Source organism: Phacochoerus africanus, chromosome X (assembly GCF_016906955.1).
Source record: "Phacochoerus africanus isolate WHEZ1 chromosome X, ROS_Pafr_v1, whole genome shotgun sequence".
In the NCBI taxonomy this organism is placed as follows: domain Eukaryota; kingdom Metazoa; phylum Chordata; class Mammalia; order Artiodactyla; family Suidae; genus Phacochoerus; species Phacochoerus africanus.
The window spans coordinates 110,731,633-110,855,415 of record NC_062560.1 but is presented as its reverse complement, the minus strand read 5'-3'; the positions used below and the strand labels follow the sequence as shown (position 1 = coordinate 110,855,415).

General features: G+C 50.0%; 4 protein-coding genes across 11 annotated transcripts; 2 read left to right on the top strand and 2 right to left on the bottom strand.

The window, feature by feature from the left end:
• Positions 1–11,694: 11,694 nt before the first annotated feature.
• RAB33A (RAB33A, member RAS oncogene family) lies at positions 11,695–22,740 on the bottom strand. The gene is made up of 2 exons (XM_047764997.1): positions 21,704–22,740; positions 11,695–12,288 (listed from the first exon to the last, which is right to left on the bottom strand). The coding sequence occupies exons 1-2, from the start codon at positions 21,959–21,961 to the stop codon at positions 11,833–11,835; spliced, it is 714 nt and encodes a 237-aa protein (XP_047620953.1). The 5' UTR covers positions 21,962–22,740; the 3' UTR covers positions 11,695–11,832.
• A 3,811-nt stretch (positions 22,741–26,551) lies between these two features.
• Positions 26,552–58,823, top strand: AIFM1 (apoptosis inducing factor mitochondria associated 1). 2 transcript variants are annotated; one of them, XM_047764472.1, is made up of 16 exons: positions 26,552–26,849; positions 35,043–35,185; positions 39,657–39,756; positions 40,961–41,085; positions 41,218–41,348; positions 43,264–43,354; positions 48,060–48,144; positions 48,803–48,879; positions 49,993–50,101; positions 50,849–50,956; positions 51,288–51,376; positions 52,325–52,465; positions 54,175–54,317; positions 56,168–56,292; positions 58,068–58,264; positions 58,564–58,823. In XM_047764472.1, exons 1-16 carry the CDS (start codon positions 26,744–26,746, stop codon positions 58,633–58,635), a joined length of 1,842 nt encoding a protein of 613 aa, XP_047620428.1. In that variant the 5' UTR covers positions 26,552–26,743; the 3' UTR covers positions 58,636–58,823. The 2 variants fall into 2 exon arrangements, with proteins under 2 accessions (XP_047620428.1, XP_047620429.1); XM_047764473.1 differs by lacking the exons at positions 26,552–26,849; positions 35,043–35,185 and adding exons at positions 38,046–38,173; positions 39,371–39,474.
• A 5,156-nt stretch (positions 58,824–63,979) lies between these two features.
• On the bottom strand, positions 63,980–74,910 carry LOC125117898 (collagen alpha-1(I) chain-like). The gene is made up of 2 exons (XM_047764014.1): positions 74,381–74,910; positions 63,980–66,967 (listed from the first exon to the last, which is right to left on the bottom strand). The coding sequence occupies exons 1-2, from the start codon at positions 74,391–74,393 to the stop codon at positions 66,255–66,257; spliced, it is 726 nt and encodes a 241-aa protein (XP_047619970.1). The 5' UTR covers positions 74,394–74,910; the 3' UTR covers positions 63,980–66,254.
• ELF4 (E74 like ETS transcription factor 4) lies at positions 74,214–115,763 on the top strand. 7 transcript variants are annotated; one of them, XM_047764012.1, is made up of 10 exons: positions 74,216–74,479; positions 101,360–101,639; positions 106,111–106,282; positions 106,698–106,790; positions 109,192–109,383; positions 110,158–110,241; positions 110,317–110,509; positions 111,485–111,865; positions 113,145–113,700; positions 115,013–115,763. In XM_047764012.1, exons 2-10 carry the CDS (start codon positions 101,568–101,570, stop codon positions 115,031–115,033), a joined length of 1,764 nt encoding a protein of 587 aa, XP_047619968.1. In that variant the 5' UTR covers positions 74,216–74,479; positions 101,360–101,567; the 3' UTR covers positions 115,034–115,763. The 7 variants fall into 7 exon arrangements, with proteins under 7 accessions (XP_047619969.1, XP_047619968.1, XP_047619965.1 ...); XM_047764009.1 differs by adding an exon at positions 87,764–87,919 and having other exon boundaries at positions 113,145–115,763; XM_047764010.1 differs by lacking the exon at positions 74,216–74,479 and adding exons at positions 74,632–74,755; positions 87,764–87,919 and having other exon boundaries at positions 113,145–115,763.
• Positions 115,764–123,783: the final 8,020 nt, after the last annotated feature.

The window sequence follows — 123,783 nt, the reverse complement described above, 5'->3', positions numbered from 1 at the left end:
ACTAGGAGCATTGCTTTGCTTCTTACGTAGAAGCCTGATTACTTGGCCTATAGACTGAGAGCTCTATCTATTGAATCCGTCTTGCAGTTTTCCCTTCAGCACAGTTGAAAGCTCATTATTTATATTTTACTAATTTTTAAAACTTTAAAGGCTCCCTTTGTAATCTTAATAACCATGAAGGTGGGTAGGCTCAGAAGTTGTTTGACTCAACCATGAGTACTTTTTTTTTCCCTCTTAACATTAGAACTTCTTGAATTGTACTTTGAAACTTAGTCCTATTTGGGCTGAGTGGCTTATAAACTCATCCACAGACTGAGTGGCTTATAGACAATAGAAATTGATTTCTTATTGTTCTGGAGGTGGGAAGTCCATGATCAAGGTACTGGCAGATTTGGTATTTATTGAAGACCTGCTTCCTGGCTCATAGACAGTCATCTTCTTGTGTGTCCTCACATGGTGAAAAGGGCAAGAGAGTTATCTGGGATCTGCTTTACAATGGCATTAATCTCATTCATGAGGACTCCACCCTCCTGACCTAATCACCAATAAGGCCCCACCCCATCACATTGGGGATTGGGTTTCGGAAGTATGAATTTAGGTGGGGGGAGGGAGACACAAACATTCAGCCTATACCAGAAACATTGAAAGCCAGTTTCAATGACCACTTGTTATGTAGTCTACTCCTTGTAACTCAATAGTCAAAAGAGTTGAGTTTATTAGTTTTAATTTTCCAGACTGATTTCTGCTGTAAGTGATTTTCCAAAATTTCCAAAAGTTGCTCGTTTCTTGCTAGTGGACTTCTGCGATATTCTAATCTTTATTAACATTATCTGTCTCTAAGATGTTTTTCATTCACCATCTTTCTACCCATTTGTTTTACTTTTCAAAATTGTAGTAAAAAATATAACATAGGAGTTCCCGTCGTGGCGCAGTGGTTAGCGAATCCGACTAGGAACCATGAGGTTGCGGGTTCGGTCCCTGCCCTTGCTCAGTGGGTTAACAATCCGGCGTTGCCGTGAGCTGGGGTGTAGGTCCCAGACGCGGCTCGGATCCCGCATTGCTGTGGCTCTGGTGTAGGCCGGTGGCTACAGCTCCAATTAGACCCCTAGCCTGGGAACCTCCATATGCCGTGGGAGCGGCCCAAAGAGATAGCAAAAAAAAAAAAAAAAAAAAAAAAAAAGACAAAAAAATATATATATAACATAAAATTTATCATTTGCAACCATTCTCAAGTAAACGATTCATCAGCATTGATTACCAAGTTTTAAACTTTTGCCCAGAATAACTTCTTTGTGGTTTCAACATGGGTTCTTTTTTTATATACAGATATTTTCTCTGCCTCTGTCATAGTTCACAAATATGATAGACCACATGCTTACTAAATCAGTATTTTTGACAGAGGTGCACATTTTTGTTTTTCCATAGGGTTCTATTTCTTACAGTTATATTAGGTTCATTTTCTTAAAGTATGATGCTCTTAAAGTTCTATGTCCTATAGCATCATTTTTTACTTGATTTAAATAAAAACATCTTAGTACTAAGTTTGCTTATTGTAGGCAGTTAGTTGAGTTTTTATTGGTGCTAGTGAGTTTTAGCCTGACAGTCTGACCCCTTTACTTTCAGGCTGTTATAAATAATTTTTTCACCTGATTCAGAAATAGCCATCTCACTCATGACTGCTTTTTGGTTACAGCTGAATAAAATGTGTGATTGGCTCAGTTTCAATCTATCACCATTGTTAGAAAAATAACCTCTGAACCACAAAGACTTAGTTTCTTGCTCTATTTTGCCAAGCTTTGTCAAAACACCTCTTTGGGCCTCACTTACTTGTTTAGCAAATATTTATTGAGCACTTAACTATGTGCTGGACACTATTTGAGGTGCTGGTGAAACAGACTGAAATGTCTGCCCTTGTAGAGTTTACTTTTCAGTGGTGGAAGACAGTCAATAGAAACTAAGAAAGTTACATAGTAACATAGGTGATGATCAATACTTTGGAGAAGAATTAAGTAGGAAAGGAGGATAGTGAGTATAGTTTGGTGGTTGGGAGGTTGCAATTTTAAATTTGCTGATCTGAATAAGCCTCCATGAGAGGATGACAGTTGAGCAAAATATCTGGAGGTGAGGAAGTGAGCCATTCGGGCATCTATCAGAAGAGCATTTCAGAGAGACAACAGCAAAGGCAAAAGCCCTAAAAGAGAAATTGGAATCCTCATACGTCGCTGATGGTAATGCAAAATGGTTCAACCACTGTGGAAAACAGTTTGGCAGTTCCTCAAAAAATCAGGATGCAGGTTTGATCCCTGGCCTCACTCAGTGGGTTAAGGATCCGGCATTGCCATGAGCTGTGGTATAAGTCACAGATGTGGCTCGGATCCTGCATTGCTATGGCTCTGGTGTATGTAGGCTGGCAGCAACAGCTGTGATTCAAGCCCTAGCCTGGGAACCTCCATATGCCACTGGTGCAGCCCTAAAAGGACAAAAGACAAGTAAATTGCTTGGGAGTTCCATTTTTGGCTCAGCAGGTTAAGGACCTGACGTTGTCTCTGTGAGGATATAGGTCCCATCCCTGGCCTCGCTCAATGAGTTAAGAATCTGGAGTTGCCACAAGCCACGGCTACTGTTGATCCAATTCAACTCCAGGCCCGGGAACTTCCATATGCTGCAGATGAGGTCCAAAAAGAACAGAAAAGGGAAAAAGATGCTGCTTACCCTAGTGCCACTCATGTTAGTGCCTTCCTGCTGCTGCTCCTGCTGCAAATGCTCTCATTGCTATTTATACTATTCCTACTGCTGGAAGGAGACCCTGGGAACTACACATCACTGCAATCTTCTCATTGACAGCTTTAGAGGCAGTCCATCAGCACTGGGGTCATCCGTAACTTTGCCTTAGAGTTCCCAGGTCTTGCAGTACCTTCCTTCAAACTTCGAGGCAGATGACATCTTATCACCATACTTCAATTACATGGGGCATAATTCTCCAATGTGGGAAATGAGGGTAGTTCTCACTTTTCCTGTCAAGACGATGAAAAGACCGTGCCTTATTAAAAATGAGTGCAGAATCCAATCTGCTTTGGAGGAAAACATTCCTTCTGTGCTGAAAGAATTCCATCTTTACAGGAAATGTTTTAATGATGATTACCCGGAATTCATTTCCGGAAATCTCAGCTAGTTATCTAATACTAGTAACTTTATGAAAAAGTGTAATCATAAATTCCAGTAGTAAAGTAGCCTTTCCTTTAGTAGGACTTTGAAAGATTAAAAGTACCTGCTTTTCTCAGAAGTTAGGGATATTTTCATTCAATCTGTTTGCCCCTTATCTCCTTCTTCCCTTCCTCCATTTTCTCCAGTATATCTACCGGAATAGATTAATTATAACATAGAAGGAATGTTTGAAGTTGTACAAGTTTCTTTTTCCTGCTAAATATTGAGAATAGCATGGGGTGTTTTCTATCTAGGAAATCTCCAGAGCCTCGGAGCATAAGAATCCGTGGATAAACCAGTCAATATCTCAAGCCTAGAAAACTAGGCTATTTAACCAGTTGTCTATCCATTGACTCAAATGTCCTACAGTCCACAGATTGAAGTGATTTTTTTAAGGTTGATTTAGGTTTTTTTCTTTTTGTTTGTTTTTTTGTTTTGTTTTGGTTTTTTGTTTGTTTTGTTTTTTGCTTTTTAGGGCTGCATCCAAGACATACGGAGTTTCCCAGGCCAGGGGTCCAATCGGAGCTACAGCTGCCGGCCTACACCACAGCCACAGCACCACCAGATCTGAGCCATGTCTGCGACCTACACCACAGCTTATGTCAACACCAGATCCTTAACCCACTGAGCAAGGCCAGGGATCGAACCCTCAACCTCATGGTTCCTAGTCGGATTCGTTTCCATTGCACCATGACGGGAACTCCTGATTTAGTTTTCTTAGTGACTTTCAAGTGGCTTTGTGGTCAGATGACCTCAGTACTAAATAATTAAAAAGAAGAATATATTCAATGTTGCTTTAATTTTAAAACTGAATGATCTGAAGAGTCTTCCATTCTTGTTCCTTCCTAATGCCCCTTATATTAGGAGAACTGAATAAAGTATAATATACAAACGTTTATCCATAAACAGTATTTCACATATGTGACCTTATTTAAATCTTCAAAAAAAATCCTGTAAAGATGGTTTTCAACCCCATTTTTACAAAGGGAAAAACTGAGGTCACTTGTCATTCTGAAGATAAAGTGGTATCAGGAAGTACTGACTCGTTTATATCATGGAAGCACCATCTTCCCTTTGGACAAATCTGAACATTTTCTTATGGAAGATCTGCACAATTTCAAAACTGATTTCCGATCTGCAGACAAGGCAGCAACCCTTATCCAAAGCCTAAAATGTTGTTATCTTCATAGCTGGCTTATGTCAGGGAGTTCCCATTGTGGCGCAGCAGAAACGAATCCGACTAGGAACCATGAGGTTGCGGGTTCCATCCCTGGCCTTGCTCAGTGGGTTAAGGATCTGGTGTTGCCATGAGCTGTGGTGTAGGTCGCAGACGCGGCTCGGATCTAGCATTGCTGTGGCTCAGGCATGGACCTGTGGCTATAGCTCTGATTGGACCCCTGGCCTGGGAACTTCCATATGCCGCCGGTGCAGCCCTAAAGGACAAAAGCAAAAAAAAAAAAAAAAAAAATGCATACGGTCACCAAAAAAAGCTAGTGCACAATCACACTATTCTTGTTGCTGTTCATAAGAATGGAGACCAGGAAAGGTTATTAAAGGTCATTTCTTCCCATCTCTCAAATGGTGCAAGAAGTTCTTCTAAAGCATCTCTTTTTTTAAGTTCCAACTGTTAGAGCCAGCCCGTTCCTAGACTTTCTATCCCCCTGCCCTGCCCTCTCCTCCTAGGAGGACAGTTTGATCCCCAGGTACCTACTCAGTCCCTACCCCCAGGTTCTGGGCCTACCCCTGAGCTAAGAGTGATTTCACAGATCAAGCCCTGGCATCTAGGATCAACTTCCAACTAATCTACTGTTTAGTCCCTAATGCAGCAGGAGCGGAGCCCTTGGTCTCAGACCCAGGAGCCCATCTTCCTTTCAGGCTTGAAAGACATAGAGCTACAAGAGAAGTGAGCATTGTGATGCTGGCTCTGTGGTTAGACAGCCCTGGGTTAACCCCTGCTCTGACCCTGGGCATCAATGTGACTCTGGGCAAGCTGCTTTGATCATTCTGCGCCTCAGAGGTCACTGTGAAGATAAGCATAATAGTCCCTGTTAAGCGCATAACTGAGCACTTAGCAGAGTAAGGAATAAAGGTTAGCTGCCATTAATAATTGTCACTATTTAAGTTGGAGGTAAAGAGGCTGAGAATTAGGCTAGATCTGATATCATCCTTCCCATCTAAGGATCTCCCTGGGAGGATAGGCAGGACCACAATACCTGGGTGCTTCCCCTTTATCTGAAGCATCAGGGTTTCCACCTGGGATTGCTGGGTAAGGGGTGAAATAAGCCAGGCTTCTTTTTTTTCTTTCCTTCTTTCTTTCCTTCTTTCTTTCTTTTTTTTTTTTTTTTTTTTGGTTGTCTTTTTAGGGCCACACCTGTAGCATATGGAGGTTGCCAGGCTAGGGGTCCAATCGGAGCTGTACCTGCCGGCCACAGCCACAGCCACAGCAACACCAGATCTGAGCCGCATCTGACCTACACCACAGCTCACAGCAATGCTGGATCCTTAACCCACTGAGCGAGGCCAGGGATCGAACCCACATCCTTATAGAGACAACATCTGGTCCTTAACTGGCTGAGCCACAACAGGCATTCCATGCCAGGTTTCTTATCTGTGTTTTTACCTGACGCTTCCTCCAGTACTTTAAACGCAACCAATCATAATAGTTGCTTTATTGCTGGAGAAGAGATTAAATACCAACTACAGAGTCTGCTCAGGTCATGAAGTCCATTTCTGTCTTATTTCAACAGTATCATGGCTTAGGAGACTCTCCCTGTGCCCCCCAGGAGCCTCTCATAAGGTTCCCAGGGTTACTTATCTACCCAGCTTCAAAATCTGTCTCCCTGGACAGGTGAGGTGGGTCTCAGTATCTCCTCCCACACTCCCTGCTGCCAGGCTCGTCGTTCTCACCAGGGGTCACAGGTTTCCTTTAGGAAAGTTATGCCCCAGTGATTTAGTGAAAGTAGCTTACTTATAAGAGTAACCCTTAATATGAGATCTACCCTCTTAACAAATTTTAAGAGTTCTTGCCACAAAAAGGGGGCACAAAGAAACGTGGAGGTACTGGATATGCTTTTTACCTTGATTATGATGATGGTTTCACGGGGTGTGTGCATAGGTCCAAATTCATCAAATTGTATAAAGTAAATATGTTGTTTTTTATATATCAAGTATACCTCAATAAAGGCTTTTTTAATTAGTAGTCTTTCTAATTCCAAGTGTCTAAGTGCCCAGAATGAGACCAGGTTTAGCTCCTTCTGTATGGACTTCCATCCCAGGATATAGTCAGTATTCATCAGAAAAATTACTGGTAAACACTTTCCAGCCTTCACTAATTTTACCAGCAGAGGGCGCACAGCAGATATACAATCTCCATTGACTTCTCAGTGTCGGGGTCCAGAGTGCTTCTCAACCATTAGAGCTGTTTATGCTCCAAGTTAGTTCTTCACCTGACTCTTGCCTGCTAGTCTCAGACAAACAGCTCAAGGACATTTGGTATGACTGGTATGGTATCATTTATCCCAGGAAAAGATCTGCCTCATCCGACTGGATTCCATGGTTACCTAGGTCACTAATTTTAAAGGCCTGGCTCAGGAAAGGTAGTCACAAATTTTAGAGTTTATCAGGGAAGCCTATGGGAAGGAGAGAAAAGAAGAAGAAGAGCGAAAGAGAGACCTGGAGGCACATCAGAATCAAGTATGGGAGTTCCCGTTGTGGCTCAGTGGTTAACGAACCTGACTAGTATCCATGAGGACAAGGGTTCGATCCCTGGCCTCACTCAGTGGGTTAAGGATCCGGCATTGCTGTGGCTATGGTGTAGGCCGGCAGCTACATCTCTGATTTGACCCCTAGGCTAGGAACTTCCATTTGCCACGGTGTGGCCCTAAAAAGACAAAAAAAAAAGAAGAAGAACCAACTATGGATATTTAAAAAAAAAAATTCCTGGGCTGTGCCCCTAGATCTAATAAACCAGAGTGTCCAGGCAGATGCCCCAGGAATCTACATTTTAACAGGTCACAAACTGATTTCCTACAGTTGGCTGTGAGCTAGCATTTGGGAACTGCTAATCTAGGGCAACCTCTGGGACCCCATTTCAAGTCCTGCTACTGCAGCAGCGCCAACCCTTAGGGACATGTTCAGTCAAAGGGACTTGGAGTCAGAGCTAGGTGTGACACCAGTGAGGCCTAGACCAGTCCTTCCAGAGGGAGCAAGGCCCCTGCCAGTGAGGGGATGAGGGACAGTGGACGGAGGGAGGGCTCTGTAAGTTAGGGCAGCAATTCTGTCCCCTCAGATGCCATAAGAGAATAATCACTGCCCTCTTTCTGCATCCGCCGCTCAAAGTTGCAGAAGCTGAGCCTTGCATTCCAGGGAGCTCTCAGCGCCTCTCCAAGCCCTCCTTCCCACCCGCCACACATGCAGGGTGGGTTGCTGTCAGCTTCACCGTGGGGGGTGGGCTTCTCCAGCCACTTTGGGCTGTGCACCCATCCCCAGCACCGTTCTAGGTGGTTCTCAGAGTGGCATCTGGTCTTGGTCTCTCTGACCGAAGGATCCCGCTGAGATAGTTCTCACCACACTGTGCTCAGCCAGAGCAAGGCCTCAGGCTGAATTGGGGTCCTGAGCAAATGCTCTGATATTGGGGGAGGGGTAGTTCCGGGGGTCCCAGTGACCAGATCCTACAGCCCCAAAGGCTGAGCTGCAGAATCTAGGCACTTGCATGGTTCTCAGCTATTGTCCAGGGCAGGGACACGTTAGGGACTCCGTTGGCCTGAAGCTGACACTTCTGTCAGCCACTTGGGTTTCCTGAAGGATCTTGTCAGGGGCGTCCCATCCAGAGAGGAATGTCCGCATCTGGCCTCTTGGATATTTTTCTTCTTTCTAGGGCCACACCCACGGCATAGGGAAGTTCCCAAGCTAGGGGTCGAACTGGAGCTCAGCTGAGGCCTACACTACAGGCACAGCAACACCAGACTCGAGCTGCATCTGCACCCTACACCACGACTTGCAGCAACACCAGATCCTTAACCCACTGAGTGAGGCCAAGGATCGAACCCACATTCTCATGGATACTAGTTGGGTTCTTAACCTGCTAAGCCACAAAGGGAACTCCCCTCCTGGATACTGAATGGCCTCCTGGTCAAGTCTCCATGGGTCAGGGCGACTGGCTGGAGCACATCTGCAATCCCCATAAGGGGAGCAATCCCAGAGCTTAGAACTAGCTGGAAAGACAGTATAATATCTTAGCAGGAGCCTAGACTTAAAGTAATGTCTTGACAAATTTCATGTCACCATGGACAGGTCATCCTCTCGGTGCACCCATATTATTTCTGTAAAATGGGTGATACTTTCCCTACCTCATAGGGTTGAAGGAACAGTAAATGAGCTAGTGAAGGAACACAAAGTCTTTTAGCACAGGGCCCGGCATCTAATAGGCATTGAAATGTTGGTAGTTATTTTTCTGGCTCCTGTCTCTGCAGCACAGGTGAAGACTCAAGGGAACAGGTCTGGAATATGAAGAGGAGCTAGAGAGGGGAGATGCTGGCCATCATGGATCGTTCCAGAGCCTTACTGAGGCTGAATAAGGACCCCACTTCCCTCAAAGCCTCTTGCTCCTCATGAGCCTCGCAGCAACAAGAATGTCACTGTTTTCTGGCCTCCTGAGTCCCCTTCCCCTGAATGCACACTGGGAACACTCCCAAGTCGTCTTTCTCAGTCTGAGGAGGGCTGGGGGGCCACCGTGCCACCCGGCTGTTGCCAACATGAAGTTCTGGGGCTTAAAGAGGGCGTGGAGCCTGGAGGTTTTCGGGATGCCTGGGGCCACAGTGGAGAGCTCCTGGACTTCTCTAGAGCCATGCCATCCTTCAGGAAGGGACAGCATCAGGCAGGTGAGCCGAAGAGGACACAGGTAGGTAGGGTTGGTGAGTCCTTGCTATTGGCAGCAAGACTACTGGAGCCTTGGAATTCCTGTTGTGATGCAGTGGAAACGAATCCGACTGGGAACCATGAGGTTGTGGGTTCGATCCCTGGCCTCGCTCAGTGGTTTAAGGATCTGGTGTTGACATAAGCTGTGGTGTAGGTTGCAGACACAGATTGGATCCTGAGTTGCTATGGCTGTGACCTAGGCCGACAGAGGCAGCTCCGATTCAACCCCCTAGCCAGGAAACTTCCATATTCCGCACCTGCGCCCTTAAAAAGAAAGAAGGGGGGGGGGAAGAGAGCCTTAACTGAGGGTCCTAGGAAGATTCCAAAAACCAGGATCCAGACAGACACCAAGTGATGAGAACCAGACTGGGGATTGGGCTGAGCCTGAGGCCAGGTGGGAGCAGGATTAGGGCGGGAAGCAGCCAGTGAGGGAGGCAGGACCAGATAGGCTGTTGGGGTGGGAAGCACATCTGATGTCTGTTACCCTTTACTGCCGAGGCAGGGGGCACACTGCATCTCCCTACCAGAGGCAAGTGCTCAGGGGCTGTCCATCTGGGACCCCTTCCCCTCTTCTTGGGCTTCCAACCAGAGAGATGCCTTAGGAGATCCCATCATGGTTCAGTGGTTAACGAATCCGACTAGCATCCTTGAGGATGCTGGTTTGATCCCTGGCCTTGCTCAGTGGGTTAAGGATCCGGTGTTGCCATGAGCTGTGGTATAGGTTGCAGTCACGGCTCAGATCTGATGCTGTGGCTGCAGCGTAGGCTGGCAGCTACAGCTCTGATTGGACCCCTAGCCTGGGAACCTCCATATACCGCAGGAGCAGCCCTAAAAAGACAAAAAGACAGGCTTTCCCATCGTGGTGCAGCAGAAATGAATCCGACTAGGATCCATGAGGTTGCAGGTTCGATCCCTGGCCTCACTTAGTGGGTTAAGGATCTGGCGTTGCTGTGAGCTGTGGTGTAGGCCGGCAGCTGTAAATCTGATTGGACCCCTAGCCTGGGAATCTCCATGTGCCACCAGTTTGGCTGTAAAAAGCTAAATAAATAAATAAATTTTTTAAAAAGACCAAAAAAAAAAAGAGAGAGAGAGAGAGAGAGAAAATGAGAGATGATTTAAGGAGCATTCCTCAAGCAAAGACATCACCTGGGGCTATCGTAAGTATGCTTTTATAGTCATCGGCCAAAGAGCTTTCACATCCATAGAACCAGATATATAAGATATACCTTCAAGACTTCTGCTGGAGAGCCACCCAAAGTTCCCATTGGCTCAAAAAGGAGTAAGCTGTCCAGCCTGAGGCGTGGGCTTCTCCAGCCTTGGCTCCTGACCAGGGCTACTCAGCTGCCAGAGGGCCAGACTCCTGGCTGTCCTCCCGTTCCAGCCCCAGGCTCGTTCCTGCCTCCCTCCTTTTGCCCACTCCCCTGCTCTGTACCAATCCAAACAGTGCACTTTATTCAACATGCAAAATAAGCCCAACCATTTTTTGGTGACCCCTCCTTGATAATGAGTACATAATGTTCTCCATTCCCACAGCACAGTCTCACACTTGGTAATATCATTGTCTATTTTTTTTCCCAAGTTGTTGCAGTGTATACCTTGTTTCCACAACTAGATCAAAGGGTCTTTGAACATAGAGGACGAATCTTCCTGTTCTGTTTCTTCCAGAGCACCCAGCAAAAATGTGGGGGCATCATAGCTATTTGTTAACCTGCTATTTGTTAGCTTGACCGCTACCCTCTCTCAGAAAGGACAGAAGGAAAGAAATACTTCGGGTGTCAGAAGCTGCTTGGCGAAAAATGTAGAAACAAGGTCTAACTACATTGGAAGGAACTGGGCCTGTTGGGAAACTTACACTTTTTATTTTTAAATTTTGGGAAATAAGAAGAGAGCAGCCTCCTCTTGACATCCAGGGAACTTAAGAAATAATGATGAGTCAATGTCTCCTTTCAAAACTTCTCGGCGTTCCCATTATGACTCAGCAGGTTAAGAACCGGACTAGTATCCATGAGGATGTAGTTTGATCCCTGGCCTCGCTAAGGGATCTGGGTTAAGGATCCGGCATTGCCGTGAGCTGCAGTGTAGGTCACAGATGAGGCTCGGATCTGGCGTTGCTGTGCCTGTGGTGCAGGCCAGCAGCGGCAGCTCCAGTTCCATCCCTAGCCTGGGTGGGATATCCACAGATATAGCCATAAAAAGACAAAAATAATAAAATAAAATCTTTGAAAAAAAAAAAAGAACTTTATCCTTCCGCCTGCATCAGCTCTCTAGCACAATGTATCTATCTGGCCTGTAGTCCCCATCCTCCAGGTGATTCTGCCCACTGGTGACACCATGTGAGAGAATGAATTAATCCTGAAGAAGTGATACAAACAAGGAGCATTTCAAGTGGCATAGAAGGCTGCTAGGAAGTGTGCCTTGGCACCAGTATATCTTTCGAGTAGGGTGAGCTGCCTCTTCTATGCATTACAATTAAAAGTGTTTTCATGCCACAGGAGTGGCCCTAGAAAAGGCAAAAAGACAAAAAAAGAAAAAACAATGTTTTCTTGGGAGAAAGCAAAACGTGAAGGCATGTGATAATCTATACAAATTTTATTTTAATATCGCTTTGTACAGAAACGAGCAGGTGTCAGTGTTATGCAGGCATGGAAAAAAAGGAAAAGGGGGAAAAAAAACCTCCAGTGATAATTGACCTTGTATTTACACCATTTGGTTTCAACAGGGACAGGAAGTTTTACTGTTGGCTTCCTGTGGGAACTCCAGTTTCTGCACCTTCCCCTGCTGCCTCTCAGCATCACGATAGAGCAGGGATTTCTGAGCCTTCAATCGGCAAGCCAGGCACATGAAAATTGACTCCACGTTCTGGCTCTCCTTGGGGTCCTTGGCCGATGTCTCAAACAAGAGCATGTTGTGGGCATCGGCAAATTTCAGGGCTAAGTTGGAGGGCACCTGGATCTGTTCCCTCAAGTCACACTTGTTGCCCACAAGCACTTTCGGGACGAGTGGGGGCACAGCATGCCCATTGCATTCCTGGATCCACATTTTGAGGTTGGTGAAAGAGGTCATCTTGGTGACGTCATAGACGAAGACCACGGCGTGCACGTTGCGGTAGTAATGCTCCACCATGCTTTTGCGGAAGCGCTCCTGGCCCGCGGTGTCCCACACTTGAACCTGGAAGATATACAGACCCGAATCTGGAGTTAGAAAAGGAAACAAGAACGGGTAGGAGAAAACATGCTTGTGTGGCATTATAAAAATCAGGTCGGAGTTCCCGTCGTGGTTCAGTGGTTAATGAATCCAACTAGGAACATGAGGTTGCGGGTTCGGTCCCTGCCCTTGCTCAGTGGGTTAAGGATCCAGCGTGGCCGTGAGCTGTGGTGTAGGTTGCAGACGCGGCTCGGATCCCGTGTTGCTGTGGCTCTGGCGTAGGCCGGTGGCTGCAGCTCTGATTCGACCCCTAGCCTGGGAACCTACATATGCCGCGGGAGCGGCCCAAGAAATGGCAAAAAGACAAAAAATAAAAATTAAAATTAAAAAAAAAATAAAAACCAGGTGACAAGCCCTGACACAGGAAGTGGTTCTTTGACAAATTGGCAGAAGGGACTTATCAAAGCATAGAGAGAAGTTTCTTTCAGGGCTTATTAAGCCTTTCTTAGGATTTTTAGTTGAAAATCTTCTTACTTTAATTTTTAAAAATGGCATTCCCATTGTGGCTGAGTGGTTAACAAACCCGACTAGTATCCACGAGGACGCAGGTTCAATCCCTGGCCTTGCTCAGTAGGCTAAGGATCCAGGGTTGCCGTGAGCAGTGGTGTAGGTCGCAGATGTGGCTCAGTTCTCGAGCTGCTGTGGCTGTGGTGTAGGCCGGTGGCTACAGCTCCGACTGGACCCCTAGCCTCGGACCCTCCATATGCTGTGAGTGTGGCCCTAAAAAGACCAAAAAAAAATTTGCATTGGGGTATAGTTGTATTACAACTTCCAATGTTGTATTAATGTCTGCTCTACAGCAAAGTGATTCACTCATGCATATAAGTTATACTTTCTCATATTCTTTTCCATTACAGTTTATCCCAGGACCGCCCTGTGCTGTACAGTAGAACCTTGTTGCTTATCCATCCTATATATAGTAATTTGATTCTGCTCATTCCAAACTCCCAATCCTTCCCTCCCCTTCCCTCTCTCTCCCTGGGCAACCCCAAGTCTTAGTTGAAAACCCTAAGTTGAAAATCTTAAGGTGTTCAGTTGAAAAACTCGAATGTAAATAGGTCGACCTTCCTGGACAGCAAATTGGCAATATTATCAAAAACCTGAAAAATGTACCAAACTCCTAAAGCCTATAATCCCACTTCCAGAAAGCTATACAAAAGAAATAGCAGATAAGATAAATCAGCACTCTGGATGTTATATGCAGCACGATGGCCCCAGTTACCACTGCTATATGTTATATATGAACGTTGTTAAGAGAATAAATGCTAAGAATTCTCATTAGAAGGAAAAAAAATTTGTTTGCTTTTTCTTTTTATTGTATCTGTATAAGATGATGGATGTTCACTAAACTTACTGTGGCCATCATTTCATGGTGTATGTAACTCAAACCATTATGCTGTACCCCTTAACCTTACACGGTGCTTTATGTCCATTACATCTCAAAACTGAGGGGGAAAGCAAAAAAAAAAAAAAAAAAGAGGAAGAAAGAGATATGTGCTCCAAATTCTCTACAAAGATCTTGATCACTTTTGAAAAAACAGGAAACAACCTAAAAGTTCAGTAGGAGAGGAACAGCTAAAACATTTGTATATATTTATACAATGGGCTATTATGCAGCCATTAAAAATCACCGTTTCAAAGAACAAATGATGGAGGATATGCTCACAAAATGTAACTAAGTGAAAAAAGCAGGATAGAAAATTTTTCATATGCTATGGTCCCAATTAAAAAATAAACATAGGAATTCCTGTTGTGGTGCAGCAGAAATGAATCCAACTAGGAACCAGGAGGTTGTAGGTTCGATCTCTGGCCTCGCTCAGTGGGCTAAGGATCCAGCGTTTGCGGTGATCTGCGGTGTAGGTCAAAGATGCGACTTGGATCCTGCGTTGCTGTGGCTGTGGTGTAGGTCTGATTCAACCCCTAGCCTGGGAATCTCCATATGCCACAGGTGTGGCTCTAAAAAGCAGAAAAATAAATAAATAAATAAATAAATAAATAAATAAATAAACAAACAAACAAACAAACATAGATACATGAATAGGAAAGACTGAAAGTGTATACACCAGAACACTAATGGTTATTTATGAACTGTGGGACTTTAAGTGATATTTATTTTCTTCTTTTTTTTTTTTGGTATTTTCCAAATTTTCTACTGCAAGCATACATCATTTCCTTTGGGTTTTTTGCATGACTTTTTAAAGAAAACAAAATTAGTGTTAAAAATCTCACCTTGCTGCTCAACTTATTTTAAGTTCACTTCTTTGTTACGTAAAAGGTAATTTAGCTCACTGGATTATGCTTCTGCATCTCAGCTTTGGGGATAAAGGCCCATCAGTTACACAGGCAAAGATACAACTCCCAGGGGCTATTCTAATCTACACACATTCAGCCCCATCTATTTCCCTTTACGCATCCAAAGTCTTGGACAAGAGAAACGCTCAAAGCAATGGTCCCAAGGCCCTGCACAATTCTCAGTTATGAAAGGGAATGTGATTATGGTCACTAATTGACTACTGCGGTTCTTAAAACGAAGGATAGCCTTTATTTGAAGTTAGCGGTCAGTACGTATAATCTAGTAAACATAATTAAATCTCTTTGCTGAGTGAAGATTTTCCAGGGCCCCAGAGTCATCGCTCTGAACAGCAACTTTCATTATCCAGGCTTCCCTCCAGCTCCTCTATGGAGATGGCCGCCCTGTTCCTTTGGCGCATCCTTGGCACTCATCCCCTTCCCCTTCCTCTATTTAGATTTGCATGTCTCTTGGTCAGGCTCCCCTCTCCTCCCTCCTGGACTACAGCAAAGTCTTTTGGATTCTCCATGTCTCCGACTCAGTGCCCCATGCATTTCTGCCTTCAAGCTAGCCTCCCTAAGTCCTGAGCATCTTCCTCCGCTTCAGCCAGTGCGCCTAGCCCTGTACTGAATGTGGCATCAAAATAGAAACATCTGTCTGCCATAATTGGACCCCACCCGCAACCCGGTTTCCACCAGCTCCACCGGGTTCATTCCCTCCTCTGGACCTGTGGTCCTGCGAGTCCACCTTCCCCTACAGAATTCGTTGCCCCCCTCCCCCACCCCGGTTGCTCTCTCCAAACCTCACCCACTCTTCAAGGCTCAGCTCAGACTCCGTCTTCCTGACACCTTCCCCACCTTGGCTTCAGTTCTCCTTCCTCGGGAGTTTCCATCACACTTGGAGTCTGTACCACACCACTAAGAATATCTTTCTTTGCTCTCTGGTCGTTTCACCAGGGTTCTCGGCATCCCTCCAGCTAGACTGCAAGCAGTCTTTTGCTGCAGCAGATCACTCCTCATCGTCATTATCAAAAAGCAGCATTGGCCTGTGCCACCAAAACTACAATCAGTCTGGCACCCTAGGTATCTGCCAAGGCGATCGCAGAGACAACGTTTGACTTGGGTGACCCAGAAAAGCCTAAGCCCTCAAAGGCCGACTTGCTCCAGCAAGCAGAGACAGAAGAGATTTTCCTTTCTTCCACCGCTCCGGTGTTGCGAGCAGGAAGAAAGAAGAGAGTAGGCCGGGAGAGGAATGGAGGTCAGTGGGAAGAGGGCAGGTATCCCAGGAGAATACCATTACCACCTGGTTTCTGGTTTCCCCACCCCCATCTTCCGCCCGTCGTCGTAAGGCTCGCCTCTGAGTAAGGCTGAATCCCCAGCAGCCCTCAGGCATGTGGCAGATGCTTTAACACCATGAGCTCAGGACTCTAAAAATACCTGCCACTAGCAGGAACACGGGTGGGAGTGTGTGAGGTGTTTGGGGCTGAGTAGGTTGGCTGTTTGGCTTCTCTTTGGCTTCAGAATTGTGTGCTGCCACCCAGGCTGCCAGTGCTGCAGGGACGGCCCTCTCTGCTGGAAACCTCCTTTGCCTTTCCAGCACCTCCCCTCGAGGCTTTTATTTAGAGGCTCAGAATTTGAACGAAACTGTAGGCACTGCTCCCATTCCAGCTCTTTATAAAGCCCACCCCAAATCCTTAGCACGCCTGTCTGTGGTGAGAGGGGAGCCAGGAAGCCGGCTGCCAACAGCAGAAAATCGGAAGAACCGAGCAATCACCGAACAAGGGAGAGCACAGCAGTCAGGGTCGCTCACTTTGTTTGGTGTCCCTGTCCTCAGCATCCTCACAAACCCCAGGCCATCAGACCAGGAAAGCATCCCCGTTTGGCAGCTGGTCCTCCCTTCCTGCGGGCACTGCATCCACACGGTGGCCAGGGGTGGCCTGCCCCTTAGCCACACATACCCCCCACCCCAGGAACCTCTTTTCCCTCTGAGCGCCAGTGAGGTAGAGTGGAGTCAAACCAACTAGGGTGCAAATCTCAGCCCAGTCATGTCCTACTAGTTAGGTGGCCTCAGGCGAGTTACTTCATCTTCAGTGTTCTCCTCTGGAAAGCAAGGATAAACCCAGCAATCCTGTAGAGATGCTGTGACCATAAGCATTCCTTGTAAGTACACGACACAGTGCCCAATACTCTCCCTTCCTCTCCGGGCCGGGACCTTCACCCTCAAGTCTGATCAGACAGCTAATTGAGCGGGCACCGCTGGAACTGCAGAAGCAGGTTTGGAACTGGGAGACCCGGGAACCAGCCCCTCTGCTTCCTAGCTGCGTCAATGACTAGGCAAATGAAATAGTACCCAAGAAAGAGCTTTTGCAGAATATAAAGTGCTCTGCAAATACTAGTCGTTGCCATTGTCTCTGAGGGCAATGGGGGCCCAGGAGTCCGGTCCCGGTAGCGCCACTGCTTGGACCCGCTGGTTCTCCTCCTGGAAAACACAGAGAACTTGGCTTCTTGATGTTGAGACAGAGCCAAGGCAAAGGCAGTCAGTGGGGAGGGGGAAGAGAGAGGAATGCCAGCAGCATGCCATGCGTGGCTGGGGACAGGCCCAAAGTGACGGGGATGCTGGAGGAGAGTTGAGGGGCACTGGGTGGGGAGCTGCCAAAGATAAACCTAGCCTGGTAAACCATTTTCCTGGGGCAACCACCGCCTGAGCAAGCTGAGGCAAGACCCTCAGCCCCTGCACGTGCTCTTAACTGACGCGGGTATTTCTTGTCCCTAGGGAACATAACATATCTGGCATCTTTCTGCAGATGAGGCATGAATGTCCTTTTGTTGGAGGTCGGTGGGGGAGGGCAGAAGTGGAAAAAGGGAGAAAATACATCTGTAACATTTGAAGGATGCCCGAGTGGGTGATGGGAAAAGTTTAAGACAATCTTTCTCCAGCTAGCCGGACTGTCCCATTTGCGTCCAAGATACACCCACGTTCGCACACCAGGCTGACACAGAGAATGGCAAAGGAGGACGGAGACAAAGACAAACACACACAGCAAGAGAGGCAGCAAGGGAGACAGAGAAACACCACTGATGGATAATTAACCATTAAGCTAACTGGCAGAAGATGGAAGCTCAGAAGCCCTAAGGAAGACATGATGTCATTCTGACTGCGGGCAGCTTCCCAGCGAACACTTAGCCTCCAGCCACTCAGTAATGTAACACACGAAGCTGTTTTTCCAAGTGATCAGCAGAGGAAACGGAATCCACAGTCCTGAGCGGCACCTGCCCACAGTACACCTGGTCCGGAGCTCGGGGGCCGGGGGCTGCCCAGCCAGTGAGAGGAAGCCAATCAGACAGAAGGGGGTGCTTCCATGAAAATTTACAAAAACTGGTTCAAAAATTAGAACCGAGCCCCCCACCACTACCTTCCCACCCCCAAACACACTCCTATTCGGCATTTTCCAATGCTTTTAGACCAAGACAGGAGCAACGTGATTTAGCTAAACCTAAACATGATTTAGCTAAACCTAAGGATGACAGATGACAGACACTTAAAGGTCATTAAGAGAAGCCCCACCCTTCCTTAATGGGGGAGGTGCCTCCATCCTTCCCAGAGTGATGTCAGGAAGGACTGCCAGCTTTCCCATAGGATGTCTCACCACATCCCTGTCACAGGTAACTTTGTGGGTTAGATGGACCATGGCGCTGGCCCAGAGTGGGAATTTACATACTCTTCTAAGCCAGGCAGCATGGTGCGTGGAAAGAGCACCAAAAAGGGAATTAGGAGACCTGAGTTGTAGGCTGTGCCCTGTGTGATCTTAGGCTAGTCACTTTCCCTCTCTGAGCCTGTTTCCTCTCTGTAAACCCAGGAAGTCTGATTAGAGATTCTCCAAGGTCGCTTCCATCTCTGAACATACTCTGATTCTCACACCCAAGGTGAGACAGTCAAGGTGCAAAAAGTAAAACCCGGTACTCAGCTCAATGTCCGGGGTGCCGCTGAGGGTGACATCTTGAGGGCTCTTGAGTCCTGGGGCTGTAACCCTGGGCCTTTGGCCGACAAGAGACCCTAAGGCTGGCTGCCCGGCATTCCACCTCCCCCTGTGCTCTTGCGCGCGCGCGTGCGGGCACACACACACACACACACACACACACACACACGAACACCCTCCCCCAGGCCAGATACTGCTCTGCTAGAGGAGAGTGCAGTGAGAAAGAGCATGGGCTCCAGATCTAGACCGAAATCCTGGCCCTGTCACAGGAAACGCAGGACAGCGAGATGGCCAAGTGCCTGGACTCAAGGATCGAAGACTGAAGCTCAGATCCATGTGCTTTGGGGCAAGTTACTTAATCCAACTTGGTCTCTTTATCTATAAAACAGGGATGATAAGAACAGTCCTAATTTCCTAGGGCTGCTGAGAAGATCAAATAAGATAGTGTGTGGAAAAGGGACCCTTTGTTTATTCAATAAATAGAAGTTATTTTATTATTGTCGCTACTTACTCATTGGAGGTTTTTCTTGCTGTTCATGTTAACCAGGAAATAGTGGATTATAAATGTCCATGAGGGGGCCGGCGACACATCAATTGGAGACACCAAATGGGGCTTCAGAGCCCTAGGGATGGCCCTGGTAATTAAGAAAGTAGCCCCAAATATATTAATTCAGTCATTCCCCTGCAGGTGTTGACAGTGTGTGCGACAGTATGGGACACAGTAGAGGCCACACCCTGCTCTTGGACTGACGGAAGAGCTGGCATTTTCCAGCCTGCTGGCCTTCTATTGCTGCCTGTGGTCTCTGGCCACCTCAGCCTGCCACGTGGCAGTCACCTCCTAGCGTGGCTTTGGTACTTGTTCCTTGAGAAACTTCAGGCCCTCCCAAGTGTGGGGCCAGATCTCCTCCTGTGTAGATCACGTGCCAGCTGCCGTGCTCTGCCATCTTCCCAAGGACGTGCTGGTCTGGCCTGCCGCCTTGGGCCCTGAGCTTGCAGCAGCTTAACCAGAAGCAGGGCCCCATCCCACGGCTCCCACACCCCACCCTGAGCTCCCTCAGAATCTGCACCCAGAGGGCTCCTCCGTGAGCAGTTTCACCAGGTTTTGCCCTCTTGGAAATATCATCTTCCACCAAAAAGCCTGTATTAAGCACTTATCTGCATGTGGTGCTGCGCTGAGCTGTTTCTAGTGAGTCACACTGTCAGAGGCTCTGCCCTCTGGGAGAAAGTCCGTGATCTTTGGCAGAGACTGTAAAATCCAGTTTGGCTAAGTACTGGCTGTTTGCAGGGAAGGAATCTTTGCAAAATTTCCCCAAGGCCATTGGGCACGGACCCTCTTCCACTCATTTCCACTTCCCGCTTCCCGGCTTCCTCCTCTCCTCTCCCCCTGCTCTCCTTCTCTAGACTCCCAAACACTTCCTTTCTCCTCCATCTAAATTTCAAGTGGACTTAGTGCCCCTCTCTTAAATCCAGGGGTCTCTGTGCTTTAACGTGACACTTGCTTTTAAACAAGGATAGCATTTAATTTGAAGGGTTTGTGGGTTTTTTTTTTTTTTGAGGGTTTAAGAGTATATTTCTGCTTTAGATTTTAAAAGGCATGTTTCAGGAATTTCAGAGTCTTACGACCTTACATTAAAGAAGGCTTAGCCTAGCAGACATAGACATAAGAGCCCCAGGAAAGGACAGAAACAGATTCCTGCTCTGACGTTAAAACAAGAAGTGTAGCAATTCCCCCTTCCCCAAAAAAGCGAGGGGCGAAAAAGATCACGATTTCAAAGTTGTGCCCTATCTTGCAGACCCTGAGGCTCGGTGGTTTTCCGGAGCGCTCCCTTACCTGTACTGAGCTGCCCATCTTCCTGACACCTGGTTGCCTTGGCCTGGTCTCTGAAGCCATTTTCAAACACGTTCATTTCAATTAGGAAGGAGTCAGGAATCTTGTAGGGTTTAGTGCATTTCATTATTCTCCCCAGTTACTCAGCCCTTCTCTCCACAACACTCAGAAGAGGGACCCTGCAGTCAGGTGGGCTGTTTGCCCAGCGGGAGGGAGGGTTACCTTCACCCGACAGCATCCGACTCTAGGCTCAAGAACAGGCCAGGTGTGGGTCTAGAGGAGTTGGTCTTTAGTGCCCAGTGCCTTCTGAGGTGACTTTCCTGCCCTTAACCCTGCCCCTTTCTGCTTCCCTGACACATGAAGCTGCCCTTGCCATGTCCTCCCTCCTTCCACCCTCTGCACACCAAAATATTCCTGTCCTGTGGAGTTTCTACCCTTTCTGCACCGAAAGTGAGCACAAATGGTCAGACAAGAATATCTGCACTTGGCCCACTTGACAGACTAATGAGAGAAGGGGATCAGACACTCAGAGAAGTTGCTCTGCATTTTTACAAAGGCCTGCTGAAGACAATACCAACAAAATAAGTAATGAGCATGAAGTATCCCAGACAAATAAAGAAGATATCATTTGAGGGGTCCTATTGCAAAGGAACAAGTTTTGTCTATTATGAAGGGCTGACAGGTGACCCTGTCTCAATTTCTTTAAAATGGCTCATGGCTTTGGGCCAGAACCACCCCCGCTCCACTCCTATTCCAAATCAGCCCTAATCTTAACCATAAATTGTAATTTAAAATAAAGCAGCTTTCATTCTCTATGGATTTCCATTTTTCCTCCTCTCTAAGGCCTCGGGGCTCAGCCAAAGTGACTTTTCGCAACCTTTTGGCACCCACGAGGTAGGTACAAGAGACCTCAAGATGTGTAAAGTGCTCTGGGATCCATCCCACAGACCAGGACAGAGATCCCTCATACCACCCTCTGCCCACAGGTGCCGCTGCTCGGGCTCAGGGTCAAGGGTGGGATCAAACAGGCTTTTCCTAACGGGAGCTGTCAGGCAGGGGCAAAGGGCAAGCCTGCAACCACTCCCGCCTGCCCTCAAAAAAAAAAAAAAAAAAAAAACTGGTAAGGTGGTAACTGGGCCACCAAGAGAGGTAAGGGGATGCCTCTCTTGGGCTCAGCAAGTGGCGACACCGCCACACGCTGGACATTTACAACCACTAGAGCAGATGCCTCTGGCGAGGCCCCCTCCCAGATCCCTCCCTTCCCGGACCTGACCGTCTGGATCACCTTGATCTTCTCGCCCTCGATTTCCACCGTCTTCTCCCTGAAGTCCACGCCAATGGTGGCCTCAGTCTTGTCCGGGAAGGTCCCCCCACAGAAGCGGAAGGTCAGACAGGTCTTGCCCACGTTGGAGTCTCCAATCACGATGATTTTGAAGATGCGAATCTGCACGTACTGGTCCAGCGATGAGTCCAGCTCCAGGGACGCCAGGCCAGCGGCTGAGGCGGGCTGTAGGTTCCCATGGCCCAGGATGGGCTGCGCCATCTCCCCTGGACCGGACCGGGGCCCCAACCCCCCTTGAGGGCTCCACACAAAGAAAACGGCCACGTTAGTGCGCTCGAGGCGAGCGAGCTTTGTGCGTGTGTGTGTGTGTGTGTGTGCGTGCGTGTCTGTGAGTGTGTGTCCGCGCGTGTGCGTGCGCCGGCAACGTGTGTGTGTGCGCGCGCGCGTGAAGGGGGTGCCTCTCACCCAACCCCCCCCCCCTTCTCCAGCGCACCCTCCTAGCAGCTCTGAGGCATCGACACAAAAGCCAGGGATGGGAGGAGAGATGGAGGAGAGTGGGCAAGCCTTCTTCTTGCGCCTGTGCCCTCGGACGGGACGCTAGGGCGTGCGATCCTACCGCGCTCCCCAAGCCGCCGCCGCCGCCGCCGCCGCCGCCGCCGCCGCACCTTTGCCTAGACACTCCCCTGCCTGGACCCCAGGGACACACCGGAGGGAGGAAGCCTGAGGAGGAAAGGCTGGGTGGAGAAAGCCGCACACACCACCCCGGGACGGACCTCCTTTCTCCTTGTCCCCATTTATTTTATAGGTTTTGGGCTCCCCGCCCCCACCTTCTCGGAGCGCACGAGGTTGGCTGGCAGAGAGCACAGCTGGGGAGGACAAAGAGAGCTGCACCCTCAGGCATCTCTGGAGCACTTGGGCCTCGGAGCGACACTACTCGGCGGGGGTGGGGTGCCGGGAGGAGACACCTCTTTCACCTCGAAAGCCGTGGGCAGCTGCGCCGCGCCTCGGCGGCCCCCTCCCAAGCCTTGGGATAAAGGGATGCTCTGTCTTATTGAGAAAGCAGGTGCGCTCGCGCGCCCCAAGGAGCTGGGGAGGGAGCTGCCAAGACACGCCGTGGGTTGTGGGGGCCCCGCGCAGCTGAGAGGAGGAAGGCAGGGGCACGGGTGTGCGTGCGTAGGGGGAGTTACGGCTTCTGTCACAGACTTGCCAGATGTAGGGGGGCGCGTGCCAGGCGCCAACCTCCCCTCATCACACCACGAGCACCCATCCTCTGAATGTTCAGGAGAGTGGCTCCCATTGGCTGCCTCAGTCGGTTGTGTCTGGCTGGCCAATGGGGAAGGCCCGCCTCGGGAGAGGGCCATACAGAGGGTAGAAGAAGGGGGGAAGCTAGTGGTGGCAGCTTCGGCAAAAGGGAATTTGTTTCCGGGGGCTAAATGTTACAGGCCCAGGTGGAGGGATCTTGGGACACGGCATAAACCTCACAGTGTCTTGCATTCCCCAGCCCTCCATATAGTCATAAATCCTTCTAGAATGGTGGAGTTTCAAAAGGAATTGGAAACCTCTAGGAGCGTTCACCCCTCTGCACCTGAATGTAGAACAAAGTGGTTGGGTCTAATTTGCCAGAAGCCTAGATTATGCTTGGAAGACGATAAATGAACAGAACTTTCTTACGGCATTAGGGAGCAGCTCCCCAAGGCTTAATGAGCACCACACATCTTGGTCAAGACCAGTATTCCCTCCCCCCAAAGTGACTGCAGGTTCAAAATTTGTTTCTTTGAAATCAACTTTGCCGAGGTACCACTTACATACACAGAATGTGCCCATTTGTGTTTGCTTTTAACAAACATAAACACATATTTCATAGGCTAAGGTAATATTGACACATGCTAACAGCACCAGACATATGAGTTATTTGCTAGTGCCTTCAGGGTCAGGGATTCCGGAAGCACACGTGACTTACCATCTTATTTGTGTGGGGCTGAACTGCAGAAGAGACAAACATGACTAAATCCATTCCCGCTATGAGGAAAACAATCCAGTGCATCAGTGATAGGTCTGTAAGCGACCTGGAATGTGATTGCTCAGCCAAGTTCAAGCTACTGAAAATGGCTGGGCAAAGGAGGGTCTTGTAGTTAATAAGGTTTTCAGTTGAGTTTGCAGATATATTTATAGCTAACTCTTTTAGCATACATGTGGGCCATCTATTTCTAAAGCCCTAGATTATACTATTCAGTACTCAAACCATCTTGAGAAGGATTTAGTCTTAGTTGGCTAACCCATGGTCATGATTATGAATACCAGTTATCACTGTACAGTGTGAATAGCAATCCAAATTGTACAGTATTTTGTTTGGGTTTTTTTTTTTTTTTTGGTTGGTTGATGTCTAGATAGTAGTTTGCTGAATCACTCTCCTCTGTATTTGAAGCTAGTGCTCCCGGTGACCATTATCTACAGAAGAATAGATGTTTTTAAAAAGGTAACTATTAATTAGGCGTATGCACTAGGTAAGAATGGAAAAAGGCTTTGCTAATTCATAGCCATAACTAAAACTAACTTTCGGAGAGATATAAAAAATATTACATCCATGTAAGATGCATTTAGATATATGCTTCAGAAAAAAACTTGCCCCTGAGTCTGAGAGTTCACATCATAGTTGTAAGGTAGAAACACTGATTTCTGAAAATGTGGTATATTTCCACATGCCCTGATAAAAGCTCTGTAGAATGAGATTTGGGAGAACTTTTGCTTATATTTTTAGAGTTAATCAATATGTGTAAATTGCTTTTGCTCCCCCCCAAAATGATATAATTTTTAATTGAGGACAAGAAAATACCTCATTGCATCTATTGCAAAAATGAATGTGCTGTACAATGACTTTTCCTTGTGTTAACTGTTCATCATTAAATGACTTTCTTTCAAATACACCTAGTTGTTTTCATAGGTACTTGAGTGTCATGATTTTGACAGTGTTTTTGAAAGCCTCTTTCATCAACAGATATGATTAATTTTGTATTTAATCAACCCATGTTGATTATCGGCTTTTAGAAAGAGAAATAAATATCAATGTCCATAAAGCCTTTATAATCTGAATTAGAAAGAACTTTTTACCTTACTGTGGAACTGATATTTTCAATATTTATCCCTCCCAAACAGCCGTCAGTTAAAAGTCACGCATTGCCAGAGTTCCCCTGTGGCACCAGTGGGTTAAGGATCCAGCATTGTTACTGCGGTGGCTCAGGTTTGATCCTTGACCCTGAAACTTCCCCATGTCATGGGTGTGGCCAAAAAAAAAAAAAAAAAGTCATGGTATTGTCTGCACTTCTGAACATTGGTCTATTCTTAATGAGTAGGGAATACTGTGTCATTTTTACCCAATAAATACTGTTTCCTGAATTAAACTTCCTCAAACAACACCTTTGTAATTTCATTTTCTATCCTTAATCCACTAAAAATAATAACTTCATCACCTACAAGATTAGGGCTAAATTCTTTTACCAGTTCAAATCTGGCCCTACCATATTCACTTGTCCTTATTTACTTCTTAGTATGTACTCTGTGTCATTGTCCCCTATAAATGTGCTGGGGTTTGTTTGTTTTATACCTCCAAGCTATTTAAACAACATGATGCATCCTGTAAAATACAAATATTAGGTCATGTAATCTTCATAACAACCCTATGAGATTGATAGATGAGGAAACTGAAGCACAAGTGACTTTTCCAAGTGGCAGAGCCAGGATTCAACCTGGGGCAGAAGGGATCCAAAGTCAATGGTGCTTGACCACTGAAAATATTACTTTGGGTCCCAATGAATTCACCATCTGAAATATCATCCCTTCTCCATTGTCTATTTGAATTTTACTACTCATCCTTCAAGATGTAGCTTAAGTAACATTTCTTGTATGAAGTCATTCCTTAGCTTTTCCATCCCATACTTTTCTCTTGTTCTGGCACTACATCAGATATTTAAATGACCAGTGTATGTCATCTTCCCAACCAGACAGTGACCACTTCCTATACTATTCACATCCCCCAGAGCTCCTTTCATAGCACAGTCCAAGTGGCAAGTGCTCAATACTTGTTAACCAAACATGTAACTCAAAACTTTGAAAAAGACATATTTTGCGTACAGTCCAAAGTTTATTTCCAATTTAGCTTACATGTGGTAGGGTCAAAACACCTATCTGCACTCAGCCTCTCACCCTACTCCTCCAACTCTTAAAATCTGCTCAGGATTTCTCTCATATAAAGTCGGTGAAGCACAAACTCTTTTTGCCGGCATCCTGCTCTCAAGCACCGAAGCCGTAACAGCCGACTGCCGCAGCACCCGGTACAGCATCTAGGACACAGAACCGCACAGTATAAAAGTGGTATGGGAAAGAGTGAGCGGAATGTCTACTGGTCCAGGAAACAGGCGCTGGGTAGGAAAGCGCCAGCAATTTGTAAAAGACGGAAGTCCGCTCCGAATCTGGGAAGCCAGGTTCCCCCGCTGGCCCTGTGGAAAGACTGGAAGTGGACTTCAGCAAGAGAATCCGGAAGGTTTATTACCTAGTAATTAGGAACCTAAAACAGAAGACTAAACCGCGGCGCTGAGGCCACGCTTTGTGAGGTACTGTTACCGCAGCAGTACTGGCCACAACCAGGCAAAGCGGCCCCATCAGCCGCTCCTCGGGCAGCTTTCCAAAAGCGCTTAACCACACGTGCTGCCACCAACCTGCGGAAGATAGCTAGCAACTCCGGCTGGGGTCTTTACAAGTGTGAGGGCAGCTAGGCACATGCGCACAGCTTCTCGCCGTGCGGGCCAATCGCAATGCGGCGCTGAGCATCGCGCCTGCGCAGTAGGCCTCCAGGCGCTCTTCCCCTTCCCCTGCCGGAGCTGGCCGGCTTAACTGTCCAATGCCCACCCGGAGCTGGGAGGAGGAGCCTGCGTAGAGTGCGTGTGAAGGGAGCAAGGGGAACGGCCCGGGGCCCTTGGTGTTTGACCCGTCGGTCGGTGCGTAAGAAGAAAGGAAAGGAGGCGGAGGTCCAGAGTAGCGGTTGCCGAAATGTTCCGGTGTGGAGGCTTGGCGGCGGGTGCTTTGAAGCAGAAGCTGGCGCCCTTGGTGCGGACGGTGTGTGTCCGAGGCCCGAGGCAGAGGAACCGGCTCCCAGGTGATTGACCCATCCCGGTAACCCCCACCTCGAAGTCCAAAGGCCTGGGCTCCACAGGCTCTCTTTGCCTCTCAGTCCTAAGCCCACCCCACCCCCACCCCCACCCCAGGGGAAAAACACACTCACAGTCGCTAAATTCCGAGGTGGGGAGATCTAAACTGTGAGTTTCGCAAATCGTGCTGACCTGACCTTCAGGGGATTTGAGCCCATTAGTCGGCTTGAGGCCTTTTCCTGGGAGGCTTTGCTGTTCGGGGATAACAGACCAGCTGGCTGTCTCCTATTGTCCGATGCCACCTCGCAGCCACCCCCAGTTGGCCTTTTTAGAGCCGTGAGGTCAAGTCGACTTTGTCGTTTGTCGGATGTGAGGCCCTAAGCAGGACGTTTAAGCTCGACACCTCAGGTCCTTTTGTAAATGAGTATATTGCCTGCCTACCTTCCAAACCCCACCTGTGATTCATAGATTTGAGCGCCCTGAGAAGCAGAAACGGTGCAATGAAAGTAAAGAGTCAGTCGGCTATGCGCCAGACACCAGGAAGAGTTGGCCCAGGATTCATTTGACATGTCTGGTCAGTGGAATTCTTGCTGGTCTCTAATGCTTCTAAGAAACAGTTTGCAGAACGCATTGCATTTATCCTCCATGAAGTTGTTTCATCAAATGTTAGAGCTGGAAGGGGTTTCGTGGTAAAGTTCAACCCATTCATTTTATAGATAATAAACCGAGGCAAAGACAGGTGAAATTACATGCCCAAGGTCACAAACCTAATTAATAGGCAGAGCAAAGTATAGTTTTCCAGTCTCTATTTCCCTAATCCCCTCGCCCTAACTCCACATTGCTTTCTAAAGTTTGACCTCAGAAGGTTAAGAATGAATGCGGTTCCCCTTCAGCCGGTTGTGCATCAGATACCCTTGAATGTATCCAAGCTTATCTCGAGCCTGCTAATCTTCAGCCTGCACAACTTCAGAGGGGTAAAGAATCATCTACCTGTAGGAGGTGCTGTTTTGTGGGTTTTTTAGTCAATAATCTTTGAATGGCCACCTGAAGATATTCATATTTGCAATGTGAGAAATGATCCTTGAGGCCTTTTCTTTCTTTTTTCTCTTTTACTTTTTTTTTTTTTAAGGGCTGCACCCAAGGCATATGGAAGTTCCCAGGCTAGGGGTCGAAAGTTGCCCAGAAATTTACACAGAAACTTAAGTAAGCTGAAGATTTTCATCTACACTGGCCTTTCAAACTTTATGTACTTATTTTGCCTAAATTGTTTTGTGGGAAAACTAAGAATTATTGGCAATAGAGATCCTGAGGAGGAGTTCCTGCAGTGGTGCAGTGAGTTCGGAATCCAACTGCAGTGGCTCAGGTCCCTGCAGAAGCTCAGGTTTGACCCCCGCCCCCCGCCCACTGAGTGGGTTAAAAGATTCCCCGTTGCCCTGCAGGCGTAGCTCGAAGCTAAGGCTTGGACTCAATCCCTGGCCTGGGAACTTCCTTAGGCCACCGATGCTGCCAATAAAAAAAAAAAAGGAGTGAGAAAAAGAATGTATATATTTATGTATGACTGGGTCACCTTGCTGTACAGTAGAAAAGTGACAGAACATTGTAAACCAGCTATGATGGAAAAAATAAAAATCATTAAAAAACAAAAGGAAAAGAAACAACTCACAATTTTTGCCAGCACTATGAAATCTGACCAAAAACGTTCTCATCAACTAAGTATGGATTTACAAAGGTAAATTGGTTTATTAGACATTTGAAGGTGGTTAGTAGTATTAGAACTGAAGAATACAGAAAATGTTCTTTTCCATTGCATGACTTTGTTTGAAAGCAGTCTGCTGTAGAGTATATTCCGACTTCTTGACATATCCATCCATCTCCTTGTATATACTTATTCTTTGTCTTTTGGCCAAGCACCGGAGTGTAACATTCCCTTTAGCAATGGGAGGAGATGAGGTCACAATTTCAAAAAGAAATGATTGTTATTTTAGGGATTAACCTTGTCTTGTGGCTCGATTTACTAATTGCTTTTAATCTGATTTCTTTTGCACACAGTAGCATTTACCATGTTTTTGCATAGATCAAGAAGAAGCATTTTTTATTGATATGCCATTTCCTCCTCCTTTTCCCCCCTTCCTCCCCCACTAGTTCTTCACCAGGATTATAGCAAACTTTAAACCTACCTTGAAATGATCTCATCCATATCTGTCACCATTGTCAGGTTCGTTTCCATTGTATGTTGCCTTTTGTCTTAAAACCATAATTGCTACTATTTATTTATTTGCTTAATTTAGATGCTCTGCCTCTTTCCAGTAATGATAGAAGGGAATTAATAGTCACCACTTTATGACTGCATTCAGCAGTGAGGAGCAGACTGGCTAAGTAATAGAATAATAGATTTTCTATTCTGTAGTATTTTATTTGGTTGCCAGACATTGTGCTGCCCATGTGATCAAACTGATCACTGACCCCTGACCTGAGGGTCGAATGTTTGAACATGTTTCTCTGTTCAGAATCCCTCTCACCTCACTAAAAATGAAACTGGACTCCTTGTGGGCAAGGATCCAGACATCTGGACACCACCCAATGACACCTTTTTTTTTTAAGCCCAGAAGGTGAGCCTTTACCCACTCTTTCTGCTGAGGCAAAGCTTTACAGAAGAAAATTTTAGCAAGTCTAACTTTTCTGCCAACCAATTAATATGTTGTATTTTCTAGATATTTTCTAATATTTTAAGGGAGTTGCTGTGCACTGTAACTCTCATGTTTCCAAAAGTTGCCTCACTGTATAAGTTAAATGGAGGGCCAAGCCCAGCTGTACTGACTGAGAATCTCCGGGAGAGAAACTTGGGAATTTATATTTAACAGGCCCTTTGATGTCATTCATATGATCAGGCAAGTTTGGGAACTATGTTCTGAATGAATAATGACTCTTTCCCTTCTGTTCCACTGGCTGAAGGATTAAAAAAACCAAACTGAACAACCTTGAGTCTCTTGTGATTTGTTTCAAGCTCATTTACTAATATTCAGAATAGTAGCAGCTATTCTTGCCTCCTAAACTGTACACTGCCTGAGGACAGCAGTTATGTCATATTTATTTTTGAGTCCTCAGCATTTTGGGCAGTCTCTAGTACATGGGAAATTGTCAGTGACTGAACCTTACTACTCTGAAGGACTTAACTTTGCAGAATACAGGGTTTTTTTTTTCTGTCATCTAAATCATTTTTTTTCTGGTTCCTTTCTACAGAGTGGTTCACACCAGGGGCACCTAGCTACAAAGGACAGATCACCTAGGCTTTTCCTCTCCTGTGTTTTATCCCTGTCAGAAAAATAAGTTTGACATTCAGAAAATAAGATTCAACAGCATATAGACCTCTTAACAATTTGAGATTCCTAGGTGCCTCAGTTCTGTAGATATATTTCTGGAAAAGGCCTTCTGGGAATATGGGAAAACAGGAGATTATGAAATCTACAGAAATGAATTTGCTGATTTAGGTACTGTTCTAGTGCTAGTCTGTGGTATTTGAGGTTACTAATTTATTATTAAGTAACCTGTAGTAAATGGGATCTGGCTAAAACTTCTTTGTGAAGAATTTTTCAAAATGTTTAGTCCTTATCAATAGAAGATTTCTGTTTCCTTATTTTATTCATTAATTCAAGAAACATCTATTGAACAAACACCTACAAGAATTGAATCCTTAGAGTTCCCGTTGTGGCTCAGTGGTTAACAAATCCGACTAGGAACCATGAGGTTGCGGGTTCGATCCCTGGCCTTGCTCAGTGGGTTAAGGATCTGGTGTTGCCATGAGCTGTGGTGTAGGTTGCAGACACGGCTCAGATCCCACGTTGCTGTGGCTCTGGCATAGGCCAGTGGCTACAGCTCCGATTTGACCCCTAGCCTGGGAACCTCCATATGCTGCCGGAGCTGCCCAAGAAGTTACAAAAAGACAAAAAAAAAAAAAGAATCCTTGCACGATATAATGAATGTAGACAATAATGTTGTATTATAATATCAGACTTGCTAAGAGACTAGATCTCGATTATTCCAACCACTGAAAAGAAGTGATAATTATATGACATGATAGAGGTTCTACTTACCACTAAGATGGCAATCGTATTATTATATATAAATGGATCAATTTTTTTTAAAAAAAGAGTTGAATCCTAAGTGTGAGGAAGAAAGTGCTGCCTCTGTATGTCTGGTTTGACTGCAGAAAATCTAAAACAAGTAGCCTGGGCTTGGTTTAGCGAGAAGTCTTAACATTAGTAAGACAAGTGAAAAGACATGTTTCAGTCATAATGTAAAACTTCCTAAAACTTTGAGTCTATGGGGGAAGGTGTGGGAATAATGTTATAGATAACAGAAAAAAAGAAATTAGGGGGTTTATGTCGTGGTGCAGCAGAAACAAATCTGACTAGTATCCATGAGGCCACAGGTTTGATCCCTGGCCTTGCTCAGTTGGTTAAGGATCCGGCGTTGCCATGAGCTGTGGTGTAGGTTGCAGATGCGGCTCAGATCTGGCCTGGCTGTGGCTGTGGTGTAGGCCAGAAGCTACAGCTCCGATTAGACCCCTAGCCTGGGAACTTCCATATGCCACAGGTGCAGCCCTAAAAAGACCAAAAAAAAAAAAAAGATAATAGGAGGGAAAATATAAACATCCATACAACATTATCACCTTTACAAAGTTCAAGTCACTGCGTAGGGTATGTAAAAAGTTAGCTTGTGGAAGTTCCTGTTGTGGCTTCGTGGTAAGGCCCCTGACTAGTATCCATAAGGATTCAGGTTCAGTCCCTGGCCTTACTCAGTGGATTAAGGATCCGGTGTTGCCGTGAGCTGTGGTTGTAGGTTGCAGATGCAGCTTGGATCCTGTGTTGCTGTGGCTGTGGCATAGGCTGGCAGCTATAGCTCTGACTCGACCCCTAGCCTGGAAACTTCCATATGCCTAACAAACTAACTTTTTTGGCTTTTTAGGGCTATACCCTAAAAAGCTAAAAATAAGTTTGTTAGTGATAATATTGTATTATATTTCAAGCAATAGTTTAAATGTTAATCCACTTTTTAAAAAGTCAATTTGCTTTTTAAATGTTTTTTTTTTTTTTTGCAAAACTGAGGCAAAAACTGCTGAACTTACCCAAATCTACACTCTTAGTTTTATTTTTGTGAAAAGCAAGCAAAATCAGAATATTTATTGAATTATTATAGTTAAACAAAGTTGCTATGATTTCTAGATTTAGGATCTTCTAGAGGGATAAATGGAATTTTAAAAGATTTATTTCCATTAAAGAAACTAGGGGTGGAGGTAAGGGACAAAACCAATTTTGTCGTACTAAACTCAACCACGTGGAAGTTTTTCTGCTCAGTTTCATTTTCTAAGCTCTTGAGAGTTGTCAGTTTCTATTTCTGAAGCTTCAGTATTTTTATGGACTTCTGAAAATCAAAAGCTTGCTCAGATTGAGATAAGCTTCTCTACCCTTGCACATGTTATTTGATGTTATTTCCAAATATTAGCCATTTTATTTCATGTTGTGATGAAGGATTATAAAACAGGTAAGAAATAAAAACAGAAAAATACATTTCTAGTTTTAAGAGTATAGGCCCATAGTGTCTTATCTATAATTTTAAAATGGGACTAAAAATCAAGTTTTTATAACTCATTTGCCAGTTAAACCAGACCTGAACTGGAGAGAAGCTACCAAGAATCTTTTCTTTATTCCACTCATTGTGATTGGTCATAGAAACATTAATGTGTATGACTGGGTTGCTGCCCCTTACTGTGCAGGATGTCGCTTGCTAAATGGTGTATGCACCAAATACTTAAAACCTAACAATTCTAAGTTCTGGAATGCACACATTCCCAAAGATTTCAGGTAAGAGACCGCAGCCCTGTACTGGACCTGTTTTTACCCACCTCTGAGCCCTGTGATTGTGAAAGCAAGGGAGGAAGTTCCCCATTTCTAACCTTTGCAAGTACATACAGAACAGTTACCAGCACCATTCTGTTTGTCTTTAAAAGCTTGATCAGACCAGGAACACATCTACTTGCCTCTAGACCAGTGATTCTCAAGGTGCAGACTGGCAGCATCGGCATCACCTGGGAACCTGTTAGAAGTGCAAATTCTTGAGCCCTACCCCAGATTCTCTGACTCAGAAACTCAGGGGTAGGTCTGGCCGCCCATGTTTTAACAAACTCTCCAGGGGATTCTGATGCACGGTCAAGTTTTAGAAACACTGTTTTGGATCAGGATTGGCGAACTTTTTAAAATAGACCTTTTTTTTTAAAGACTAAATAAATACATAAATAAATAAATAAAAGGAGTTCCCGTCGTGGTACAGTGGTTAACGAATCCGACTAGGAACCATGAGGTTGCGGGTTCGGTCCCTGCCCTTGCTCAGTGGGTTAACGATCCGGCGTTGCCGTGAGCTGTGGTGTAGGTCGCAGACGCGGCTCGGATCCCGCGTTGCTGTGGCTCTGGCGTAGGCCGGCGGCTACAGCTCCGATTGGACCCCTAGCCTGGGAACCTCCATATGCCGAGGGAGCGGCCCAAGAAATGGCAAAAAGACAAAATAAGTAAATAAATAAATAAAAAATAAAATAAAACAGACCTTTTTTTTGACACATGAAAATTATTCAAAATCCACATTTCAGTGTCCACTAATAAAGTTTTATTGGGACACAGTCACGCTCGTTCATTTAAGTGTTGTAGCTGCTTTTGCACAACATCAGCAGAATTGAGTACTTGCAGCAGAGACCTTGTGGCCCGCAAAGCTGAAAATATTTTCTATCTGGTTCTTTACAGAAAGTTTGCAAAACCCTGTTCTAGGTCAGTAGTCAACACGAGGAGCATCACAGGCAGAAAAGGTGCTGAGACCTTCCTTCTTCATTTGAAAGTACCAGCATCCTCCAGGAGAAGGAAGTCTATGAAACTTACATTTCCTGTGTGAGCGTTGTTACCATCGTGATTGTTACATAGTCCTACAGAGTTTTTACATCAACATAATTTTGTTTTGAGGGACTAAGAGCTAAGTAGGTGGTGGATTTTTTTTTTTTTTTTTGTCTTTTGTCTCTTTAGGGCCACACCCACAGCATACGAAGGTTCCCAGGCTAGGGGTCTTAATTGGAGCTGTAGCTGCTGGCCTGCGCCAGAGCCACAGCGATCTGGGATCCGAGCCGCGTCTGCAACCTACACCACAGCTCACAGCAATGCACGATCCTTAACCCACTGAGCAAGGCCAGGCATCGAACCCGCAACCTCATAGTTCCTAGTCGGCTGCGCTTCCAATGCGCCATGACGGGAACGCCAGTTGGTGGATATTTGAAATTTATCATTCTAAAAATATATAGTTTAAAATTCTTCAGTTCTTTGGGAGAGATAAAATCGCCTAATTTTTTTTTTCTGTTTCTCTTTGAGCTTTACCATTCCTGTCTTCCAGGATACATTACCTTTTCACACAAGACTGAACTGTATCCTGGCTAGATGGTGTTGCAGAAGTTTATTTTGTGCAAGGTTGGAGCCCACCAATTAGATTACTCTTTAAGTGGTTGTTAGAGTGTCCCAGGTAGCCTGTAGTTAACTTGTTATGCCTGTCTATTCAGTCATCTCTGTGTTGATTTCATGTACAGTGAAGCTATGAAGAGAAGCATTTGATGAACTGCCCGTGTGTTTTTCATTACTTTTTCTAGAAGCTATAAATCCCTCCCTGACAGCATTAAATTGAACTCTTAAAAAAACTACAAAAAGTTGGAGTTCCCGTTGTGGCTCAGCAGGTTAAGAACCCGACTAGTATCCATGAGGATGCGGGTTTGATCCCTGGCCTCACTCAGTGGGTTAGGGATCTGGCGTTGCCATGAGCTGCGGCATAGGTCATAGATGGCGGCTCAGATCTTGTGTTGCTGTGGCTGTGGTGTAGGCTGGCAGCTACAGCTCCGATTCAGTTCCTAGCCTGGGAACTTTCATATGCCATGGGTGCGGCCCTAAAAAGGCCAGAAAACATCCAACAACTTAAGAGTGTGCATTCTGATATCTGTTGTATTTGTGTGTACGCTTTTGATGATTTTCTTTCTCGATCATTTAGCAGTGACTATCACACAGCCCAAGAGGCAGTTAGTTAAGTCTTTACTTGTACAATGCATTGACGTTCAGTTATAAACATGTATTAACTATTTTATTTTTGTATGTGTGTGTGTCTTAATAAATTGTGTTCCTTAGGCAACTTGTTCCAGCGATGGCATGTTCCTCTAGAACTCCAGATGACAAGACAAATGGCTAGCTCTGGTGCATCAGGGGGCAAAATCGATAATACTGTGTTAGTCCTTTTTGTGGGCTTATCAACAATAGGAGCTGGTGCATATGTAAGTAGAAAAGCAGCTCGTGTGAAGAAGCTGCCAAACAGCTCCCATTAATAGACTCAGTACTACTCTGCTTTAAGACTTTTACAACTAATTCCCCTTTCTCCTTTTGGAAGAGTTTCTAAAAAGCCTTCTTTAAAGTGCCTACTGTCTAATATCCTATGAGAGCCAATTTGGGAATGACTGAAATTTAATCTCACATTGATTATCTTTGCTCTTTTTACTTGTCTTTTTACTCTACTTGAAAGCCTCTGCATTTTCGTAGATTTGACTAATCCACACAATTGTATCTTTTCTCTTGGATGTGACACACTAACCTGTGAATAAGGTCAAAATACATTGCAGCTCCTTAGCACAATATTTGATTTTGACCCATTTGTCAAATATTTTTCCTTAGCTTGGGATAATAAACATCTTAAAACAACCACCTTCAATCCAAAATATTAAGCATTCCTGAAAAGAAAACTATCCCTGACTCTCACCCAAAGACTAAATTATAGAAGTAGGCCTAGTATCTCCAGTTTTAGGATGGAGCTTGTATGAGGTGAGAAATATGGTTTTAACTGCTGTATAGTATAACACAATAATATCTCCTGAAATGAACTGTGATGAGCTTAGCTGGTCACAGAGGAATTATTCTGTGGGCATTTTTTTTTAACTTGGCAGGGTTTACTCTAAGCAGATCAGTCTAAAGTTAGATCATATAAGGCTGAATGAACCAATTTAGATAACACCTAGTAAGACTTGATTGGAAGAAGCTGTTTGTTTTACTTATTGAGAGCAAATGGTTGCATGGCATTATAATTTTAGTTCTCTCTGCATTGGTAAGCCAGTGAACCTATCTTGATCACTAGGTTGAAAAAAAAAAGGGACTTGAAAAATTTTGGAAGTTACCTAGATCATGGTTCCCTGACGAAACTCCCAAAAGCACAAGAAAAGTAGACAGCTCTTGCCAGTTGTGAGTTAAATCAGAGTAAGAAACAGGAGAGCTCTGTCTAATCAGAGACTGATGAAATATACATTCTCCTCCTATCCTGGAGCAGCATTTTTTTTTTCTTTTTTAGCACAGGGTAACCAAAAATGCTTCCCTGCTTTTGTGTTGAATGTTTCTTCATTAATACTTAGTGCTTTTTCTATTTCCTTTTGTTTCTTTCTTGGCCTTATCTTTGCCTACAGTTGTGCAGTGTCATCACCTAGGATCCCCTTCTAGATCACTAGCGTCTACAGGTGCTTCTGGGAAAGATGGCAGCAGCCTAGTATACTTCTTAATTGTAGGAGCAACAGTCACTGGGGCAGGAGTTTATTATGTAAGATACTTAACACTAAAATGTATTTTGGGGTAGGGTGGGTGAGACCATGGTACTAATGAAAACCTGATCCATTAGTATACAATGAAATATTCACAGCATGTGCTTTCTAGGTATTTATTAAAGGGACATTGTCAGTCACTAGGGAGTCCTCAAATCTCATTAATCAAACTTCTGAGTCTTACCCAACGTATCTAAAGCCATATATTTAATGATTATTATAAATCCTCATCTTCAACCCTTTCTTTGAAACTTTTGCCAATTTCATAATTCTTTTTTATTGTGCTAAATTATATTGTGCTTTAGTGCTGCATACCTAACAAGAGAGTCTCAAAGAGTAAACATTGAATAAGCAAGTAAAGGTAACTTGAACACCATCCATTTTGAATCATTTTAGGTAAAATGTAATTTTTGTGTTTTGTGGGAAACAATAAATTAACCCTACTTTTATCATGAAAAGGCATTTTATTGAATGCTTTGGAGGAGGCCCAAAAAGCCATGGCAATTACAGTGTTCTCCCCACCCACTCACCCCCAGCCTCTCTTTCAAGTAAATTCCCTTGGCAGTGTCCCTTTTGTAATCTGTAAACTAGTGGCTGAAGTGGTATAAGCTAATGCATTCGTGAAGGTCGCTTTTGCCTCTCATTCCTAACTCAGATACTACCCTCTAAACCTTAACTTTTCCATTTCATAGCTCTCAACTTTTCCCATCAATTCCACCCCATTCATTCCAATATAGAATTTAAAGTGTTTGCATCTGATATGTTGGTGACAGTTGAAACTTATTAAACCTCTGGTTTATGTTGCTGTACCAGAGTTGGATGGCCTCCACAGAGCTGGCCAGGCAAATCTCTTGATGCCAGGCCACAAGACAGGGCTGCTTCCTGTTGCTTTGAAATGTCTGTGAAGCACAAGTTCCTCTCAAGCCATTCAGTTAAATGCCTCATTGCCCTCTGTGTTTATCCAACACTGGTAATAATAAAGCTGCTATATTATAGTGGTTTCAGGTTAAATGATAAGCTTTTGTCTACCTACAACTGTTATCAGACTATTTTGTATAGTTTTTTTTACTAGCTTTTAAATTATTTAAAACATGAGCTGAGGTGGCTTAAATTTGTCAGTGAACACAGCCAAAGTGGCCTTGAGAATATTTAATGAGGTTTAGTATTTGGGCCCTTTGCCATTGTTCAACTGATAGGACCACATTGCCTCACTTAGAAAATGAACTGTTTGCTTTCATAGTCCTTTAAGTTGAATAAATGGCGCTATATTCATCTGTTTAGAAAAGTTGTCTGCTAATATACTTCATAAATTTGTTTTTCTTAACCTGACATGTATTCATGTCACTAACTGGAAATCTGTGCACGCTGGGGAGACAGAGACACTTGGGGGAAAGGTGAATTTTTATTTAGTATGTCTGTAAACTCATTTTTATATCAGAACATTTACTTAAAGCTAAAAATATAAATAGATCATATATGTATATAAATATATGACAAGCTTCTTTCTTGTCCTTTCCCCACAAAACCTCAAGATACTTCTTGGTCTGCTCTTCCCCTCTTGTGTGAAGCCACTAGGAGGTGTGAGAGGGCTTAGGCTATTTCTGGATATCCCTCTCAATGTGAACGTGACCCCAGTGTATTTCTCTGTTCACTCACACTGACCAGCGTAAGCCATCTTTTTAGGTAAAAGTTCCTTTCTTAAAATAAATATTTTAAAGGAATGAGCAAATGCAAGACTTGTGTATAATATCTGATGTCAAGATTAAAAAAAACTTTCTTGAAATTAATGTCTGTTTACAAATTCGATGAATTTAGTGGTAAATTCAAGGAATAACCATTGTCTTTTAACATAGAATACTTAATTTTCTAGTCCATTCATGTCATATGTCAGATGTTTCTAGGCTGATAGACATCAAGTCCAGGTTCCTTATTGCAGCACATTGCCTAGTGGGCTGCTTTGTAAGGGGTTCGTAGATGTATTCTTAAAACATACTTTGTGAATACTGCCTCTCATTGTCCTTATTTTCTCTTGCAACTAAGTAATAATCTGAGATTTCAGCTGATATATGGTCACTTAAATTCCTGTCTTGTTGACCCTTTGGGGTAAAGTGCTGTAATAAATCATTCTTGCCTACTGCTTAAAAAAAAAGTCTTCAGGAGTTCCCGTCGTGGCGCAGTGGTTAACGAATCCGACTAGGAACCATGAGGTTGCGGGTTCGGTCCCTGCCCTTGCTCAGTGGGTTAACGATCCGGCGTTGCCCTGAGCTGTGGTGTAGGTTGCAGACGTGGCTCGGATCCCACGTTGCTGTGGCTCTGGCGTAGGCCGGTGGCTACAGCTCCGATTCGACCCCTAGCCTGGGAACCTCCATATGCCGTGGGAGCGGCCCAAGAAATAGCTAAAAAGACAAAAAAAAAAAAGTCTTCAGTAGGTTCCATCCCAGGCCTACACATGCTGCAGGCATGGCCAAAAAGAAAAAAATCTTCAATAAATTCTGTTATATGTTAAGAGAGAAACATAGTCAATGCTAAGGAACTCTTTTCAATTTGAAAGACTAAAGAAGAGAGTGCATTTGAAATAAGATAGGTATTTAAGGGAAGCATTTGACCCTTAAGTATCTGAATGTCATAAAAGGATAGGTCCTTGAGGAAAAGGATGAGTTACTCTCTGAGACTAGGGTACTGGCAGTCAGGCTTCAGGGCGTTATCTGAGGCCCCAGCGAAACTTGACACAAGGAATTCTTAGGTCCCAGCTTCCTACCCAGGGCCACATGGATTGGTTTCACAGCTAGTATCCAGCATAGTCCAAAACCCCTTTTATAAACCTTAGCTCTTCCTGGCGCTTGATTCTTCTAGTATAAAATGTTTTTCTTTTTCCTTTAGCTGTATCTTCAGAATTAAATATGAGGACAATTCTTCAAATAGAGCCTAAGGAAATCTGAAACTGGAACATTATCATCTGCTTACCTGTATTCTTTCCACACCAAGTGTGTACACAACTCAATGTTTTTATTTCTTAAGAAAATAATTTTGCTTTGTGAGTCTAAGATAGAACTTACCTCATGTAGACAAAAGCTTCTCATTTAATTGAAAGTTAATGAATGTTGTTTATGGTATGCACTAGCTAGCTGTATGATGAAATACATTTTCTCCATGTTTGGATCTGCAGGCCTACAGGACAATAAAAGATAACAAAAAAAGATATAATGAAAGAATTGCAGGATTAGGGCTGACACCAGAAGAGAAGCAGAAAAGGGCCACATCATCTGGTGAGTATGATTTGCGACTCTCTCTCTCTGTAAAGGGAACGTTATAAACAGTTTGGGTGCTGTGCTCTGTGGGTATCTTGTAGACATGATCCTGTGAGACTGTTAAGCTTCCGGAAACTCTGGGGTTACTCCAGACCTTGGTGCAGTTTATTATAGTGTTTGGCTGGAATTTGCATTCGAGAATAAAGTTAATGATGGTCAAGGCAAGCTTTAAGTAAAAAATGCCAGCTTGGTGAGGAGAAGAGATGAAGGCCTTTTTTTTTTTTTTGTCCCAATGAGGACATTCTTTTGGTCTATTTTGTTCCCCTTTTGAGTCTTTGGAGTTTTGAGTTGTTAAAGATATATTTATGTTCCTAGGGCACGTAGTGCTAGCCATCACTTCCATCCCACACGTCTGGCTTGATTTTTCAGGGAGGAATGTTTTAATCCTTTAATAAGCCTCACAACTCTGGGTAGGCGATTTCCGTTGCTTATCTCCCTAAAACCTCCTTGCTCTTGAACATTGCTTAATAATCCCCAGTTGTTCTGCTGGGTTGCCCCCCTTTATGGCTAACAAAAGGTGAAATTGAACTTGATATTTTCCTGTTGTTCATTAAGAAATCAATGGGAAGGGCAGAGCTTTCTAATATATTTTAGAAATAGCGGAACATGTAAGGTAGGTTCTAGTTCTGAGAGACTTAATGAATGAATGACACTGGCCAAATCAGTCACCTCTTTGGAGGGGTATTGTTCACTTATGAAATAAAGAAGATGCTTCCTTTTCCCATCCTATGAGAATGCCATGGGAGTTCCCATTGTGGCTCAGTGGGTTAAGAACCCAACTAGTATCCATGAGGGTGTGGGTTTGAGCCCTGACTTTGCTCAGTGGGTTAAAGATCCAGTGTTGCCGCAAGCTGCAGCATAGGTCACAGATGGCGGCTCAGAACTGGTGTTGCTATGGCTGTGGCGTAGGCCTTAGCTACAGCTCCGATTTGACCCCTAGCCTGGGAACTTCCATATGCCACAGGTTTGGCACTAAAAAAGGAGAGAGAGAGAAAAAAAAGAGAGTGCTGTGAAAGTTGATAAGATTAATATAGCTGCATTGTTTTGCTAGCTTTTTTATGTAAATGATTGAGTCAAGTGCAAAATGATATTTTTTTTAATGGTGGCAAGGAGTCATCTGAGACTTTTAAAAAATTCACCCTGTCTGGTCTTTTGCTTACAGCTCCAGAAGGAGAGCCGGTTCCTCAGGTCAGGGTACCAAGTCATGTTCCATTCTTGCTCATTGGTGGAGGCACTGCTGCTTTTGCTGCAGCCAGATCCATCCGGGCTCGGGATCCTGGGGCCAGGGTAAGCTACACACTGTATTGCTTAGTTAGCCTAGAGAGCACAGTCTACAAGCACTTAGCCAGTGTGAACACTTTGACATTTACCTCTTAAATGACTCGGCTCTGATTGGTATCATCATTTTTGTGTCGAAAGGTGCTGATTGTATCTGAAGATCCTGAGCTGCCATACATGCGACCTCCTCTTTCAAAAGAACTGTGGTTTTCAGATGATCCAAATGTCACAAAGACACTGCGATTCAGACAATGGAATGGAAAAGAGAGGAGGTCTGTGCACTTATGTAAAATGGGCCCAACTAGCAGCTTCAACTATGCACAGGGAGGGGGTCAGGATTTTGCACAAACCACGTGCAGTGCATAGGACACCTGGCTACACACCAGAGTCCACTGTGGTACATACGTGATGCAGCTTAGAGGCAATAACAGGCTACAGCAGCAAGAGTCCTGGATTCTGTTAAACAGGTCTACAACAGCTGAAGATGTAATTTTGGCCTCTGAAGTACTAATGCTCCTGTGTCCAGGACCTTTATGGTAGACTTCTCTGGTGAAGAGCAGCTCTGTCTGTGTTGTCACTTCTTTACACTTGCCCAGGCATGTTCCATAAGAGCAAAAAAAAAAAAAAAAAAAAAGACCCTGTTCCGCAGCACTTTGGTTGACACCCTAGTGAGTATTCATAATGGCAGGGCATAGAGTGGGAACCCTGTAAGAAAGAACCTCTTTATTAAAATGTTTACATGAGAGACTTGGAAAAACAGGTCCAAAAGCCCTTTCTTTTTAAAAGACTCCTTGGGGAATTCCTGTTGTGGCTCAGCAGAGTAAGAACCTGACTAGTATCCGTGAGGATGCAGGTTCGATCCCTGGCCTCGGTCAGTAGGTTAAAGGATCTGGCGTTGCCGTGTAGATTGCAGTCTACATCAGCCGGTATAGACTGCAGACGCGGCTTAGATCTGGTGTTGCTATGGCTTTGGTGTAAGCTGGTAGCTGCAGCTCCGATTCGACTCCTAGCCTGGGAACTTCCATATGCTGCAGGTGTGGCCCTAAAAAGACCAAAGAAAAAAGACTCCTTGGATCTCCTGAATCCAGTACCATGTTCTTTGGGTATCATTTTTTTTTTTCTCATTAGTGGATCCCTTTGACACTGCATGAAATTTTCCTAATCTACCTGCTTCCCTCACTTATATTATCATGTTCTATTCTCAAGCAAGATGCATACTTCCAATTATGTTACCCATCATTTAATTACTATCTCATAGTCAATATCTGTTAATTGAGGCAAAATCATCTCAAGAGCTAGACCTAGTTGTCCATTGACCAGTTCCATTCTGGACAGTTCGTTTAGGTGGATACGTGAATACCAGCTCCTTGGACACTCCTCTTGTTCTAATTTTGAAATGAACCTAAATCCAGAGCAGAGTTCCTCAGCCTCAGCCCTATTGACATTTAGGGTTGGATGATCCTTGTTTGGGGGGGGGGGCGCTGGTCTGTGCATTGTGGAGTGTTTAACATCATCCTTGGCCTCTACCCACCTGATACCAGAAATATCCCCCCCAAAGCTGTTATAGCCAAAAGTATCTCCAGGCGTTGTCAAATGTCCCCAGGAGACAAAATAGTCCCCAGTTGAGACCCACTGGTGTAACATACCTCTGTTTAAGTCATGACCAAGATTTAGTGGCCTTGGAAACTTACTTTAGAAAATGTTCCTAGAGTTCCCATTGTGGCGCAGCAGAAGTGAATCCAACTAGTAACCGTGAGGTTGCAGGTTTGATCCCTGGCCTCGCTCAGTGGGTTAGGGATCCAGCATTGCCATGAGCTGTGGTGTAGGTCACAGATGTGGCTCAGATCTGCGTTGCTGTGGCTGTGGTGTAGGCTGGCAGCTGCAGCTCCAATTCGACCCCTAGCCTGGGAACCTCCATATGCCACAAGTGTGGCCCTAAAAAGCAAAAAGAAAGAAAAGAAGAAAAAATTCCTGGGGGTGGGAGGATGTGCTTGGGCTGTGGGATGGAAATCCTGTGAAATCAGATTGTTATGATCATTGTACAACTACAGATGTGATAAATTCATTTGAGTAATAAAAAAAAAGTTCCTAAATTTTTCTATGGTTGAAACAATTTTACTAAAGGTCTGGGGGAAATTGAGAGCAGTTCCAGGTACTTATAACATTTTCTTCCTTTTCTCTGTATAGCATTTATTTCCAGCCACCTTCTTTCTATGTCTCTGCCCAGGACCTGCCTCACATTGAGAATGGGGGAGTGGCTGTCCTCACTGGGAAGAAGGTAAGCTGGTAGGCTGCTTCCGTTGTCAGGCTCCCTACATGACCATGTGGGCACTGAGCATGGTGACTTGTATTCCCACTACCACTTAACGTCTGTCCTGCCACTGTAGTTCATCAAAGAAATATCACGTCATTTTAGATTTCATATTGCCAGGCTACACTAATGAGCATGTCTTCCTGGGGAAAGCACTAGTCTCAAGCCTAGGGTAACATGCCAGCTCAACTTTCCCAGGGAAACCAAATCATTGGGGACTGTGACTCTGAAGCTACTCCTTCTCCTGATTTGCTCCTCTGCCCTTCCTTCTTACTGTCTTTCCACACTCACATTTCTTTGGGATTATGGATGACAAGAGATTGACAAGTGTCTCTTATTCAGAACCATAAAATAGTTCAGGCATGACATCAGCATGGAAAATATTATTAGACTTTACAAAGGTCAGTGCCTAAATACTGCGGGCAATTAATGGAAGGCATTTAGGGTCCAGGGAGGGTTTTGTTTTGTTGTATTATGTTTTGTTGTTCTTAACAGGAGGTCTAGGGTGTGTTTGCAAACTGATGGCACTGTTCCAGTAGAGAGGGAAGGGTTATCCGAAGGAGCGTAGCCCAGACTAGATGGGATCCAGAGTACAAGTGGAGGCATTGACCTTTGAGAGGGACAGGCCCACTTCTCCTATAAGGGGGTGTTAGGCAGAGAAGACAGATAATATGTTTGTGAATAAGCTGGTGAGACAACATTATGTATTAGATATCCCCTACATGCCCTCTGGGGGCTAACTGTATTAGGCAGCAACATGAGCAGAGCACATAGATTTGCAGTAAGCAAGAAATTCAGTATATTGTGAGAATTACTAGGAAGTGTTCCCAGTATGAAGATGGTTTCAGGGAAGGCTTCCTGAAGAAGGCACTCTTAGAGGATGGGAAACCTTGCAGACTGAAGTGGCAGTCACCGGATTAGAGAAGAGTGAAGAGCATTCAAGTAAAAAAGAATAGCATACACAAAGGCCCAAGGATATGAAAAAGCATGTTTGGTCCTGGGAAACACGAAGCTATAATAGCGCAGAAACCTGCAAGTTAAGGAGTGGCAGGAGATGAAACCAAGAACTTTTGCAGGGGCCCGATGTCGAGTGAAAGAGCTGGAGTTTTATCCCACTGGCACCGAGGAGCTGTTGAGTTTTAAACAAGGACGTAAAACAGTTGGATTGAATTGGAAGTAATCACTCTGTTAGCTGTGAGAATGATAGATTTCAAGGGGACAAGACTAAACCATTTTGGAGACTTTTATAATAATCCAGGAGAGAGATGATGGGAACCCAAATCAGGGCAGTCGTGGTAGTGATGATGATGAAGAAGAAGTAAGCACAGTTTTAAAATGCTTGACATGTATTGTGTCATTTTATCCTCGCAATAATCTTAATGAGGTAGATACTACTATTATTACTTCCATTTTATAGGGAAAGAAATTAAGATCAAAAAGAGGTTAAGTAGGAGTTTCCATCGTGGCGCAGTGGTTAACGAATCTGACTAGGAACCATGAGGTTGCGGGTTCCATCCCTGGCCTTGCTCAGTGGGTTAAGGATCTGGCGTTGCTGTGGCTGTGGTGTAGGCTGGCAGCTGTAGCTCCGATTCAACCCCTAGCCTGGGAACCTCCATATGCCGTGGGAGCAGGCCTAGAAAAGGCAAAAAAAAAAAAAAAAAGAGGTTAAGTAACTTGCTCAAGATCACATAGCTAATAAGTGGTGGAGACAGAATTGGAGCCCAGGTCTCTCTGACTTCTGATGCCAGAGCCCAAGCTCTTAATAACATCATCGTATAGCTTCCTAACAGAAAGGTAGTGGAGAGTGGAGAGCAGACTGAGGCCTGCTTAGGAGGCAGACTTGGCAGGGCATGATGACTGATTTGCAGGCAGAACAGGAGGGACGGGGGAGGCAAAGATGACTTTCTGATTTCCAGCTTGTGCGGTAAATGGTGGTACACCCCCAGCTGAGTGAGACATTGCAAGAGGAAGACCTAGTTTAAGGGGGGGATACAATTTAGTTTGAGACGGTTAAGTATGACGTGGAGTATCTGTGTGGAGATGTCCTGAGGGCAGTTGGATACATGACTAATGTTCAGAGGAGGGATCTGGGCTCAGATAGAGTTTTGGGAATTATCCGCATACATGTAGGAGTTGAAAGCACAAGAGTAGGTGAGGCCTCCCGCCGAGAACTGAGAGTGAGCAGTTTGAGAGTTGAGTAGAGGGGTTAGATTGAAGAGCGAGCTTACCAAGGACAAATCAAAGGCAGCTACAGAAGCTAATCATCCATCCAATCTCAGCTTACGTCGTTGCCCCCAAGCCAGAAAGCTTGATTGCGTGCACCGGCCATACATTTCTAGCACTACCTGTACTGTCATTTTCAGAGCTTTTTTTTTTTTTTTTTCTTTTTAGGGCTGCACCTGTGGCACATGGAAGTTCCAGGCTAGGGGTTGAATCGGAGCTGCAGCTGCCAGCCTATACCACAGCCACAGCAATGCCAGATCCAAGCCACATCTGTGACCTACACCACAGCTCACCTACTTAACCCACTGAGCAAGGCCAGGGATCGAACGCTCATCCTCATGGATACTAGTCAGGTTCTTAACCCACTGAGCCACGACGGGAACTCCTCAGAGCATTTCTTACTCTTGACTTGTCACTCTTGATTATAGTGCTTGCTAAATTGTCTTGGCTACTACACTCCGAAGACAGGAAGGTATCTGTTCTTTCAACATCATGTCCTCAGCACTTAGCACAGTCCCTGATACATACTAGGTGCTTACTAAATATGTTTGAATGAATGGTCTCACCGCTGGTAAGGAGTGGAGCAGAGACAAGAACTCCAGTCTGTCTGACTCCAAAGCTCAAACTTCACCATAAAGAGTAGGGTGCAAGAGGGCGGGTGCTGTGGTTCCCTCCCATTGCCAATCCATAGTTTGGATATTCTGCCGTCGCCTCAGATTAGTTGGAATGGAACAGCCCAGTGGGTAAATGGAGAAAATCAAAGGCAAGGATAGGTGACAGTAGGACTGAGAGAAAGCCAAAAAGGGAAAATGGTGACCAAAGAGTGGGATGTTTGAAGTAGAAGTTTAAGGAGTTCCCGTCATGGCTCAGTGGTTAACAAATCCGAGTAGGAACCATGAGGTTGTGGGTTCGATCCCTGGCCCCGCTCAGTGGGTTAAGGATCCAGCGTTGCCATGAGCTGTGGTGTAGGCCAGCAGCTACAGCTCCAATTGGACTCCTAACCTGGGAACCTCCATGTGCTGGGGGTGCAGCCCTAGAAAAAACAAAAAGGCCACAAAAATAAAAAAAATCTTTAAAAATGAAGTAGAAGTTTAAGAGATAGGATTCTGGAGGTGGCCCGGAGCGAAAATATGAGCCGGATGCCGAGGACTTCAGTAACTGTGGAGGAGTGACCAGGAGCAGGTTGGTTAACACCAATTTGGGGCGACAGAGGTCAGCGTCCCTCAGAGGGGATGAGGGCACAGGAGTAACCTGAATCAGCAGCAGCCAGCACCCTCTCTTGGCCTTGTGCTGGGGAGGAGTGTGGCAAATGAGCATTTCTATGTATCAGCTGTCGCGGGGGCCGGGGAGGTGCTTCGTTTTAGTGAAAGCCAGAAGTTAGAAGAGAAAGCATCCTTCGGAATCGGTGAGGATGTAGGAGAGTTGTTAAAGAAACAAGGGTTCCAGGGAGTTCCCGTCGTGGCGCAGTGGTTAACGAATCCGACTAGGAACCATGAGGTTGCAGGTTCGATCCCTGCCCTTGCTCAGTGGGTTAACGATCCGGCGTTGCCGTGAGCTGTGGTGTAGGTTGCAGACGCGGCTCGGATCCCGCGTTGCTGGTGGCTACAGCTCCGATTCAACCCCTAGTCTGGGAACCTCCATATGCCATGGGAGCGGCCCAAGAAATAGCAACAACAACAACAACAAAAAAGACAAAAAAAAAAAGAAACAAGGGTTCCAGAGAGCCAGGCAGAAAAGTATCCCCGTTCTCCATTTCCACAAATTGGGTGGGAACTTGGGGACAAAAGTGACTTACTCTATTGTTGGTTGCTTAGGAAGTTAGTACCACTTGAAGAAACAATACCAGAAACTATAGTGCCAGCAATTACTTAGAAGTGGTTTCTAAGGATCAACTAAGGTCAAGAACTAACTCATTTCATTGGGCTGATAGGTACAGGGTTCTTTTGGGAGGTGATGGAAATGTTCCAGAATTATGTAGTGGTGATAGTTGCATGACCTTGTGAATATATTAAAAACCACTGAATAAGGGAGTCCCCCTGTGGCTCAGTAGATTAAGGATCTGGTATTGTCACTGCTGCAGCTCAAGTCACTGCTGTAGCATAGTTTCAGTCCTTGGCCCAGGAACTTCTGTATGCTGTGGGTGCAGCCAAAAAAAAAATTAAATTAAAAAAATAAGAACCACTGAATTGTACACTTTAAAATGATGAGTTTTGGGAGTTCCCTGGTAGCCCAGCAGTTAAGAACTCAGCACCATCATTACTGTGGCTTGGGTCACTGCTCTGGCATGAGTTCAGTCCCTTGCCTGGGAACTTCTGCATGCCATGGACATAGCCAAAATGAATAAATAAAATGGTGAATTTTAGGTTGTTTGAATTGTATTTCAATAAAAAGTTTTGAAGCTAAGTTACCTCTGTGTCTTTCTACATGTGTTTGCATTTGACTGTACCAGGTAGTACAGCTGGATGTGAGAGGCAACATGGCGAAACTTAATGATGGCTCTCAAATAACCTATGAAAAGTGCTTGATTGCAACAGGTGAGTATTTCTGGAGATGGCTTTCTTCCCTGAAATGGCCCATTCAAGATTTGGTATAAAGGCATTACTTAATCTTAAAAAAACTGAAACCCAGGCTCTCTGAAGTGGATATTTTCTCTTGGCGAAAGCTTGGCTAACTACAGGCATCTGATCAGCAGCCCCTCTGGGTTGTCCTTACTGCTCTTTCTGGTAAAGGCATGGATGAGGATTGAAGAGGACTGCCTTTTTTTCTCTCCTTGCTCTGCCTCTGCCCTCTACCCTCTGCCCTGTGTCCTAAAAGTGATAAAAACTGTACTAGTTTCATTGCCAGTTCCAATCAGAAGTCAAGAGAGGGGACTGAAGCAGTTGCTTAAACAAATGTGGCCATGCTTCCTGGTGAATCCTCATGAGAAAGTAGAAGAGAACAGGAAGCAAAACACGAGGCCTTCTGGCCATCTACGGGGAGGGTGGGCCCTTTGAAGACAGACTCTCCAATCTGCTTGCAAGTTGATCAAAGCCCACTGTTGGGCGAGTGGGAGGAAAACACCGCTTTGTGTCCTGTTGATGCTGCTGTGGCACCCGCAGGAGTGTGTAGAGCTCAGTGCCACTGTTGTGCGGGGGATGGCTTGAGCAGGCCCTTGCTCGTTGCACTAAAGGGTTTTTCTCCTCTTATTTCCAGGAGGCACTCCAAGAAGTCTCTCTGCCATCGACAGGGCTGGAGCAGAGGTGAAGAGTAGAACAACACTTTTCAGAAAGGTGATTGCTTTAGTGCTTTCATTGTGTCGATTTTGAAGAGGTAGCATAATCCTGTGGTCCCCAAGTACCCACCCAGAATGGGAGATCCAGGTTCTATCTTCGGCTCTTCTGCAGACTAGTTATCTGCCCTTGAGCAAGTCACTTCCTCTCTCTGCACCTCACATAGCTCACTCAAGGGTTTTAAGTTCCTAGGAGAAAAATACATTAGTGTTTTTTATTGCTTGCTATGGTTCCCTCCAATTGCCCATCCACAGTTGTGTTTTCCTGATGCATTTGAGTCATCGGAACTCCTTATAGCCCCTTAGCATTTTTCATTGCAAGTGCTTTTGTGGAGACTTTGGGGAGAAAAGTTAAGAGTATTTAAGTGGGGGAGTTCCCATTGTGGCTCAGTGGGTTAAGGATATGGTGTTGCTGTGAGCTGTGGTATATAGGTTGCAGACTCAGCTCAGGTCCTCCACGTCACCATGGCTGTGGCTGTGGCCGGTAGCTGCAGCTCCAATTCGACCCCTAGCCTGGGAACCTCCATATGCTGCAGGTGTGGCCCTAAAAAGCAAAAAAAAAAAAAAAAAAAGAGTATTTAAGTGAAAAAGGAGGGGGGTTGCTTCTTAACACCATGCTTTACTTACTTTTCAGCCTTTCCTATAGGTATTTGAAAAGATTTGTATTAAGATTTGTATCAAGATTTTAAGTTCTTGATACAGGACTTGTTAGCTTTGCGCTATTGGCATTTGGACCAGATAAGGTTTGTTGTGAGGGGCTGTCTTGTGCATTGTAGGGTGTTCAGCAATGTCCCTGCAGTCTACCCACTGGCTGCAGGTAGCACTTCCCACCCCAGCTGTGACAGCCAAAAATGTCTCCAGGCATCGCCAGATGTCCCCCGGGGGGAGAGGGGGCATAACTGCCCCCAGTTGAGAACCACTGTTACTGGAAGGAGTGTTACGTTGGAGAAAGAAATTTACATCAATAAAATAGAGGCTATGATTGAGCCACTGTATGCAAAGAGAAGATGTTGTGTACAAATTACTGTTCCCAGAGCTTCAGCAGACAATATTTCCTGGTATTATCCTATGCCCCTTTGGGAAATCAATGGACTAAACTGGTGTGATCCTGCAGATTGGAGACTTTAGAACCTTAGAGAAGATTTCCCGGGAAGTCAAGTCGATTACGATTATCGGTGGGGGCTTCCTTGGTAGCGAACTGGCCTGTGCTCTTGGCAGAAAAGGTGAGTATTGGGGAGTGACCTTGATTTTCTTTCTCTGGTCTTACATCACATGCTTTTCAGAGATGCATTTGCCAGGATCAGTACAAAGAGTTTAATTAAGGTTTACATGGTTTAAAAAAAAAAAATGTCGCGCTTAGCTCCGATGAGGGATTCCTTAGTGATTGAAAAGCTGTCATCCGAGTAGCTGAACAGCGCCGCTTTCTTTCCTTTCCTCTCTCCTCTAGTCCAGGAGTCCTTAGAAATAAAATATTAAGGAAAATGAGTTATTAAGATGGTAAGGGCAATGTAGACAACAGAACTATATGTACCTTTGAACTGCTATTCCCTATAAAAGTCAAAGACTTGCTTCGGACACATGATGGTTCCCAGCTTGGCTGATCCGTGAGTTCCAATTCGAATGTGCCGTGGCAACCATTTTCTTAATGTTATTTTTCAGCTGTGTGAAATCAGAGTATCTTCTCAGGAGGGTGCTTTCTATTCGAGTTTGCCGGGCACTTGTATCAGCCTGGGTGGCGGTGCACTCAGTTCCTAGTGTGTAGTGGAATCCAGGGCCAACTTCTGGCACCTGTCGTATTTGCTTTGTGGATGCCCTCGTGCCCTAGTGCCCCACAAATGGGCACTCTGGCCTGGGTCGTAGCAGTGCCCTGTGTGCAGTGAATGGCTGTCTTTGGATCTTTTACTCCTCTTCCCGTCTTCCTAGGATTGGCATTTGCCTCCTGCTATACCTCCTCTGTTTCTTTTTCCCAGCTCGAGCCTTGGGCACAGAGGTGATTCAGCTCTTCCCCGAGAAAGGAAACATGGGAAAGATCCTCCCTGAATACCTCAGCAACTGGACCATGGAAAAAGTCAGACGAGGTAGAGACACTCCTTCCATCTGCTCCCGCTCTTGCCTTGAGTCACTACCAAAGCAAAGTTGGCTTCTTTGGGAGCGCCTGACATAAGCCCTATCAGCTGGCAGATGAAACGTTTCCCCCTTTCTCCGGTCAGCCAGCTTCATGCGGGTGTTCCGAATCTGAGGCCCCAGATTCCTGGAAGTGCTGGAAATGAAGTGCGGGTGTGGGTGCTCGTGGCTCTCCAGGGCTGCCTGCGCACTGTTGCTGGCTTTCTGATGAGGCATCCCTCTCGTCAGCTCCTCTGGTTGTCATGAGGTGCTAGGCTCAGCCTCAGGTCTCATTTGCCTTTACAGAAGGGGTTAAGGTGCTGCCCAATGCTATTGTGCAATCAGTTGGAGTCAGCGGTGGCAAGTTACTCATCAAGCTGAAAGATGGCCGGAAGGTAAGGAGGGGAGACAGACTGCCAGAAGCTCTTGCAACCCTGCCCTCCCCTTTCCTCACTCTCACTCCACTTGATACCAGTAGATTAGTGTTCTTGGCAGTCGACATTAACCTGCCATAATTTTCTGAATGAACTGTCCTCCACTAAAATAAGAAGGATGATGGTGTTCCCTCTTGTGGCTCAGCAGATTAAGGACCCCACACTGTCTCTGTGAGGATGCAGGTTCGATCCCTGGCCCCACTCATTGGGTTAAGGATCCAGCGTTGCCACAAGCTGTAGCATGGGTCGAAGATGTGGCTTGGATCTGGTGTTGCCGTGGCTAATGTGTACCTAGGCCCCATTTGCAGCTCCACTTCAACCATTAGCCCAGGAACTTCCATATGCCATAGGTGCAGGCTGTAAAAAGAAAAAAGAATGGAATGATGAGAGCCAGAATAAACACCTGGAAACCATTTCCCATAGCCCCTTCCTGTCTATAGCACAGATTTTGAGAGCTTACTAGGGTGGCAGATTTCTGTTTAGATATTAGGGGTATGTGTGTAGATAGGGTAGCACTTTATGAAATGGAACTTAAAATCTGTTAACCAATGACTTTCTTTGTAAAGCCCCGATTCTTTTTTGTTGTTGTTGCTTTTTAGGGCAGTACCCACGGCATATGGAGATTCCCAAGCTAGGGGTCTAATCGGAGCTGCAGCTGCCGGCCTACACCACAGCCACAGCAATGCCAGATCTGTGGCACACCACAGCTCATGGCAACGCCGGATCCTGAACCCCCTGAGTGAGGCCAGGGATCAGACCTGTGTTCTCATGGATACTAGTCAGATTCGTTAACTGCTGAGCCACGATGGGAACTCCAAGCCCCAATTCTTAATGCCATGATGTACAGTTACTCTGTCCATAGGCATACATGGAAACTGTGATAGTTGACTGAATTCTTTTTGTCCTCAGGTAGAAACTGACCATATAGTGGCAGCTGTGGGCCTGGAGCCCAACGTCGAGTTGGCTAAGACTGGTGGACTAGAAATAGACTCTGATTTCGGTGGCTTCCGGGTCAATGCAGAACTCCAGGCCCGCTCTAACATCTGGGTGGTAAGTATGCGACAGTGGCCTGACTGGGCTCGGTGCCTGGGTTCTTGGTATGTGAAGGCTCAACAGAAACCACCCAAATGGGCTCAGCATGTGTGGAGGCCAAGGGTGGAGAGCAGAAACTTATCAACTGCTGGGTTTAGGAGATCAAGTCTGGTCTCGTGCCTCGGGCTCCTGGAAAAGGAAATGAAGCCACAAATGTGGACAGGGGTAGGGCTCTCCTGGTTCCACTGTTGGCAGCAGCCATCAGCATCATCCTGGCAGGCACGCGCACAGCATTCAGACTGATCTGCTGTTCCTTTTGCCTGAACACAAGTCCAGGGAATGGAGAATGAGGCAATTTTATAACATTCTCTGGAAAGGAAAATTACTCCATTTTCACTTTCTTTGAGTACTATTTTTAGCTGTTTTTAAAAATCTGTTATGACACAAACAAGACTCTAGTATGTAGGAACTGTGAGGTAATTTCCCTATTGTTAGAGTATTACGAGTGTATTGTTTGTGGACTCTGCAACTGAGGCCATAGGAACTTTGAAGGGTGTTTTTCCCTTAAAGCTTTTTTTTTTTTAAAGGCAAAGTGTACTGGATTTTTTTAACTTGTCATAAAAGCAATACATGCTCAGTATGGAAAACACAGGCAAAAAGGAAAAAGGGCCAGTCACCTGCAGCACCCACTGATATTTGGGTGTGTTTCCTTCCCTTCATTTTTTCATGCATAGTTTTTTCCCTCTGTTGTAGTCAGTCATGGCAAGCATAGGATGTATAAATATTTGTTTTCTTTTCTTTCTCACTTAGCATTTGAATGTAAGTTATCTCTATGCTGCTTCAGATTCTGTAAATAGTGTAATGACTGTATAATAGTCCATTAGGTGGATATCAGAGTTTATCTCACTGTTACTCACATGCTGGATTTTTAGGTTGCTTTGGTGGTGTCTGAATAGCTGCAAAGATGAATGAAGGGTGAGCGAGCTCACACCCTTTGTGAATCCGGCCTCGTTCAGCTCCAGCTGGCGCCTCTCTCTCTGCTTGAAACACTGAGCTCACTCACTCCATACCTGTCACATGGCAGGCACACTGTAGGAACAGTAACGTCCCTTCCTCAGCTAGTTTATACAGTCCTCATGGGCAAAGTCTGTGTCAGGTGTGTCTCCGCAGCCCAGACAGCATAATGCTTTACTCTAAGTATCTGCAGTAAGTACTCAGTACATACTTGTTGACTGAAGGCATGAATGAATGATGCCGAATGACCAAAAACATCTTATCTTGGAAAAGATTTCTAGGTAAGAAGCAGTCACATCTAAAAACTGGTTTCTACACAGGAAAGAATATTCTGCAAATCATGGTTATAAAATATCCTGATTCTGCTAAGAGCAGAATAAGAAGAAATAGGTGTAAGCTAGAGCATGGAAGATTTAGGTTCACTTTGTGGAGGCGCAGGGTGTTTTTTTAAAAGGGGAACCTCAGGAATTCCTGCTGTGGCTCAGTGGGTTAAGGATCTGATTCCTGGCCTGGAAACTCATATATGCTGCCGGTGCCACCAAAAAAGAAAAAAAAAATGGAACCTCAGCTGTTTTGCATAGTATAGGTATGATTCTGGCCTGTGGACAGAAAACATTAGTTAACATCACAAGCATTTTTTGAGCCCCAGAAGTTTATGTGCTGTCTTTAACTTGCTTTTATCATGTGCTCATGTAATGTATTTGTCTCCAAAGGCAGGAGATGCCGCATGTTTCTACGATATAAAGTTGGGTAGGAGGCGAGTAGAACACCATGATCACGCTGTTGTGAGTGGAAGATTGGCTGGAGAAAATATGACTGGAGCTGCTAAGCCATACTGGCATCAGTCAATGTTCTGGTAATAGTTTTGTGCCTTGAAGACTCAATTGGTTAGAACACCAAGTTGGATCCAGAGTTACATGGCTTGGTTTCCTTGTGGGCCAGTTAGCTTCATATAAAGGGTGAAAAACTTCCATCTCGTGTCTATGCATTCTACCCCCGAGCCACCTACTGGTAAAAGGGTTCCATTTGACATGTTAGACGAGGCGAATGAATGGAGGTGGCATTAGCACTTCTGCTAAAAGAGCTCAGAGTTCAAGCTACAGTAAGTAGGTAGGGCAAAAGTGTGCTCTTAGATACAGGTGGCAGGATATTTTATTTGCTCTTTGCTGCTAACTCTAATGAGCCCAACCTAATGACAAAAAAGGCAGCCCAAAACTGTAACCCTTAAGATCAGCAATTTAAAGTCAGACATGTATAGGCAGATCTTTGGATAGCACAAAGCTAGCGAGGGACATTCCTGAATACCAGAGCTGACCCTGTTTGGCTCATCTCTTTGATTTGAAAGACAAGGTACAGAGTTCCTTGGTGGCCTAGTGGTCAAGGATTCAACCTTGTCATTGCTAGGACATGGGTTCAGTCCCTGGCCCCAAGGACTTTTGCATGCTGTGGCTGCAGCCAAAAAAAAAAGTTTGAAGTTCCCTTGTAATGCAGCAGGTTAAGGACCTTGCATTGTCACTGCAGCAGCTTGGTCGCTGCTATGGCATAAGTTCGTTCCCTGGCCTAGGAACTTCTGCATGCCACAGGTATGGCCTAAACAAACAAACAAACAAAAACTTCAAGGTTTCAGAAGGCTCAAAGAGGTTTCTGTTGGGGAAATTCTCAACTGATGGGAATACACTTTAGGACAATCACACACAGTTTCATGAGTGGGCATCAAAAAGCAAAACAGATGGGTTTCATAGTAAACACGTGTAGGCTAATGCAGTTAGGGGAAAAAATAGTTTATAGCTATACAGTTATCAGTTACGTCCCAGGAACAGTAGCCAAGAAGTCATTGTAGACTGTTCCTTGAAGACATCAGTCCAATGAGCCTCTGGGGCCAAGAAGATAAAATGTAGAGCACCAGAAACAAAACGGCTCAAGCAACTTAGACGATTACCAAGCCCTGGTGTGTCTGGGCCACAAACATTCTGTGAAGTTCTTAGCATGTTAAGTAACAGTATGATGATGATAGGAAAAGTTTCCAAGAAGAACACCAAACATAAAATGTCCAAGTGGGTAAAGGTACCTCTTTATAGAAGGAATTTCAGCCTTGAAAAATGAAGGCTAAGAGGAAATATTGTCAGTTAATAAAACTGCAAAATATCTCAGATTCTAAACTCCATAAATATGAAACATTCTTGAAAGTTTCAGAAAGGCAGTTCTGGAGTTCCCAACAAGCTGGTGCACTGGGTTGAGGATCCAGCGTTGTCTCTGCGGTCCCTGGCCTGGCACAGGGGATTAAGGATCCAGCATTGCTGCAGCTGCGGTATAGGTCACCTCCACGTTGGGTGAGGCCAAAAAAGAAGAAAGGCAGTTTAACAAAGAGGTGAAGGAAGGTAGCGAATAGTAACTGTGGAGCACCCATCTTTTCCCAAATACGATGTAGGATAGATGCATGGTTAAATCTGAGGAAGTGTAGATCATGGATACGTATGGGTGTGCGATACGCAGACTGGCTTATTAAGGAAAATTAAAGCTATTCGAGATAACCATGCTTTCTCGCACTTGTCCCCGGATACCCTAGCAGGCAACAGATCAGTTTGGCGTTTCTCTTGCTGTCACACATACCAGGTTCTTTGGTGAGAAAGTGCAGCATCTTAGAGAAAACGTTCTGCCGCGTCATTCCTTGCAGTCCTTTGACAGACCACCTCTCTCCTTCCTTAGGAGTGATTTGGGCCCTGATGTTGGCTATGAAGCTATCGGTCTTGTGGACAGTAGTTTGCCTACAGTTGGTGTTTTTGCAAAAGCAACTGCACAAGACAACCCCAAATCTGCCACAGAGCAGTCAGGTAAGGAGGCCCAACCACATCTCCTGGGAGAGCGTTCAGAAGCTGTGGTCCAAATCCTCCTGAACAAGGGGTTTCTGTATTGGCCGGAGGGAACCGTCAGTGAAAGGCTCTCTTCATGGTGCGCTTTAAAATAAACCAAAGCCAGAGTTCTCAGTCTTTAGTGGTCCAAGAGCTGGCGAAATCAGATATCCTGGTCAAAGCGTAGGCTGAGATACTGTGGGTGTTGTCCTAGACTCTGGGCAGTGGCTAACTCAACAACTCTGTAGTCTGCTTTGTCTCAAGGGACTGAGAAGACCTGTGTGATGAGGAAAACTGAACTTTTTCAGTGGCTTTCTTCTTCCCTCCCTGCCTCTTTCTCTCGTTCTCTCTCTCTCTCTCTCTTTTTTTTTTTTTTTTGTCTTTTTAGGGCCACACCCGCAGCATATGGAAGTTCCCAGGCTAGAGGTTGAATCAGAGCTGTAGCCGCCGGCCTACACCACAGCCACAGCAACGTCAGATCCCAGCCTCATCTGTGACCCATACCACAGCTCATGGCAATGCTAGATCCTTAACCCACTGAGTGAGGCCAGGGATCAAACCTGCATCCTCGTGGAGACTGTGTCAGGTTCTTAACCCACTGAGCCACAAGGGGAACTCCCTCCCTCCCTCCCTCCCTTCCTTCCCCAGTAACTAGGCCTGAGAACCTTACTTCGGGACCTGCTACCCTCCTCAGGTCCTAGGTCATGAAGAACTGGGCGGAGTGGTTCTTGAGCTGCCTCCAGTTGCATTTGTCACTTCTGAGCTGCCTCTCATTCCAGGCTTTCTCTAGACGGGAGACACCTCTCTCAGAATGAACTTCTCCCACACACATTTCTTTCATTAACTCCTAGGCCTCTTCTCTCTCCCTCCGTGACCTTGGCTGAAGTTATTTCACCTCTGTGTGCTCTTGTTAGAGGCGTTTCAAGGACAAGTTGTTCTTTAACAAGGAGACAGTGAGGTATCATGTGAATATATGGATACGAGGTCCTTTTCCTGGGTCAGCTAAGTGGATGACAGATACCCATTTCTTAATTCTGACCTCTCCTGAGAAGCGGAGCCAGGAGAGGGGCCCAGGGACCTGTAAACTCCAGATCACTACTCTGTCCACTGAGCAGTATTACTTGAAGCCTGGTGGTTCTCCAGGAGAGAAAGAGCCCTCTTCTGGTGCTTTGGCCAGAGTGTCTCTTTAGCAGTGCCGTCCAAGAGAACTTTCTCCTGGGATGGCAGTGTTCCGTCTCTGCTCTGTCCAGTAAAGTAGCTACTGGCCACATTGGCTCTCTGGCCCTTGAAATGTGGCTAGGACAAATGAGGCACTGAATTCTATATTTTAATGTCAAATAAAATAAATGGAACTTCAATTTTGAGTTAATTTTAATTAGAATAGCTATATGTGGCCAGTGGCTATTGTACTGACTATGTAGCTCTAGAATGTTTCTCAGAGGCCAAGAGCAAGTCTCCTGTGGCTTGAAAAAAGATACCAGGAACTATCCATAGGGAAAATTGAGACTGAGATAGGAAGTTTGGGCTCAGACTGACCCAGTGCCCAGGAACTGGCGAGGAAGAGCTTTTGTTGGCTTTGTGGATGGAGAGGGGCTGAAGAAGGCCAGTGTTTCCTGAGGCAGCATAGACAACCGAATCATCTAGAACAGCTTGGAGCAGGTGTTGAAAGATACTTGCCTTCTAGAATTTCGAAGCTCATAATAACTGACTTTGTTTTGCTTTGCCTTTGCTCCTTTGTTTTGGGGGGTTGGCCACAGGAACTGGTATCCGATCAGAGAGTGAGACGGAGTCCGAGGCCCCAGAAATCACTCTGCCCGTCGGCAGCCCTGCGGTCCCCCAGGCCCCCACCCAAGGGGAGGACTACGGCAAAGGCGTCATCTTCTACCTCCGGGACAAAGTGGTGGTAGGGATCGTGCTGTGGAACGTCTTCAACCGAATGCCCATCGCGAGGAAGGTAGGTGCCCGTCCGAGCTCTGAGAGGAAGAAGGGGCGTGCGGGCAGAAACCGCTCCAGTGACTTCACGGGGAGCCCCGCTGCACGCTGCCTGCCCCGGTCACACTGCGCCTGAGCAGAACAGGGGTGTAGCCTTGGCCCAGCCATGCTTCTGCTTCACTCGGGCCTTGGCCGGGGGGTCCAGGGCCGTGGCACTCGGGCTGCATAGGGAGCCGTTCCCGCAATCCCGTCCAGAGTGACGTGGGGACCGGCCCGCACGCACATGGACTGAGTTAGACTCCTTGCTCCTCCCTCCCTCAGATCATTAAGGACGGCGAGCAGCACGAAGATCTCAATGAAGTAGCCAAGCTCTTCAACATTCATGAGGACTGAAGGCCCTTGTGCAATAGGCAGGCGCTTCGCCGTCCCTGACAGCAGTCGGATGGGTAAAGGAGCATTTTTTATTGCGCAGCCTTCCTCTGTATGTATGAGTATGAATGATCAGGTCCTTTTTGAATGTCTCAACCATGTAGGCAAATTCTTAATGTTCACGTCACCGAATAAAACTTGATTCTTCTAAATTAAATTCTCTTCTCCATGACAGGGAGCAAGGGGGTGAAGGGAGGGAGGCTGTGCATGTCAGAGAGCTACACTCCCAAAGCTCAGGGGCCTCCTCAGCCGCCCGCTCCCTCCTGCACTCCCAGCTTCTGCCAGTTCCCCAAACTTGTCCCTCGCCCCGCCAGACCTCTGTTTGGATGTGCTGTGGCCTCTGTCCGCAGCATTTGACCCCCGTCCTCCCTTCCAGGCAAGGTCCTGGTCTCAGTGAAGACGTGCCTGATCCTTCTGAGCCTGGTCCTTATTTACATGTCTCCTTGCTGCTCTGCAGCTTCTCGGCAGCCAGAACCATGCCTGTGGTTAGTTCTCCAGAGCTTAGCACAGGCTCTGGCTCATAGCAGGTGCTCAGTAAATCGTTGAATGAATGCACACATAGGCACACGGACTAGACTCGGCTGTTCCTGGGACAACTCCCGTGGATAACCCCCAGCCCAGACCTGGGTTGGTTGTGGGAGGGGAGGACAGAAACGACATTTACTGAAAGCAGAAACAAAGGTTCAAAGACCTGATGCTTCATGGGTAAGCCTGGAGTCTGTTTGAGGGATCATGGTCTCTCGACTCCTCTGCCCACAGTCCCCCAAACTAGAAATCTGCCCCTTTCATCTCCAATAGGCTTATAGGCATGCCTCAGTTTACAGCTGATTTCCTGGGAACAGAAGTCAGAGTTGCATAAATCAACTCATTTTTTGCATTTCAAATTACTTAACTTTTAAAAATCAAGTCTTACTTTTTAATTTTTTTAATTATAGTTAATTTACAGTGTTGTGCCATTTCCTGCTGTATAGCAAAGTGACTCAGTCATACGTATATACACATTGTTTTTCTCATACTGTCTTCCATCATGGTCTATCCCAAGAGGTTGAATATAGTTCCCTGTGCTGCACAGTAGGACCTCATTGCTTATTGATTCTAAATGTAATACTTTGTATCTACTAACCCCAAACTCCCAGTCCATCCCACGCCCTCCCCCTTGTCAACTAAAAGTCTGTTCTCCATGTCTGTGAGTCTGTTTTTGTTCTATAGGTAGGTTCATTTGTGCCGTATTTTAGATTCTGCATATAAGTGAGATCATATGGCATTTGTCTTTCTCTTTCTGATTTCACTTAGTATGAGAATCTCTATTTGCGTCCATGTTGCTGCAAATGGCATTCTCTCATTCTTTTTTATAGCTGAGTAGTATTCCACTGTGTATATGTACCACATCGTCTTAATCCATTCATCTACCAAAGAACATTTAGATTGTTTCCATGTCTTAGCTATTGCGAATAGTGCTGCTATGACCATAGGGTACATGTATCTTTTTGAATTACAGTTTTGTCTGCATATATGCCCAGGAGTGGGATTACTGGATCATATTTTTAGTTTTCTGAGGCACCTCCAGGCTGCTTTCCATAGTGGCTGTACCAATTTACATTCCCAGCAACAGTATAGGAGGGTTCCCGTTTCTCCACACCCTCTCTAGCATTTGTTATTTGTAGACTATTAATGTAAAAATCAAATCTTAGTTCAATTAAGAGGAAATTTTTACTACTTTCAAGAGCCCTATTATGAATATTTTTATTAAAACATTATTATAAGGCTGGATTTTGTTCCAGTATTTGGTTTGTTTAAAGGGAGTTGCAGCTACAGTGAAATCCCTTCTGAACACTGGAACAGGACAAATGTTCACTTTAAGAATTAGCTGCAAGGGTTCCCTTGTGGCACAGTGGGTTAAGGACCTGGCATTGCCACTGCAGCTGCTAGGCCACTGCTGTGGTATGGGTTTGGTTCCTGGCCCGGAACTTCCACATGCTGCAGGTATGGCCAAAAAAAAAAAAGGAAGAAAGAAAGAAGAAGAATTAGCTACACTAGATCATGTTCTTACTATATGTATACAGGTTTAGTGAAATATGATCTGATACATAACATAATCTAAATCCGTAGGTAGAAAACTCATCTAGTGTCTTGTGAAACAGGACTTTTACGGTAATTACTACTTACAAAGATGGTGGGTGGTAAGACACTGTAAGATCCTGAAGCATTTCACAGACCATATTTTTTAAAAAATCAAATTGTGATTCACCTTGTTTTATGTGCAGTGTAGTCGAATTCTTTAACAGTTGTCATCCTTGTATGGAATGTCACAATAATTCATTCATGAAAATGAAACGATCTGTTCAGTGTTCATTGAGTGCCTACTATGAGCCAGGTAGATGGCACAATAATAAGATGGAGAAAACATGGCCTCTTCTCTTAAGGAGCACCTGGTGTCAGTGAGGAAAGCAGACGTGTGAACACAGACGTATAATACAGTCAGGTGTGGCCCTAGGAAGACACACAAAGCACTGTGGACACACCAAGAGTGGAGATCAATCAGAGCATCCATCCACAGTCAGCCACTGCTGCTAGATCACTTCCTAAAGCATCACTTGGTCCCTGTCCCCTCTCCTCACCCATGTTAACGAATGTACACTGCCTGCCTGTCACCAACCACATCAAGTGCAAAGCCTTCCGAAGCACTCCTGACCTCAGCCCACTCTGCGCTGTGGGTCTCCTCTCCCATGACCTCACGTGCATGTCCACATCTGGATCATTGCCACCTTTAAATTTTTGTTCGTGCTTTTCACATCTGGAACACTGTCCCTGTTACCTCGTACATTTCCAAATCCTGCTCATCTTTCAAGGCCCAAATGAAATCTCTCCATGGTGACGTGGTACCAGTTGGACTAGTGCCCACGCATGATTTCATCTCTGAATTCCAATTGCACTTTCTGCCTTTGAACTTGATTGTTCTTTAGACCATTCTCTGCACTATTAGTGTTTGCTCCCTAAATTGATCACAAGATATCCCAGAGCAGAGACCTTTTTCTCAGGATGGGGATGACGAGCTCTACCCCCTAAAACCCTGCAAAGTGCTGACAAGAGCTAGGTCACTTGGTTGAATGATGCTGGATAACAGGGTTTACTATAAAAGTGAGCCTCTGTCTTGTAGCCTCTGTTCTCTGTAATCCGGGTTATCAGACCCTCATCACTTCACCCATTGCCACGACTCGCCACTCAATCACGGATGCATTTAAGCTGTCTAGGCCCCGAAGAATCACAAGGACCAGTTTCTTTCTTTCTTTTTTTTTTTTTTTTTTTGTCTTTCTTTTAGGGCTGCACCTGTGGCATATGGAGGTTCCCAGGCTAGGGGTCTAACTGGAGCTGGAGCTGCCGGCCTACGCCACAGCCACGGCAACGCCAGATGTGAGCTGTGTCTGTGACCTACACCACAGCTCACGGCAATGCCGGATCCTTAACCCACTGAGCGAGGCCAGGGATGGAACCTAAATCCTCATGGTTCCTAGTTGGGTTTGTTTCCGCTGCACCACAATGGGAACTCCACAAGATCAATTTCTGACTGAACAGACGAGTGGTGCCAGCTGAGGTTTGGCCCTTGGTAGCTGGCCTGTGATTAGCTGGGCCACAGCACAGTGCAGTACAGGGCTAGTCACGCCCTGCACAGTTGGGGCTGTGCCAACATATCAAGCTTTCGCAGCTCACCCGCTTGACTTCAACTTCGCTTTTCTTTGCCATCTTACAGCTCATGTCTGATGGTACCACGGCACCACTTGATGTTGGTACTAGTGTTTGCCTGGCCACCCGTAAAGCACGACGCAAGATGTCCTCATACTTTAGCTGGTGAGACGGACCTGAGGGAAGGAAGCGTGTTTGACTGGAAAAGAATCAGAGCAAGCCTCTTAGTGGAGGATGAGGTCAACATGTGTGACTTTTTTGTTGTTGTGCTAATCAACAGGGCCTGTTTTGGAGACAAGAGGCTTAAAGCAGAAAGGGATGGGGGTGGGGAACCCACGGCGACCTACTGCAGGCTGCTTCCTTGAAGGAAAATCAGCAGCTCCTCTAGAGACTCATTTATACAAAGGAACTCTCCCCCCTCTTCCCCCACTACCCCTTCCCTTTCCCGCTCCTCTCAGGTCTGGCTGCTGCAATATCCCCTCCGTCCTTCCCTGACTCCACCTAAAGCTGGGCACACTCGCAGCCCTAGAGATTGTCAAGATGCAATCCCAGTGCCTTGCTCTCTGGGCAGAAAGGTGCCGGGCCCTGAGGTGAAGCAAGACTGCCCCTGGCCTCTTTCCCATCTTATCAGGGAATTTCTGGCGGGCACAGCCACATGTACACAAAACCACACACAGAGACACACAGCCCCGGCCAGTGATGACATTCCCTGGCCTGGCTGGTTCTGCAGATTGGGTGTGACTGGGTCAGAGTACAGGGAGGGCCTGAATATTTAAATACCGGGCTGCCAAGCCTTGGTGGGAAAACAGTGATCATTTCTAGATGATGAAAGAGAAAGAGAAACGCAGCCCCTGATAGCTGGAAGCTGGCCTGGGACTCTCCTAAGGCCTTGATGTTGCTAAAAACTGGTGTTCTGTGGAACATAAACAGGTTCATAGGACATTAGCATCACAGAGGTCACCCTGACCGTGGGGGATGGAGACAAAAACAAGACTACTCCAGAATTACGTGTGAACATGGGCGAAACCACGAACATTGCCCAAACCACAGAAATGACCAAACACCACCCTCCAGCCTGGCCGATCTAAGTGACTGCTGCTTCCTTACCAATTACTGATTGAGCCTCACTCTCGTCTGCCCTCCTATTGGATATAATTTGTTTAACAAGACACCTCCTGACAGCATCCAACCAGAGCAAAGCCTAGCTTCCTTAAACCCTCCCCAAATCCTTCCAGGCACGCTCTTCCTGAGACGGCCCGGGTTCTCCACGGTGCACTTTCTCACGGCAGCAAGCAGCAAACCCAGTTTATTCAACCACGAGAATGTCCTAGTGGTCTTTGGCTGGTGGGCATTGACAATCTGGAGACGAAGAACCAAAATGCCTTCCAGAGGCCCACCCGTGAGCTTCGCCTGATCTTTCGCCTTCCCGATGGCCTTACCTAGTTCCAGTGGTGCCTCTAAGGCCTGTGTCCCCGTTGGAGAAGCCCGGGAGTCACATCCAGTGTCTGGGCAGAGGTGCCTGGCTTCCCAGGCCTCTTTCCACCTGTGCTGTCTTTGCATTTGCAGCACAACACAGAGATGCTTCTGGAGGAGCACCCATCATGGGAGTTGATTTCGTGAACACATACAGACACTCATAAATGGATTTATTGGTCAGCTAGCAAACATACTGTGCAACTACCATGTGCCATGTGCCACGGCCCCGAGATAAGATGAGTAATATCCAGTCCCTGCCCTCAGTGGCTTTATAATCTAGCGGCGGACACAGATAGCTGGACAGGAAGGATCGGTGCACCAGGAGTGCAAGGAGTAGGATGTGAGTTTGCACTGGAACTTTGTCACTCCTCCGATGGCTATTGTTCTGCTTCCACCTAGTCCAGGTTCTTCTTGCTCTGTCCAAATCTTGGTTCTCTCTGCAGTCTTGGTTCTCTTCACTCACCTCTAGGAACAGAACATGCAAATGTCTACTGAAATGAGTATGTAGAATATACCCATACAGAGGATGGAGCTGGCAGTCTCCTTGCCCAAAGAGATCCCCCTCCTCCTCTTCACTTTTCCCCAGCCCCTTCATTTCCCCTCCTTTCCTCCTTGTTTTCCTTCTCCCCATGTTTCTTCTTCAGGTCCCAGTAAGCCCTCCCTGCCGCCCTCCCCAAAGCTGTGGTGCGCAGCAGAAAGCACTTTTCAGGATGTGAGTGTCAGCTCTGCCAGTCACCCAGAGCAGCTGTCTTCCTAGGTCTTGGCAGCCTCATCTGTAAAATGAGGGGAACAGACTAGATCACCCCTCCACCCTCAGCTCTAATCTCCTGTGTATGGAAAAGTCTCTCGGGTGCTTGCCCAGGACTTTCTTCATCTCGCTGTGGACTCAGTTGCCTTTCATCTCGAAGGTCAGGAGCAGATGCTAATGGGACTCCAAGCCCTTGGCAAACATCCTCCACTTTGCCTCTGCAGTTCCTTTGGCCCAACTTGATTTACAGGTTCTTTTTGTTTGTTTGTTTGTTTTAGTTTGAGTGTTACGATTTTTCTTTGACCTAACAAGTTACATCTAGACCTAGGCCCCTAGACATTGCTCCTTGCCTGATTTGCTCTCCATGGGGAGTTTGACAGCCTTAACATGCAAGGTGACATCCTTTAGCCCCTAAAAAAGACTGGCTTCAAGCCCAGAATTTCCCCAGGAAGGCTCTGTGGTGAAACTATTCTCAGCCATGATCCTAGCACATATATTCCTACCCAACCATTCTGTGGCTCCCAAGCTCCAACAAACACACTCTGCAGAGCTGGCTGGTAAACAGCCACCATAACCCAGGCAGCTTTCAACTTGATGCTGAGATAATTAGTTCTCAGCATCAAGTAACCCCCCTCATTCCACATAAAGCCCCAAAGCCCAAGACTACCCTGTACACCCCCTTTGCTCTCAGTCCATGGCCATTTCCACATTGGCCATGGCCTTGGCAAAGCTGTGCCCCAAAGTGCAGAGACAAGTGAGCCAGGAAGTGTGCAAGTTTCACCACCCAGCTCTTACAGCAGAGACAAAAGGAAACTGCATACAGGGAGAGAAAACCCAGCCCCCTGATTTGCTGGGTGGAAAAGGATGTTTAAGGAACTCTGTCCCTCAAGAAGGAAAGGAGAGTATTAGGTGTTTCAGAGCAGACCTGCAGAACCCCTCCAGCTTGAAGCCTTCTCTCGTCCGGGCCTGAGGCTCCCCTTTATTGAGACAAATATCCCAAGCAACCCTGCGTGGGAGTCTTCAAACTAGAAGCACAGTTCGGGGGTGGGGCAGAGACTGGTGGTTTAAACAGGGACTCGGTGGCCTCAAAGTCACCCCCACCTCACCCTGGCCTGGGCCAGTACCAAGTTCTAGGGAACTTGGAGGAAGGCTATAGCAGCCTCTCAAGCGATGGATCCGCTTGACTTAATGCAGGGGTCGAGGGCGGCCCAAGGCTCAGAGCACTCCACATTTGTCCCCTTGGTGGCGCCAGCCCATATGCTGGCCTGTTCATTGGCACAAGAGGTTCCAAAGAGACCTCAGCTTCCAAGTGAACTCCCCAGCCAGTCCTGAAGCCCCGAGGTGGATAACTGCAAAAAGGATACTTTGATGGGAGTTCTGCTCAAAGTTGCAAACGTGCGCTTCCCTCCGGGGCATCCCCTGTGCGCCCCAGAACGGCGCGGCGTGGCGAGGCGGGCCGAGCGCGGAGGTCTCCGCGGGGACTCCCGTCCGCCACTCGCCTCCCAGCTGTCCCACCGGGTCCTACCCCAGGAGTCCGGAGCAGCCCCAGCTCGCCCGACGGGGTTCGAGGAACGGGGGGGGAGGGGCAGGAAAGAAGGGATTGAGGGGAAGTTTCAAGGGGTGTTGCCGGAGAGGAGGGAGGATTCTCATGAGTCAGCGGGTCGGGCTCCGTGTGACTTCACTGCTTCCCGAGAAGAGGCGCCCGGGGGAGGAGGCCGCTCCGATGCAGCGGCAGGAGTGGAAGGTCGGAGCGCCAGGCGGGGCATGGGACGGGGCTCGGACTGACCAGGCTCTCGGGGCCGGCACGGAGCGAGGAAGCCGCTGGCGAACGGGGACCGCTCGGGCCAGGAGAACGGACCTCTCGCGGTCTCCTCCTCCGCCCGCTCGGCCGCCAGTTCCCGCCTCGGCCAGAGACGCGGCGCGGCGCGCGTTCCGCCTGCAGGTGGCGCTGTAGAGGCGCCCTGGGCGCGCTGCTGGGGTTCGGGGTGGGGAGCTCGGTCCCCGCGGGAATCCCGGGGGTGCAGAGCCGGAGGGTCGAGCAAGGGGGTGGGGAGGGGCCGCCACAACCCCCACTGCTCCTCGGGCCCGGCACTCCCACCCGAGTGGCGGCAGAGTCTGGAGAGCCGACCTGTTGCGATAGCGTCCCGGCGTGAGGCCGTCTGGTGCGTGCTTCAGGGTCCCTCCGGCCGCCTCCCGGGCCCCCGGAGCTCGGGGAGGCTCGCCTCCAGCTCAGGGATCGCGGTTTAGGGGCAGCGTTTCCTCTCTGGGGATGGCCCTCTTGACCCGCAGGCAGCGGAATGGAAACTCTGAGTCGCGTCTCGGGTGCTAGGGGTGGGTTTCGCTGAAAAGCCACTCTCCAGCCTGGCTCCTTTGAGACCAAGAATGCGTCTCCTGCAAAGGGACAGACTGTGGCTGGGGTGGGGGCGCAGTCTGGGACCAGGGTTCTGGCTGGATAGGGGTAGGGGCTCAGCCTTGGGCTGGATGTAGGGCGATGGTGAGGGATTCTTCTGTGCTCGTCAATCCGGTCTTCAGCAGCTATGTAAGAAAAAAAGCAAAGAGGCCCATCTGGGGCTCAAACTTGCAGCCTTGGCCTTGGTTGATAGAGCTTTGGGCCTTACCTCCGTGCAGGCCCCGAGCTCTAGAAGTCATGATGCAGCTGACCTTCCCGTGTTGGTTCATGGTTATGTGGTGGCTGGTTAGTTAACATATTGAGAGTATCAGGGCACAAAAATAACCTGTGGCCAGGCACCTTTAAGCTGCAAAAAAAAAAAAAAAAAAAGGTGCTGGGGGCTCCAGCCTCACCCTTTCCAGAGGTTCTGGTAGCTGGCTCTTCCCATGATACAACTTTACATATAAATATATGGGTAGAGTGTGTCTCCTCTGTGCCAAGATGTGAAAGCTGTGCCCTGTACTGGTGCCTCTTCTCCTCTGTCAATCAGTCCAGCCCCGCTGCTCTCAGGATGTCCAAAGCCATCTGAGAAAGTTATCTAAGGATTTTTCCATAAAGAAGAGGAAAGGGGGAAAAAAAAACCCCAAAGGATCCTAAACGTTCCCAGGTTTCACTGTGTGCCAGGAGAAATACCGACTGTCTCCCGCCCAGACCTCAGAGCCCGGGCCTCCTTCCTACAGGGCGGTGCCCAGCTATTCCTGGAAACCCCCTCCTTTCTACCAACCCCCTCCCCAAGGTGTCTCCTCCCAGAGCACGACCTAGGAAAAGGATTGTATTGTCCAAGCTTGATGTCCCCTGTCTCCTCTTTCTGTCCCCAGCCTGACCTGCCACAGTCCTGGGCCCGCCCCCTCCCTTGATGCCCACATGCTGGCTTCTCCTCCCAGAGCGGGGCCTGCACTGCAGCCTTTCACTCCAGCCTGGCCCTGGGCCCCACTAGGTGACTGGGAGAGGATCTGATAGACTAATTTGTGTTAATGTGATAATGGGCGCTAATGGGGTCACGTGCTAACCACGGGCCAATTTCTAGCCCGGGCCTCGCCGTCTCAACCCCAAGTCGAGGCTGCAGGGATGGGAATTTCAGGCTGACTAATTTCCACAGCCGGCTGGAGGAGGCGGGGGAGTGGGAGGAACCGAAGCCCCTGGACGATCCCAGGGTGCTGGTGCCTTCGAGCTGCTGCCTCGGTTTCAGTTTCATCCTTGGCTGACACTTTCCTCCGACAGTGGAATTGCTTTGGTTTCCCTCCAGCCCCTCTCCCCTCCCCAGCTGCCCCCCCTTTAGACTTCCCTCAGCCAGACCTTCACTTTGTGAGGGGAGAGATGGGAAGATAATTTGGCAGCGACGAGGAAAAAATGTACACGTAGACAACCTCAGACGCACAGGCTCACAAACCACACTGCCTTGCAGACACACACATGCACATGCCCTGCACAAACACACACGCATGCACGAGGGGACTTGCCCCTCACATCCAGGAGTCGAGCCCGTGTGTGTCCGGGTACACACACCCGCACACACACACACTCCGGGCACAGTTATACTCTCACTCACATCTGAAGGGACACACATGGACTCACACATATGCAGGCAAGGCCCTCCAGAGACCCATCCCACACACAGACCCACACACACACTCTCACGCCCTCACACACAAACCAGCAGCAGCAGCCCAGTTGGATGGCTTCCTCAAAAGAGGGCTGGAAAGTTTGTTTGCTGCCAGTGAAAGGGCCTAGACATTCCGTGAAATGACTCATACTGCACCTTTATAGACATTAAATGTTGTATTTTTCTGGATTCAACAACAACCACCACGACAGCCACCCTAGACCCCCGTCCCGGGGGGCAGGATGGGGGATCTGAGGGCATGCCTGCTGGGCTTGTCTCGTGCACGGCTCGGGCAAGCCTGCAAGAGCAGAGTCCTCTACCTCCCCCTACAGTACAGACCTCAGCCCAGAACCGCCCCTTGGCAGGATGTGACGTGGGTGAAGTTGGGGCCTAAGTCCCCCTCACAGCCTCTCCCCATTACCCCACCACATCCCCAATGCCGAGGACCCAGCTCTCCTGGGTCTGTCCTTATTGCCCCCTCCCGGCACAACTCCAGGGGGCGCCATAACATGCATAATACGTAGCACCTCGTGCGATGTGACCAGAGCCCCCTCCGCTGGCCGGAGCCTCCTCTCCATCTGAGGAGGGAGCGCCCAGCACCCTGTCTTGCGTCCCTGTCCCCCAGCACACTCAAGGGCCACAGAAACCGCTTGGTGCTCTCCTCCAGCAAGACCTCTAGGTGTTGGCCTCCCTCCGCGCCTCCACGCCAATCCCTGCCCCCTAGCAGCAGCTCCTTGGCCAAGGCTTCCTTGGGCCCCCTAGTGCTTCCTGCAGCCTTGAGGAGAGGCACCTCTGGAGTGTCATTTGGAATCCAGGGGGCTGTGGGGGCACAATGAGGCTGCCGGCCACACAAGATGGGTATTGGGCCAGCGGATGTCAGGGGTTGAGGGCTTAACTCTGGTTCCACTGGACAGTGGCTGGCCCGAAAATTCTGGATGTTGTGCTGCCTCTCATAGGTGCCCCAGAGCAGCCGCCTGCCCTTGGCCCTTGTCCAAGGGACTTTTCCTGGCTGAGCCTAGGCCCCAAGAGAGGGGCCCGGGACCAGCGGGATTAGAGACTCCAGAGGGCTTGTCCTCATTTACTGAACTCCGCCTGAAGCCAGTTCTTCCTTATTTTTGGCAAATGAACCACAAGATTGGGTCCCTCCCCCCAGCCCACCCCTCAAATCTCCAGCCAACCTCGAGGGCTGACCTGAAGGGCACTGAATCTGTTTCCCAAATCTTTGACTGGCTCGCAAGTGGGGACAGCGCCTCCCAGCAGCACAGGGTGGACACGCAGAGCACTCACTCAGGGCCCCAGCACTTCCTCCGTGGGGCTGGCATTTCCCTCCAGGCAGGCCCCGAGCTCCCTGCCTCCAGCCCCTCCAAGAAGTGAAACCCAAAGCTCCTCTGAAGTTTTGTAGGGGCTCTCAGGATGCCAGGGCCTGTCCTAGGAAAAACCTGGAGGGGAAATGTAAAGCCCTCCATTTTTCATTTTTCTGCCTTTTTCTTTTCTTTCTTTCTTTTTTTTTTTTTTTTTGTCTTTTCAGGGCCATACTCGCCTCACGGCATATGGAAGTTCCCAGGCTAGGAGTGGAATCAGATTTGCAGCTGCCGGCCTATGCCACAGCTACAACCACACCAGATCCGAGGTGCATCTGCAACCTACACCACAGCTCATGGCAGTGCCAGATCCTTAACCCACTGGGCATGGCCAGGGATCAAACCCACAATCTCATGGTGACTAATCGGATTCATTTCCACTGCGCCACAACAGGAACTCCCAGATGAAAGTCTTGATCTGGGAAGTTGCTCCCAACTACACCCTCCCACTGGCATGCCTGTGCTCTGGCCTGGGCACCACCCACACCTTTACCCCCCAATATGGGCCAGGCAACAGATCATCTCCCAGGAAGGAGCACTTTGGTATAACCTATCCCAAGGAACTCTTCTATTTTACAGCTACTCAACAATGTTTTTAGAGCAAAAACTCCTTCTGATGCCCAGCTGCAACCTTGATCCATCATCTGGATCTATCTAGGGCCTTGTTATGTCAACCCAATAGAGACAAATCTGGAGAAGGCATTACAGGGGTTTCTCAGCTTCAGAGTTAGGAGGATTCCTTTAAACCGTAACTTCTCTCCAAGCCTTTTTTTTTTTTTTCCTGTCTTTTTAGGGCTGCACCCATGGCATATGGAAGTCCCCAAGCTAGGGGTTGAATCAGAGCTTCAGCCACCGGTCTACGCCTCAGCCACCGGCCTACGCCACAGCCACACCAATGCCAGGTCCGAGCTGCATCTGCTACCTATGCTGCAACTTGTGGCAAAGCCAGATCCTTAATCCACTGAGCCAGGCCAGGGATCGACCCCACATCCTCATGGATACTAGTAAGGTTCTGAACCTGCTGAGCCACAACGGGACCTCCTCTCTTGGCTTTTGAATATGCTCCTCATTCTGAAAGTCTGATTGATAGGAGACTTCTCTAGCATGTGTCTGTGGTGGAAAGTAAGGGCCATGGCCACAGAGGCTGTGGCACTGTGGTATTTGCTCTGGCCACAGGTTTGAATAGAATTTGTCGAGGCTAAGGGGTTAAGGGAGGGGGGAAGCGACCAGCCACCTTGTCTCCAGAGAACCTGAGGTGATTTGCAGAACATAGGGTATGAGGCACTGCTTAAAAGAGGGGGCAGAGGGGCTGAGGAAGCAGCCAAGGCGGAAAGGCAAGTTGAGTGCAGAAGCGGGGAGGTGGTCCTATGCAGGCTGTACACGCTCAGGAGGCCCCTCTGCTCCCAGAAGGACCCCACATCTGAGGCCAGAGAGGACCGAGTTGGGCTTGGAGAGGTGGGGAGAACAGGGCTGGAAGGAGAGAAGCTGACCACGCACGCTGCATGGCACAGCCGGGGCATCCACAGGCAACTCGAGAAGGGGAATTCCTGCCAAGTCAGGGAGCCATTGGCAGAGACACCGTGGCTGTCGTCAGGAGTGGTGATCTCAGCCGGCAGCCCCACCTGGCTGGGGCTCACCCAGCGGGTAAGAGCAAGAACGGGGATCCAGGTAGGGGAGGGCTGGGGAGCAGCAAGGGCAGCAGGAAGGGCAGCCCAGCTGACCTGGCGCCATAGAGGCAGGAAGGTCATTCAGGTGGCCTATGGCTCCCTAGGGCGAAGTCGGCACCAGATTTTCATCAAGGGGGTGGGGTTTGCTTTGGCTGCAACTCCCAGATCCTGGGGCTGTGGTTAGTTCTGAGCAGCTGCAGCAGGTGGGAACTTATGGGATTCCCACAAGCCTTGGGCTCCAGGTCACTAGCAGGTATTAAGGCCTGCCACCGTGCATTGGTCGCCACTGTGCTGTCCTCTTTCCCTGCCCTTCCCAAGAGGAAGGCCTCTCAGAGCTCTGGCACTTCCATGCCTTGAGGCTTCAACCTTGGTTTAAACCACAAACACTCATAGGAGGCACCACCATTAGTCCTCAGAAGCTTCCAGCCCTGCCAGACTTTCTCCCGAGAGCTGGGTTGAGAAAAGATGAGGTGAGAAGAGATGATGCTGAAAGCAGCTAACATTTATTGAGGGCTTACTAAGTACCAGGCTCTGCCATAGACACAGGCTATCTCATTTAAGCCTCACCACAGCCTTGGGAAATAGATTCATATTATCCTCGAATTAAAAGTAAGGAAAATGAGGAGTTGCCATTGTGGCGCAGTGGAAACGAATCCGACTAGTATCCAGGAGGATGCAGGATCAATCCGTGGCCTCGCTCAGAGGGTCGGGAATCCGGCGTTGCCATGAGCTGTGGCGTAGGCCGGCAGCCATAGCTCCAGTTCGACCCCTAGCCTGGGAACCTCCATGCGCCTGAGGTGCAGCCCTAAAAAGCAATAAATAAATAAATAGTGAGGAAAATAAGGCTCTGGAGAGTTTAAGGAACATGCCCAAAGACATACAGCCGGTAAATGGTGCTGCTGGAATAGGAACCCTGGAATGTTAGAGACCACGGAACCCTCATCAAAATGGGAGTGGTGTGTGTGTGGGTGTGTGTGTGTGCGCGTGCGTGTGTGTGTGTGTGTGTGTGTGTGTGTGTGTGTGTGTGTGTATCAAAGTAAAGGGGGCTTAAGGATGGCTGGAACCTACCACAATTTGAGAAGGGGGCTTCACTGGCAAGAGGACAACAGAAAATTGTTTGTCTCCAGAACCTGGAATTCCCTGGGGAAAGTGTGCCTGCTTACAAGTGAAATATTGCTCTTGGCTCTTTATTCAGGGACTTAGGTTTAGGTAGACAAGAGGTCTCAAGGTGCCCCGGTGCCCCAGTCCAGCCCCTGGGTCTTTCCCTGGAAACTCTGCAGCTGTCTTCCCCACCATCATCCACCAGCAGCCCTGTTCCCCTGTGCTGTGCCAGGGACTATCCTTTCCTGCGGCTGGGGAAGCAGACAGATGCTGGTGGCTGAGCAGATCCCTGAACCTCAGGCCCTTGGACCACCCCCACCTCTCACAGGGCCTCCTCCCCTGGGGCCCTTTCCGCTTTGCTGCTTTCTGCCAAGGAGATGCCGGCCTGAGGCCTGGCTGGGCCCCTCCCCCAGACTATGTAGAGCCATAAGAAGTGACAATTCCCAGCCAACTCCCCCCCCCCCCCCCCCCCCCCCCCCCCCGCTTAGAACCTCCTGGCTGTGGGATCAGGTTGGGGTAGCTGGTAGGGCTGCTGGGGTAGGTCAGAGGAGAGGGTAAGGGGGAGGTAGAATGGGAGACTGGGGTTCAAGTGGGTGCCTTAAGCAGAGCAGCCTGGCTTTGGACAGAAGAGGGACACGATCTTTTTTCCCAGCACCCCAACTCTGGCCACCTTTGCACCTGCTGCACCGGCCCCTCTCCCCCCAACCCTCCCCCCATTCATATCCTCCTGGCCTCGCCCACTGGGAGCCCTAGGCTCCACTTCCCTAAGAAATCCCCCAAACTCTCTAGTCACGCCCAGTGCACGATGCATTGGCCTGGGATCCCGCGGTGTCTGGCGTACCGTCCCGAATTGTATCCTCTGGGCATCTCCCGGTCTCACCCACCCGCTTGGCCCGCCCTCACGCCAGGTCCGCCACACAGCAGGCGCTCAATAATAATCTGGAGCGCAGGGCCAAAGGCGTCAAGCGAGTGGAGCGCACAGGCCGAGGGGGCCGGACACAGCCATCCGGAGCCCCCCCCCCCCCGGCCCCCGGCCCCCCACCCCGGGAATGGAGTGGCTTTCTCCGCGAGGCATTGTGTGGGGGCTCCCCGCCGGGAGCTGCGGGGGTCCCCGGGAAGCGCCGCGTGAGGGACGCTGGGCGCGCGCCGTGGGGCTCTGCGGGAGCCGGGTTCTCGTGGTCCCCCGGGGGCGAGCGAGCCGGGAGGGGAAGGAGAGGCCGCGCGGGCCCCTGGCACGGCTCCCCCTGCCGTGCTGGCGACCGCGGCGGGCCGGGGGTGGAGGGGCGCTGTTTCCACCAAGACGCCTCGTCCCTCCCTCGCGCCCTCCCCCACCCCGCCCGCCCGCGGTCCCTCCCGTCGGTCCCTCCCTCAGGCTCTTCCCTCCCTCCCGCCCTGCCTCCTTCGCGCCCGCCCCAGCCGCCGCCTGCGGGGACGTGTGTGTCTCTAGTGCAATTTCCCCTTTCGCTCGGTTGTCTGAGTGCAGGTCTCCGCTGGCTCGCGCCCCCTCCCCGGGCGCCCCCGCCGCCCCCTCCCCCGGCCTGGCCCTCCCCGGCGTCCACCCGGCTCCCCTCGCACTCCACCCCGCCCCCCGGAGTCGTTTTATCAGGGGCGCCGCCGTCTCACCTGGTATTTGCATCTCGCCCTCCAACTTGCCATTGGCGGCGCGACGTGTGGGAGAGCCCTGCGCCTCGCCCGCCCGGACCAGCCTGCCCCGGCGCCGAGGTGAGTCACGGGCGCGGGGCCGCGGGGGCAGGCGGGCAGGGAGGAGAGGAGGGAGGGAAGAAGGGAGGGGGACGGTGGCCCCGGCGGCCGCGGGGACCGACCGGGCGCCGCGCTCAACTTCCACTTCTCCTTTCGCCGGCGCCGAGGTCCCGGCTCCACTCGCCGGGCCCGGCTTCTGAGGGGAGAAGGCGGGCTGGCGGGGCTGAGGATCGGCGTCCTGGCCCTTGGAGCGGGGAGCTAGACCCCGGCCTGAAGACCGAGCCCCCTCGGCCTCAGGTACGTCGATGGCGCCGGTTCTCCGAGCCTTCGGGGACCTCGGAAAGTTTGCCTGAGGGCGGGATCGGGGACGCCGGGGCCCCGGGGCGTAGGGGTTGGGGGCCCAGGAAAGGGTGGGAGAGCGGCGGCGTGTCGCGTCCCGCCCTTGCCTCGCCCCACCGCGTGTTCAGTGGGGAACCCGGACTCCTGATCCCGGGTTTGAAGCGGAATCGATTTCCCGTGTCAGGGTGGGGGCCGGTCTGCGCGCTCCCGGGGCAGCCCGGGGTCCGTGACCGGGCAGATCGTGACAGCCGGCCCCCAAAGCTCGGGGCCCGAGGGCGGGAGGTCGGGCCTCACTGCGGCGGGGCTGCTAGATTGATCTGGCGGCCTCTAGGGCTTCTGGGACCAGGCGCCTTAGGGTAACACACACACACACTCTCTCTCTTTCTCTCTCTCTCTTTCCCTTTCCCTCTCTGCCTCTATACACACACACACACACACACACACACACACACACCTATGACTTGGATAATTGGATTGCCAAAATAGAGACCTCTTGGCAGCGGCCAGAGTTTCCGTGTGAGCCGGCCGCCAGCCTTCCCGCTCCCGCGTTCCCGCTCTCCCGGCTTCTCCCGCCTCTCTGTTCCCTCCTCTGCCGCCGGCTCGGGGACTCAGCAGCCGCGCAGCGCCGGTCCCCGACCGTCAGCGCCTTGCCTTTGGAGACCGCTGAGGCGGCGGCTTTCTGAATTTCTGGTCCCTCCATCGCACCCTCACTCTGCCGCCCTTCCCTCGGGATGCAGCCTTCCTGACCAGAGTCGCCTCCTGACCCCTTGGCTCCGCGCCTTGGCCAGGTTGTCCCTGGCTACCCCCCGCCACCACCCCCACCACACCCCAGCCGTGGGATTTGATGGCCGTTTGATTCCTGCCCCTCATCCCTCTGCCCGAGATAGAAGCCTGTCTGGTCCTGCAGCTTCTTCTGGTTAATGTTTGACAGTTCGTTGTGGCTAATCATTTTAATTAGCTCTTAAAGTGGGGAGGAACAGTTAACCTTGGACTTCTCGATTTTGGCCTGGTGGGGCCTCATATGGGAGGAGTGCTGGGGAGGTGGGGAGGTAGCAGCGGAAGTGAGATCACCACCCCAGGGCCTGAGCCACCACTGCTTGGCCCCAACAGCTGGTGGGCACGCCCATCAGGGACTCACCCCCTGCGAGCTAACCCCTGGCCTGAGTGTCAGCCTTGTGTGTGTGGGGGGGGGGGTGGCGAAGGGATCAGATCTAGCTCTTCCCTGTGGGGAGACAGGGCACTTTGGCACTGAAAATGCCCAGGATCACCTTTGCAGGGCAAGAATGCAAATTCCTCCTGGCAGATTGTTACGTAGGGTTTTACCAGTTATAAGGGGCTTTCTCGACCATTAATTCAGTGGACCCACAGCAGGAACAGTTTAGGACTTAACTATCCTGGCCAATGTGGGGAAGAGACTGCCTCGCAAGTGGTTGTCTCTGGGAGTGGGTTCAAAGCCTGGGATGTGTGTGGGGTGGGGTAAGGGGGCGTTGAGCAGGCTCCACGTTGCCACCCTCACCCAGCCTCTAGCTGTGAGCCGAAGGAGTGGCTTGTTTGCAACTATGTCTGGCATTCCTCCCACTGCTGCACTGTTTGCTCGGTGGTTGCTCAGGAACTGGCGCCCACCCCTGGACAAGCTGGAGGCCTGAAAGCCGCCCTCCCCCTGCCTTGTGCTAAGTGGTGGGACAGCAGCTTCTGTCTCCTCTGTCCTATACTGGGATCTAAAAGTGAGGGTGCTGTGGTCTGTCATTGATGGGCCTGACTGATAGGATGTCCAAAATGTTCCCAGCCTGCAAAATTCAGGGCCCCCCTGAGAGGCCCAGCCAGACGCAGGCTGAGGGGATTGCTTTCCCAGGGTAATCCCTGCGCCAGAGCCTGGCCTTGGTCCCTGCCAACCCCACCCCTTACCCCTCAACTTCTTCATTTTCCCTCCAATCCCTAGAGCCAGACTGTCTGGGTCTAAATCCCAGCTCTGTTATTTACTGTGTGATCCCAGTCAATTGTATGCCTCAGTTTCTTCATCTGTCAAATGAGACCCACCTCAGAAGGTTTTGCTAAGGAACAAATAAATACATCAATACACATAAGTTGCTCATTAGAACAGTGCATGGCACACAATGAGCACAAGCTGGCTTTGTGATGCTGTCTCATGCAGGACCTGAAACTCAGATTCAGCTCAGCAAACAGTTGCTGAAAACCAGTCCCAGTGCCAGGCATCAGCCAAGGGGCAGTGAGGAAAATCCAGAGGGGAAGAAGCTACTGCCTTGTCTTCCAGGACTGTGCAGCTTCTCGGGTGGAGGATGTGGGAGGGACCAGAGAGGGTGGCTGGGTCACCTATATCTATAAACACAGTTCAGAACCAGGCTCGAATCTATAATTCACACCAGTGCAGGGAGCCAGGTACCCCAGACTGGTAGCCTTCTCCTTGTCTGGGGACCCTAGCTGGGCTCTGCTCAGGATGCCGCCCCTGTACAGGGGCCTGCCCTGGAATTTGGGTGAATAAGAGGCACAGGGCGATCTGGTTCCTGTGTGGGTTGCAGGTGGCAAGCATTTGGTGGTGTGATTTGTTGGGTTCCAGAACAGGATGGCGTTACTTAAGGCCACCCCCAGAGGCCCCTCCGCCCCTGCCCCTGCCTGCCATGGCCCCAGTGCCTCCTAGAGGTTCCCTGCCTGTCGGCAGGGCCCTGCGCAGCCTTCTCCCCTCAGGCTTGGGCCTGACCCCAACCCAGGCTTGGTTCTCTCTCCAGGATTTCTAAGCTGCAAAGAGGTTTCTGGCTTCACTGCCAATTGATTCCCTTTGTGGTTCTCAGACTGAAAACTAGTTCCGCGGGGGAGAAAGGAAACTCATCCGAGGTACCCAGAATCCCATGGGCGCTCTCCTAGGGGTCAGGGGCTTTTCTCATCAACACCAACCTGCCTGCAAATCTCTGGCCGCTGAGTCTTGCGTGGCCTGTAATAGCGGCCACGCCGCTAATGCCCTATAGGTCGGACCCCAGCGCCGGTTGCCAAGGAACTGCTGGTTGGGGTGCTTATGAGGGTTCTGACCTCATAGGGGCCGCCGAGTTTCCATTCAACAGACATTTATTAACACCTACTGTGTGCCCAACCTGTGCTAGGCGCTGCGGGGAAGACGACAAGAGCAGGGGGTGATGGGGGAGAGATGACTAAGACACTGAAACAATCAGAGCCGGGGACAAGCAGCCGGGCCAGAGGCTGGTCAGGTGCTAATTGTGCTCCTTGGAGCAGGGGCCAGAGGCGCCGGGGCTCTGAGGTCAGCCGCAGCTGGAGGAGGGAGGGCTTTGTGAGGGCCTGGGCTCTGAGCTAGACCTTGAAGCGGGCGGGGGAGATGGGGCTCGGCAGAAAAGGGAGAAAAGACGCCTTTCTCTCTCTTCCCCGGCCACAGACTGACCTTCGAAGCCTCGATAATTGTTTGGCAAAGGCACGTCACATAAAAGAGCAGGTCAGCCAGTGTGGGTGGCTCGGTACAAACCCCGATCTCCACTCCGGGAGATACAAAGTGGATGGCCCAGACGGGGCGCCCCGGGAGCCCTGGCGCGGATTGATAAGACACAAAGGGTGGCCGGGCCTTCCTGCCCCCCAAGCTGAGGGGATTTCATTTTGAACCGCCCCTGTCCCCCCACTCCCCCTCTTGCCACCCCCTCCCCCCGCCTCCCACCATACACTGGCCCTGGAGGGGAGAGAGGGGAAGACAGAGGCAGAGAGCACCAAAGGGACAGGAAAACTGCCCCGCCACAGGTGTTCACAGCAGGCAGGGGCTGGTTGAGTCCCATCTTTCCCCAGGGTCCAGGGATTTCTCTGGAAGCCCAGAGGTTCAGGTGGAGGACAGAGATGTTCATTCTCTCAGCCAGCGAGGAAATGAAGGGTCTAGCAATCCCACATGTTTCTGTCCAGAACTCCTGGGCAAGGGCGAGGACTAGCCGGCCATATGTTTGTTCTGTGACGTTGGCATCTCCCATGGCTGGATGGAGAGGGAGACTTGACCCTTGTTGGATTTAACTGGATGAGAACACCGGACATACCCACCCACCCCACACATCAGTTTTCCTGTCTCACCGTCCTCTTGCCCTGCACCCCCCAGTGCGCTGCAAAATCGCAGGGACGCACCAGAGTGCCCTGACTTCTGGGCCAGGGAAATTGTGTCCTAAAGTGAATGTCTTGGCAAAGAGACCCCAGCCTGATCCTGGGGTGATGGGGAGGGTCAGGCGGCAGGGAGGAGTGTTTCGTGCAGGAAGGTTTGCTAGGGAAGGTGCCAGAGCATTTCTCAGCCAGACCCACAAGAAGCAAGAGGTTAAACAGCTTGCTTAGATTGAGGAAGCTTTGGCCTAGGTTCCCACCTTCTCGGTGGACCATTTTCTTGTCCCAGTGCTGGTACTTCCCACTTCTCACTCCAGCTGCCCTTCCCGAAGCACCCTTCCTCTTCCAGTCTAACCCAATATTCTTCTCAAGAAGTGTATTGTCGGTGGAGTTCCCGTCGTGGCTCAGTGGTTAATGAATCCGACTAGGAACCATGAGGTTGCGGGTTCGATCCCTGGCCTTGCTCAGTGGGTTAAGGATCCGGCGTTGCCGCGAGCTGTGGTGTAGGTCGCAGACGCAGCTCGGATCTAGTGTTGTTGTGGCTCTGGCGTAGGCCGGCGGCTACAGCTCCGATTCAACCCCTAGCCTGGGAACCTCCTAATGCCGCAGGAGCGGCCCAAGAAATGGCAAAAAGACAAAAAAAAAAAAAGTGTATTGTCTGGAGGAGGAAGGGCACAGGTGCTCTGTGTTCATACCACTTACCAGCTGTGTGACTACCGGCTAGTCACGAAGCCACTCTGCGTCTCAGTCCCCACCTCCCAGGATTGAAGTGAGGATTAAATGAGATACCGCCTGTAAAGCACTCAGCGTGGTAACCACCCAGTAAGTGCTAGCTGCTATTATTCTGTGGCTATTATTATTGTTGTTGTTGTTATCATTTCCACCCTGGACTTTGCCAGGTATCAATTGCTTCTCTGGCAATGCTGGCCGGACACGGGATGCCTATTCATAAAACCAAGAGGGAGATTTTCCAGATCTTTCTGCTGACCTTTTTTAACTCCGCCATCACATAGGATAAGGAAAGGGATGTGGAAAAAGATGTGTGTATGTGTGTGTGTGTGTGTGTAGTAAAGTCTTTCTGAGTGGGAAGGCAGCGTTGTAGTGAAGAGTGAAAATCAAGTTTTTAATATTTTTATTAACATTGCCTTTTTTTTATCTCTTCACCACGTTCACCTTGAGGTTCATCCTTCATTTTGAGGTTCATCCGCTGTGGGAATAAGAGTGAGTTAGTTCCTTTGAGAAAAAGCCTCATGTTCCACTCCTGGCAAGTACTTAGCAATCATCAGCTTCTTATCACCCTACCGACTGTAGAATTCTGGGAGCCGACTAGCCAACCACTGCTCACTTTCTCCCTCCTTTTGCTAGAACAGATGATGGGTCCATGCTGGGCCAATGCCCAGAGGCCTTGGATTGGGGCTGGGTCACCGCCTTTGCCCAGAAGTCCAGTTGCAGGGGAGTGTGCTGGGGGCCATTCCCATTCCAAAGGCCTCCCAGAAAGTCGCTTGGAGGTTCCATCTGCTAGCGAATGGACTGTGTTTGCTTGAGAAGCCTGTGGCCACCCACAGGGCTAGGAGGCCCCGGACCACCCCGGACCACCCCTGAGCCACTTCACTTAGTCACTTGGTCCCCGCCCCTAAGCCTTGGGGGACGGGAGAGTGGGCAATTAGTCTTAACCTCCCCCAATTCCTGATGACCTGATAACAAGGAGGTACTTAAGACATAGATTTAGGAGATAATCTGTCTTTTTCCCATAATGCCCCCAGAGGATAAGAGAGGCTAGTTCAGCTCTGCTGATTCTGAGAATCCATGCACAGAAAACACCTGTCTCATTAGGTGACCACTTTCTTGGCGCCACCCTGATCCTAAAAAAAAACACAGCAGGCCCAGCCCCCTGCTCTGAAGAATCTAAAGCCAATTCTGGAGCTCTAGGAAGGAGTACCCGTGCACTTAGCCCCACAGCGGGAGGGAACTGAAGTGCCAAGCAGCCTGTGGCACTTAAGGTTTGTAGATTAGGTGATGATGGGTTGGAGGGCTTACCTAGAGGAAGATCATTCTTCCTCCTCCTTAGCTTAATTGGGGAAGGCTTCCTGGAGGTGAGAGGGCGGATGGCTTTTCAAAAGAAGAAAGAGTAAGCTCATTGGCTGTGCTGTTGCGGTCTTCTAGGGACAATAATGTTGGGACAGGAGTGAGCAAGAGATAAAACAACACAAACACATACGAATTAGCACACTCAGTAAGTTCCAAGGTTCAGAATTTGCCTTCGCTGGTGGCACCAAGGAATGTGTTTCGGAGCGCATGCGTGTTCTTGCTTCTTTTGACTTATGTCATAGAAGATATTATTGCATGGTTAGATTTCGCAGTAATATTACTTAGTAAAATTACATACTTAATGCTGCTGTTGTTATTTTACCCAATCTGGGGACCATTTTCTTTCTCTTTAACAGTTTTATTGAGGCAATATTGACATATGATAAACTGCACATATTTAGGGTGTACAATTTCATAATGTTTGACATACGTATGTACTTGTGAAACTATCACCCCTGAAAGTTTCCTCACGCCCCTTCGTGATCCCTCCTCTCATCCTGAGCTGCTCTCTGTGACTGTTGATTAGGATGCATATTTTAATTGAAATATACAGATCTTCCTTAACTTACGATGAGGTTACATCCCGGTAAACCCATCAGAAGTTGAAGTTATCCTAAGTTGAAAATGCATTTAATACACCTAACTTACCAAGCACCGTAGCTTAGCCTAGCCTGCGTTAAATGTGCTCAGAACACTTACCGTAGCCTGCCGTTGGGCAAAATCATCCAACACAAAGCCTATTTTATGGTAAAGTGTTGGATATCTCATGTAATTTATTGACTACTCTACGGACAAACAGAACGGTTGTAGAGTTGTAAGGGTTTCAGTTGGCTCCCCTGCTGATCACGTGGCTGACTGGGCGCTGTGGTGGCTGCTGCTGCCTAGCATCACCTGAGAGCATCAGGCCACAGATCCTTAGCCTGGGAAAAGAGCAAAATTCAAAATGGGAAGTATGGTTCCTCTAGAATGCGTAGCACTTTCATACCATTGTAAAGTTGAAAAATCATAAGTGGGACCATGGTTAAGTTGGGGACCCTCTGTATTTGACATATAAGATTGTGTAAAGTTAAGGAGTACAACATGGTAATTTGATATGTTTATATATTGTAATATGGTTGCCATCGCAGTGATAGTCAACAGCTCTATCATGTTGCATAATTATCTTTTCTTTTTAGTGACTGGAATAATTAAGTTCTAGTTCTTAGCAAGTTTGATGATTGTGGTTTAATGTTGTTGGCTACATTTGCTATACTGTGCATTAGAGTTTCTAGGGCCTATGAACTACTCATTGTAATAGTTTGCATTTTCTAAAGTTTTATATAAATGGAATCATATAGTATGTACTCTCTCTTTGTATGGCTTCTTTCATTCAGCACATGTATTTTAAGATCCATCCATGTTGTTTTCTACATCAGTGTTTCATTCTTTATGTTGCTAAGTAGAATTGTGTTGTATGGATATACCATTCATTGCTGATCTGTTCATCAGTTGATGGACATTGGGTGGTTGTTTTGTATTTTTTTTTGCCCAGTTTTTGGTATTAGAAAGAAAGCTACGGTGAACAGTGTTGTACAACTCTTTCTATGGCTATATGTGTCTTTTTCTCTTAGTCAAATACCTAGGAGTGGAAAGGCTAGATCAACAGTGGTAGTTTAAAACTATTAAACTGTTTTCCAAAGTACCATTTCACATTCCCACCAACTGTGCATTAGAGTTCCAGTTGCTCCACATCCTTGTCAACACTTGGTGTGAGCAGTCTTTTTAATTTTAGCCATTCTGATAGGTGTACAGTGGTATCTCGTCATGGTTTTAATTTGTATTTCCCTAATGACTGATGATATTGAGCATTTTTTCAGGTGCTTATTTATCACCCATATATCTACTTTGGTGAGGTGTCTGTTCAGATCTTTTGCCCATTTTTAAACTGACTTGTCTGTTTTCTTGTAGCCGAGTTTTGAGAATTCCTTATATATTCTAGATACAAGACCTTTATCAGATACATGCTTTGCAAAGATGTTCTCTGAGTATATGCTTTGTCTTTTCATTCTCCTCAAAGTGTCTTTTGAAGAGCTGAAGTTTTTAATTTCAATGAAGTCCAACCAATCAATTTTTACTTTTATGGATCATACTTTTGGCCCTGTATCTAAGAACTCTTCACCTAGACCAAGGTCACAAATATTATGTCTTATGTTTTCTTTTAGAAGTTTTATGGTTTTAGGTTTTACATGTTGGTCTTTGATCCATTTTGACTTAATTTTTCTATATGTTGAGTGGTACAGATCCAAATTCGTTTTTTTTTCTCTTTACATGTTGATATCCAGTTATTCCAGCACCACTTGTTGAAAAAGCTATTGTTAGCCTATTTAAGTTGTCCTTATATATGTGGGCTTATTTCTCGACTCTATATTCTGTTCCACTGATTGATCTATTTGTTTATCTTTAGGACAATACCAATTGTTTTGATTACTGTAGCTTTATAATTATTCTTTTTTGGGGGGCTCACACCCACAACATGAGGAAGTTCCCAGGCCAGGGATCGAGCCCTGTGCCACAGCAGTGACAATGCCAGATCCTTAATCCACTGAGCCACCAGGAAACTCCTATAATCATTCTTGAAATCGTGTTGTGTTAGCCCTCCAGCTTTGTTTTTTTAACAAAGTTGTTTTTTCCATTTCAATTCATTTGTGAGTTCCCGTCATGGCACAGCGGAAACGAATCCGACTAGGAACCATGAGGTTGCGGGGTCAATCCCTGGCCTCGCTCAGTGGGTTAAAGACTGGCGTTGCTGTGAGCTGTGGTGTAGGTCGCAGACACAGCTCAGATCCCGCGTTGCTGTGGTTGTGGCATAGGCCAGCAGCTGTAGCTCCGATTCGACCCTTGACCCGGGAACTTCCAAGGTTTGGCCCTAAAAACCAAAAAAAAGAAAAAATTCATTTCAAGTCATTTGCAATTTCATGTTAATTTTATTTAGTTAGCTAGTTAGTTATTGCTTTTTAGGGCTGCACCTTCATATGAATTTTAGAATCAGATTGTCAGTATCATTTGTTAAATTGAGGTATAATTGAGAGTTCCCGTCGTGGCTCAGCAGTTAACTCACCTGACTAGGATCCATGAGGATGCCGGTTCAATCCCTGGCCTCGATCGGTGGGTTGGGAAACCCGAGTTGCCGTGAGCTGTGGTGTAGGTCACAGATGAAGCTCGGATCCTGCATTGCTGGCAGCTGTAGCTCTGCTTCCACCCCTAGCCTGGGAGCCTCCATATGCCGCAGGTGTGGTTCTAAAAAGCAAAAAACAAAACAAAAAAATCCATTTCAAGTCATTTGCAATTTCATGTGAATTTTATTTATCTATCTATTTATTTATTGCTTTTTAGGGCTGCACCTTCATATGACTTTTAGAATCAGATTGTCAGTATCATTTTTTAAATTGAGGTATAATTGAGTAACAATTTCATTTAAGTTTCAGCTGTACAACATAGTGATTCACAAGTTTTAAAGGTTATACTCCATTTGTGTTTTTATAAAATACTGCTTATATTCTCTGTGTATATCCTTGTGGTTTATTAATAATCTCATCTTCTTTTAATACTTGAGTTAATTGTTTACATTGTTATAACAGATATGTTTGGATATGCTTTTGTGATCTTATTTTATAATCATGGATGACCCTAATGTTACTGTCATTTTAGAAGATGCTTAACCTTTGATAGTCTTCAGCTAAAGAGTTCCTTAACTTTACTATACATTTGCAAAATAGGACTATTATTTGCCCTTCATTTATAACTCATTTTTGGTGCAGGGTTCCATGATTATCTGCTTCATACATCATTTTCTAGATGCCAGTCATATCTCGTTTCAACCTTGTCTGGCTAGCCAACAAAAGGCCTCTCTAAAAAAAAGTTAGGATTTCCCTGGTGGCTCAGTGGATTAAGGATCCGGCATTATCACTGCCGTGGCTCTGGTTATTGCTGTGGCTCAGGTTTGCTCCCTGGCCTGGGAATTCCCACATGCCACAGGCACGGCCCCCCCCCCCCCCAAAAAAAAATTCACCTCACACCACATTCTCTTGAATTATTTTAGCCCTTAGAACTGATCCACATTATGAAGTTTTTCCCGAGGTCCAGTGATCAGACCAGAACCCAATATTCATGAGATAGAAACGCTGCAGTTTGGTACAAAGAGAGAATTGGTTTGATGATGACCTGATTGATCATCAACCACCTTCTCAGTGCTGTTTGGAATAAATGACTCTTGCTGGGATGAGTTTCCTTTAGCAGAGGCCTGGAAAGAGAGAAGACAAGTAATGTTGGAGCCTGGAGACCTTTGCCCCCTAACTCTACTCCTATCCCCACCCCTAGACTGTAGCCCTCAGATCTGTCAGGACTCAGGGTCTCTTTTCTAGAGATCTCCCTTGGGCTGAGAATTTACATGGACTTAGTTCATGGAATACCCAGACCTGGGTTAGACTCAGGAGAAGATGAAATAGACCTTGATCTCATGGCTTTTGCCACCTTTGGGGAAAACAAGACATACACATGAAATAATTAAAGAGCAATTCACATTTGTGTGGGACTAAGAGATCTTGTGGTTGAATTTAAGGGCTATGGGAATTTAGAAGGGGGCTCTCTGGGTGTGGACTCTAGTTATCAGGGCGCACAACCAGCTCCATGGATTTGGGGAAATTGGTTAGGACCTTGCTGGATGGGCACTGTTTGATTAACCAAAACAGAGCAGTGAGGGCCTGGCAGGCCTGAGAAACTCCGTGAATGAGCCTGGAATGTTCCCTCAGGGGACCATGAGGAGACCACTGGGCTTGAAGCCCAGGCTTGAGTTGGGAAATCATGAGAAACAAGGCTGAGTAGGTAGGGTGGGGTCAGACTGTGAAAGACCTTTGGAAACCAAGCAGATGAGTTTGGACTGTAAAGCTATGCCGTGTACAGCTGGTGTGGCCACAGCCATAGATCTAAATGTGTGCCCTGGAGTAGGAGTTGGCGCCAGCTCAGAGGCGGGGGGGAGGAGCCACGCAGAGGCAGGGCCACGACTGGGCCTTACTCTTCCTCCGGCCCAGTCAAGTGGGCTTTCAGCCGCCCCAGGCCCTGGTGAGCTTTTCAAAGACTTCCATATCCCTTCTACACAGCTTCCCAACAGAGACCACAGGTGTGGGGAGGAAACGGTGAAAGCCAACTGGCTCCAGGGCTAGTGATGGGTGTGATGGGAGGCAGAATCAGTGAGAAATGCCCCCCTGGCTCACCTGCCCACTGGCCTCCCCCCACCCCCATTGCCCCAGAGCCATTCCTTATGTTAAAGCAGGGGAGTTCCAGGTGGCCTTTTAAAATGAAAATGTGTTAAGGAGAGAGGTGACACAATAACCCAATATCACCCATTAACACATTAACACTAAATGGTTTATGATTTTTCTGAGTGGTGGGGAAGTCATTCCTGGGGAGGTGGGATGGCCTGTGGAGCTCTGACTGCTGCTAGGGTCAGTAAGCTTGTGAGAAGCTCTGAGTAGCATGAAATCTATGGTGCAGAGGGGTGGGGAGGCCAGAGGCTGTGAGAGCCATGTGACATGGCATGCCTGTGGTTACATAGCCCATTAATGGCAGAATTGCCTGAGCAGAGTTTTTCCAAACTTTCCCACCCAAGCGACCTGAACTGTTGAATTGCATTTTAGAGACCTAGAAAGACACAGTCTCATACAATTTCTTTGAAGTGTGGCATTTTATCTTAAGGGTGAATGCTGCAATCTACTGCCTGTACACATTTTACCTGATTTCTCAGTGAACAAAATGGCAGCCCCTGGAAGGTGAGCTGGGTTTGGGGGCTGTGGCTTGGATTCCTGCTCTGGGGCTTGGTCAGCCGTAGCGAGCAGCCTCTGTCCCTGTGGGACCTGCCAAGGGACAGGTCGGAACTCTAACTTTCAAGGTTTTAGTCAAACTGCTGGGCAGGAAATCCATCAGCTCTTACCATCATTTGCCTGCTGTCTCCATCCCTGTTGCCCTTCTTGGTTCAGACTCCTTTGATGGAAAAAACTAAGCTGTTGTGCTCCAAGGGGCCGTCATGAGACTTGCTCAGCACTTAGCTCTGGTCTCATCCCAGCCTATGGGTGGGTGAGTAGATCCCAGGGTGAGGTGGAGACCAGCATAGGACCCATGAGGCTCAGAAGTCTGGGCATGGATCGGCTGAGGCTATGCCCACGATCCCCCAGCCTTCTCTCCTCCACCACACTGTCTGCAGCCCCTTGTTCTGCCCCACCTATAGCTTGGCGTGTTCACCGCACTCTACAGGTTTTTTTTTTTTTTTTTTTTTAAACTGCCTATACTCTCAGAGCCTGCCCCCAGTGCTCTGTCCAGTGCTGCCTCTGCTCATCTCTTGGTAGCTGAGGACAGAAGGGCCATCGAAACTGTCCAGGCCAGGAAGTTCCCATTGTGGCTCAGCAGAAACGAATCTGACTGGCATCCATAAGGATGCAGTTTCGATCCCTGGCCTCGCTCAGTGGGTTTAGGATCTGGCATTGCCATTAGCTGTGTGTAGTTTGCAGACGTGGCTCGGATCTGGCGTTGCTGTGCTTGTGGCGTAGGCCAGAAGCTACAGCTCTGATTTGACCCCTAGCCTGGGAACCTCCATATGCCGTGGGTGCGGCCCTAAAAAAGCAAAGAAAGAAAAAGAGAGAGAGGGAGAGAGAGAGACAGAGAGAGAGAGAGAGAGAAAAGAAAGAAAGAAAGAAACTATTCAGGCCAAAGTTAGCCTCCCCAGCAGCCCAAGCGCCTCATTTCTGTTCCCTGTAGCCTGCAGATCGGCCATGAGAACATCGGGAGAACGCACGCCCTCCCCCAGCTTGGACAAGGTGGAGAGCGGGCTATGAATATTCAGGGCTCACTCTGGCAGGCAGTAAGCCTTCATCCACACCTCCCTGCCTGCCTGTAGTGACGAAACCACAGCAGGTAAGGCCCTGGGCAGGCTGTCTGCGCCGGGCGGGGCGGGGCAGCCGGCTGGGTGAGGCCCAGATTCCCCAGGCTGATAAGGCAGCCTGTAAACACCCAGCAAGGGGAGGGGGCAGAGGGCAGGCAACCAGATGGCAGGAGAAGGGGGAAACCGGAGCCCAGGCCTAGCTGCAGGAAGTGGGGCTTGATGTGGAAACATCCTGTCCAGCGGGGACTAGACTGGTGGCCATCAGCAATCACTCCCTCCCTCTGCCACAGGCAAAGCTCAGCCTGAGGTGGGGCTGCCTGGGCGGCAGGCCAGGAACCTGGCTCCTGACATCTCCAAAGGATGGGATCAATGGGTCTCTATTACGGGTTATTTTACCACCAAAAGATGTGATCACTGGGTCTCTATTATGGGTTATTCTACCACCTAGCACTGCGGATGGGCAGGGGCGGGGCGGGGGAGGGGTGAAATCAGGACCAAGCTACTCCCTATGGAGAAACTCAGCAGTGGATTCCTCTGAGAGCATCCGGCTCCCACCGGAAAGTCCTGGTCCTCACTCTCTGTGAGGAGCAGCAGTTGGCACACCTAATTGTGTCCACGGCCCCCTGCTCCACTCCAAGAACCACCTCTCCGCACGCCATTGTATTCCGTCTAGCAGTGCTTTGTATTTAGAACCGCAGACGGTCAGAGCTGGCGAAGCCTTTTGCAAACACTCCTGGAGACCTAAGTTAAAGCCCTCGCTTTAGAGCACTTTCTACTCCTACCCTGGTGCTCTAGATCCAGCCGCCAACCCTCAGGCAGAGGGCTGGAACTTCGGCAGTTATCAGTTATCCTTGCTCAGGTTCTGGGGAGGCTGATGGGAGGAGCCTCAGCGTAAGAAATCAGAAGACCCAGGGAGTTCCCGTTGTGGCTCACAGGGTTAAGAACCTGACATAGTGTCTGTGAGGATGCAGGTTCGATCCCTGGCCTTGCTCAGTGGGTTAAGGATCCTGCGTTGCCATGAGCTGTGGCGTAGGTCGCAGATGCAGCTCGGACCTGGTGTTGCTGTAGCTGTGGTGTAGGCTGGTAGCTGCAGCTCCCATTCGACTCCTAGCCTGGGAACTTCCATATGCTGGGGGGGCAGCTCTAAAAAAAAAAAAAAAAGAAAGAAAAAAAAAGATGACTTGGAGTCTGGCCTAAGCTGTTATATTGCATGTAGCCTTGAGTAAGACCTCTCTGGGCCACTTTCTTTCTTTCTTTTTTTTTTTGTGTTTTTTAAAAAAATTTTAATGACAGCTTTATTAGATAGAGTTCAATACCATACAACTCACCCAATTAAAGTGTACAACTCAGTGGCTTTTAATATACTCACAGAGTTGTATATCCGTCACCACAATCCATTTTAGAATCTTTTTATCACCCCATAAAGAAACTTTATACCCATTAGCAGTCACTCCCCATTTCTCCCCAACCTCAGAGCCTCAGTTTTGAAGGGTCACTTGGCATAGAAGTGTTCTGAGGGAAAGAAAAAAACCCCAGCAGTATTGTTTAGGCAGATGGGCTAACTCAGCTTACCAGGAACTTAGATATGAAGATACGTACCACAGACAAGCCTAGGGTGGGCCCAGCGATAGGCCCCTGGCCACAGACCTGGTACCTATGAGGTGTTCAGGGCTGACTTTTCATAAATATTTGAATGAACGTGTGAACCAACACCCCGAGATAAGAACTCAGACTTAAATGATGTGTAAGCCGAGAGCAAGTGTATATTTATGGGGCAGGGACCATGCCTTGGCCACTGCAGGTCTGGAGCCAGGAACTCTCTGGAAACTGTAGGCTCCTGAGGTACAGGAATAGAGCCAGGCTCCTTCATCAATGAGCCAGAGGCCTCCTACTCCCACAATATCTTTCGTCTGCAGCTGGCCACAGGGGCTCAACTTGTCACCATTTGGGTGCATCTTTGCCTGGGAAGTTAGGATTTACCTATCGGATGGTGCCTGGAGGGGGCTGGGACCCAGGCCCGGGAAGCTTTCTGTTTGTTGCAGGACATCACAGGGGCTCTGCACCTTCAGTGTTGGGTGTTGTGAGCACCCTCTGAGTTAGGAATCTGAGCAGAGGGTTGCCAGCATGGGGCAGTGGGGAAAGCGCAGACCTTATGATCACACAGGCCTGGGTTTGAGCTCTGTCTCCTTTCTTTTTCTTTTTCTTTTTTTTTTTTTTCTTTTGTCTTTTTAGGGCACACCCGCAGTATATGGAGGTTCCCAGGCTAGGGGTCAAATCAGAGCTACAGCTGCTGGCCTCGTCTGTGACCTACACCACAGCTCACAGCGACGCCGGATCCTTCACCCACTGAGCAAGGCCAGGGATCAAACCTGCGTCCTCACGGATGCTAATCAGATTCATTTCCTCTGAGCCATGACGGGAGCTCCTGCCTCCACTCTTGATAGGCTGTGTGACCTTGGTCATGTTACCTAACCTTTTCCGAGCCTCACTTCTGCAGTTTTTAAAATAGAACTCTTAAAACAGGATTATTACCAAAAGAGATTTAGCTGAAAACAAAGTTCAAAGAGCATAGTAGTTGGAAATAAGCCTGGGTTCAAACCCCAGCTCTGCCACTGACTTTCTTTGGGATGTTGAAAGAATTAAAGGAGACAGGTTTGGAAAAGTGCCTGGCACACCAACCCCACAGCTCGTACCCGATAAATGTACATATGTGCCGCCTTCCCTATGCTCCACCCTGTCACCCTGTAGTGTTTACTGTTTGGTCCCCTTCCCCAGAAGCAGAGGGAACAGTCTGGAGCGATATCAGAGGACCGATGCAAAAGAAAATCTTGCCCACTTTACACAAGCACCCACGCCCCTCCGCCCCTCCCCCAATATGCCCATGGCTGAGTCCACAGTGGCCACACCCTCTGTCCCAGGCCCAGCACCAGCTCAGCTTGGTGCCAACCCCGCAAGCACTTGCCCTGAGCTGGCACTGATCTCAATCGCTTCCACCCCCTCCACCCAGTCAGATGTGTTTTCCAAACACGTGCCACCAGCTCTGAGTCGGGCTTGTAACCAAACCCTGGCCCTGGGTTTGTGCCGCAGATGTAGGGAGGGGCTGGCAGAAGCCCAGGTGCATATCCAGATGTTGTCTCTGAGGCTTCCTAGGCGTCCTCCATACCATTCAGCTGTGGGGAAGCAGAATTTACTCCACCTTGCGAGGCGGAGCAGGCATTACCCTCAGAGGCAGTGGGGCTTTGGGGCCTTGGGGTCATGGAGGCAGACGGGGGAGGGCAAAGTGGGGCTATTCTCTTTACAGGAGGCTGGCTGGGCAGGGCTCTTGGCCAAAGGCACAAGATGACCTCTCAGAGCCGAGAGAGGTATCAAGACCATCTTCCCACCCACTTTCGTTGGCCCACCCAGAACCATCATTTCTAGGGATCCCCTTAGCTTCACTCATGGCTCCTTGAACCTCATGGAACAATACTACCACAGGGGCTGAGGTGGTTGTGCCTATCCGCTACTAGGGCCCCATCCCAGGCACCAAAGCTTCTAAAACCATCATCATGTAGTTCTAACCTGTCCTCAGGAGGCCTGAGCACTGGGCGGAGGTGCAGAGCCTCAGGCTGCCACTGCTCCTCTGACCCATTGCCTGGGGAAGGCCTGGCAGAGCTGGTCACCTGCCGGGATCCCTCACGGGCACACAGCCCCACTGCGAGGAGCCCCACCTTGCAAGGGCAACCGGGAGGTATTTACAAGTAGAAGTCACCACACCAAATCAGCAGTGGCTACGGAATGTGATAGCTTCCTGTTCCATCACCCAGAAAATGCCACCACCCTTGACCCGCATGTAATACAATACTTTGCTCTCCATTGTTGCCTCCGTCCACCACCGGTGCTGGGGACAACATCATACAAAGTTATGACACGCCATTGATTTCAGTGTCACCTGCTGCTCCGAATTAACCCCCCCTCCCGAGTCGGCCTGGTTTCCACCAAGCTCTCTTGCTTCAACCCATCTCGCCATCGAAAGCCACCCAGGGCCGGTCCTCAGCCCATATGGACATTGACCTCAGCGTTCCTAGCCCAGCCTTTTCCCTAGCAGGCTCACTCCACTCTCCAAGGTGATAGCCAGGTGAGGGATGAGCTCACGTCTGCTCATCTGCTAACCAGAGAGGGTTTGTGGAGGCAGCCCCACCTCCCTCCCCAGGCCTGGCTCCCCCGGCCCAACCAGGCTGGCAGAGGAGCTGCGGGGCGTCCCCTTGTGTAGACAGCTGTCTGCTCAGCCTTCCTGTGAGGGATCCTCCCCACTCCCCCTCAGGGGCAGGGCTCCTCCCCTCTCTGCACTCTCTGACCTGTGGGGGGGCAGGGGCGGGGCTGGGAGGGCCAGCAGGCCCTGAAGGGGAAACTGCCGAAACCCCTGGGACAGGAAGTGGCAGAGAGGGCTGTTTCCTCTGGCAGAGCAGGGGTGCTGGGAGAGCTGGCCCATCTCCTGCTCGACTGCTTGTCTGCCCTGGGCCCCAGGAGGCCGAGGAGAGCTGAGAGCCCTTCTTCCCTGCCTCTGCGCCCCCCGCCCCCCAAATGGAGGCTCCTGGCCCACCAGGTGTGTGTGGGGGGGTGCTTCCTCAGAGAAGGCCATCTTCCTTTCGCAGGGAGAGGAATTCAGACAGCAGGGCGGGCAGGTCAGCTGCAGGGAAGGGCGGGGCGGGGCAGGTGAGTACGGAGTCAGGGGGCCCACAGTGGTAGCGGAAAACCACAGCTGGGCAGGGGAACCTTCTGTAAGGTCTTGCTCTGCGAGAAAATGATCAGGACGGTGCCTGCTCAAAACTGTGTGAGTTAGGAAGGCAACAGATGGCTGAGTCTCTAAATCGTAGGGCCGGAAGGGGCCTGAGGCCATCCAGGCCAACCCCCCTCGTTCTGCAGCTGAGGAAACCAAGGCCCACAAAGTGGAAGGGACTTGCTCAAGGTCACACCATGGGCAGAGCCAGGGCCAGAACTTTCCGATGGTATTTGATGTTCCACGCCTCCCTGCAGGCACCTCCCTCCAGGCACCTCCAAGTCTCTGTGACATTCTTCTTCGAAAAGGAACTTGATGAATCTGTCCCCTCTGAAGGGGAGTGAAGCCTTTAGTCCAGGAGTCAGCAAACTTTTCCTGCAAAGGACCACGTAGTAAATAGTTTAGGCTTTGTGGCCCATGTGAACTCTGTCACAGCAACTCAACGGATGATGCAAAACCCACCACAGACAATACATAAATGAGCGAGCATAGCTGCGTTCCAATAAAACTTTCTTTGTGGACCCTGAAAGCTCACCTTCGTATAATTCTCCTGTAGCATGAAATGTTACATTTCTTTTGAATTTTTTCCCCGAACTAGTAAAACAGTGTGAAAGCCATCCTTAGCTCACGAGCCTTAGGAGAAACAGGCGGCAGGCTGGATTTGGCATGTGGGCCATACTTGGCAGACCTCCTGCTTCAATCTAAGAGGTCAGGCTAAGGTGTTAGGAAGAGGACAAGGAGGACGGGGAACTATGTCAGGTGTGGAGGAAGCAGTTGGAGCCACAGAAATCGGGGAAGGCCATGTCAGGCCTTGGGGACAGTGCGAACAAAGGCACGGAGGTGGGGACGGAGGGGACGTCATTGCGATTCTGCACATGTGGGGCCTCATCGTTCTTTGCCAGCCCTGGGCCTTTGGCTGCTGTCTCTTCTCACTCAAGTCAAGTCTGACTTGACTTTTTGTTTTGTTTTGTTTTTCAATTGGAGAAACCAAATAGATTTATTTAATTTTTTTAGATTTATTTATTTTAATTTTTTATTACTCAATGAATTTTTTACATTTATAGTAGTACAATGATCATCACAATCCAATTTTATAGGATTTCCATCCCACAACCCCAGCGTATCCCCCCCCCCCCACCGAACTGTCTCCTTTGGAAACCATGTTTTTCAAAGTCTGTGAGTCAGTATCTGTTCTGCAAAGAAGTTCATTCTGAAGGCTTGACTTTTTCGAGGCTGCTGAGGGAAAATGAGGAGGAGGCAGAAAGTCGCCTGGGTCTCACGGCCACTAGCTGCGTGACCTTGATCAAGTCACTTCTCCTTCCTCGAGAACTCGGTTGGCGACAGGGAGGATGACAGGGAGGATGGATGCGATGATCTCTCAGGTCCCTTTTAACTTTGCTCTCCGTGAGACTGAGGCAAGGAAAGCCTTTGGGGCTCGTGGCGGAGGGGGAAGGGGATTCCTGGGAGCTCATGGTGACTTCAGGGACTGAAGCTGCCCTCCTGTCCACCCTCGCTCACCAGGCCCCATAGGCTCTCTCCACCTCATCCTTTCTCGCACCTGCTGCTCTGTGCACGGAACGCTGGGTTGCCCCTTGCTTTTGCTCGCCGGGGAAGTGGCCAGTAGGGGAAGGGGACATTTGGGAGGGGCACCTAGAGCCCTTCGGGTCTCAAACCCAGCACAGCCCCCCTGCCGCTCCTGGGAGAGCCCCAGATCCAAGCAGGGAGCCTCTACATTGGTTTCTAGGACACATGCTGGCAGGGGCCTCGACAAAGAACACTGTCCCTTCAATAAAAGTTATCTGACTTAATATCCTGTTGGTGCCCAGTCACAGATTGCCCCAGCTTCTAAAAACCCCACTAATGAATCTAATTAGTTTCTGGTCAGTGTGTCTGTTCCCTCCCGGCTCCACTCCCCCGTGGAAACAGGCAGGCCTTCCTGGGATGGGGTGGGGGCAGGGGCGGTGCCATCCGAAGCATCTTTCATTCAGCACGTGCAGCTTTCTGCCACAGTGTCCAGAATGTCAGCCTCACCCAGCCAGGCCTGCTCCTCAGGCCTCTGAAGGCCTGTCGAGGCCCCTTCTGTGTGCGCATGTCTAGCAAAATGACTCTCTGGGCTCTGTGTTCCACCATTAATCTTGGGTTTTTAAGATAATCCCAACTTCGAAATGTTCAAGCTGAGCTCATCTTCTTGCCCTATTTCCCACCCCAATCATTCTCTATCTTGTACCATTCTTTCAGCAAGAACAGGCTGACATCTTGGCGTCTCTCCAACTACTGTGTGACCCCGTACTCTGTCATTTTATTCCTTCAGGGTGGCTCTAGGAGTCGCCTCCTTGGTTCTAGCTGCCCCACCTGGTCCCCTCCCATCTCCTCCATGCGAACACGCAGACCAAACTCATCTTCCTAAAGAACTGTGTGCTTTATGCCCCTCCCTTGCTCAAGAAGCAACAGTAACTCCCGGTTGCTTCCATATGACGTTCAAAATCCGACACCTGGTCTCTGAGCTTATCCCCCTGATCTCCCTGCCCCCGAGGGCAGTCCCACCCTCTCCCCATGGTCAAGCTGGTTTCCTCTTCTCTACCCTAAGTTTGATAATTATTGGCTATGTCCCCCCCACCTCCGTTTCGTTGCACCACCTCCATTTCCCTTTCTTCCTGTCCATCTAGTAAAGATATCCTGAATGCTTAATTTGTGACCTCAGCCAAAAAGACACAAATCTGACCAGGAAGTCTAAAAACACGCTTGGGACCTAACCAAGAGCTTTCACCTACATTAACTCACTGGCCTTTCACGACAACCCCTTGAGCTAGAGAGGATGTCCCCATTTCACAGAGGAAGAGCCCAAGGCAAAGCTGGATCTTCTCCCTGGGAAGCCCGTGCCCTTTTGGTCTGCAGGACCTTCTAGGGATCTTCTCCCTAGGTTGTAGCTGGCACCCCACCCCGCTGGGTTCGGTGGCTGCCCTGGACTTGGCTTTGCCTGCTGTCCTGCAGCGTGTTCTCCCCGTCACTGACTTGTTCTTGGCTTCCCAGAAGAGCTTAGTGCCCCACTGCCTCCCCCTGGTCCCTGGAGCCCCAGATGAGGGTGTGGTGGCTACAGGCACCTCCAGGGGGCGCTCTTTTGGCTTTCTCGGGCCAGGGCCCTGGGAGTTAGGGCAGCTGGGGAAATAAGTTCCCTTTGTCATAACCTTTCCCCCACCCCTCATCCCCTACTGGGGCTTCTGTCGTGCTCTTCTTGCCACATAACCACAACCCAAAGGGCCGGGGCGGGGTGGAGGTGGCGAGGCCGGGGACTGGGAGCACTCCTCCAACCACACTGCCTGCCCCTCCCTGCAGGGCCTCCAACCCGGGAGAGGAGCCAGCCCCTTCCAAGCCCACAATTGGAAGCCTGCAGCCCACCCTGTCTATGTTCTGGAACCACGGGGGCGGGGCGCATCTGGGGCTTTAAAGGGGTCCCCAGCCCCCACTGCTCTCTGGGAGGTCACCCGGAACCCATCATCTGAATGAGTGCATTTTAATTTTCAAAGCACTTTCCTGCCACCATCTTCGTTCACCCGCGACTCCCTGGTGAGCATCTGCTGGGCCTGGATTCCCCTCGGCCCTCACCCACTTTAAGGGTGACGGAAACCTCAGCCCAGAAGATGGCTGACTTTCTCCGGGGTCACACATCTTGTTGGGATGCAGCCAAGAGAGGGCTTCCCTTCTCCTCCCCACACCCCAGCACCATGGGTGGGCTGACTGGTCTCTTGGAGAAAGAGGAGGGGACATCTCTGTGCCTGTGGCCCGCCACCTCCTGCAGCCCTAACCGCCCCTCCACTGGGCCGGCTCTGCGCCTGGGAAGGTAGAGGCAGGACTGCAGCTGAGAGGTGGCGGGGCGGGGCCACTTGGAGAAGAGCCCCGGGCCTGCCCCACCATCAGAGCCGTGACAGACCTTACGCTGGAATCAGGCAGTGACCGAAGGCCAAGGAAGGAAACTGGGTTTCTTGTAAATAAGCTCAGAGAAACCCCAACCAACAGAGCTTGCAAAACCTTTATTTTTTTCCCTCCCTCTTCCTGATTTTGTCTCAAATGGAGGGGGTAATGGAAAGGCAGGAATAGAGAAGAAGTTGACAAAATAGCTGTGGCCAGGGCCCCTTCGCTAGGCATTTGCTCAGCGAGGGCGGTTCAGTTGGCTGATTGGAGTCCAGCCCTAATTGGGCCAGGGTTGCAGGGGAGTCCCACACTCCCTGATGGGTTACTTCTGCACTGTCCAGGGCTGCAGACTGGGCCCCTGAGTCTGGCCCTCTGTCTCTTAAATACGCGCCACTGGTCACATGGTACAGCGTGCAAATGTGCTACTGATGACTATTAGCCGGAGGAGGGGCTGTTTTTAAGTAGAGGGTACAGCTGTTCCTGGGGTAGTTTCCATTTTGTTTGTGGTTGTGGGGGGAGGGGTGTTGAGGGAGTGGGAAATTGCATGAAGGAAATTGTCACTTCCTTTCCAGAGAATTCCAGAAAGGTTTCAGGGAGGACGGAGTATTTCAGGAGTGAGAGCTGGCTCGGAGGGGACGAGGAACTGGAGAACTCTGCTTTGTGGGCCCGGCTGACCATCTGGCCCCCATGTTTGCTGGCGTGTGTGAAAATGCCACGGGTGTGATTAGCGATTGTGTGAGAGCCATTGGCTCAGCTGAACGGGTGTAGATCTAAACTCGCTCCACAGAGACTGTGGACGTGGCTTTCACGTAGGGGCTGCTTCCTGTAGAGGAGGCCCAAATGGGTGGGTGCTGGATACTGCTTGACGTGTTCCAGTGACAGCCCCAGAAAGGGTCCACGGCTGAAGGGGGCCCAGCTGTGACGACGCAGGAACAGCCCAAACCACTTCTATTTTGCTATTTGGGTTTTGAAATGCAGTCACAACCACAGAGAAGCAGAGGTGTGCATTTGTAGGCCGGGGGTGTGGGCGCCCTCACTTACTTGCTCCCTCCTGTGGCACGCACACACACACACACACACACACACACACACACACACACACACACACACACAGACACGCTCACAGACGGTAGTCAGGGCCATACGCTCTCACAGAGGCTATGCTTTCAGCCCAAGTCAGACAGGCCCTGGGAGCCAGGGGTACTGCAGCGGCCTCAAAGGGAGTGGAGCTCTTGCCACCCTGGGAGTGGACTTTGACTGGAGCCAGCTGCGAGCTCTGCAGTGGTGGGGTGGGGTGGGGGGAAGCCAGCACCACCAGTCACCAAGGCTCCCAGTGCCCAATTCCTTGAGCCCAGCGTCCTCGTGGGCCTCCCCTAGCCCTCCGCTCACCCAGAAGGCTGTGTCCAGGGCTCTAGGCCACTGAATCGGTGTCCCAGGGCGTCTGTCGGGGTGCCAGGGAGGGGAGCCCCTGTGCGGGCCTCTCCAGCCTCCAGCAGGGCAGGCCTTCTGTGCGGGTGGCTTCTTGGGTTTCAGGTTCCTGGGAGAGGGAGGTTATTTTGAGGGACATGGGGGAGAGTGAGTGAACATGCAAATGAGCCTCTCCCCACCTCTCACTTTCAAATCCTCAAACATCTGAAGGGGGAAGGGTGAAACTTTCTGGACTGGAAGGTTCCATGGGGGGGGGGATTCTTAGCTTTGGCCAAGAGAGTAAGATAGCTAGTCCCCCCACCCCCACCCTCCTCTTCATCTTAGCTCCAGGCTCGAGCTCAGCTCAGGCAGAAGGAGAAACTAGGATCAGCCTTGGATGTTGGGTGTAGTAGCCTCACCACACTCACAATCCCGGGCCGGTGGGGACCTGCACCAACCAGGTCCCGAACCGGGAAACTTAGACATGCTGATACTTAAAGGAGGCAACTGGATTAGCCTTTTCTATTTCAAACCTGTCCTCTGCATGGAAGGCCAAGGGTTCCATTCAAGACGGGGCAGGGCTGCCTCCCTAGCAAGGTGGATCTGGGGACTCGCCCCAAGCACCCATGGGCTACATATATTCTGCCGCTGGCGCTCTCTTCCTGGGAAGCAATAGGACTGCGTTTTCGGTGGGGGGTGGGGGCGGGAGCTGGCTGGCAGTGGCAGCCCCCTGCCTGCCGAACCCTGGGCCCCGCCCCAGCCCACTTCACCACAGCCAGCCTCTGCCAGCCGGCATTAGCGCGGGTGTGTAGCCAGTGTCAGCTCGGGTTTGTCATTCTCACGAAGGCAGGCCCGAGGAGGAGGAACCAACGACTGAGCTTGTGGCTCTGCTGGCCTGACCAGGGCAGCCCTTTGACACACAAAGGCTCTCACGCACTCGTCCTCACACTTGGGACACAGGGGCACACCCTGCACACTGTATATCTATAGTGTGTTTGCACATCCACAGCGAACTCTCTCCCGAACTCCCACTCCCCATTGTACATGATGAGGCAGAAACACACAGATGTAACACTCACATAGACGGCACCGGTTTCTCCTGTAAGCTAGAGCACGTGACACCCACCCAGGGTACACATATATATATACTTAGAGCCCAGAAAACACCTCACTAGTACCACCTGATCGGTACCATTCACTCATTTGTTCCTTCCTTCCTTCATATGTTTGTTCCGCAAGCGTACATCGAGTGTCCGCTACATGCCAAGCACGGTACAAAATGCCAAAGTTTCATGGGTGAGCATCACAGTCGCCTGTGCCCTCCCTGAAGCCACAATCTAACGGGGGAGGCAAGGGAGGTGCACAGAAGCTCCCCAGGAGGAGAGCACCTGCAGCGAACTCGCCAACATGAAATACTAACCTGCGAAGAGAAGCCGAAGAGATGAGCAAACCTGGAGGGAAGGGCCCTGGCGGAATGACCTTGGTGGGGGAGAGGGGCAGACACAAGGGTTTCGTGTTTAGACAAAGTGGGATTAGGTGAAAGTGATCGCCTTTCATTTGATTAGTATGAGAATGCTTCCTGGGGGCAGCCGGGCGGCCTGTGGGAGGGCGGGAGCTGCGGAATGCGGGCCTTGGGGCACTTTGGCTGCGGGGGGGAGCCAGACCTTCCGAGCAGAAACGGCCCTGGGAGGCTTCTCCGGGAGGCCACCGGCGTCCGGGTCACGTGCAGGTGGAGCGGGTGGGGCGGGGTGGGGGTGGTCCAAGGCCGGCGAGGAGCGCGCTTTCCCTGGTCTGTCCTCGCGGGGCTCAGCCTCTCATTCACCCAAAGGGACACTCAGACCTGCCAGGTTGAGTGGAGCGACTTCTCAAAGTTTTTTGTCGGGGTGGGTGGAAAGGTGTGGGGGTGCGGGTGGGGGTGGGGTGAGGGCGGAGCCAGCCCTGTGGGCTAACGGAAAGGAAGTGGGAGAGGCCTGGGTGTCTCCTGTGGGGGAGAGCGGTCATCGGGGAGGTCACCGTGGTCCCCCCCTTCCTCCCCTTTGCCCCTCTCTGAAGTTCCTCCTTTCTTTCCGGGCCGGGAGAAGGTTGTGCCACCCTGGCACTGCCAAGGGAGCGTCAAGGAGGGTCAGATGTGTGGCTCCTCCCGCGCTGAGTGGAGCCAGTTCTTCAGGCGGGCGCGCGTGATCGAACCAGGCTGTTCGTAGACCCACCACGAGAGGCAGAACCCTCAGGGTCAAAGCCGCGGTATTCGGAGGTGGAGAAGCCTGAAAATTCGGGGCGGAGATGCTGAGTGCGCTGGCAGGAGGGGCGAGGCAGGGGTGCCGGGGCTTGGGGACACAGGCCTGGATGCAGCACAGAGGGCAGATAAGGGCAGCGAGCACAGGAAGCAATTGGAGGCCCGGGCGCCCTGCAAGCACCTGAGGTGTCAGGCATTCAGGCAGGGAGAGGAGAGACATTTGGGCTACAGGAGACAGATTTCCTGGAAAAGGGGGCCCTGAGCTGGCCCTAGAGGATGGGGAAGGTTCCGTGGGCCCCTCCCCCCACTGGGGCTCTCCCCGCCAGTTCCCAGGGTGACAGTTCAGTCTTGAAACTGAAAGCAAAGCTGCACCAAGAGCACAACCCCCCCCCCCCCCCCACACACACACACACGGCACAGAGGCCATCGGCTCCGGTGGGCGGGCAGGCCGGGCAGGCAGGCGGTGGTGGTGGCTGGGTGGTGATGAGAGCACAGGGCGTGCGGCCCACCTGTCTCTGTCGCCAGGTTTTCCGGAGGTGTGGCCAAGTCTGAGCATCCCTTCCCCCCCCCCCCTCCCCGCCAAAGGCTGGCCCCACAACACATCCCCTGCAGCGAGAGGTCTCTCCCTCTGTAGACTCTGCCCCTCAGCCCTCAGTGACCCCTGCTCCCAAGGTACTGAGCCAGGCAGAGTCTGGAAGAGCATCCAGATGTCCCCACCCCCAATCTGTCACACACATCCTTTCCCCAGCCAAGGGCATTAACTGTAGGGATTCTCCATGCTGCTGCCCATCCGCGAGGCCAGACGGGGGTGCCTGGCTTCCCCAGTAGTGCACCCTGGGGATTAATCTGCAGAGCGGAGAGAGCCCGTGAAGTTCCTGTCTCTCTCACCAGAGGAGCAGGGGGAGGGAGGGAGGCTGTGTATCTTGGGGCCAGTTCAGATGCAGATGCTGGCGATCCAGACTGGCACCAGGCTCAGCCCCGCCCACTGAGGCACTCAGTAAACTTCCTCCTTTTCCTCCTTTCTTTCCCTGCCTCCTTTCTTCTCCCTCCCCCTTCTGCCCCCACCATCTCCCCTGTCAGCACTCTCCCTTCTGGCAGTCTGTCCTGGGAACAGTGCTCAAGGAAGGCAACTTACCTGCTGCCCCATCTCTCCCTTCTCCCTAGGTCGCTCCTGCGCTTGGCCCAGCCCAGCATGCAGCCTTGAACCTGGCTTAGGCCACCACCTATTCCAGCTCTCTACACCCCTATTTTACTGTGGCTCGGGGTATAGTCTCTAGGCTCCAAGGTACCCAAACAGCACCTCCTCATCAAGGAAACTCTGCAGCTCCAGAGGGCCCTGCGGATCCCGCAGTCAGCTCTCTGAGAAGACAGCATGGCTATTACCCTGCAGCCCAGTGACCTGATCTTTGAGTTTGCAAGCAACGGAATGGATGACATCCACCAGGTATGGTCCCAGAGAACAGAACCTGGTCAGCCGGCCTGGACAATCAGGTAGACACCGACAGGCAGGCAGACAGCCAGTGCGTCAGCGGGCCAGCCGGCTAGCCAGGCAGCAGATATTGATCAAGCACCTACTAGGTTCAGGGCACTGGGGCTGCTTGCCAGCCAGGCCGTGTACCAGCCAGTTTCATGTGGCCGGTCAGTAGTCCTCGGGCGGTCATTTAGCGCATTGGTTTTGCCGACTTGCACTTGCGGGACACGCGCAGTGCCAAGCAGCTGCTGAGTGTGCCAGCTGAGCTGTCGGTCAGCAACAGGGGCTGAATGCACACTGACCTCCAGGTGTGGGTTTTTTGTTTGTTTTTTTTTTTTTTTGCTACTTGTTGCAGCAAGACCTAGGTGTTGGGACAACCCCACAGCAGGACTGAGCCCCGCCAGCTGGTACCGCAGGGTAGGGTCCAACCCCTGGCACCTTCAGCCTCATGTCTTTAGCCTTGTGGAGGGGCCCTTGCATAACCATCTTTTCAGTCGTGATCTAAGGATTGAGGATAAACTGGAAATAGGGTACTCTGGTGGGAGGAAATTGGAAAATAGGACAGAATTCTGGCACCTGCGCCCCCACTGTCCCATACCTTGCCCCGCACTGGGGTCCTTAGAGGCACCCACTGGATGGTGTCCTGGCACACTCATCCCTCCTTGCACACACTGGACAAGAGGCAGCCAGGTTTAGGAGTCTGGAGCCCTGAGTTCTGATCCCAGTGTGTGTGGCCACAGTGTCACCTAGGCAGGTCCTGTCCCCTACCCTATTTGACTGCCATCTCCCCATCTTCATCAAGAGGAAGTCCAGCTGGATTATGTCTAAGGACACCCAGCCTACTCGCCATGCTGGAGGTGTCTCCCCAATCCCTGTGAGGATGGGAAAACTTGTCCCATCTCTAGCGGCCTGCCAAAGGCTGCCCCCTGGTGGGCCTGGAGCACATGGTACTTTCTGTCCTGCTAGGTCTTTCCTCAAGTTGCTCAGTTTAAGCCAGCCCCTCTGGGCTGCCTAGCCTCCTGGAGGTAGGAAAGAAAAATCTAACCTTACTTGGGTCCTCGATGCTGCTAGTTATTTTCCACTTGTTTCTAGTCCATTCAGCAATTATGTCTGTTCTTCATAAAGGCTGCTCTTCACAGAAGCTCTTCTTACCACACCTGCCCCTCCACCCTCCTCAGGCCGCCTCTCGTCCCATTCACAGTGAAGCTCAAAGCTAAGACGCCCTCAGCTTCCCTCCCTTCTCCCTCTTAGCAATAACATCACCCATTCTTATTTCCTTTCCACTGACCGTCGAGAAAGAAGCGTCCCTTTTCCTTCCAAGGGTAACTTCTACCCTGATGTTTAAGCTCTTCCTCCTGTGGGCCTTCAAGCCATCAAACCATCCATCATCTCCTCTCTCGTGCGTATCTTTCAGAACTCCCAGACCTTCCTCCTCAACCTGGGACATCCTCATGTGTCCTCAACCCTAAGAGAAAGCCTTCCCTCCCTTCTGTCCACCTTCTTCAATATACCACCTCTTGGCTCTTTTCATCTCCCCAGTGTAACTTCCACCCTCTGTGTTTACTTTTTCACCTCCCTTCTCTCACTCTTTTTAGGGAACATTTTTTGTTGCAAAATGCATTATGAATACAAAAGAGTGCAATATACATATATATATATATTTTTTTTTTTTCTTTTCCCTATGGCCGCACCCTCGGCATATGGTAGTTCCCAGGCCAGGGACTGAATCCAAGCCACAGCTGTGACCTACACCACAGCTGCAGCAACTCTGGATCCTTAACCCACTGTGTTGAGCCAGGGATCAAACCTGAGCCTCTGCAGTGACCCAAGCTGCTGCAGTCGGATTCTTTTTTTTTTTTTTAAGTTTTAGTGAAGTATAGTTAATTACATGGTTGTGATAATTTATGCTGTACTGCAGTCAGAGTCTTAACCCACTGACCACAGCAGGAACTTATATATATATATATATATATGTTATATATATAGTTTGTTTATATATATATATAGCCCTGGCATGGGCTAGTGGCTACAGCTCCGATTCGACCCCTAGCCTGGGAACCTCCATATGCTGCGGGAGCGGCCCAAGAAATAGCAAAGAGACAAAAAAAATAAAATAAAATAAATAACATCAGGAGTCCCCGTCGTGGTGCAGTGGTTAACGAATCCGACTGGGAACCATGAGGTTGCGGGTTCGGTCCCTGCCCTTGCTCAGTGGGTTAACGATCCGGCGTTGCCGTGAGCTGTGGTGTAGGTTGCAGACGCGGCTCGGATCCCGCGTTGCTGTGGCTCTGGTGTAGGCCGGCGGCTCCAGCTCCGATTCGACCCCTCGCCTGGGAACCTCCATATGCCGCGGGAGCGGCCCAAGAAATAGCAACAACAACAACAAAAGACAAAAAGACAAAAAAAAATCATCACCCCAATTTATAAATGAGAAACCAATGCACAGAAAGTTTAGGTAACTTGCCCAAGGTCACACTGCTCGTGAATAGTAGAACTTGGTTTCAAACCCAGGCACTCTGGCTCTAGATCAGCCAGTCCAATAGAATCCTTTTTTTTTTTTTGTATTACTCAATGAATTTATTACATTTATAGTTGTACAATGATCATCACAATCCAATTTTATAGGATTTCCATCCCACAACCCCAGCGCATCCCCCCATCCCCCAAACTGTCTCCTTTGGAACAATAGAATTTTCTGAGATGCTAGAAGTGTTTTAGATTTGTGCTATCCAGTATGGGGCCATGTGGCCATGTGAACTATGGCTAGCTCAACTGAAAATCTAACCTTTTTTTTTTTGTCTTTTTGCCATTTCTTGGGCCGCTCCCACGGCATATGGAGGTTCCCAGGCTAGGGGTCAAATTAGAGCTGTAGCCACAGGCGTACACCAGAGCCACAGTGACCCCAGATCCGAGCTGCGTCTGTGACCTACAGCACAGCTCATGGCAACACCAGATCCTTACCCCACCGAGCGGGGCCAGGGGTCGAACCTGCGTCCTAGGGATGCTGGTCAGATTTGTTTCCATTGAGCCACGACAGGAACTCCAAAGAGCTAACTTTTGAAGTTCTCATTATTTAGGTTGTATCTATAGCTAGGATCCAGGCCGGAGCCACAGCAACTCGGGATCCGAGCCGCGTCTGCAACCTACACCACAGCTTGCGGCAACACTGAATCCTTAACCCACTGCTCGAGGCCAAGGATCAAATCCACCTCCTCATGGATGCTAGTCAGATTTGTTTCCGCTGAGCCACGGAAACTCCTACATTTACATTTAAAGAGTCACCAGTGGCTAGTGGCTACTGTGTTGGACAAATAGCTCTAGACTTTGTGGCCTCGATCACTACACCCACCTGCCTCCGTCCACCCTCCCTGAGATCTGTTGTCATGTGTCTTGGGACCACAACACTCCCCTGAAACTGTCCAGCCAGGGTGACTTCCCAGCAGCCAAACCCAAAGGCAGTTTCATCAATTTTTATTCTTCTGGATCCTTCAGGAACATTAGACAAAACTGAGAATTCTCACTCTTTTTTCATAAAGAAAGAATTAGCAGGAGTTCCCATTGTCTCGAAACGGGATCGGCAGCATCTTGTGAGTGCTGGGATACAGGTTCGATCCCCACAGTGGGTTAAGGATCCAGCATTGCCGCAGCTGCAGCTTAGGTCACAACTCCGACTCCCATCTGATCTCTGGCCTGGGAACTCCATATGCTGCGTAACCCACTAGCAAGGCCAGGGATCGAACTTGCATCCTCATGGATACTAGTCAGATTCGTTTCCACTGAGTCACAACCGGAACTCTCATTTTAAATACCTTAATGGCACCTCAAACTCCCCATATCCAGACACTGTCCCCCTTATCTTTCTCCAAAACCTATCCTTCCTCCTCCTGGGTTTCCCCTTGACAAGAACAGTGTCCCCATGCACCACTGAATCAAGCCAGAAACCGGAACCCTGTCCCCGATCCAGGCAGGGACCAGGCCCTTACCTTTCTACCTCATAATGCCTCTGTTCTTCTGTCTTCATTCCCACTGTCATCGACACAGACTGAGCCCTAAGATGTTCACAATCTGTGCCCTTGACCCTGGCACCCATCTCCGTGTTGGGTGTATATTTGGCCCCTCACCTTTTGCCACTGATGGATCGTTTCGCACTGACGTCATACACTGAGCACTACCCCTGGCCACGGATTAACCCATAACTAAAACCAGTTACAACTGCCTGCCCTTGGTTGTGCGCAGGTGGTACAGAGCTAACCCATCTCTATGAATCAAGAACCCACTCAAAGTTTCACCTGGTGAGGTTGGACCCAGAGCAATGTCAGGCCCTACAAAGGCTAGCCCCTGAGGGATCCAAGAATTAGGAATTGCAAGAAGGGCCAGATTCTGGCAGGGAGGGCTTCCTGGGAGAGGCGGTGGGCCTTGAACTGGATCCCTCTCTTTTCCGTAGTTGGAAGACCCCTCAGTGTTCCCAGCTGTGATTGTGGAGCAGGTCCCCTACCCGGAACTGCTGCATCTGTACTCAGGCCTGGAGCTGGACGATGTTCACAATGGCATCATAACGGATGGGACCTTGTGCATGACACAGGATCAGATCCTGGAGGGCAGTTTTTTGCTGACAGGTCTGTTTCCTTCCTGGGTAGGGAAGGTGTAGAGGAGAAAGGGGTTCTGTCTGCAGGGAACAGTAGTCCGCAGTGGCTTCTGGTGACCCCATGCAGCTAAGGGCAAGGCCCCCAACAGTTGGACATTAGATGGGGTGATTAGGCTAAGCAGAAGGTGGTAGCACTTCATAGAGGAGGAAACCATCTAAATGAATTTATGATCTTCTGAGATGGTGGGGGACAACGAGGAGGGGAGACCAGCTGGGGTGGTGTAGAGAAAGGTGGAGAACCAGAGTGGGAGGTATGCTGGTCCCCTCCTGGCTGTCCCCAGGCTCCTTAGCACCTTCCTCTGGGCTGGCCCTGGTTGTAGCTGCACCCACTGCCCTATGCCCTGAGGGAACTTTTCTTCTTCCCCAACCACGGAACCTGGCACCAGATGACAATGAAGCAACCTCACAAACCATGTCAACCACTGAAGTCTTGCTCAACGTCGAGTCACCCAGCGACATCCTGGATGAGAAGCAGATCTGTAAGTCTGAATCCCGGCACTTTATCTTGAGGCAACACAAAATCCCATTAAAGAATATCACACTGGGGAGTTCCCTGGTGGCTCAGCGGGTTAAAGATCCAGCGCTGTCACTGCTGTGGCCCCAGTCGTTACTGTGGTGAGGGTTTGATCCCTGGCCCAGGAACTTCCACATGCCATGGGCGTCACCAAAAAAGAAAACAATATCTAAATCACATCCATGTATTGGATTCTCCAGGACATGTGTGTGCAGGCTTACGCCCCCATATCCACCCATATACATGTAAACGTGCTCTGGAGCCAGGACTGGAATGGGAGGGGGCAGGAGGGCACCGGGGACAAGGAGAAGGTGGCCAAGGTGCGTTTCTTTTTCCAATTTTATTTATTGATTTGTTTTTGTCTTTTTAGGGCCCCACCCGCAGCATATGGAGATTGCCCAGGCTAGGAGTCAAGTCAGAGCTGTAGCTGCCGTCCTACACCACAGCCACAGCCACGCTGGATCCTTAACCCACTGAGCGAGGCCAAGGATAGAACCTGCATCCTCATGATTCCTAGTCAGATTCGTAACCTGCTGAGCCACAACGGGAACTCCATTTTTTTCCAATTTTTAAATTCCAGTAAAAGGCACCTAGCATAAAGTGGATCAGCTTATCCATTTGTCCGTGTACAGTTCTGTGGTATTAAATGATTTGCTATGCTGTGCATCCCTGCCATCCCCTCAGAACTGTTAGCATCTTGCGCAACTGAAGCGCTGTCCCCGTTAAACACTCACTCCCCGTTTCCCCCTCCCCTCAGCCCCCGGCAACCACCAGGCTACTTTCTGTCCCAGTGACTCAATGACTTGGACTCCTCCAGGGACCTCAGATAAGTAGAATCATACAGTACTTGTTTTTTGAGGACTAGCTTATTTCACTTAACATCATGTCCTCGAGGTCCGTCCATGTGTAGCATGTGTCAGAATTTTTTTTCTTTTTTTTTCTTTTTGTCTTTTTGCCATTTCTTGGGCCGCTCCCGCAGCATATGGAGGTTCCCAGGCTAGGGGTCGAATCGGAGCTGTAGCCACCGGCCTACGCCAGAGCCACAGCAACACGGGACCCGAGCTGCGTCTGCAACCTACACCCCAGCTCACGGCAACGCCGGATCCTTAACCCGCTGAGCAAGGCCAGGGATTGAACCTGCAACCTCATGGTTCCTAGTCGGATTCATTAACCACTGCGCCACGACGGGAACTCCAAAATTTCTTTCTTTTTTTTTTTTTTTTCTGTCTTTTTAGGGGCGCACCTGTGGCATATGGAAGTTCCCAGGCTAGAGGTTGAATCAGAGCTGTAGCCACCGGCCTACACCACAGTCACAGCAATACCAGATCTGAGCCGTGTCTGTGACCTACACCACAGCTCATGGCAACACCGGACCCTTAACCCACTAATTGAGGCCAGGGATTGAACCTGTGTCCTCATGGATGCTAGTCAGATTCATTTCCACTGAGCCACGACGGGAACTCTTTTTTTTTTTTTTTTTCCTGCACCCACAGCACGTGGAAATTCCTGGGCCTAGGGTTAAACCTGTGTCTTAGCAGTGACCTAAGCCACTGCAGTGACAATGACAGATCCTTAACCCATTGAATCACATGGGAACTCCAGAATTTCCTTTCTTTTCAAGGCTGAATACTATTGGGCTGGGTAATTTCAGACCCCCCCCCCCCCCCACACACACACTCTCTTGCTGAGTTCCCAGGAAGACTGCAGGGTGTGGCTCATTTAGAAATGGGCCAGACTTGGAGCCTCCCTATCCCTTCCCTGTTCTTGGAGGTTGGCTACCTCCTCCGAAGGCCCCCAAGGCAGGCTCCTCCCCCAGGCACCTGCCGTGACTCCAGAGGTGGGGAAAGAAAGCCCTGAAGCTGCACATTCAGAATCCTCATTCCTAATCCCAACTTTGTCATCATTCAGGACTCAACAAATATCTACTGAATGTCTATATGCACCAGGCATTGTGACCAACTTGCTGTGTGACCTTGGGCACACGCCCTGCCATCTCTGGGTCTCAGTTTCTTCATCAGGAAAGCAGAGGATTTGGCCTAAGTGCTATCAAAGGGCCTTCCAGTTGTAAAATGAGTGAATGACTCAATCAAGGTGGCCCCTTTCCCTGGGGCTGGGACCTCCCCACCACCAGCCGTGGGTTATACATGTGGCCGCCGTGATTGGCGCCAGCTCGTGCCCACAGCTCTGCAGATGTTTCCTCTGCGCGTGTTGTGAGACACACGAGGCATTTTCAGGTGTATCCTGTGTCTGGGGCTGTGGGCAATGGCGCCTCGGCCTCCCCCGGAGCCCACCGCTGTCTGGAGCACTGGGAGACCACGCTCCCCCCGTGCTCTGGGCCCCGCCACCTCAGGCCTTTCTTCTTGCAGTCAGCACCTCCGAAATGCTTCCAGACCCAGAGCCCGCTCCAGCCGTCACGCTGCCCAACTACCTGTTTCCTGTCTCTGAGCCCGACGCCCTGAACAGGGCTGGTGACACTGGTGACCAGGAGGAGCACTGTCTGAAGGAGAAGGTCCCCAGAGAAGACAGTGCCAAGAAGACTGGAAAATCGAAGAAGAGGAGTAAGAAAGAGAGGGAGAGTTTCTTCAAGGGGTGGGCGGGAGGCGGGGGCTGAGTGTGGGAAGGTTCAGAGACACCGGAACAGGAGGCAGTCTGGTGTGGCAGCGATGGACGGGAAGTCCTCCCTTCGGCAAAGCTGGGCCTCATCGGGTGGCCCGCCCAAAGCCTGGCCTTTCCCAGGCCACTCCCACGGGGCCAGCAGATGCGTCGACTCTTGTAGAAAGGCCACTGATCCCAGTGGGTCGAACCCCATGCTGGGTGTTCAGACACCAGGGATCGGCCCGGGGGCCTCTGCCTCATACTGTGCACTGATCTTCCTTCTCGGCGCTCGGGGAGCTGAGGCGGTGTGTGGGACAGGACTTCGGGCTTTCCCAAGCCCCGGCGTCACTGATTTACTCAGGTGATGGCTGGTGGCAGTGCCGTGTCAGTGTGGCAACCAAAGCCCAGTGCCACACTGATCTGCACCACGGTCGCACCTCGAGGCTGCTTTTTTGTTTCAAAAATTAGGCGAGGCGCACTCCGTTCCTCTAAAGGTGGCTCATTGGCAAGAGGTCCCTTGCCCCACATCGTCGCAGCCGTGCTCTGCTTTACCTTTGGGGCCTGAAAGTGAGGGCAGGCCATTGGGCAGGTGCAGGTACCCGAGGGCTGTGCCTGTGGAGAGCGACCCCAGCTCTTCCCTGCCAGCCTCGTGGCGCCCAACTTGGTGAGCTCCTGGGAGCTTGCCCGGCCTCACTCCCCGGGCCCAGCTGCATGCCGCTCTCCCCTTCCCCCCACAGTCCGGAAGACCAAGGGCAACCGCAGTACCTCACCCGTCACCGACCCCAGCATCCCCATACGGAAGAAGTCCAAGGACGGCAAAGGTATGGCTGGGGGGCAGGTGAGGTGGGAAAGGAGCCGGGGGCCGGGCCGCCTGCTCACCGCCCGCCACTCTGCAGGCAGCACCATCTACCTGTGGGAGTTCCTCCTCGCCCTTCTGCAAGATAGGAACACCTGCCCCAAGTACATCAAGTGGACCCAGCGAGAGAAAGGCATCTTCAAGCTGGTGGATTCCAAAGCCGTGTCCAAGCTGTGGGGGAAGCAGAAGAACAAGCCTGACATGAACTACGAGACAATGGGGCGGGCGCTAAGGTAGGAGCTACGGGGGCGGGGGCACCGAGTCCGGCCCTGAAGAGTCACCGAGCTCCTCCCTCAGTCCCAGGAGTCCCCTCGCTAAGGGGCCTCCACTTTTCCCTGAAAGCACTGTGCTCTGTCTGGGTTACATGTAAATACCTCGCTCCTCTGGCATGGGTCCCCGAGCTGCCCTTCTGAGGCGGGAATTGCTGTGACTCTCCAGCTTGCTTGCCCTGCCACCCCATTTCCCAGGGCCCGTCTGGGAGGAACAGCCCCTTCCTCCTGCATTTCTGTCCTCTCTTTCTCTCTCTTTAGATGGGAAAGAGAATTTGAGGGCCTCCCATCCCCAAGAAGGGCTTTCTTCACATGCTGCAAGCCAGGGGCCCAGGAAGTGGGCCTGGCTTGCCCACAATTGGTCTCTCAGGCTAGGGGACCGCCGAACCCCCCTCACCCACCCCTCCCATCCTTCACGCACCCCTGTCCTCTGCTCCGAAGCAGGATGGAGGTTGGCACATGAAATCACTTTTTTGGGACCCTCTGAGTCACCAGAGGGAGATGGCAGAAATTTCATAAAAGACTTCCAAGTTCAAGAGCTGGCCCTACCTGGGGTTCCCAGTGTGGCTCAGCAGTTAACAAACCTGACTAGTATCCATGAGGACTCGGGTTCGATCCCTGGCCTCGTTCCGTGGGTTGAGGATCCGGCGTTGCCGTGAGCTGTGGTGTAGGTCACAGACGCGGCTTGGATCTGGCATTGCTGTGGCTCTGGCATGGGCCGGCGGCTCCAGCTCCGATTGGACCCCTAGCCTGGGAACCTCCATATGCCGTGGGTGTGGCCCTAAAAGGAAAAAGAAAAAACAAAAAGAGTTGGCCCTACCAACTCCCTGGCCCTTGGGCTCCTGTCTGACTCCCCCAGCGCTGGCCTCGGGCGTGCCCTGCCCTAGAGGCACGGTGTGTCCCCGGCTCACTGCCTCCTCTCTGCCCCGTGTGCCGCAGATATTACTACCAAAGAGGCATCCTTGCCAAAGTGGAAGGTCAGAGGCTGGTGTACCAGTTTAAGGAGATGCCCAAGGACCTGGTGGTGATTGAAGACGAGGACGAGAGAAGTGAAGTTACAGCCGCCTCCCCTCAGGCCTCCGCCCCCTCCACGTCCTCTGCTGGCAGCACCCGGAGAGCCAGCTCCAGGGTCTCCTCCCGGGCTGCCCCGCCGGGTAAGGGCGGCACCTCGTGGGAAAAGCCAAAGGTGCAGCAGCACGTCGGCCTGCAGCCATCTGCCAGCCTGGAATCGGGACCGTCCCCAGACGAGGAGATGCCCACTACCTCTACCGTGCTTGTCTCTCCGCCAGAGAGCCAGGCCAAGCTCACCAAAGCTGTGAGGTGAGGGCGCCCAAGTCGTGGCGAGTCTTCCCGTAGTAGCTCGTGATGGGAGGCGGTTTCAGCTGCTTGCAAAGCTCTGCAGTGTCTCCAGTCTCCTGGGACCCTCGCACCATCCCCAGGAAACCAGTGGGACACTTGTGGGTTAAAAGAGGAAAAGTGACTTGCCCGCGCTCACACACCAAAGTGATGGCCAAGCCAGCACTTACTTGACCAGGGGGGCTTCTGTCACCAGCTGGGGCTGTTCCTGTGACCCCAGAGTGCTCCCCCAGGAGCCTCCGCCCCTAGGCCATCCCGCCACGCCTCCTCCACTCCAGAAAAGAGGCAACAGAGAACGTTACGGAGATGCCGGCCTCCAAGCCCGCCCGGAAAGCTCCCATTGCTTCTTGTCCACACGAAGGTGCCTCCGGTTTTCCCTGAAAAGTTTGGGCTTTGTCTGTTCTTGTGTGTGTACCTGTTACCGCACTGGTATGGGCCATGGGGATGCTCTTCTGAGGAGGGAAGGCAGTAGAGTGGAGCGGTGATGATCACGAGCTCTGGAGTCAGGAAGCCCATTTGTGTCCCTGTTACTAGCTGTGTGGTCTTAGGGCAAGTTGCCTAACCTCTCTGTGCCTGTTTCCTCAAGCAGTAGAATCAGATTGTTGATCTTATTATTCAACTCGTGGTCTGATTGGAAGATTAAGGGAAACCTTGCATGCCAACCATTTAGAATGATCCTTCCTCAGAAGTTCCCTTGTGGCACAGCCGGTTAAGGATCCCCAGTGTTGCCGCAGCAGTGGTGCAGACTGCAGCTGCAGCCTGGGCTCCATCCCTGGCCTGGGAACTTCCACATGCCGCAAGTAGTGTGGCGAAAAATTTATTTTTATATTACTGCTTTTTGGGGCTGCACCTGAGGCACATGGAGGTTCCCAGGCTAGGGATCAAATCCAAGCTGCAGCTGCCGGCCTACGCCACAGCCACAGCAATGCCAGATCCAAGCCACGTCTGCACCTACACCACAGCTCACAGCAACGCCGGATCCTTAACCCACTGACCGAGGAGGCCAGGGATGGAACCTGCATCTTCATGGAGACTGGTTGGGTTTGTTTCCACTGAGCCACAATGGGAACTGCAGTTTTGTTTTTTGTTTTTAATTAGAATGATCCCTGGCCTGTATACTTGAGTGCTCAAGAAACAGTAGCTGAAAGGACCATCTAGAAAAAACCACTTTCGCCTCCGTCCCCCCTGTGCCCGCCAGCCCAGCCTCCCACCTGAACCAAATCTGCTTTCTGTTTCTCCTCAGCACTTCGGTGCCCAGCAACATCCACCTGGGAGTGGCCCCTGTCGGGTCGGGCTCGGCCTTGACCCTGCAGACAATCCCGCTGACCACAGTGCTGACCAACGGGCCTCCCGCCAGTACTACTGCTTCCACCCAGCTCGTTCTCCAGAGCGTTCCACCCGCTTCGACCTTCAAGGACACCTTCACTTTGCAGGCCTCCTTCCCCCTGAATACCAGCTTCCAAGAGAACCAGGTGGCAGCGCCAGGGGCACCGCTGATCCTCAGCGGCCTCCCCCAACTTCTGGCTGGGGCCAACCGTCCGAACAACCCAGCACCACCGTCGGTCACAGGGGCTGGCCCAGCGGGGCCCAGCTCTCAGCCCCCCGGGACTGTCATTGCAGCCTTCATCAGGACTTCCGGTGCCACAGCCGCCCCTGGGGTCAAGGAAGGGCCGCTGAGGCCCTCCTCGTATGTGCAGGGCGTGATGACTGGGGCCCCCATGGAGGGGCTGCTGGTTCCTGAAGAGACCCTGAGGGAGCTCCTGAGGGATCAGGCTCACCTTCAGCCACTTCCAACCCAGGTAGTTTCAAGGGGTTCCCACAATCCGAGCCTTCTGGGAAACCAGACTCTCTCTCCTCCCGGCCGCCCCACTGTTGGGCTGACCCCGGTGGCTGAACTTGAGCTCTCCTCAGGCTCAGGGTCCCTGTTTATGGCTGAGCCTAGTGTGGCCACATCTGGGAGCCTGCTGACCAGATCCCCAACCCCAGCCCCCTTCTCTCCGTTCAACCCTACTTCCCTCATTAAGATGGAGCCCCATGACATATGAAGGGCGGGGTGGGGAGGGAAGTGTGAGCCCCCAGGCAAAGTTGAACAGCGTTTGTACCCGGACTTCCTCTAAGAGAGACTGACTTAAGTAGCACACCTGCCCTTACATTTCAGTGGGTTGTCCACACACCAGCACCCCCCCCACCCCCCGCCCCCGGTGCCCCAGCCCCGCCTGGTGTCACCATAGCCAAGACAGGCCCAGTTGGAACATCCCTGGCATCAGACCATGGCTTTCAAGAGCAATAGGGCATACGCTCTTGTCGGGGTGATGGGCTGACTTGGTGATGGAGGGCAAACCTGTCGAGACGTTTGTGACCAGGGCTGGGGTAGGGGCTTTGAGAGGAGTCTTTTGGCCTGGCTGGATGTCACCATCTTCGCTCCCTCCACACAGTAGTTACTAGCCCGCCTGTGAATATCTCTGTACGTATTTGGGTGTACTCGTGGGTCTGTATCTCCGTTTCTTTGGTGAGAACGGGGGTGTAGCTGTGAGGTCTTCAAGGGTATGTGTCCCTCTGTGGCTCAGCCACAGAGATGGGGACTTTGCTGTTTTGAGGGAAAGCGTTCTTTCGTTCCCTTTGTACAAACCAAGATTCGGTTGTTCTGAGACTACGGGGTGCAGGTTTGAGCCCCCAAATCTGGAGAGATGTCACAGAGCTGGGGCAGGTCCAGGGGACGAGCGAGTCAGTGAGCATGTGCGTTGGGAAAGACGCAGTTCTTGGGGACAAGGAGAGGGCCGACTGAGATCAAACCATGAAGAGAGGGAAGGAATTCTGCCCTGAGGAGCAGCCCCCTCCCCACCAGGTTAGATGAAGTCTTCCCCCCCCCCCCCCCCCCCCCCCCCGCAGCCTCTTCGCCCTGCAGGCATTTGCCAGTGGGCCAGAACCTTGATCTCCCCAGAATATCTTTCAGAAGCGCCCCTCACAGTCAGAGCCAGCCACAAAGTCCCCAGGGGCAGAAGGGCTACATTCATTGATGCATGGGCTGTAATACCAGCCTTCATGGGCGCCCTGGCCTGCACCCCAGATCCTGGCTTCTCTCTTGATTAATTTCACCCCTGTTATCCCCAGGCATGCTGGGGCTCATCCTAGCGATGTGCCTCGGGTCCGCCTCCGTTCCTGCTCCTGCCTACTTGCCGCTCAGCCCGCGCCCTGGTCCCCCGGCCGCCTGCCCACCCGGCCCCTCCCGCGATGGCCACGGCAGATGCCTCCAGCGGGGCCGTCGCCCCCAAGCGCCAGCTCCCCGGCTCACCCTGGTTCCTCCGCCAGGAAGGCGGCAGGCAGCCGAGGCGCACCCCCCCACCCCCCACCCCCGCCCCCGTCCTTCCGATCTGTCTCTCCATGGCTTCTTCCTGCCGTCTTTCCTCTTTCTGAGAAGGGATCAGCCAATTCTCTCTTTTTCTTTTTAAAGCCAATTCTCACTTAGTCAACCCCGGGCCTAGGGCCCTGAGCCCCTCCCTTCTCTCTTCTGTGAATTCCCTTTCCTCTCTCCCCACCCAGTTCGGGAGTAAGGCTAAGAGCCCTAACATGTCAGAAACAGTGGTATTACCTGGTGAATTTGGTTAATGTGAATCCGTGCCTCGGGACCTCTGTGTCCTCGGCACAAAACCAGCCACTTGACCTAACTACCTCCCCGGTCGCCCTTCTCTCTCTCCTCCCCGTCACTGCCAAGCCTGGCATTGTCCTCTCTTACTTCTTCTCGTTCTCCCTCTTCTCCCCCAAGAGGGAACCATGTATTGTTGTACAAGTGTATTTATTACACATCTCCAGCACTTGGCATTAACGTGCCTTTTTCTAATAAAATCAATTTATTATGACGGTTTCCTGGTGGTGGAAAGTAAAGCATCTTGAGAAAGGGTCATCTTAAAAGGTTTTTTTGCACAAAGGTTAAAACATGTTTAACCGTTTTTTTTATGTTTAAAAATGTTTAATGGATTTTGCCTCATGGGTTAGGGGGCCCCCTCTCCCCAACCCCATAGAATTCATCATCTGAAGGTCACTGATACCCCTGCAGTGACATCGAAGGTCTTCGTCACAGTTCTTGGCTCCTGCGAGCCCTCACGGCACTTGACACTACTTCCCACCCCCTCCCACAATGGCTGGGCTCAGCCCCTTCCTCTGCCACCGCCACGGCCACCGCCCTCCGTCTGTGCGCGTGCTGGCTCCGCATCTACGGCTTGAGGTGTGGGTGCCCCCAAGGGCCTCATCCGTCCTCCTGGCTCTAGTGAGGTGCTTTGGGGTTGGGTTTGCAATCTAGAGCTCCAGCCCCCACTTTCCCCTCGGCTTCTGGCTCCCATTTCCAGTGATCTGCTGGATTTTCTACCTAGACGCCTGTCAGTCCCTCAGAGACTGACCTGCTATTGAAAATGAATTTTGAAAGTCCTACACACACACCTTTCCAAACGAAAAGGCCGTCATGACGTGTCTATTTCTCTTAATGGTGCCACCAGTTTCCTGACCCTCTAAGCTCAACATTTCAGGGCCATCTGATGGCTGCGTTCACTTGACCCTGTCCCCTCCCCATCTCCTGAAGTCCAGCGGGGTTTGCCGTGTCTCTCAAGCTTTTCCTCTACATTCCCAGAGCCTCCAGCCTGGCTCCAACTTACCCAGAGCTTATCTCCCTCCCTGGACACGGCAGCCCCCCCCCCCGCCCCCCGGTGGGACCCGTTCTCACCCCCTCCAATCTGCTAGGGCCAGGATTCTGTTCTTCCTCTGCCAAAAAGCCTCCAGGGGCTCGTCACTGCCTTACATGTAGGCGTGATGCTCAAAAAACTTAACCTCCGATCTGTTTTTAGCAGCTGGGCATTAACCCTTTCTTTTCTGAGTCATGAAGCAGTCCAGGGGTTCCGGAGGAGGGGTGGGGGAGCCCTTGAGGGCTCAGGGCAGTCGTTCCAGAGTATTTTGCGCTTAGTCTCAGCTCTGTCTTCAGACGAGGTCCCAAGTCTTGGACCTCCCGGCCAGGCCCTCTACTAGCAAGTCCTAACTGACTTCCACAGGGGTCTTACATTGTGCCTCCACCCCGCGTACTGCTCCAGTCAAACGGACGGACGCACTGGCCTTTGCACGTGCCTCTGCTGGAGTTTCCACTTCTGTGCTTTTGCTTTACTTGGTTCTGCTCAGCCAGAGTGTTCTTCCCGCCCTTCTGTACCAGTTAAATTGTACGCATCCTTCAGGGTTCAGTTCATGGAAGCTGCCTCCCCAGACCAGCCTATCCTTAAGCGAGTTCATTTTAAATGGGTTGCAATTGCCGCTCTTTTGGCAACTGATGGTGAGCAGCCTGTGACATCTCCTCTATGATAATCACAAACTGTCACGTCGATCTTCAACAACCTGGACCTATTTAGTCTCCCCAGTTAGTGTGATGCCTTCTGAGGGGCGGGGGACTATGTCACCCACAGAGCAGGGCACACTACGAAGTATCTAGTGAGCATCAGCGAACGGTCGCTGATTGAGCTGGTGAGAGATGGGGACCAAAGTTTGAGGTAGGTGACCTCCGACCTCCCCTCTGCACAGGCACTCACCGCAGGTGCTCCACTGCCCAGGGCCTGCCCTCCCTGGCCCAGTGCCCTCTGGAACCCCCACCCCACCCCACCCCCAGCCTTAGCACTCAAGAGTCGTTACTACTTTGAACATCCCCTGCCTCTAAAGAAACTTCCCTGTCCAGTTTCTTTCCTCCTCAAAGTGTTAAATTAGCTAATCTGATTAACCTGTGCTGATATAGTTATGGGAGAGGGCTAGAGGAGAGCCTCAGGAGACAGGTTCATTTCAACCAGGGTCATGTGGCAACGACATCCCTGCCTTTGCAATGGTTTAGTTTAATGGAGTCAAGAGACTTGCTCCTCACTCCCAGCAGCCAGTGCATTACTCGCTCCTCTGGGCTCCCACAGCACTTTGTATATACCTCTTATTGTAGCACTTAGCACACAGTAGCTCCTTAGCTATGTGTTTATGTATGTTTTCCCTCCAATAGACTGTGAGCTCCTCAAGGACAGGGACTGTGTGTTAGTCACTGATGTATCCCCAGCGCCTAGCACAGTGCCTGGCACACAGTAGGTGCTCAATAAATGTTTATGGAAAGAATGAATGAGTCCTGTTTCTAATCGTGAGGATTTCAGCCCTATACTAAGGCAGACAGAGGGGAGGGAGAAGGACAGCCCGTTCTTGGGGGCCACCACCGCTGCTGACCCCTCTTATAGCGCTATGGGCAGCTGCCTCCTTTCCCCATGTCTGTGGCCACCCCAGGACACCAGGGTACACAAGGAACGCAAGGCTGCTTCCTGCAGTGACTTGCTGTCACCAGATGCCTCGAGGGACTCTGAACTCCTGCCTTTTGCTGATGCCCCCTTCCTGGGACATCACTATGGCCTCATCTTTGGGTGGAACCGAGTGGTAGAAATGTCAGGTCCGGTGGAAGGGGCGGGGCAAGAAATATTATTCGCACGACCGTAGTCTTTCAGACCCGACCATGTTTTTTTTTTGTTTTTTGTGTTTTGTTTTTGCTATTTCTTGGGCCGCTCCTGCGGCATATGGAGGTTCCCAGGCTAGGGGTCGAATCGGAGCTATAGCCACCAGCCTACGCCAGAGCCACAGCAACGCGGGATCCGAGCCGCATCTGCAACCTACACCACAGGTCACGGCAACGCCAGATCCACGGAGCAAGGGGAGGGACCGAACCCGCAACCTCATGGTTCCTAGTCGGATTCGTTAACCACTGCGCCACGACGGGAACTCCCCGATCATGTATTTTTAAAGAGGCAAGTGCCTCCGGCTCGAAGGCCGCTGGATCCGAGGTGAGTGAGCTCTGCCCTCTGGGCCGCTCCCAGGCTTGGGAGGCCAAGGTGGTGGGTCGCAGCAACAGCCGCCGCCTTGGCACGCCAGGCTGGGGGCCCGTGTCCAGCAGGTGGCGCTGTGGAGCCAGCGAAGGCGGGCGGGCGGGCGGCCTGAAGGAGCCGGGGAAGGGAGAGGTGGCCAGGGCGGGGCCTGCCGCTCCAGAGAGAGACAGCCGAAGCCGACATCTTCCCGTCCCTCTGTCCTGACCGTGAGCCCTCAACCAAGGCCTTTCTTCGCTCGAGATCTTGGAACTTTCCCCAGGGCCCCCGCCCCCTCCACTTTCCGGGGGGGGGGTGGATTTAGCAGTCCTTTGAATGCCCTCTCCCCATTGGCCGGTCGCGCCCTGGCCCCGCCCCCTCCCCGCCCCCTCCCCGGCCCCCCGCCTCCCGGACTAGCAGGTGAGCACGCGGCTGGCCTAGCCTTCAGCGCCGGCAGCCGCTCTTGTCCTGGCGGTGCGTGTGAGCCCCGGCCACCGCCCCGTGCCGCCGGGCGCCTGGCCTGGCCCACCTCCCCACTGCGGCCTGCTTGTAGCTATACTTTCACGCGGCGCCGCTTTCAACCTTGAAATCAACGATCCGGGCGCCAGCGACAGCCGTTTTCCCGCGGATGGCTGCGGCCGCCCGCGGCATGAGCCCGGGCTCCTGGGGAGCCGGCATGCGGACGGGGTGACATCCGAGCCCAGCTGCACAACGCTGCGTCTGGCCAGCGCCCCTTGCCGGCCGTGGAAAGCTGTGGTCTAGAGGAACACGTGGAGTCCGGCCCGCCCTGCTGCGGGGTCCAGAAGGCCCGAGCACTTGGCGCCTCCTCCTGGCAGCTAAGCAGGCAGTCCTCGGGGCCGACCCCATCCCCCCCCCCAAACACACACGCACACACGTCTCAGCAGGGGCGGGACCCTCATAGGTTAGAATACGGAACCGACAGGAGTTTACCGCCCAATTCACCACCCCGACCTAAATGGGGATGCAGGGAGAGCGGAGGAATGGCCCTTTCTCAGGGAGAGTGAGACTTGAGCAGGGCCTCCCTTTCAACCCTGCGCCCCAAAGAGGAACATTCTGGTAAGACCATCATTAACTCGGCTGGTGACTTCAGCATGTAGGAGGAACTAACTCCGGCTAAACAGCCGTGTTTACTCAATGTGATTCTCCTCTGTCGTCCGTAAACTGAGCCCCATTTAGGTCCAAAAGATTAGGTTCTCGCTCACCTGAGGTCAGCCTGGGTGCTAAGCGGTGGGCAGGCCCTTTCCCCCAGGCCGTACTGAAAGGATCAGCTCATTTAGTAAGAGGCCAGCATCCTCACCCCAGTGCGGACCAGGGATGCAGATTTACCTCCTGCTTTATGGGATTCACAGTCCAAACCTCCTGCTTTGATCTTCCCACTCTGGGAGAAGGGTAGTGAAAGGACTCCAGAGGTGAGGGGAAAGGAATCCGAAAGCGAGAGACAAGAAACTGCTGTCTGGTTCCACTTTTGTTTTTGGTCTTTTTGTCTTTTTAGGGCCGCACCCTCAGCATATGGAGGTTCCCAGGCTAGGGGTCCAATCGGAGCTGTAGCCGCCGGCCTGCACCACAGCCACAGCAACTCGGGATCCCCAACCCACTGAGCGAGGCCACGGATGGAACCTCCTGTCCTCATGGATGCTAGTCAGGTTCGTTAACCGCTGAGCCACAGCGGGAACTCCTGGTTCCACTTTTAACTCACTTTCTCCAGAGAAATAAAGGGGTGTGTGTACCCTCACACCCAAACCCAAGCCCCCAAGGCTGTCCATGGGTTCCCAAAGGACCACTTCCTGGTCCTTTGGGGTCATTCTGATTTTGCCCACAGCATCTCCCTCCTGCCCTAAATGGAAATCTTTATAGTACCCCCACCACTCACCCATCATCCTTCCTTCTGAATCTCAAGCAATCGGGAGTTCCCGTCGTGGCACAGTGGTTAACGAATCCAACTAGGAACCATGAGGTTGCGGGTTCGGTCCCTGCCCTTGCTCAGTGGGTTAACGATCCGGCGTTGCCGTGAGCTGTGGTGTAGGTTGCAGATGCGGCTTGGATCCCACGTTGCTGTGGCTCTGGCATAGGCCAGAGGCTACAGCTCCAATTTGACCCCTAGCCTGGGAACCTCCATATGCCGCGGGAGTGGCCCAAGAAACAGCAAAAAGACAAAAATAAAATAAAAAAATAAAAATGAATCTCAAGCAATCGCCCTTTCCCCTCCCTCTGCCTGTCCTACCTCCAACACATTTTTACCAATGTAGTAAAGTCAAAAAAGCCTTGGAGTTCCCGTCATGGCTCAGCGGTTAACGAACCCGACTAGCATTCATGAGGACAGGAGGTTCCATCCCTGGCCTCACTCAGTGGGTTAAGGGTCCAGCGTTGCTGTGGCTGTGGTGTAGGCCGGCAGCTACAGCTCCAATTAGACCCCTAGCCTGGGAACCTCCATATGCCACGGGCGTGACCCTAAAGAGACAAAAAAAAAAAAAGCCTCTGTCACTACCCAGTTTCGAGAGTTCCCATAGTTCCCCATCGTTCAAGGCAAAGGTCAAAGCCATGCTCCTTGGCACAGCCGGTAGGGCTCCTACACCCTCCTTCCCCATTTGTCCCTTCAAGCTGCCATGACACTGAAGTGGGTTGCAGTTTCTTGCACACACGACCCTCCTCTTTATCTCCCAGCCTGTGCTCAGATGTCCGCTTAGTTTGAAGATTCTTCCCTGCCACTCCCAATTCCCATTTTCCTACTTGTCAACTAGGCACCACTTCCAACCACCATGGGGCCCTTGCGCATTCCTCTGAGCTCTCACAGTATCCTGGGCCCAGCCGGATCCTCGCACTCATCACATGGCCTCAGGTGTGTTCGGGGACCCAAGCCCTCGGGATCAGAAAGTGGAGAAGCGAAGGCCAACAGGGAGATTTAATGCTGCTCCTCCATCTGAGCAGAAAGACCAGGGTCGAAGCCCGCTCCTGGGGTTTGAGCAAAGAGAGCAGCTCGCAGTTCACTCCGAGGGCTGGCTGGCCTCCCATTGGCCAGACACGCCTCCCACCCCCGACCCCCCGGGCCTGTAAGCTGACAGTGCTCTCCGGAGGCCCAGCCCAGCCGCAGTGAGAGGCCCTATGAACTGAGCTTACAAGGGCCTCCTCCCAGGCCTGCAAACCTCTCCTTCCCCTCAAAACAGTAACAGGCTTGTTCAGGTGCCAGTAGTCAGAAGGAATTATAGCTTCTAGCCCTGTCTTTTGGAAGTAAGGAGAAAAGTTGTGAAATCCAGGATGGGGATCTTGCCTCCACAGGAGCTGGGTCTTACTTAGGAAAGCAGAACCACAGGTGAACAGCAGGGGACACTGGTTAGACAGCGAGAGCAATGACAAGACCATGAAGTCAGCTGCTGACACAGGTGGCCCAGGGCAAGAAAGAGCACCAGCAGGCAGGTGATTCCCTTGAATTAAAAAGGAATATTCAGGAGTTCCCTAGTGGTCTAGGGGGATTAAGGATCCTGTGCTGTCCCTGTGGAGGCTTGGGTTCTGGTTAGGATTCGGCACTTTCACCGCTGCAGCCCAGGTCCAGTCCCAGTCCTAGGTCTGGGAGCCAAGATCGCATGTCAAGCTGCTGCAGGCCGCAGCCTGAATACGGATGGATCATCCCGTCGCAGCAGCCGCCTCAGAGGGCCCCTCCCTGCGATCCTGCTGCTCCTGGGGCCAAAGAGGAATCTGTGTGCATGTTCAGTGGCAAGCACTCATTTCTCCTCACTAGCCCGGACCCAGGACTTGCCCCTGCCTTTCCTTTTCCTTCTAGATGTTACCCCAGTGACCTAGATGTTCACTGGCCCCTTGACCTTGTCCACATTGGCTATGCCCAGAAGGCCCCCAAACTGCAAAGCAGGATTGGGGCTTTCGGCACTGATTTCGTGGGGATGCCGTCTTCTTGAACCACGGAAAAGCCCGTGCATGTGGGGAGGACAGAAAAGAGACCGGAGACAGAGGCCCTGACACAGGTTTTTCAGTATGCAAGTGTTTTAGACGACTCCACAGCCAGTTGCTCAAAACGAAACAAAGGGCAGCCAAAATACACACCCAAATGCAAAAAGTAAAGGCAAACATAAAAGAAACCACACAATACCATGAACCCCAACAAAATCAAAAAATTAAAACCCAAAAAAACCCCTCAACTTTATATATATATATATATATTTTTTTTTTTTTTTAAAAAGGGAGAACAACTGTTCAAAACCAACTGGGCAGTATGGTGGGGGTGGGGAGCAGTCCTACAGAAGGGGGCCTAGAACCTCCCCCTGGGAACAAAGAACAAACACAATACAAAGAAAATAACCACCAATGCTCCTGCAGGGTCAGGAGTCTCCAGAGAACAGATTGTCCCATCCTCAAACTGGCTTTTTTTTTTTTGCCTTTTTTTTAATCTTTTTTTTTTCCATTTTCTTCTTTTGTTGTTGTTGTTTTAGCACCTGTACAATAAAACTGTACCATCTCCAACCAGAGCCGGCCATAGGGAGGCCCTCCCGCCTTTGCATGGTACATACTCTCTACAAGGATTGTTCGGAAAAATAGCAATTGGTAGAAAAATAAGAACAAGAGTGGGAAAGACACGGCCACAGAGGGGGCTGGGGGGAAGCAGCCGGAGCCCCGGCCTCTCTCCCACTCTCTCCAGGGACAAACCCAGCCTGGAAGGGAGGCCTGGTGGGGACACGCACCAGGCCCCGGGTCCCCAGGCAGGCCTGGAGCCGGCTGGATGCCAGGCTCCTGCGCGCGCTCGCCTAGCGCGCTCGCCTAGGAAATAGCCGCGGCCTGGGTTTCTGCATCTGGCAGGCAATCCCAGAGCCCTCTGCAGATTCCAAAGGAGAATGGGGAGCAGAGGGAGAAAGGCGAGAGACGAAAGGGGTGCAGTGAGGGGGAGAGAGGGGGACGAGGGCAGGGTGCTCAGAGGCTCAGGATCCAGGGCGGGGTGGGGCGGGATGGGGTGGGGTCGCCGGGGGAGCAGGGGTGAAAGCTGCGGGAACAAACCCATGTTGTGCGCTC

Excerpts from the sequence above, each read along its gene's own strand:
- RAB33A (XM_047764997.1), bottom strand. The coding sequence starts at position 21,961 with ATGGCGCAGCCCATCCTGGGCCATGGGAACCTACAGCCCGCCTCAGCC. Across the intron at positions 12,289-21,703 it reads TCGAGGGCGAGAAGATCAAG|GTTCAAGTGTGGGACACCGC; the intron begins GTGATCCAGACG and ends TATATCTTCCAG.
- AIFM1 (XM_047764472.1), top strand. The coding sequence starts at position 26,744 with ATGTTCCGGTGTGGAGGCTTGGCGGCGGGTGCTTTGAAGCAGAAGCTG. Across the intron at positions 26,850-35,042 it reads GCAGAGGAACCGGCTCCCAG|GCAACTTGTTCCAGCGATGG; the intron begins GTGATTGACCCA and ends TGTGTTCCTTAG. Across the intron at positions 43,355-48,059 it reads CTGTCCTCACTGGGAAGAAG|GTAGTACAGCTGGATGTGAG; the intron begins GTAAGCTGGTAG and ends TGACTGTACCAG.
- ELF4 (XM_047764007.1), top strand. The coding sequence starts at position 101,568 with ATGGCTATTACCCTGCAGCCCAGTGACCTGATCTTTGAGTTTGCAAGC. Across the intron at positions 101,640-106,110 it reads GAATGGATGACATCCACCAG|TTGGAAGACCCCTCAGTGTT; the intron begins GTATGGTCCCAG and ends TCTTTTCCGTAG. Across the intron at positions 111,866-113,144 it reads AAGCTCACCAAAGCTGTGAG|CACTTCGGTGCCCAGCAACA; the intron begins GTGAGGGCGCCC and ends GTTTCTCCTCAG.